The sequence below is a fragment of the Saccoglossus kowalevskii genome, chromosome 19, assembly GCF_978046115.1.
Source record: "Saccoglossus kowalevskii chromosome 19, keSacKowa6.1, whole genome shotgun sequence".
Lineage (NCBI taxonomy): Eukaryota > Metazoa > Hemichordata > Enteropneusta > Harrimaniidae > Saccoglossus > Saccoglossus kowalevskii.
Genome location: NC_140659.1, coordinates 24837389 through 24961486, shown reverse-complemented (window position 1 = coordinate 24961486; position 124098 = coordinate 24837389). Strand labels below are relative to the sequence as shown.

Sequence of the window (124098 nt, the reverse complement as noted above, 5' to 3'; positions counted from 1 at the left end):
ATATAGCCCAAACAATGACATCAAATATGTCATGTACTAGTCCAAAGAATGACATAAAACATGTCATGTACTAATCCAAACAATGACATCAAATATGTCATGTACTATCCTAAACAATGACATCAAACATGTCATGTACTAGCCCAAACAATGACATAAAACATGTCATGTACTAGCCAAAACAATGACATCAAACATGTCATGTACTAGCCCAAACAATGACATCAAACATGTCATGTACTAGTCCAAACAATGACATCAAACATGTCATGTACTAGTCCAAACAATGACATCAAACATGTCATGTAGTAGCCCAAACAATGATATCAATTATGTCATGTACTATCCTAAACAATGACATCAAACATGTCTTGTACTAGCCCAAACAATGACATAAAACATGTCATGTACTAGCCAAAACAATGACATCAAACATGTCATGTACTAGCCCAAACAATGACATCAAACATGTCATGTACTAGTCCAAACAATGACATCAAACATGTCATGTACTAGTCCAAACAATGACATCAAACATGTCATGTACTATCCCAAACAATGACATCAATTATGTCATGTACTATCCTAAACAATGACATCAAACATCTCATGTACTTGTCCAAACAATGACATCAAACATGTCATGTACTAGCCCAAACAATGACGTCAAACATGTCATGTACTAGGCCTAACAATGACATCAAACATGTCATGTACTATTCTAAACAATGACGTCAAACATGTCATGTACTATTCCAAACAATGGCATCAAACATGTCATGTCCTATCCCAAACAATGACATCAATTATGTCATGTGCTAGTCCAAACAAAGACATCAAACATGTCATGTACTAGTTCTAACAATGACATCAAACATGCTATGTAATAGCCCTAACAATGACATCAAACATGTCATGCACTAGTCCAAATAATGACATCAAACATGCCATGTACTAGCCCAATTAATGACGTCAAACATGTCATGTACTATTCCAAACAATGACGTCAAACATGTCATGTACTATTCCAAACAATGACATCAAACATGTCATGTACTAGGCCTAACAATGACATTAAACATGTCATGTACTAGCCTAAACAATGACATATAACATGTCATGTACTATCCCAAACAATGACATCAATTATGTCATGTACTAGTCCAAACAATGACATCAAACATGTCATGTACTATCCTAAACAATGACATCAAACATGTCATATACTAGTCCAAACAATGACATTAAACATGTCATAAATATAGCCCAAACAATGACATCAAATATATCATGTACTATCCTAAACAATGACATCAAACATGTCATGTACTAGCCCAAACAATGACATCAAACATGTCGTGTACTAGTCCAAACAATGACATCAAACATGTCATGTACTAGCCCAAACAATGACATCAAATATGTCATGCACTATCCTAAACAATGACATCAAACATGTCATGTACTAGCTCAAACAATGACATCAATTATGTCATGTACTATCCTAAACAATGACATCAAACATGTCATGTACTAGTCCAAAGAATGACATCAAACATGTCATAAATATAGCCCAAACAATGACATCAAATATGTCATGTACTAGTCCAAAGAATGACATAAAACATGTCATGTACTAGCCCAAACAATGACATCAAATATGTCATGTACTATCCCAAACAATGACATCAAATATGTCATGCACTACCCTAAACAATGACATCAAATATGTCATGTACTGGGCCTAACAATGACATCAAACATGTCATGCACTAGTCCAAATAATGACATCAAACATGCCATGTACTAGCCCAATTAATGACATCAAACATGTCATGTACTAGGCCTAACAATGACATCAAACATGTCATACACTATCCTAAACAATGACATCAAACATGTCATGTACTAGCCCAAACAATGACATCAATTATGTCATGTACTATCCCAAACAATGACATCAAATATGTCATGCACTACCCTAAACAATGACATCAAATATGTCATGTACTGGGCCTAACAATGACATCAAACATGTCATGCACTAGTCCAAATAATGACATCAAACATGCCATGTACTAGCCCAATTAATGACGTCAAACATGTCATGTACTATTCCAAACAATGACGTCAAACATGTCATGTACTATTCCAAACAATGACATCAAACATGTCATGTACTAGGCCTAACAATGACATTAAACATGTCATGTACTAGCCTAAACAATGACATAAAACATGTCATGTACTATCCCAAACAATGACATCAATTATGTCATGTACTAGTCCAAACAATGACATCAAACATGTCATGTACTATCCTAAACAATGACATCAAACATGTCATGTACTAGTCCAAACAATGACATTAAACATGTCATAAATATAGCCCAAACAATGACATCAAATATATCATGTACTATCCTAAACAATGACATCAAACATGTCATGTACTAGCCCAAACAATGACATCAATTATGTCATGTACTATCCTAAACAATGACATCAAACATGTCATGTACTAGCCCAAACAATGACATCAAATATGCCATGTACTATTCTAAACAATGACATCAAACAGGTCATGTACTAGTCCAAACAATGACATCAAACATGTCATGTACTAGTCCAAACAATGACATAAAACATGTCATGTACTAGCCCAAACAATGACATCAAATATGTCATGCACTATCCTAAACAATGACATCAAACATGTCATGTACTAGCTCAAACAATGACATCAATTATGTCATGTACTATCCTAAACAATGACATCAAACATTTCATGTACTAGTCCAAAGAATGACATCAAACATGTCATAAATATAGCCCAAACAATGACATCAAATATGTCATGTACTAGTCCAAAGAATGACATAAAACATGTCATGTACTAGCCCAAACAATGACATAAAACATGTCATGTACTAGCCAAAACAATGACATCAAACATGTCATGTAATAGCCCAAACAATGACATCAAACATGTCATGTACTAGCCAAAACAATAACATCAAACATGTCATGTACTAGTCCAAACAATGACATCAAACATGTCATGTACTAGTCCAAACAATGACATCAAACATGTCATGTACTGGGCCTAACAATGACATCAAACATGTCATGTACTAGCTTAAACAATGACATCAAACATGTCATGTCCTATCCCAAACAATGACATCAATTATGTCATGTGCTAGTCCAAACAGACATCAAACATGTCATGTACTAGTTCTAACAATGACATCAAACATGTTATGTAATAGCCCAAACAATGACATCAAACATGTCATGTACTATCCCAAACAATGACATCAATTATGTCATACACTATCCTAAACAATGACATCAAACATGTCATGCACTAGCCTAAACAATGACATCAAACATGTCATGTACTATCCCAAACAATGACACCAATTAGGTCATGTACTAGTCCAAACAATGACATCAAACATGTCATGTACTAGTCCAAACAATGACATCAAACAGGTCATGTACTAGTCCAAACAATGACATCAAACATGTCATGTACTAGTCCAAATAATGACATCAAACATGTCATGTACTAGTCCAAATAATGACATCAAACATGTGATGTACTAGTCCAAACAATGACATCAAACATGTCATGTACTAGCCCAAACAATGACATAAAACATGTCATGTACTAGCCAAAACAATGACATCAAACATGTCATGTACTAGCCCAAACAATGACATCAAACATGTCATGTACTAGCCCAAACAATGACATCAAACATGTCATGTACTAGTCCAAACAATGACATCAAACATGTCATGTACTAGTCCAAACAATGACATAAAACATGTCATGTACTAGCCCAAACAATGACATCAAATATGTCATGTACTATCCCAAACAATGACATCAAATATGTCATGCACTACCCTAAACAATGACATCAAATATGTCATGTACTGGGCCTAACAATGACATCAAACATGTCATGCACTAGTCCAAATAATGACATCAAACATGCCATGTACTAGCCCAATTAATGACGTCAAACATGTCATGTACTAGGCCTAACAATGACATCAAACATGTCATACACTATCCTAAACAATGACATCAAACATGTCATGTACTAGCCCAAACAATGACATCAATTATGTCATGTACTATCCCAAACAATGACATCAAATATGTCATGCACTACCCTAAACAATGACATCAAATATGTCATGTACTGGGCCTAACAATGACATCAAACATGTCATGCACTAGTCCAAATAATGACATCAAACATGCCATGTACTAGCCCAATTAATGACGTCAAACATGTCATGTACTATTCCAAACAATGACGTCAAACATGTCATGTACTATTCCAAACAATGACATCAAACATGTCATGTACTAGGCCTAACAATGACATTAAACATGTCATGTACTAGCCTAAACAATGACATAAAACATGTCATGTACTATCCCAAACAATGACATCAATTATGTCATGTACTAGTCCAAACAATGACATCAAACATGTCATGTACTATCCTAAACAATGACATCAAACATGTCATGTACTAGTCCAAACAATGACATTAAACATGTCATAAATATAGCCCAAACAATGACATCAAATATATCATGTACTATCCTAAACAATGACATCAAACATGTCATGTACTAGCCCAAACAATGACATCAATTATGTCATGTACTATCCTAAACAATGACATCAAACATGTCATGTACTAGCCCAAACAATGACATCAAATATGCCATGTACTATTCTAAACAATGACATCAAACAGGTCATGTACTAGTCCAAACAATGACATCAAACATGTCATGTACTAGTCCAAACAATGACATAAAACATGTCATGTACTAGCCCAAACAATGACATCAAATATGTCATGCACTATCCTAAACAATGACATCAAACATGTCATGTACTAGCTCAAACAATGACATCAATTATGTCATGTACTATCCTAAACAATGACATCAAACATTTCATGTACTAGTCCAAAGAATGACATCAAACATGTCATAAATATAGCCCAAACAATGACATCAAATATGTCATGTACTAGTCCAAAGAATGACATAAAACATGTCATGTACTAGCCCAAACAATGACATAAAACATGTCATGTACTAGCCAAAACAATGACATCAAACATGTCATGTAATAGCCCAAACAATGACATCAAACATGTCATGTACTAGCCAAAACAATAACATCAAACATGTCATGTACTAGTCCAAACAATGACATCAAACATGTCATGTACTAGTCCAAACAATGACATCAAACATGTCATGTACTGGGCCTAACAATGACATCAAACATGTCATGTACTAGCTTAAACAATGACATCAAACATGTCATGTCCTATCCCAAACAATGACATCAATTATGTCATGTGCTAGTCCAAACAGACATCAAACATGTCATGTACTAGTTCTAACAATGACATCAAACATGTTATGTAATAGCCCAAACAATGACATCAAACATGTCATGTACTATCCCAAACAATGACATCAATTATGTCATACACTATCCTAAACAATGACATCAAACATGTCATGCACTAGCCTAAACAATGACATCAAACATGTCATGTACTATCCCAAACAATGACACCAATTAGGTCATGTACTAGTCCAAACAATGACATCAAACATGTCATGTACTAGTCCAAACAATGACATCAAACAGGTCATGTACTAGTCCAAACAATGACATCAAACATGTCATGTACTAGTCCAAATAATGACATCAAACATGTCATGTACTAGTCCAAATAATGACATCAAACATGTGATGTACTAGTCCAAACAATGACATCAAACATGTCATGTACTAGCCCAAACAATGACATAAAACATGTCATGTACTAGCCAAAACAATGACATCAAACATGTCATGTACTAGCCCAAACAATGACATCAAACATGTCATGTACTAGCCCAAACAATGACATCAAACATGTCATGTACTAGTCCAAACAATGACATCAAACATGTCATGTACTAGTCCAAACAATGACATAAAACATGTCATGTACTAGCCCAAACAATGACATCAAATATGTCATGTACTAGTCCAAAGAATGACATAAAACATGTCATGTACTAGCCCAAACAATGACATCAAATATGTCATGTACTATCCTAAACAATGACATCAAACATGTCATGTACTAGCCCAAACAATGACATCAAATATGCCATGTACTATTCTAAACAATGACATCAAACAGGTCATGTACTAGTCCAAACAATGACATCAAACATGTCATGTACTAGTCCAAACAATGACATAAAACATGTCATGTACTAGCCCAAACAATGACATCAAATATGTCATGCACTATCCTAAACAATGACATCAAACATGTCATGTACTAGTTCAAACAATGACATCAATTATGTCATGTACTATCCTAAACAATGACATCAAACATGTCATGTACTAGTCCAAAGAATGACATCAAACATGTCATAAATATAGCCCAAACAATGACATCAAATATGTCATGTACTAGTCCAAAGAATGACATAAAACATGTCATGTACTAGCCCAAACAATGACATCAAATATGTCATGTACTATCCTAAACAATGACATCAAACCACAGTCAGCTGGCGCACACATGATAATAAAATAAATACAATATTTACTATATGGGGCCGCTATCTTGAATGCAGTATAAAACATGTCATGTACTCGTCCTAACAATGACATCAAACAGGTCATGTACTATCCCAAACAATGACATCAAACATGTCATTCATGTACAAGTTCTAACAATGACATCAAACATGTCATGTAATAGCCCAAACAATGACATCAAACATGTCATGTACTATCCCAAACAATGACATCAAATATGTCCTGCACTACCCTAAACAATGACGTCAAACATGTCATGTACTATTCCAAACAATGACATCAAACATGTCATGTACTAGGTAGGCCTAACAATGACATTAAACATGTCATGTACTAGCCTAAACAATGACATCAAACATGTCATGTACTATCCCAAACAATGACATAAATTATGTCATGTACTAGTCCAAACAATGACATCAAACATGTCATGTACTATTCTAAACAATGACATCAAACATGTCATGTACTAGCCCAAACAATGACATCAAACATGTCATGTACTAGTCCAAACAATGACATCAAACATGTCATGTACTAGTCCAAACAATGACATCAAACATGTTATGTAATAGCCCAAACAATGACATCAAACATGTCATGTACTATCCCAAACAATGACATCAATTATGTCATACACTATCCTAAACAATGACATCAAACATGTCATGTACTAGCCCAAACAATGACATCAATTATGTCACGTACTATCCCAAACAATGACATCAAATATGTCACGCACTACCCTAAACAATGACATCAAATATGTCATGTACTGGGCCTAACAATGACATCAAACATGTCATGCACTAGTCCAAATAATGACATCAAACATGCCATGTACTAGCCCAATTAATGACGTCAAACATGTCATGTACTAGGCCTAACAATGACATTAAACATGTCATGTACTAGCCTAAACAATGACATAAAACATGTCATGTACTATCCCAAACAATGACATCAATTATGTCATGTACTAGTCCAAACAATGACATCAAACATGTCATGTACTATCCTAAGCAATGACATCAAACATGTTATGTACTAGTCCAAACAATGACATTAAACATGTCATAAATATAGCCCAAACAATGACATCAAATATATCATGTACTATCCTAAACATTGACATCAAACATGTCATGTACTAGCCCAAACAATGACATCAATTATGTCATGTACTATCCTAAACAATGACATCAAACATGTCATGTACTAGCCCAAACAATGACATCAAACATGTCGTGTACTAGTCCAAACAATGACATCAAACATGTCATATACTAGTCCAAACAATGACATCAAATATGCCATGTACTATTCTAAACAATGACATCAAACAGGTCATGTACTAGTCCAAACAATGACATCAAACATGTCATGTACTAGTCCAAACAATGACATAAAACATGTCATGTACTAGCCCAAACAATGACATCAAATATGTCATGCACTATCCTAAACAATGACATCAAACATGTCATGTACTAGCTCAAACAATGACATCAATTATGTCATGTACTATCCTAAACAATGACATCAAACATGTCATGTACTAGTCCAAAGAATGGCATCAAACATGTCATAAATATAGCCCAAACAATGACATCAAATATGTCATGTACTAGTCCAAAGAATGACATAAAACATGTCATGTACTAATCCAAACAATGACATCAAATATGTCATGTACTATCCTAAACAATGACATCAAACATGTCATGTACTAGCCCAAACAATGACATAAAACATGTCATGTACTAGCCAAAACAATGACATCAAACATGTCATGTACTAGCCCAAACAATGACATCAAACATGTCATGTACTAGTCCAAACAATGACATCAAACATGTCATGTACTAGTCCAAACAATGACATCAAACATGTCATGTAGTAGCCCAAACAATGATATCAATTATGTCATGTACTATCCTAAACAATGACATCAAACATGTCTTGTACTAGCCCAAACAATGACATCAAACATGTCATGTACTATCCCAAACAATGACATCAATTATGTCATGTACTATCCTAAACAATGACATCAAACATCTCATGTACTTGTCCAAACAATGACATCAAACATGTCATGTACTAGCCCAAACAATGACGTCAAACATGTCATGTACTAGGCCTAACAATGACATCAAACATGTCATGTACTATTCTAAACAATGACGTCAAACATGTCATGTACTATTCCAAACAATGGCATCAAACATGTCATGTACTAGGCCTAACAATGACATCAAACATGTCATGTACTAGCCTAAACAATGACATCAATCATGTCATGTACAATCGCAAACAATGACATCAATTATGTCATGTACTATCCTAAACAATGACATCAAACATGTCGTGTACTAGTCCAAACAATGACACCAAACATGTCATGTACTAGCCCAAACAATGACGTCAAACATGTCATGTACTAGTCCAAACAATGACATCAAACATGTCATGTACTAGTCCAAACAATGACATCAAACATGTCATGTACTAGGCCTAACAATGACATCAAACATGTCATGTACTAGCCTAAACAATGACATCAAACATGTCATGTCCTATCCCAAACAATGACATCAATTATGTCATGTGCTAGTCCAAACAAAGACATCAAACATGTCATGTACTAGTTCTAACAATGACATCAAACATGCTATGTAATAGCCCTAACAATGACATCAAACATGTCATGCACTAGTCCAAATAATGACATCAAACATGCCATGTACTAGCCCAATTAATGACGTCAAACATGTCATGTACTATTCCAAACAATGACGTCAAACATGTCATGTACTATTCCAAACAATGACATCAAACATGTCATGTACTAGGCCTAACAATGACATTAAACATGTCATGTACTAGCCTAAACAATGACATATAACATGTCATGTACTATCCCAAACAATGACATCAATTATGTCATGTACTAGTCCAAACAATGACATCAAACATGTCATGTACTATCCTAAACAATGACATCAAACATGTCATATACTAGTCCAAACAATGACATTAAACATGTCATAAATATAGCCCAAACAATGACATCAAATATATCATGTACTATCCTAAACAATGACATCAAACATGTCATGTACTAGCCCAAACAATGACATCAAACATGTCGTGTACTAGTCCAAACAATGACATCAAACATGTCATGTACTAGCCCAAACAATGACATCAAATATGTCATGCACTATCCTAAACAATGACATCAAACATGTCATGTACTAGCTCAAACAATGACATCAATTATGTCATGTACTATCCTAAACAATGACATCAAACATGTCATGTACTAGTCCAAAGAATGACATCAAACATGTCATAAATATAGCCCAAACAATGACATCAAATATGTCATGTACTAGTCCAAAGAATGACATAAAACATGTCATGTACTAGCCCAAACAATGACATCAAATATGTCATGTACTATCCCAAACAATGACATCAAATATGTCATGCACTACCCTAAACAATGACATCAAATATGTCATGTACTGGGCCTAACAATGACATCAAACATGTCATGCACTAGTCCAAATAATGACATCAAACATGCCATGTACTAGCCCAATTAATGACGTCAAACATGTCATGTACTAGGCCTAACAATGACATCAAACATGTCATACACTATCCTAAACAATGACATCAAACATGTCATGTACTAGCCCAAACAATGACATCAATTATGTCATGTACTATCCCAAACAATGACATCAAATATGTCATGCACTACCCTAAACAATGACATCAAATATGTCATGTACTGGGCCTAACAATGACATCAAACATGTCATGCACTAGTCCAAATAATGACATCAAACATGCCATGTACTAGCCCAATTAATGACGTCAAATATGTCATGTACTATTCCAAACAATGACGTCAAACATGTTATGTACTATTCCAAACAATGACATCAAACATGTCATGTACTAGGCCTAACAATGACATTAAACATGTCATGTACTAGCCTAAACAATGACATAAAACATGTCATGTACTATCCCAAACAATGACATCAATTATGTCATGTACTAGTCCAAACAATGACATCAAACATGTCATGTACTATCCTAAACAATGACATCAAACATGTCATGTACTAGTCCAAACAATGACATTAAACATGTCATAAATATAGCCCAAACAATGACATCAAATATATCATGTACTATCCTAAACAATGACATCAAACATGTCATGTACTAGCCCAAACAATGACATCAATTATGTCATGTACTATCCTAAACAATGACATCAAACATGTCATGTACTAGCCCAAACAATGACATCAAATATGCCATGTACTATTCTAAACAATGACATCAAACAGGTCATGTACTAGTCCAAACAATGACATCAAACATGTCATGTACTAGTCCAAACAATGACATAAAACATGTCATGTACTAGCCCAAACAATGACATCAAATATGTCATGCACTATCCTAAACAATGACATCAAACATGTCATGTACTAGCTCAAACAATGACATCAATTATGTCATGTACTATCCTAAACAATATCAAACATTTCATGTACTAGTCCAAAGAATGACATCAAACATGTCATAAATATAGCCCAAACAATGACATCAAATATGTCATGTACTAGTCCAAAGAATGACATAAAACATGTCATGTACTAGCCCAAACAATGACATAAAACATGTCATGTACTAGCCAAAACAATGACATCAAACATGTCATGTACTAGCCCAAACAATGACATCAAACATGTCATGTACTAGCCAAAACAATAACATCAAACATGTCATGTACTAGTCCAAACAATGACATCAAACATGTCATGTACTAGTCCAAACAATGACATCAAACATGTCATGTACTGGGCCTAACAATGACATCAAACATGTCATGTACTAGCTTAAACAATGACATCAAACATGTCATGTCCTATCCCAAACAATGACATCAATTATGTCATGTGCTAGTCCAAACAGACATCAAACATGTCATGTACTAGTTCTAACAATGACATCAAACATGTTATGTAATAGCCCAAACAATGACATCAAACATGTCATGTACTATCCCAAACAATGACATCAATTATGTCATACACTATCCTAAACAATGACATCAAACATGTCATGCACTAGCCTAAACAATGACATCAAACATGTCATGTACTATCCCAAACAATGACACCAATTAGGTCATGTACTAGTCCAAACAATGACATCAAACATGTCATGTACTAGTCCAAACAATGACATCAAACGTGTCATGTACTAGTCCAAATAATGACATCAAACATGTCATATACTAGTCCAAATAATGACATCAAACATGTCATGTACTAGTCCAAATAATGACATCAAACATGTGATGTACTAGTCCAAACAATGACATCAAACATGCCATGTATTGTTGCACATTAATGTGTAATGTGTCATTCAAATATTAATAAAGTATAACGAAACAGTCTCATCATAAAATATTTTAATTCCCCCTTTTAAATTGCACATTTTACAAACTTTTCCCTGAAGTTTAAATTTGACAATGAATGATCATCTAGATATATATATATATATACATGCATATGAATGAACTTACCCAGCATGCAATGTTAACTGAAATCTAGCATAATGATACATGCTTGAATATTTATAATTTTTACATCCAACAATACATAAGAGTTAAAACATGTGGCTCTCTATAAGACACAAAATGTCACAATGTTCATATACCCTTGTTGATTGCTATTTTTTTTCTTCAGAATTTTAAAATTTGTTGTGAATTTGAAAAAAACAAACAATATAGGACTAAACATACAAGATTTAATCAGAAATTATTATGTTGGTCAATAATGTTGATTGTCTGACATGTTCAGCACTAGTTATTGCATCCTCGGCAGCAAATTCACTCAGTGGCAAATTGACTCAGTGGCAAATTCACTCGAACACAAACTAACATCAGTGAGGGCGCAAGAACTATCGTTGACATGTCAGGCTAAAATGTTGACAGCAATAACAGTTTTTAAGTTTGACAGGCACAAGCAGACAGTAATAATAATTTATTTGCGCAAGTTAACAAAACCCCATGGTGGTTAGAGGGTTATTATACTTGAATTGGAACCAGCTCAATTTATATCAATACGACATAGTAAATTGAAATGACTGCACACACCACAAGATACAGTGCCCTTTGGAGGCATATACATATGCGTAATTCCATTAATTCGAGGATACTTGAAATTATTTTGTTCAATAAACACTTTAACCAAAAAAAAGGAAGTTTGCTGACAAGTTAGAATCATTCTATTTTACTGCTGTCAACCAATACGTTCTGATGACCAACAACAAATAATTTATTACACAACATTAATAATTTTAATGTTAAAGCTGGTAAAGATGGATTGTTGCTAAGCAACATTTTTTTCAAAATGGTAAAAATATTATCTTTCTGTTTTGGACAGTGAACTTTGTATATAAGCGAGGCGCATTTTATATAATATTACTTCCTGTATAGGAGTAGCTGTGTCTATGTAGAAAGAGTTTATTAATCCTTCTAAAGTCAAGATCTTCTATGGCACAAACATTTATATTCACTCAGTAATATATCACAAATACAGGATTAGGATTAGTGTGCAGTTAGGGAGTTCACTATGAAATAGTGTGTAGTTAGGGAGTTCACTATGAATGGCGTGCAGTTAGAGAATTCACTCTGATATGTGTGCAGTTAGGGAGTTCACTATGAAACAGTGTGCAGTTAGGAATTACACTAACAGTGTATGGAGGTAGCTTCCCAATGGGGCATTGCATTATAGGATATGTGCTTATGGATTAAGACAGTTATAGGGCACACCTCACCCTCACCTTCACCCTCACCCCCCGCTCTAATTTCGCCATTGCAACAGTTGGCACTGATAATCTTTAGATGTTAAAGTGGAGTGTACTGTCCAAATTCAGCATCATAACAAACAACTACGAAAATAGAGATATACAATGTATTATACTTCAGATTGTTCCAGTCCTATACCGAATAAAAAAATTACAACACATCACCATTCATATAAAATTCAGATGCCTACAATTATTGCAAATAAAACGTCATATTATCTATCAGCTTCTGATTCCACAAGGTTCTCATTTGAAACAGCTTTTGTTGGTGCTGGAAAATCATCATCAAATTTCAAGTCAGAGTCTCTCGTCTCTATCTGCACCTCCGTCACAAATTCATTACTGTTCCCAGAATTATTTGGTGGACTGTTTTTTCTGGCGGCAATAATCTCTGTATGTTCAGCATCCAACATTGCAGGGTCATCATTGCTGCCCACAAAGTCAGATTCCGAGATTTCAGCACCGACAAAATCTTCTTCCCAATCAAGGTCCAAACCAGTATTGATTTCACCTACAGCTTCCCGGGCAAGATCCAGGACTTCTGCTTCTGTGACTTTCTTTTCAGTCATAGCGTTTGCCACACTGTCCATACCTTGTGGTGAGAAAACAGAAGTGTCAGGACAAATAGTAACTTTAATAGTAAGTAAGAAGTAACTTTATTTTCTGAATAACAATAATGAATGACCAACAATGCAGAGATGATTGTGAAAATAAACCCCATTATGTTAATGTAAATTATTGTTACAATGATATTAATATGTGTTGTTACTGTTTACTTTGACAAGGTTTACATCCTAAACCTGACCTGTATGTAGTACAGACATCATAGCCTTAGAGAATGACTGTACATATTACTACACACAGACACACGAATGATTAAAAACAAATATTCAAATCTGTTACATTCTTCATGGGAAGTGCTCTACATTACATTTACACCAACAGCAGAAATGTTGCATGATTTTTTGCGATGCCTTGATTTGAAACTAGAGCTGTTTTACCCAGTTTTTTTTTCATACAATATCTTAGTGCAGAAACTGAGCACATAGTAATATGAAGTATATAACATAGTATATAACAATAATAATCACAAACTCAATAGATCTTGATGAATTTGGAAACAAAATAATAATTTAAATGATATCACAAAATGTAAATTCACTTCAAATACTTGTGTAAGTTATGAATTAAAATGTTGAAGATCAGTGTTTGAAACTACTGCCCGCCTGTACGCCGGGCACAGGTAACTATTCAGTGGGGCTGATGAAAATCTCAAGTTACTAACCCTGTGGTTGGGTAGATTTTTGAGAAAATATTACTTTTTACAAAAATCACAAAATGGTATGTATGGATGTATGATTGTTGTCAAAATTATGTCTGATGCGATTGTTTTGATTTGTGCAACTCATTTTTTTAGGAATCAGGACTTCAGTAATGAACCATAAAGTAAAATGCGACTCCAAAGAGGCGATAGGTTGTATGATAAAATCAAAAGAATACGAAAAATTTTCCCATCAGGGAAAACTGGATGATTTCCAATGATACTGTCAACTAGTAGACAGTGTATTGTGAAGTATTATTGAATTGAATTGAATTGAATTAAAGTCACTGCAGTGACACTGATTGAATGAAATGTGGTAAAATGATTAAATTTTTAGCAGCCCCGTTGTCTGGTAAACCATTTTGACAAATTTCAAACACTGTGAAGATGCAAGATACATTCTGCTAGCACTGTTACCATAAAATGTGCAATGATTTAATGATTTAATGGTGTGAGCTTAGCATGAATACATTAAAGTATACTTTGATCATACATTGTATGGTCTGAACCACAGTCTGAACATAACTTATAACTTCCAAGCTGTCTTTTCTTTTTCAAAAAAACTAGTATAATTTTCATTATTAATTACAAATTATTAATATGAGGTATATTTATGCAGATTATTCTATAGTTATATGGTTATTTTTGAACTAAATGTTAAATTATGCTCTGATTGTATTTTATGGTACAACAATTTACAGTGTATTTTTTTTTCAAATGCCATCATTGATGTTTTCATTATTTAGATAATCTTATTATCAGTTTCACACCTGTAAATAAACATTTGACTCTTTATGTTGAAAAAGAATGAGTGTAATTTTATTTGTGAATTATTCCTGGCCATACCAACACTTATTTATTCAGTGTCTCAAAGTAGACAGAGGGATAGTCAAAGTTCAAATGTATGTAATTATTTTAAAGTCCAAAGTGCTCCAGTCAGATATAGTCCGCCCTCATCTTTTGGGTGTTTGAAATTGGCAATTGTATAACAATCTTTCAATCAGCTGGGCTAAGGTTCTGATATTGAAATCGCCAACTTTGACGACAGTTATAATGATTTTAAATGGCATCTGTATGTCTGCATTTGTATGATATAGTTATAGGATTCTTGAATGCACTACTTTAACTTTGGAAGTGTTAGTGATGCTAGTTGAATATGAAACTCACACAGATGGAATTGTTGCTTTCACTGAAAAACCTTTCACCGGGAGAATGGATGAGTCACCAAATTTACAAATGTACATACATTTTATGAAACACAACAAACTATGATATAGGACTGATGCTTTTATCACAACTGAAAAGAATGCCATGTTATGACAGCTGATGTCCCTCCCCCAAGCCATTTGACAGACTTGCCACCACTTTCCACCAGACATGTGCTACACAGTAATGCCGTCACCAAGCCAAGCCATTTAATATACATGAAACCACTGTCCATCAAACAACACAGTAATGCCGCCACACCACCAAGCCATTTGACATGTACGCCACCTCTTTCCACCAGACACTACACAGTAATGCCACCACTAATCACACAAATACCACCAATCCATTCACCACACCACTTGCATTACCTTCCTCGTGGTCCCATTCCAGGTCGACAGTAGATGGACTAACACGTCCATCATAGTCACTAGTGGTGCCAATACTAACAGATCTATAGTAGTTATTATCATGGTCACTATAGAAGGTACTAACTGTGCATGCAAAAAAAGGATAATAGACATCACAAGCTTAGTTAGTTTAATGGGAAAGTGCAATTACCCATATATCCATTGTACTACTATTAACTTAAGAACAACTCTTTAGTTTAATTATTTCCCTAATGATTGGCAACCAGTTTAAAATTGTTGGTGACTAACTGGAAAAATTAATAGCCAAGTACAAAATTGTGAGTTGCCAGAGTTGATTTTTTTACAAATACATTAAGAAACACCAAATATATTAAAATTTAGATACTGCAGATAGGATGTCCCTATAGACAGATATTAATTCACTGACAGGCTGAGATCCACTTTCAATTACATTATTCTGCTTCAATCTACTTGTTTTACAGTTACATAATATTATTTACATGCATTGAATCACAACATATTGAAGTCAAGTAGAAAAATAAAGTTAAAAGAAAATAATATACCTCAACATTGCTGGTAATTTGTACATTCCAGTGTCATGTTGTTGGTGTAATTATATACATTGCAGTCTATCAATCGGACGACGTACTTGTTCATGTACGTGTACAGTGACTGGTTGACAAAACCAGTCATTCACACTCAAAAATACAATAATTGTTTGCTGTTATCAAATGTGTATGTGTTAATAAAACACTTATATCTTGCTTTACACCTTAAACGATTCTAACATTTCTACTGATATATGTGTTTTGTTTACTGATTTGCTCAATTACAGTTTTTTATGTATATATACACTGTTGCTTTACAGAGATGTTCTATAAAGAGGTGTTTGCTTTGCAATGATGTGATATTTACATAGGTGTTTGGTTACAGCAGTTTTTCTGTTTACCTCTGTGTTCTGTATATAAAGGTGTTCTGTTTAGAGATTTGTGTGGCTTACTGTGGTGTTATGTTCACAGATGTGTTCAGTTTACAGAGGTATTTGGTTTACATGGTTATTTGTTTTACAAAGGTATTCTGTGTAAAAGTTATCATGTTTATAGAGACATTTTGTTTACATATGTGTTTTGTTTACAGAGGTGTTTTGTTCAAGATGTGTTTACAGGGGTGTTTCATTTATAGAGGTGTTTTGTTCATAGGTGTTCTGTATACAGAAAAGTCTGTTTTACAGATGTGTTCAGTTTACAGAAGTATTAACATAGTTGAACTCTGGTGACCTTGCCCTTTGTTATATAATATAATTCATTTATCATAGTTTGTTTCAATATTGTCATAATTAATTTTGAATACAAACAAGTTTTGGGGTTGGAACAACAATGGGGAATCAGTCTACGGAATGTTCTTAAAAGATGTAAATATCTTACAAAAACATTGGTGCCTTATTTGTAAAAAAAAAAAACACCCTCTATGAATAGCTATCATGTTGCAAGCTCTGCCTTTGTATGCAAATCAACTTAAATAGTTAGTTGGTGTCCAGTGGAGGGAGAAGTCAACAGTACTGTTGCCTCCTGAGAATCTACATCTTCAAACACTGCAATCTTTGTTTTTGAAGTGCGTTTTTAAACTAGTATTATAAAAACTATCATTCTGTTCTAATAGCTGAAACATATTCCTGTGAGTTTTCATTTGTCGAATGAACTGTTTGTCAAATACAGAATACATATATTTTAGTACAATTTTCTTTTCAAAATGTGGATGCAACGTTTTGCTTTTTATGTATTTTGTATGTATTGTTTTTGATTTGATAACTTTGAACTAAACAGATTTTCTATTAGCTTCAGATCTTGATCAAAGTTTGGCACCCAGTTCATAGGAGTGCTTATATTGATTTTCTGACATCTTGTTTTCTGTAAAGATTTTATTTGTAAGTTTGCAAATGTGTATCAAACTGTGTAAAAAATCTCTCCATGAGTTGGTTTTGAAACCCAGTATAGTATTCCCATGGGATTTGGGGGATACATTACCATGAATATTATTACAAGATAAATTATTTGCTTCATTGAACATGTACAACAATGCATATTTCCACTGAGATCAGTGACCTTTGATGATGTGTATCACCAGTGATCAGTCAAGTAGAAACAGTCAAAATATTTTATCAGATTTTCTCAATTTTTGCATGATATTTTCATACAGGACATCTGTTGTTCAAACACAGGGAAGACTTTATACTGATGAATAAGGTGACCAAGTTTGATGAAGTTTGGAATAGAATTAGTAAAGTTATTATGCACACAATAACAATTATTAACGACGAAGACGCTGACGCCAATGACAAAAACAACAACAACAACGACAACGCCGGACAAAATTTTTCCCTTAATATACCTTTCCCTTCCATCTTTGATGGTACGGGCAAGGTAAAAATACATGTTTTTTTCACATATGTTTTTATTTTTATTTCAAAGATATTTTGTTTTTAGGTGTGTTTGGTTTACATCTAGATGTTGAAGCAAATATTCTATTTGTAAAACGTTTGGTGTTCTGTTTGGGAAAGTATTGGGTTTCACCAGGTTTACTGCCACAGCAGATTACAGTTATAAATAACACAAATAAGGTGATTATTTGTTAATACTGAAATAAATAAAATAAAAAATATTAAGAGATAGAAGCAATAACCATGTCATTTATCATGTGATGATACTTACCATTCCCAGGTGGGTTCAACGACCTCGCTTTAACAGATTCTAAAAACATTTCAAAATCATCTTCACCCCCAGCACTGTAAAAGACAACAAAGTAGTAACGTTAGTTATGAATGAAAATCACAATTATGCCAAGTTAATCACAAAGCAATGCATTTTTATATTATTCCTATAATGCAGGTTTTTTTAAACAGGTAGGATATTTGTACAAACAAAGTACAAACAAAAAAAGTTTCGTTTTTCGTCATTGTATGCGTCAATTTTAAACCAAGGCCTCACATATTTGTTACTGTAAAAATACTTTATTTTCACTTGGAATTTACATTCACTATATTTTACGTTCAACTCATCAACAATCAGTGAAAATAAATTCCATACAAACCAAAAAGCCTGTTCAGCGAAAATTAATTCCAGATGAAATAGTATTCTACAGTATTTCACGTATCAGTGAAATACACCAGAATAGAGAGTTTCTGTTTAAGTGGATGTTTTAATGATCCAAATCCACATTTAATGCAACTTTTCTAAAGCACTATTGATAAATGTTACATGTGGAACATTTATTACATGTCTTAATACAAAAAAAAAAAACACTGTTTAATTTTCTCTGAGATGAAAAGCAAAAACTTTTTTTGGTGTACCTTGAAAAAAATATAGATGGCACAAAGAAACTGTTTGTAAAGTGTATTTTTGTGAAGCGTATACATGCTAAATTTAATAAAATCTACACTGACCAAACTAAAAATCCAAATTTTCTATGTATTGTGTTTTCTTGTCCAGTACTTACACATCCCAGTCACTTTCATTTTCTCCTAGCCATCTTTTTGGACCAGTTCCATTGGCTTTGGATTTGCTTTCTTCTAAACGCTTCTGCCTTGCAACTCTGGCTGCCTCCTTCTTTGCCGCAATGTAAGCATCTTCTTCTACCTTCAGGTGACCTTCTTGTCTGTTCAACTATCGATAAAGCATAACAAATAATTTAGTATGGATGACCCTTGACCCTGTAAGCAATTACAGTCTTCACAAGTTAAATTACCATAATTCATCAAGAAGATTTTTCGCACAGTAACAACTAATTTGCAATAGAGAAGAACAACCACCATTACCCTGGTATACTATCATTATTTCTGCAAACATACTTACTGTCAAATACTTTATTTTAGCGGGAATTAATTTTCGCTGAAAAGACTTTTTGGGTGTTTTGTATGGAATTTGTTTTCACTGAGGCCAGACTTTTATTATCCCTTGTTTCGCAAACCCGCCGAATGAACAGGAGCCGAAAATGAAATAAAAATAAAATTTTATTTCAGTTTAATTTCTTGCGCCCGCCGTCCTGTAAGCGCAAAAAATTGCTAAAAAAATATTATTTTTATCTTCATTTTTTTACCGCCCGCCGCATAACAAATCCAAGTTTCATTTTCGTGGGAGTATCATGATCAAAGTACCCAAAGTCTCGCGCAGATGAGAAATAAGGTTGTACATGGAATAAAATTCTATTTCATTTCTTCTCTCCGATCAATGATCTCATTTACAATTCTTTGAGAATCACACAAATCTAATGAAAAAAAAGAATTAATTTTATTTTTTTTCCGCCCTATAAAAACTCGAGAAACAAGGAATAAAAAAAGTCTGGCCTGATTTCTGATGAGTTGAATGTAAAATATATGGAAAAAAGTATATTCACTGGATTATATTTTCACTGAATCATTCCTTTAGCGAAAAGTATTTTACAGTAGTAATTATGCAAATACAGTAAAAACATTTATTTTATGCAAAATAAACATTTGGACAAACATTAGTTTTACAATTAGATTGGCGATTATCAGCCAGTCAGCTTTCAGTGAGTGTATAGCACTCAATATACAGTCTCAATATTACATTCAATATAAAGAGGTTTCAAATATAACATTTTGAATAGAATAGAAGCTTTTTGGGAATATAAAATTGATACAATTCTACTATGTATCAATGTATAACAAAATTATAATGTACCGGTAACCATTGTACTTGAAATGACTACGATGTAAATTACACTGTAGTCGTTTAGCATATCAGCGATCAAAACACAATACTTAAAACCCTTGTATCAATCAAGTCCAATATTTACCAACCACAGTTTGACACACCCTTTTTACTGATTGATGAAATACTAAATTCTGAAAGCAACTGGATAGAAATTACTCAAAGACCACAGCAGAAAGCTTGCTACAATGATGACGACGATAACAACGCAGAAGGCCAAGCGGACATTTTCCACTTCTATACACAGTGCTTCACCTAGCATTACAGGCAAAGCAAAAATGGTTTCATGGGGTTAGTTGTTCAGGAAATATGCCACGTCAAATGAAAACAGAAAGCTGAGCACTGAGATTATATGCTTGTCACAGCTGTTTACCACAACACACGATTTCATCGTAAAACGTGATTCTAATGCAGCTCAAAATAACTCTCTTAATAATAAGTTATTAATCCAGACACAATAAACCATAAATATACTTATTTCAATAAATCCTGTATTTACAGGTACACATCGATAAGCCACTTCAAAATATTAACCTGTTGAACAGCATCGTTTTTCTCACCAACATTTTAGAACATTTTGCACAATTGATTGTATTTTACTATATTTCCCTTTTTTTTTTATTAATATGCTTAACAAATACAATACACAAATACAATACAGAAGTCTACTATATTTTCTGAAATTTGCAACCGAATGGACATACTTTCCCATAGGTGGCCAAACATATTTTTCTTACTTAATGCAAAAAATCTTGCAGGTTTCAGAAAGGTATAAAGTTGAATTCTAATGATATTAACACATTGCCCGTTGCCTCCAAAAATTGCCAAAACAAATAGGAAAAAAACAGTGTCAGCAGACAATTTATTAACTACTGTTATCATTGAAGGATTTTATCTTTCAGAAAAACATAACAAAAATCCAATAGATTTGGTAAAATTTCTAGCCTGTCCAACAAACTGGAACCTCAAGTTAACATAGTGTTCGCTCTACAAGACAAAACAATGCCAGCACCATTCAAACTCAAGACATCATATGCCATCCTACATGAAGTTTTTAAATTCTGTTATTTCTCCTCACTAAGCCGGCTCATTCTATGCATGTTACTAACTTCCACTAAACTATAAGCAGTGCAATGTTTTCTTTCTCATATGAATTAAATTGACTGTGTTACCATGGAAATGAATAATATATTCATAAATATGAGGCTAGAGGGAGTCTACAATGTGTCTACAATGTTTTGTATGGTGAGTTTGCAGCTGTTAACATGCTGCATGCGTGAGCATGCGTGAGCATTTCAAAAAATAAAACAGTTTTCATAGTAAAGTCTGTTTGGTTTAATAAAACAGACAGTAAGAGCAGGTACACAATATAGACACAGAATAAATATTATTCAGACAGACAAATATTAACTCACACCACAGTTTTTGTCCAAAACACACGTTCCGTTCTAATGAAATGTTAATAACATGAGAATGATATATGTAAATGAAATGGTGCTTACCTCCTCATCAATTTGTTCATCAAGTTTGCGTTGGTCTTCCACTATCTTTTGATAATTTCTACTCATTAAATGGTTTCTCTCTGACTCCAAGATAAAACTACCCTGACTGTCTGATGCATCATTCTGCAAAAAATTTACTCAATTTTAATTTCCATAATCACAGACTAAACAGGTTAAATCATAGACTATCAAAGCCATTTATCTCTTTTAAAAAAAAAATCAAATATTTGTAAATTAAAATTAGTTTTACATGACAAATTGTGATTCAAAAACATGCAGAATAAGAAATTTGGGCTGTTTTATTCAAAGCTGACAGAAATTAAGGAAAGTTTCATATATGTTTGACGCTTCCAAATTTTGGCAGGAAAACTACCGTAATTAAAAGTCGAACCATTACTTATTTCTGATCAATTAGTTTCAAACTGACAAATAATTTATGCATAATCAATTAATTAGTTAATTATTGTTTCCAAATTCAGTAATCATTAGTTTGGCAGATATATTCAATTGGGATACAAGTTTTAAAATTTCTTTCCATTAAAAATACTGATCATTCAGATATTACAAAAAACATGCAAATACCGGTACATGCAGTTTTTTATTGATTTTTAATTTGTTGTTGTTTACAAAACAAAAAGAACAGAATATGAATGAGCTTTAGAGCATTCTCATCTGGACATAAAATGAAGTTTAAATCCAACCATTAAGTTTAACACTGGCTATTTGAAGTCATAGCAAAGTAGAAAGAAGTCAGCTCAAATGGAGATGATTTGCTACTTTATACATCAAGGTAAAATCGAGTGAAGGGTATATGATTATAATATCAAACCAGATTTATGTTATAGTAAATGAAATTTCATTTCAAACTAACAAAAACCAGAAATCATAAAAATACAGATTTAAAAGAAATTTGATATTGTAACAATGGTAAGCGAATAAAGAAATTTAATTAAATATTTAGATTATTACTTCCAGTGTTTACTACACATACGGTAATAATACAAACAAGTTTTGTTATAAATCAATGTTTAAGTCTGTAAGATGGCTAAGACTAACCATGTCTGGTAGTGTATAGCTAATCATTAATTAGTTGAGTGTGTTATGGCTGGATGGTGTAACCGATATAAAGGTTGTATGGTGAACAATTTCTTCCATTATGTACGTGTGAGGCAAACTGTTTGTTTTGCACATATGGGCAATATAAATGCAAATCTGATGGCATGGGTTGATCTGAAATGAAAAACTGAAAATGAAAATTATATGAAACTGTAAATGTATGAAGAAAATCTGAATTTGACACCAAAGTCACAGTTCTGAAAATTCCGAGTGTAATAGACCATTTTCCCGTTTACTGCGAGAATCACGCGTTGTGCGTGAAATCGAACGTAAAAACAGGACAAACAAAGGTCATAGCGTCGTAGTGGCATCAAACATCGCGTGGGATTCAACAAACGCGAACATATTTTGGGGGCATTTCCATGCTTAATAATGTGCTGTACACATTTGATGATAGGCAATTTCAATTAAGTGAGGGTATTCAAAAGCAATATTCCTCTGTCGAAGATCGGCCGGTCGATGTGAGCTACGAAATAAAGAAATTCGAGTTCAAAATAAAATCGTTCGATTTTTGCGGCAGACGTTCGACGTGCGTCTTTCATGCATCTCGCAAGATCTCGCAGTTGAACGGAAAATCACTAATTGCTGTCTTTGTCCCATTTTGCTAAACTTGACATGACACTTGACAGTGCAGCAACAAATAATCTTTCATGGTGTCAGATACAGTTGTCAACAACAAAACTCATCTCTGAAATGACAGAGAATGCACTAGCTGTAAATTGTTGCTACTATAAATTGGCATTTAAAATTAAAGACACACATACCAACAGATTCATTGAAAGTCATTGTGTTTCAAGAACCACACAGAAAACTTCACTGCAAAAAATACCACAAACTTCATGAATTTTTTTTAATTTGTATCTTACAAAATTTAAATGGTTTACAAAACAGTGTATAATCCTTTGCATACAAAACATGCATCCATTGATATGTTCTGGTAGGATCTAATGTGGTGAACAATATACATGTATCATAAAAAAAATATGCGTGATCTTTCCCTGGTTCTCTACAAAGTGTACAACCCCGGCTGGTGCTTTGTAATGGCTGGTAGAGAGATGAAATAAACGCATAGCAGATCCTAACACTAAATTAATTACTGAAAAGTAATTATTAAACAGTTTATATATTTGCAGGAGTTATGAACTTTTTTTTCAACTCCCAATGAATCTATAATTATATATAACATTTAAACACTCATGTCATTAATTATAGCATACGTGGAATACATTTTTAACAATTCATACAAATCTGACTGAATTTTATACATCTAAATTTTAAAGGGTTGTCGTCACCATGCATTAAGTTTGATATCAGTCTCATAATAACATCTGGATACTTTGTTTACCCAAAATATGAACATCTACTGATGGTGACCACCATCTCTATGTCTGCTGCCATGGCAACCATCGCCTCTTAAATCAAATTACTGTAAACCATACAATTGTTGTCACATTCCTGCAACTTGTTAGATAATCGGAGGTCTTCACCCTTGGAAAGACTCAGCGAGTAATTATAGATCCCAAAGAACTGTTCACTGTTTTTTTTCAAGACTCACAAAAATGTCATGTCATCAACAAAAACTGTCACATGCATGCATGTTGGAGTACTTGAGATGTGTATGCTAGAAGTGCTTCAGAACATGTGTTTTTGAAATGACAAGACTCAATTTTTTTTTTAAGATAAATGTTGAATTCAAATAATGTGTATTGTATATTTGTATATTGTATTGTATATACATATACCTTTAATACTAGTATTTGGAAGTCACGCCATGAATTTGAGTTCTCACATGACATAATGTTGTTTACTATTATTTACCACCACATTATGCAAATTTGATGTTGCAGGAATATTTACAAGATTTTAAATTCATTGGTTGTATGAAAAAAAACATACATGATAGTTAAATCTAAATAACTAGTAGGTTTTATTTAAACAAATTTTGTTGTCAGTAAAATAAGTGCAAATAAAACCCAGCTAATAATAATGCTCTTTATTGGTTTTGTACACCAAGCTGCGTGACTTGGTATGTCTTTCATTCGGCGGCCAGGCATCCCTAAATAAGGATTATAACTAAACTGATTCCAGACTGAGACTGTGAATAGTAATGAACTAACCGTGTGAATCTGTAAATTTAAAATCAATTAAATCCAAACACTTAAACTGCAGGCTTCCTTACACTGACCACTTAACTGCATGATTCCTCATACTGACCACTTAACTGCATATAAATAATTCCTTACACTGACCACTTAACTGCATATGAACAATTCCTTACACTGACCACTTAACTGCATATAAATAATTCCTTACACTGACCATTTAACTGCATATAAATAATTCCTTACACTGACCACTTAACTGCATATAAATAATTCCTTACACTGACCATTTAACTGCATATAAATAATTCCTTACACTGACCACTTAACTGCATATAAATAATTCCTTATACTGACCACTTAACTGCATATAAATAATTCCTTACACTGACCATTTAACTGCATATAAATAATTCCTTACACTGACCACTTAACTTTAAATAAATGACTTCTTACCTCTTCTACAAGATTCTCAAATTCAATATTAAGTGATTCTCCTTCATAATCATTACGTAAGTATGAGCCAGTCCTGAAATACACAAATGAATGGAATATTAAAAATAGCAGCTAAGAGCTGCAGTGAAGATATCTGAAGTTATGGTCTTTGTAATGTATGTAATTAGGGTCCACGCTTGTACCCTATTGTTTTTTGTTTTTTCTTGGATATTGTTTCCCGTAGAGTTATGAAACTTCTCAAACACATTGCCTATGAGAACTAGTGCACCTAACTTTCAGAATTTTGATTGGTTTGGTCTGATCTGAAATTTGGTTTTAACATCTATGAATAATGTTTTTTGTGATTTTGATTTGGCTGCCATTTTTGATTTCTTATCAACAAGTAGCAGTTTTTTACAGATGCCCCATTCATTCGATTTTGAAATGTGCCATCTTGCATCTTTATAAATAACTCTTTCAGACAGCAAATAATTTGAATCGGTCATGAGATTTTGTCGCCATTTTGAAAAAAAATTTCATGTACGGCCTTAGATTCTTACAAGAAAAATAAATTGTTATAAGTCACATGGTGTGGTCACCACCTTATATTTCTGAAAATGGCGACAAATTGGATCATTTGTATCATAAGAATGATTTAAGCAATCAACTTGCTAATATGCATGTAGCATGTATGACCAGAGCATACCGGGTACTCTGAGAAAAATCACATATATGTCAGTGAGTACATGTTAAGGCATATTCTACTATCTACTACCTTCATAGAAGCTGCACCTCAGGGAGAATGGGCTGCATTTCTATGAGAAGGCTGCATCTCAGAGAGAATGGGCTGCATTTCTATGAGAAAGCTACATCTCAGAGAATGGGCTGCATCTCAGAGAATGGACTGCATCTCAGAGAGAAGGCTGCATCTCAGAGAATGGGCTGCATCTCAGAGAGAATGGGCTGCATTTCTATGAGAAAGCTACATCTCAGAGAATGGGCTGCATCTCAGAGAATGGGCTGCATCTCAGAGAGAAGACTGCATCTCAGAGAATGGGCTGCATCTCAGAGAGAATGTGCTGCATTTCTGTGAGAAAACTACATCTCAGAGAATGGGCTGCATCTCAGAAAATGGGCTGCATCTCAGGTATAGGAGCTGCATCTCAGAGAGAGGGTTGCATTTCAGAGAGAGAGAGCTGCATCTCAAAGATAGGGCTGCATCTCAAAAAGTACATGGTACAGATGAAAACTGCAAACAGTATTACTGGCTTGCTTGTAACTCATAATTAGGTCATGTTTGTATTTACATATACATGTATCAGGTAATCTTTCAAATCAAACAAGCCACCCACCCATAAAATACATTCCCACTGCTATCATTTTGTACATGTACTTCTTTTTAAATACTGTTTAAAAACTATATATAGTGAATACACTACAATGATGACTGCAATATTCCTTTTAAATGAAGAGTTCAGATATTTAAATTATAGCTTTTCAACAACAGGTCTCCAATCACTCAGGCTGAGAGAAATTCACACTTACCTAATCAATAGTCTGGCACTGTATTACAAGTAAAAATTTTTAAAATGCCCATGTTCTGACAAAAATCAAAACTTCTGATCATGCTCAACATTTTTTAAATGAATGTTTTAAAAAATGGCCACAGCTGATCAGGAAAACAAAATTACCTGCACCAAGACACGACAAAGTATTTACAAATTTGACCAAAATGCAGTTCTGGAATGACAGAAATGTTTGATTTTGATGATTTTTTTGTTTTAAAAGATCTTGACTTGAATCATAAATAAAATGGATCTATTCCAAGATCATATAGATGTGTGTTTGGAATACGTTTACATTTGTTTTTTGATCCAGGCATATCTAAGATACATGTAGGCATGCACAGATGGACAGGCAAACACACAGAAAGACAGATTGATGATCATGCAAACAGATGCACAGAAGTAAATCCTAGTTTTCAGACTGTGTTTGAATAGGGCACAATATACCAAAAAAGAGGCAGAGCCACTCATCTAACATTTTAACACCAAAACATTTAATTTTACTTAAAAGCAATAAATTAATAAAACATTTTAGAATTAATGCCCACTGCAAAAGTTTGTTTCCTTATTTTAGGCCCAGAAACTAATATCCCACTTTCTGGTCATCGTACACATCAGTTGGTACAAACCAATATTGGAAAACAATTTTGCAATGAGAATGCCATAGAGGATGAAGAACCAACCAACATGTGATCCATATGCATGACAAATAGCATTTATTGAACACGTGACTTGGAAACTATCAAACACACAGCAACTGGGAAATTGTTAAATGTAGTGGCAAGGATAACTAACAGCATCTCATTTTTGCATTTTATAACTTAACTAGATATTGTATTCAATCAATTAAATTCATCTATTAAATTAGTTACATATTGCACAACAGTCAAATATTTTCACCATGACCAATGTGGATCTCAAAATGATTAAAGTGTTAATGTACTTTGGAGGTGCACTTCCGTGTAAAGATGTAACAAAGATACCTTTCTCACTATAGAAACACAGAAATATAAAGCCAGGATTTAGTATTTTGTATATCATTAAATGAATATGTAGATTTATTTACTGTATTCATTCAGAAGATAAATTTTTAATAATTTGTCTTTTGAACAACAAATGTTTGATTAACCGTTGTGATAAGCAAGCATGAATTCTACTTGTATCTATTAGCAGTTATATGTTAGTAATCCACACTGCAAAGACAACAGTTTGGCTGCAACAGATCATTTCTATATACATTTATTTTGTTAACTTTGGATTTTTAAATGACAATTTCGTTATATGCCATAAAGGGTCATTCAAAAATAATTAAATTGTTTCAAACAGCTGGTGTTTCATTTATCTTGGTTATTAATTTTATTTATACCATTTCATCAAATGTTTACAATGCGAAATGATATTCAAAATTTTTTAATTAACCCCTGCTTGAATCCTTGATCAGAGTGTGTAATCTCTTGAATGTGGTTAGATTTCATACCAAAATAACTGCCTGTACTCGAAAGCTAGTTGTAGCTAATGTGGTCAATGTAGATTTAATAAAGAAAATCCCTGCAACATAACCGCAAAACGACTGAAACCAGTTTGGAGTATGTACCACTCTATCGGCAAATCTATAAACGGATTAAGTTTGTCAAAACATCAAACAGGGCTGGGCGTGATACGGAATATTATTGCATGGCTTGCTCACCAGGTTTATCATAGCGTTACAAGGCCAGCTATACAAGGTATATGATAATCCTGTAGTATCAAGCACTGTACAATAGGTTGACTATATACCTACAAATATACATACACCAAAGCCTGGCTCATATCACGGTAGACAAAATAATGTAGCTTTGAGAGAAATAAAACACAAACACCATGTACCATACCATACAATTGCAACCATGTCACTGATTACAGAAAGCACAAAAAGCTTTATTGAAAGATATACTGCTATATCTTCCTTGTACCTCTATGTAATGTAATATTTTGTGCTGTATGTCTATATTATTGAAACGAAATAAAAATATTGTTTAAATAAAAAAAAAAGAAGCTATACTGCAAGCATGACTTGTGCGTAATTCAATTAAATGATTGCCGAATGAATTGAGAGCTTGTTGAAAGTAGACAACAGCGTGGGTTTATACACACGGTATATGCATGTACCAAACCATTGGATTATTTACGTCGGGTCAGTGTCAGGTTCTAGAAGATGTGAGATTTAGGGTTAGGGCTTCTCAAGACCCAGACCCTCTTCCATCTTCTTTCCTCCTTCTAATTACAGTCAATACACATCGGTTCCTACATTTTTAGGAATATATTATTCACATTTTATATTTTTAATCAAAATTCTAAACAACTGTGATCGAGATGAACGTTGGCCGGCCAGGAAGACAATGTATCTTATTTGCTTCAATTATTTGACCTATTTTAAAAGTGTTTATTATTGCACGCTTCAGAATATATTTTAATGATATAAATCACAAAATGTTAGGCATTTCATTATTTGTACATCGAGCGGTCATGGTATGTGTTTATTTAATACGCACGTCAATATTCGTTGCTCGATACGATCTGTCCTTGCCAACTTGGCTCGATTGTCGTTTTAGAATGTCACGACCATCTTCCGTTCAAACGTGAGTTAAAATAATTCACAATAAATTTTCCATACCTACTCTTCGTAGTACCAAAGCACAAATCCCAACAATTCCCCATCACTTCCACTCTATTATAAATAATCACCAAATATTTCCCCTTTTCAGCAACATCATCACAACACAGAGCAATACGCGTAGATATTCATGCGCAGTAATCATTACGCGCATCAGCCCAGTCAGTATCACAAGATCCGAGTAACTGACCACCTGACTAAAGTGCAAATGTCAAAGTTCACAGTGCAAAACCAAATAATATTATCGTTTCGCACATTAAATGATAATTGTACGGCAAAAATATAATACCGGACATCTCTATCTTCAATACTATCATAGTATTATCATAAAATAAATAAATATTTCCCACTGTCAAACATTAAACGATAACCTTATATAATTAAATAAATCTGTTTAACATGATTTTATATTTAGCTAAACGCGTAAACTAAATTTTTATTCGTGATGTCTTGAACCCTTTTCATTCACCCGCCATGGTTTCATTCGATAGAGGTTGACTTATTATTTACCAATGTTTTAACCGATGTGTATAAGTTTTTAAGTTGATAAAGATGACGTCATCAGTGACAAGAATATTGATTGTTGGCGCTGGTTTGACTGGTGCCGTGACTGCGTCCATTTTACGACGAGAATTGAGAGAACAAGTAAAAATTGTAGTCTTGGATAAAAGCAGAGAAGCAGGTAATAAATGAACTTAACACTAATATAATAATATTTAGCTCAAATAATCGAAAATGGAAAAAAAAAATAACTTGGAATACTATTACTGTGAAATACTTTATTTTAGCTGGAATTAATTTTCGCTGAAAAAGCTTTTTGGGTGTTTTGTATGAATTTATTTATTTTCACTGATTTTTGATGAGTTGAATGCGAGACATAGGGAAAAAAGTATATTGGCTGGATTTTATTTTCACTGAAGCATCCCTTCATCAAAAATAGCAAAAATAAATTTCAAGTGAAAATAAAGTATTCTACAGTATTGAAAAATATGCGGCGCTATTTCAACCAAGGGTAGCTAAAGCCAAATGGTATCTTAGTGTAATAGATAACTTATTTAAATAATTTTATGTGAGATTGTATTACGATTTAATTATATACCCTATCACAGTCCCTCTATCACTGTGACCCTTATTTATAAAATATGTTTTTGAAATGCAGTCCCTCACCTCTTGGCTATTACCAGTATCACTGATAATATCGCTGTGATTCACATATACCCAAATTCGGGTTCCCCTGGCGTCTCTAATAAATAGCCTATCTAGCTGCTGGACTGAATTAATGATGTTATCAAAAAATCATAGAAGATTGGGCAAAAATTTTGGTATCAATATTTTTTTTCACTCAGAAGCGCAAGGGCTATAAGACTCGATTTTCAAGGACTAAGTTGTTTGGATCGGACGGTTTCATTGTTTTGAGTTCGTTGTGTGTCTAGAAACATAACAACGTTGTTTTTTGGGGGGAATCAACAACATGTTCTGTTCTAATAAAGGATCATGATATGTCATTCAAAATATTTTAACAATTCTTTATTGGAAAGTCTTCTGTATAATTAGTTCTCAGTTCTCCAAAATTTGACAATGGTACTAGCCCAGAATGGACTTCCTGTTCAGTGCATCTTTGATTGTAGCAATGATCACACGACTGTACGTAAAGATGCACACTCATGGAACTCGGCATCATTCACTTGAGCGCTTTACTTGCATTGATAGATGCAAATAGATGGAGACACCCGTTGCATCACTCATTACGATCTATGATCGATAGCTGTAGTTTAAAGAAGAATAAAAGGTTAAAAAAAAGAAATAAATAAAATAAAATAAAACAAACTAAGCTAATACATTACAGAGTAAAAATATTAAGACTAAATACTATAAAAAGATAGAAAACAAAATGCAAAACTTAATTAAACTGTGAAAGAAGATTGTAGTTAGTGTTCATTTCAATGTATAATAATAATATTTTATTTGCCTTTGAAACGAGTAAAAATTAACATACAAGTCAACAACAACAAGAAGAAAAAAACCATAAAAGCATTCATGCATGTATGTCATTCAGTTTCTTGTTTCTGAATTTTGATAAGCGAGTGAGAAAGTTTCGGATTTCTTTTGATGTATTATTTCCCAAATCCTTATTGATTGCCTATAAAGCATCACTGAAGAGAAAATTAAATTTGAAATTAATTCCTCCTGAAATAAATCTACTGGTATCTATAATAATTGGTTCTCCACCACTTTCTACTATTGTATTGGTCAGTGCTGAACAGACTTCACTTCTCAAGTGGTTAGTTGATTTGCAAAGAAATAAAAAGTGATAAACATCCTCCTATCCATCATTACAAAGCTTACATACCTCGTCATCTTTATAATTTTCCCATCCTGTTTTTTTCCCTTCCAAGTCTATTGCCATGATGATCATATGGATCCTTTATATAATTTTTTTTTTATTGTTGTGTTTAATCCAACCATAGTGCTTTAGGGATTTTGTATCTTGAATAGTTTCAACAAAATGCTTTATTTATTTATTTATTTATTTTTCTCACTAATTTTATAGAAACCTTTTAATCCAACTAACATTGTGCGGTCTTTTTAGGCCATAAACTTGATTCATATCATTTTAAATTAGAAAATTGTTGAAAATTCATGAAATTTAGAGACAACTATTTTGACCCACCTGGTATTATTCATCTTTTGTAATCTGTCCAAATACTGTATTCGCCATCCTAGAATTCCCAATACTGCTGGGCATGCTACATTCCTGTTAACTTTAATAGGGTCCATAGCATTGGGAAAATCCTTTGAAAGTCTTTGGATTTTTTGAGGTCTGGAAAGCCTTTGAGTTGTTTAAATTACAGGAAAATTAAAAAAATCTTTGAAAAGTCATTAAATTTCTTCATAGTTATTAATTCATTTTAGAAAGGCCTGTTTTCTCCAGGGAACTACCATATCATCAGAACTTTGATGAGCTTTGGTGATGATGTTGGCCTGAATTAATGGTCAATATGTCTTGGGAAAAATGCAAGAAAGTTTGGGAAAAGGTCTGGAAAAGTCTTGGAAATCATTTGGCTCTTGGTGCTATGGACCTCGTTTAAAGAAAAACTTGCCTGGATGTTAAGTTTGTTTTTTATTCACTGTACTTTCTGACAGCCATACACTATATCCATAGTTAATTGATGGCATGATTATATTTTGCAACAGGACATCACTATATCCAACCCTAATGTAATGTGTCAACATTTGTAGTTCTCAATTTCTGCATGTGAAATTGTTTCGATGCCGGGACAGTGATGGCGACAGATTTCTGTTGCTCTCTTGACATCGGCAACTGACTTTTATCCTTTTATTTTTACTTATTTGGGATTTTTTTGGCCACATTTTGTATATGCCAGTCAGATACAAGTAAGTAAACAGACTGGATCAACATGGAACTCAAAAGAAGAAAGTCATATCGATAAATTTACAATTCCAAGAACACAAAACAAACGACTGACCACAGTGATAGAGGGACTGTGGACTGACAACAATCAAAAACACATTCCACAAAAATCAGTAAGAGAAAGATATATCACAGTCCCTCTATCTGTAGATATATGGACCCCATGGTATGCATACAAATGTAAATACAAAATAAATGTCAGTGAATAAAATATTTGCAAAAAAAGTCCTGCAGCCCCAATATAAATCTTATTTATTAGGATCCCTGTATGAAGTTACAGGGATAGGAACAATGCATAATTATGGCAAGGAAAGGCAATGTTTTTTTTTTCTGTTCAAGTTATGTAATAAATTTTCTTCCTAATATTTGATGGGTATTTTTGTGAGTGTACACATATGTACTAAAATATATACACCCATTAGAATCATCAAAAATACACATGCCAATGCTGTGAAAGTATATCTAATTGGTGGTGGGAATTAACTGCTATGCCAGTTAGCTATAAAATGCCTATGGAGTTGTGAACAAATATTTTGGTGAGTATCGCTGACCACAAAAGATACCTATCGCGAAGTGTCTATTTTATATAATAAATATTCTTGTGGCTGCTACTTCAAATATTGCAACTGAGTTCAAGACAAAATTTTTATTTTCTAAAAAAAATCATATTCTGATTTTATCAAGATGCATTATGCAACACTTGTTATTCATTTTCACATGTTTAGGTGTACTGGTGGTATAAATTGATAGTATGTATGGTATTTTTTTCGTTTAATAGTTAAAAAAACAGATGACAAATATATCTGCATTTCTATTTTGTAGGAGGTCGCATGAGTACGAGTCGATGTCCTGAAGATGTCAGATGTACAGCTGATCTAGGAGCTCAATATATAACACAGACATCTATATATGCCAAACAACATGCAAGGTACATTTGGATAAAAAGAAACAACAACAATATTACTAATTTCTGATCACTCCTATTGGTCGGACTATGAACAAATATTTTTAGAGGCCTCTGAATTGTGAGGCAAAAAAAAAATAAATTGTGTGTTTTTAAAATATTAATATGCACTCCAAAAACGGGGTAGGTTCCGATTTTTATTTCCTTCATTGGACATAAATAACTTGCGCTAACATGCTAATTACTTAACCAAACCTATGACCAATGATGTTTATAGTAAAACGTTCCCTATTTGGTCAAAATTCTGTATAATAATTTCTTCAGTTCATTCTTCAAGTCTTATTGAAAAGTTGCATGATTTTGCACCATTTCTTCATGCTTGGCCAAGACAAGTTCAGGATAGGTAATAAATGTTAGGTAGACTAGAGTAACAAAACCACACATATTTTTTATTTGGCCTTAGAAGAAAAATTAAATTTTTTGAAAAGTCAAAAAGGTCAAATATATATTTTTTTTTGATAGCGTCAATGTGTGGACAAAACAACTTTAATTGTTTACTGTACAATTTTAAATTGAATGTACAAGTAGTTTGATTGCTAAAGAAAAAACAAACTTAGTTTATTTTTCCCATGGGGGTTTGTGGAAATCCTGAGTGGTAATTAAATTGCAGTCAAATAGAAATGTTATGGAACATTGTGTTTTTTTTGAGTGTTAGTGAATTTGAAAATTAAAAACATAAAACTGCCAATTCACACATTCAGTTGCATTTATTTTAAGTTTGACACTTCAAATTAAAACTTTAAATTAAAATCGTGTTTTCACTGGTGATATAATCATGAGGTAATTATTACTTAGGAAAGACTAGAATAGTTTTTTCCAGAGTAGATCAAATTTTTTTTTTAGAAATTTTGGTCACTGAAAGGTTACTTCTACTTCAGTGATATGCTGTATATTTTCCAATTTCAGTTTTTATGAGGAGCTTCTCTCTAATCACATCATAGAACCTTTTGTTGGTATGATTGAGGGAGAGAAACCAAGTGAAGATGACAAAAGAAACTATATTACGCCTGATGGAAGCAATACTGTTGTGAAATACTTTTTAAATCAAGCTGGTGAGTTAAACTCCTGCTATGATTTTTTAGTCCCACTTTAATATATCCAATTGCTGTCATTTGAAATTGAAGCAATAAATATTTTGCATGAATTGAATATTTCAGAGACATGGTTGTAATAGTTTCACTATGTTAATTTGTAGATGGGCAAGTCACTTATAACAAGACTGTTTGTAAAGTTGATGTTCAGGAAGAGAATGGAAAATCCTGTCTCCATGCAACGACGGAAAACGAAAATGAAAAGATGGGTTTATTTGATATTGTTGTAATAACCGTGCCTGTACCACAAGCCATAAAGATAGGGGGTATTGTTCAACAAGGCTTAGGTGAGTCATGTAGGTACTGTTGTATTAATAAAGTTGATAAAACAATCAGTATTTCATGCATAATATTACTGTATAATTCATACTGCCTTGTTAGTCCCGATTCAGACGAAGTCTGAAAACAGGGACTTATGGATTGACCTCTGTGCGTCCGTGTGTGCATGTGTGCGTCCGTCCGTCCGAACCTGTATATTAGACATGCCTGGACCAATTTTTCATCAAATATCTGGCATTTATGGATAGATTTTGTTCAAACGTATAACATAAATGAGACATTACGGGTTCCTGATGCACGTCATTTTCGATTCAAATTCAAAATATACCACTGTGGCAAGTTCATAACTGTAATAACTCTTGGAATTACGTATTAAGTTTCATCTAAGTAACCAATCACCGAGCATTGAAACAAGGCACCATACTCAATTGCCAAAATGAAATGTTGTTTTCTCTGTACCACAAATCAGATATAAGATGACTAACATTTTGTTATGTCTTGCCCTGTCTATGCCCAACAAAGAAACATTCTATTCATGGAAGCAGGGAACATATCTACACATTTTAGTCAAGTGAATCATGTGACCAATTCAGATTTATTTTGAGCAATAAATCCCTTTAGACCAATATTTGCAAATCTGTTTTGAATCTAAATATCAAAAGCTTCTTGATATTGATGTCACTCAACAACCTTCTTACTTCTCAAATTGTCTACTGTCTAATTTAGACTTGGCAACCACTGTCTGAAAATTGAAACAGGCCGGCATATAGGTTTGGATTTTAAAGACAGAGGCTGCAATATGTGCGACAATGACCATGTTGAAGATGAACAACATTTTGTCACAAATTGTCCTCATTACAACGAAATAAGATCAAAACTTTACATTGTAGCTAATAAATGTATACCAAATTTTGACAAATTTAGTAATGAAAATAAATTCATATCATTACTAAGTAACGAGAAAATGTCAATTCCTTTAGCACAATATTTAAAAAACTGTTTTAATACAAGACAGCAGCACCTACATAAACTAAGCCAGTAACACATTCCATGTATACAAATTTATCTTTCTTTTTTTTTTTAATGCTTTTTTGTTCCCTTACTTTTTATGTAGTTATTTTTCTTTTACTAATATTTGATTTGTAACCCTTTTCATCCCCTCCGGGGGATGTTGTGTGTTAATAAATAAATAAATAAACTCATGTCTATTTTTTTCAGTTTGTTTGTTTTATCTGTTTTTTTAGTTTTGACTATTTCAGTTGATATATAGAAGATAATATTTGGTAATCGTAGTCCTAAATAACTATTAATAACTATTAAAAATAGCTAGACGTTTTGTTACACTTTCTTCCATGCTATCGATAAAGAGCCATTGCTCGAAACGTCTAGCTATTTTTAATAGTTATTTAGGACTACGATTACCAAATATTATCTTCTATATATCACATTTATCAGTCCGAGCAGCGTTTATTTATTTATAAACTACTATCACTATTTCAGTTGATTATTACCAAATGTTTAAAATAGATCCATGATTTTGTGAAGTGTTTTATTTAAATTGTGTTTAATAATTAATCTACTTTTCATTTACATATCACATAATATGTTTATGAATTTTCATTATCAAATGCACATTCAGGGCCAATATAATGCAATTTCCAAATATGGGCATTGTATATAATGAATATTATTTTTTAATGCATGTTACTATTTCATTGTAATTTCTTCTTCAGAAGCGTCACCAGAGTTGAAGTCACTGCTTGACAGTGTTGTGTATTCATCTCGCTATGCCTTGGGACTCTACTTCAAACCTGGTTCTAATATTGATGTACCATGGTGTGGTAAATATGAATACAAGGATCCATGTATACGCTGGATGGCTGTAGATGCAAAGAAGAGAGGAAAAGGTAATTATTTCAACTAAATTCGCTGCTCTTCATTTTAAATGCTCGTGATGTGTACGAGAAATACCACAAGGGAGTGTTTTTTTACAGATTAGAGGGCGGTGGTCGTCGCGCCGCGTTCTGTTCGATATGGGACTCATAGCAACGTATACAGCGCGTGTAAAATACAACGTTTATTTACCGTACACGACCGCTTTAGCGCCCAGAGGCCTCAACTCAGAAAATCATGATTTTTTAGGGGTGGGCGAGCACCCCCCTCGAAATATAGTGCAAATGAAAATTTTGAATCATCAAGTGACGTCTTTGAGGGAAAATCAAATTATGAAATTTTCACAATGAAGAAACAGAAATGATCAAAAAAAATATGCACATTTTATTACAATATTGATTACGTACCACCAGAATTTACGAAATTAAAAACATTTGAGTCTGTTGGAACACAGTCGAAGTCAAAATTGTCATATTATCTCCACTGACAAAGATGTTGGATCGTACACAAACTCTCGATGAAAATCACTTTCCGCCATGATGCATTTGCAGATTTGACATGCAGCAGCGTCCTTTGACCTAATGGGTTAAGTTGGTTATTAACGAATCAGAATGCTGTGTTGTACTGACGCAATTCTTCGGAAATTCCCAAAGATTTTCCGGTAACGCAATGCGGAAGTGAATTATCGATCTCGAAGTACGATCTGTTGGAATTGATTTCAGCGAATAAACGACATGGTTTTTCAAAAAAACTAGTAACTAGCCATTTTTGAGAGGTAAACTGTATATGGCATGAAATACTTATCGCATTTTACTTGTATTAACAGGTCATTGTTGAAGCGTAGTTTACGCACAGTTACCGTGTTCTACACATTCACATGTTCACAGCGGTCGATATCCACGCTGTATCATATAAAAACGATTACCAAGATTCGTTACACAAGACCAGGTTTTAAATTAGTTGCAATTTGAAGGGATGGGCGCTTTGCCGAATGTGACCCCAAATATAAAAATTGTGCAAAAGTTGAGGGTGGGCGCTTGCCCGGGCATAGGCGCTAACGCGGTCGAGTACGGTACATGAAATTCAAACACCTGCTGCGCGACGACCACCGTGCTTTAACCCATTGTTTCATTGAAATTAAATAATCCAACAATTAGTTGCATATTAATTGCTCCATGAACAGTGCTGAATGGAGGTTAATTTACATAAATACAATTTTACACTTTGTTATTTGCTCATGAATATTTCAATGCACATCATGTGACACTGAAATGACCATTCTAATGCATGTATTTACCAAGAATCTTCTTCACAATCCACAATAACTAGAGGCTCTACCTACTAGCTTTTGATATGATGGTTCAAGCCAACTTTTTAAACTGTTGAGGAAGAACTATGATTCCTCGTCAACTCAAGATTCTCACCTTGACTAGACCGCACAGTCTTAGCTAAGACGCAAGGCCTGATTTACAATAGCAGTTTACAAAATATATACAGTTATGTGTAGGGATTAAACATTATGGGTCATGTGACCACAAGTATAAGTTGCATTATATCAAGTGGTCCACACACAAGTCAATTACATAACTTGTTGTAGTCAATTCTAGTCAGTCAGTAGTTTTCAAAAGTCAACAAACTGAATGCCAAAAATTAAACACGCTTCATTCGCATCAAAAACTACATGACGATTATAACTACCGGTAGTCTTTACTGCAGTCTGTCATGCAATTTCATCTGGTTGTGACTTGCAAATTTGAAACAAAACTCAATTTGTTTTTGATTTCTTTGAACCAAAATGAATATAATTTCCAATTATTTGTTTGCTGGTCTTGATCAACATTTTTGAAACATTATCAAAAAAATTATTTGTTTTAATTTGTGGAAGGTGGAAAAAATTGAATATGGCGTTCTTGTACGCTAGACCATTTTGTATTTATATAAATTAACCTAAGTAGAGCCATGTACATTGTGCGATGCATTTGCTTGCTGAATATTTCAATTTCTGTTGTGGTATAAGACAGTAATCAAATTTCACTTTTGACATTTTTTTTAAAAATGTTTTTGTGCCAGGCGACAGTTCCTTATATTGAGTGTCACCGTTGTCTATCATGACTTTTTTGCTTGTATGTGCAAATTGCAAGTGGTAGTGCTGACAAATAGTGCATTTTTGCCACAGAAGTCATAATCATGTTTGGCACTACATGACAGGGCTGTGTGGCCATCTCTCTATCAAATGGCAATTTTAATGCGCTTAACCAAGGTTTCCCCCAAAGTTGCATTCGTTAGTGAATGAATCTTGACCAGTGGAATAAGGTAGGGGTCGACCCTTTTAACATATTCTAACTTACACGACTACATTTTTCCTACATCTGGTCAATTCTGGTGAGTATAATTATACATCTCTTTTATACTCAAATGCTTCCTACTGTCTCTAGCAACAAACCAGTGTTTATGAATACCACTGTGTTTGCACATCTAAGTACTTAAAGGAAGGCTGCTATGTAGAGATGATGGTGTGCATTACGTCTTGATCATCTTAGCTACAGGTTACTAGTCCCACATGTATATGACACATGAAATTACTGTAATCTCGGACTCAAATCTCACAAATAAGAATAATACTGAAGTTATTTAATTGTTTGCAGAGAATTCTGATGTTGGATCATCTCTTGTTGTACACACCAGTGCACCGTTTGGTATTCAGCATTTAGAAACCGATAAAGACCAAGTACAAGTCATTGTAATCGACCATTTAAAAAAACTGCTTCTAAATTTACCTCAGCCAATCAGCATTAAGTGTCAACGATGGCGGTATTCGCAGGTATGTGGAACTCCAGAACTACTGTATTAGACGAATACAGAAATGTTTGAATTTGTGTCAGCTGAGAACCCTCCTCCCCAATTAATTCTTCATGAATTAATAATAGTGCAATTTTTTAACCAAATTTGATTTTGGCAAGAATTAAATGTCAACTGTTCAATTTTTGCTTTTTGATGATTTTATTGCATTATAAAAAACAAAATTTCACAATAGTCACTAATACTTCATTTCAGAGAACCCCAAAGAAATATCACTGCTGAAATATTTTCACTGACTTGTGTGAATTTGTCTCTCACTATATTAAAACGTTTTACAGTATTTGTCATTCTTTTATTTTTTTAAGTTTAAACAATAACATATTTATCCAGGGTTAGGGGCCAATAGAATACCATAATACTCTATCGTCTGAAAATTTATAATCTGATGTAAGCCGGGGCTTCAGTCATTTTCAATCTACAAATGCCTGTTTGTGGTTGTCAAGGCACATACCTTTATTTTAAAGATCAATGAGACCAGTGGCTGCCTGTATACACATCCCGCTACACATGACCAATTAGTCAGGTGGCCATAAACCAGTATTTATATATTAATAGTGACCACCACATCCTACTGCATCAGATTTTAATGAAGTCTTATAAAATTGAATATAGATATATTTTTTCGTTGCAGGTGTTCAAGTGTGTGCCGGACAGCCCAGGTACTCTCGTCGTCAAGGAGACTCCATCCTATATGGTGTTGCTTGGTGGTGATGCATTCACACATTCTAACTTTGATGGATGCATCAGTTCAGCTACCGCCATCGCAAATAAAATTATCACTTTTCTGAAAGCTAATAAAGTGTGAATCATGAGACTGTGAGGGCGCACTTCAAGCAAATGATTATGTTGGTTTCCACTCTAAGCCTCATGGCACACAAAGCCGCAGAAGCTCAGTAACTGGTAATGGTACCAGCATTCTGATTGGCCAATGATATTCTTGTTTTTTGTTCTATTTTTGTTGGTTGTCTGACATCAGCACTTATGCTCGTGGTCGTTCTATATATTGAGCAGGCGTTTTATTTTCTCAACAAGTTTGAAAACTGTAAAACTGCTTTGTGGTTAATTTGCACAAAAATAGGTAAGAATGCTAGAACCATACAGGCAGACTGAATGGACATGACATTATTGCACTATTACAGATTGGTTTACGTAGAACATTACTTGAAACGCTTTCAAATTACATCATTTAGTCATGTGAATCTAGAGCCGTAATTCTGAGAATATGACGATTACCGTTTGTTAAAGTATTGCTACAATAAAGCTGATGTTAATTAATAACCTGTTTTTGGTTGAGGTTCTCGTAAACGTCAGACTTGCTGTACTTTAATGATTTAATAATGCAAATTTGTGAAGTTTTAGGAAGTTTTTTTTTTGCAGTTTAATCAAAAGATTTGTGTTGTCACAGTGTACTTAACTCCTTTTGTATAGGAGAATGTGCCAATGACCTGTAGAAATCACACATGATTCAGGTACATATCATAGTCAACTGCACATTGTTTTCAACCATGAACCACCTGCTTTGCTCATTTAGTAGAGTGACCATGCATACACACAGCTCGTCATGTGGGAACAGCATTGAGTTGGGAACAAAGAAACTAGTAAACTGGTATTGTTTGAAAATAAGAGAATACCTTCCTAGTAAATGCTGAACAAAAACTGTTTGCTGTCAAATGTTTGCATCTGTTAAAACAATAGCAACGAGCCAAATAGTAACATTACATATTATGTTTGACAGTAAACAAAAGTTCAGTAATATCTTGCCAGTGTGGGCATACTTGAGAAATACTTATCGGTACTCTGCTGCTGAAGGACAAATACCAATTTGAAATTAATTTGTCATCATTCTGAGTAGTGTAGGTAATTAATATTGTTACACGTTTCTTTTATATGCAAGTTTTGTTAAATCATAAGCAATATTTTATATTTATTTGAATATATATATACATGAATCAATAAATAATTACAGAAATGGAAAACTTTAATGTTTTAAAATCTACCTATGTGTGCTCATGATGATGTATGTTCATGATATGATATGATTTAAAAGTATTTTAAATCTCTGATTGATGTCAGCAGTAGAAAGTATCAAGTCGGATGCTTTGATCAGTTATCTCACTGCATTTCATGTCAGAATGTTCATGTGATTTATGTAAATTATGATGTACATTCCAAGTATGTTTCTATGAAAATAAGAAGTCATATTTTAATGATTTGGTATACAACATAGGCAATTTTTGCTTTATTTGTGTGCTTAATTGGTGATGGGCTTCTAATACGGTAACTGAATATGTAAAATCACCAGTCGCATCAAGACGCACAAAATTATCGGCTATGTACCACACATAATTACATTTTTTCACTTTAATTAGACGAGTGACATAGGATTTTTGTTTTTAGTTTAAAATATCTATAAAAATATTACTAATAAGTCTTGAAATTCAATCTAAAATTACTGGTATTGCACATATAAATTTTAATTTCCTATAATTAATTGCAACGATAAAGCACAATAGCATGAATTGAAGTTATCTAATATTTTTTATTCATGTAAATAGCATTTCTTTAAATTATTATCCAAATATATAATCAAATATTTTTATATGTAATGTCCAGATATTATTTATGTAAATCATAATCATAATGTCCCTTTAATATTATCATCCATTATCGTCACGACAACAAAACTACTACCCCGGGTAGTTCGTATCTGATACTAAGATTTGTTTACATGATAATCCGTGTGATATTGTAACGTATTTACAAGTGATCTTTGTAGTTTGAAGCAACAAGATCACCAGTGAAACATCATGAGGTTGACATTGAATAATCTCTTTCTGTGCATGATTTCACAATCTGTGTGTTGTAGATAAATAATTGATTTTACAGTAGGTTTTGAATTAGACGCAAAAGCCTATTCTGAATTACAGACAGACAGGCGCTCTAGGTCGAAGTTCATAGGAGGGAGGGAATTTCTACCACAGCTTGTCAGATATATGCTTGGTCCTGTTAAAAAAATTGCAGTTACATGTTGGAGCCTGGCTAATACCTTAAAGTAAAATGAATACCATGTTTTGTGGTGTTGCATGCAAACCTAAATTGGGTGCAATTATTTTTTAATTTCAAGTTTGCTAAAAAAAAAAATTGTTGGTAACCGGTTTAACCAGTTTAAGAAAATTTGATCGACAAGTCATGAAGCATGATATCAACATTACCCGTCTTACCAGCAACCACGCAGTAATTGTTAATACCAACATCAGACAAAGAAACACACAATCTATGTTTTTCATTTTCAGTGTCAAACTCGATACTCAAATCTTTTGTTGAAAAATTACTTGTAATCACAAACTTGTATTGACTTCTGATTGGCACAAGACCATGACTTAACCTTCTTCCAGTACTGGAATCGGACAAGCAGCAGCTGCCATGGCAACCAATGTCAACTTTAACCCCATCATGGATTTGCATATCTTTGACACCTGAGGTTAAAATATACAAATTGAAAGAGGAATCTTCACTTAGTTGATCGGATCGCATAATCATCTCGATGTTGCCTGTTATAGTAAGCGATACTTCATTCTCTGTTGGTCTCTCAACACTTTGAATGTAACTATGGCAACCGTTTCCACTTATACCCATGCCTTCAGTGCTTGAAAAGATTCTACTTGATCCTTCTGACTCGAACAATTGCCACATACACTTGTCCCAACTGCCATGTGTACAGAGTTGTTGAACAGCGCCCTCGGGTGGTGAATTTTGAATAGCTTCTTTAAATTTTCTCATTTGTTCTTCAGAGAGATCATAGAAGATTCTATTCGTGTTGCTATGGTTTCTAAGATAAACAAGAGCAGCTGTGTCGATTGGATGATCTGGATGACTCCATAAAGTCAAAGTAAATGTTTCTTTCACACCTAGCAACCAAAGTAGCTGCTTGAGAGAGGTGCAAACGAGGGCGGCAGCGACTGGGAACGTCACGTTTTGCTGGATCTCATTTACATATTGCATCATATCGAATATTAGACCCCATGTGTACTCGTAGTTTATGCCTTTTTGTAAATTCCAACCAACTGACAAGGTAGCCGAGGGGAAATATTTGGTACACAGATCAATAAACTTGTGCGCATCGACTGCTGGGTGGCCTGGAGCAGCTTCCACAATATCAGCATTAAGCCATAGCCAACGGTTCTTCAATCTCGCCTGTTGCTGTTTGACTAGCTGCAGTGATGATTCTACCGAGGCCAATTCTTTGAAATCAAGTTTCATTCCTTTGTCAGTTGACAGCAGTTTGTCCAGCCAACTTTCTAGAGTAATGTCGCTCACGGTGGCTGGAGGATGCGCCATGATTGGTTCACCCGATTTATCAAGTATTATGTCAGCTTCTACCATTATGACATCACCTGCAAAAGTAAAACAATATCATTGTATTCAAATCAATACTTGGTCGGTTTACATAACAACAAAAATGGATCAAATGCAGATGTTTGTAGACAGTGTGCAGATGAGGATGTTTACAGCTTTTGCAAAATTATCGGGGATGAGCTAGTAAGCAAGAAAGTGGTATTTTTTTCAATAATATGAGGTTATTACCAGTACTAGAATTCCTGAAAGTATGCATGAAGACAGTATAGCAGGAGTATCAACCGACGTGCAGCAGAGGTCGATGCTCAACGTACTGTCTGAGGTATTCTCATAATAACCTTATTATTATACATCTTTTCCCTCCAAGGATACAACATGCTGTAACTTAAAGCGCGGTGGTCGTCGTGCAGCGCGTGTTGGAATTTCATGTAAATAAACAATGTATTTTACAAGCGTTGTATACGTCTCTATGAGTCCCATATCGAACAGGACTCGGCGCGACGACTGCCACCCTTTAACATGGTGTTACGGTGACAGATGTATAATAATAAAAACTATGAAAGGATATACCAGTACTTGTTTTTAATTCTGTATTATAGCATGGATATTATAAGGAATAAATGATTATGTGGTTGTAATATTGAAATAGAGCTCAACACAATTTGGGTGAAACAATAAAGATTCTGAAAGGATTACAATTTAAATTTTACTGCATACAGACAGGGATTGCTTCGAGTTGTAACCAGTGACACACCTCTCCACTGATGCCTAGATGCATGTACAGTGCTGGTAATATGTCATTATTTATTAAGATTTATGCAAATGATATTATAAGCGTCTTGAGAAATAAACTACTTGTAGTTCATTGGCCAGATATTACTAGCAATGTTGCTTGGTGTCATGGAGGTATACCTCACATGAAGTAGAATTGAAGTAGCGGATACATTTTTAGACCACAACGTATTTCAGACAATATTTCAACACACAAAAAATGAGTCTCATTTTACGACTGCCTAATAAACTAATCGTATCTCCGGATCTCAACTAGCTGCAGTTCTGTAGCTGCTGCTTTCGCTTCAGCTGGTCAGCCTGAGTCTGTGAGCGTTTTATTATAATCGATAAGGGTTTGTTTTGTTTTTTCAGTTGTTCGTTCATGACGAAGAACTGAAAAAAAACCTTAACGATTATAATAACATAGTTGAACTCTGGTGACCTTGCCCTTTGTTATATAATATAATTCCCTTTATCACAGTTTGTTTCAATATAAATATGCATTGTCATAATTAATTTTGAATACAAACAAGTTTCGGGGTTGAACCAACAGTGGGGAATCAGTCTACCGAATGTCCTTAAAAGATGTAAATATCTTACAAAAACATTGGTGCCTTATTTGTTTAATTATTTTAAGGGACATAATTTCCAGTTTTATTCAAAGTAATTCAGATATTTTAGTATAAAAATAAATGCCTCATTGCAAAAAAAAAGTTCTGCATTTAGACGTGAATAGATTCATAAAACATGCAAGATAACAGAACATTTTAGCTGGCTTTAGCCCAAGTATTTTGTACAGGTGTCTGTCAAAAATTAATGATTCACTGAGACAAATATGAACTGCCTCATTGTGTAACTACTGTATTATATGAAAAGTAAAAAAACACCCTCTATGAATAGCTATCATGTTGCAAGCTCTGCTTTGTATGCAAATCAACTTAAATAGTTAGTTGGTGTCCAGTGGAGGGAGAAGTCAACAGTACTGTTGCCTCCTGATAATCTACATCTTCAAACACTGCAATCTTCGAAGTGCGTTTTTAAACTAGTATTATAAAAACTCTATCATTCTGTTCTAATAGCTGAAACATATTCCTGCGAGTTTTCATTTGTCGAATGAACTGTTTGTCAAATACAGAATACATATATTTTAGAACAATTTTCTTTTTAAAATGTGGATGAAATGTTTTGCTTTTTATGTATTGTTTTTGATTTGATAACTTTGAACTAAACAGATTTTTTATTAGCTTCAGATCTTGATCAAAGTTTGGCACCCAGTTCATAGGAGTGCTTATATTGATTTTCTGACATCTTGTTTTCTGTAAAGATTTTATTAGTAGGTTTGCAAATGTGTATCAGACTGTGCAATCTCTCCATGAGTTGGTTTTGAAACCCAGTATGGGATTCTGGGATACATTACTAAGGATATTATTACAAGATAAATCATTTGCTTCATTGAACACATACAACAATGCATATTTCCACTGAGATCAGTGACCTTTGATGTGTATCACCAGTGATCAGTCAAGTAGAAACAGTCAAAATATTTTATCAGATTTTCTCAATTTTTGCATGATATTTTCATACAGGACATCTGTTGTTCAAACTCAGGGAAGACATTATACTGATGAATAAAGTGACCAAGTTTGATGAAGTTTGGAATAGAATTAGTAAAGTTATTATGCACACAATAACAATTATTAACGACGACGACAACAACAACAACGACAACGCCGGACAAAATCTTTCCCTTAATATACCTTTCCCTTCCATCTTTGATGGTACGGGCATGGTAAAAACGCTCAAAGCACCAGCTACAGAACTGCAGCTAGATCACAACCGGAGTTTTTGACATGAACTATGTCTATGTGTCATCTGTAATCAGTACCTGATAACAGTAAACTTACTTTTCAGCGCCTGGTAAAGTTTGTTGTTGCTGTTCACAGCATGAGCCCATGTAAGCGATAGCCCATCCTCACGGACATAATCCATGATCTTCAGTTTTTTCCTCAGTTTGATGGACTGCTAATAGCGGTAGCAGCAAATCCACGATCAGCTGATTTTTATGACATACAGCGCCCTCACCAATATTATTAAAGGAAAACAAAAGTTTAAAACGCATTTGCCATAGATGGCGCACTCACTAATCGAGATTGATCACACAAACTTGCCGAATATGGAAATTCGGAATTACCTGTGAACGCTACTTTTATAAGATACAAAAAGTTTTTTATTCATTGGATATTGTGTCGTTGTTGACCAGAACTGGTGTATCATTTAGTTGACCCCCCAATCCTCCTAATGAAGTCAGGGAGCACCAATAATTTATGACTATGAAGAGGCTGTGAAATATAAAAAAAACTTTATTTAAATACAAGAGCTAATATAAACTTAGAAGAAATTTTTTATATTCTTTTTTAAATGTATATATAGAGTGGTGCTTTTTAACGCTTTCTGGAATATTATTACAAACTTTGGGGCCTACATATTTGATAAAGGTTTTGACCCATCCCATTTTGGTAGATGGAGAATGTTGTATGTTTTGGATCTAGTATCATGTGAATGTTAGGAAATAAGTTGCACACTGTGAAGGAGGCTGTGATGCAATGCGTCAAAAACAAAAATACCAATCTAGAATTCAAACTGTTTATAGATGTCAAGATTTTGAAGTTTTTTTAAATAAAATGTACTACGTGCGTCATTACTGGATGATATAAGACGAACTAGTTTTTTCAGAATCAAAAATATTTCATTTAAAAGTGCTTCCCCATACTTCCAGACCAAAGGTCATGTGTGGTAAAATAAATGAATTACAAGTGTGTTTTGATGGACAAATAATCTCAATCTAACAAGGATGGGGTTGATGAACTGGACCATGAATTATTTAGTAATATTAATAATCTAGAAGGATCAAATGATCAGTATCTATTGCTAGGGGATTTTAACGGTAGAATTGGGAATATTTCAGGTGATAAAACTGTAAATAATAATGGAAAAAAATTAATTTCATTAATAAATAATTTTGACCTTTCATTGCTTAATAATAGTGATATTAGCATTGGTAAATTGACATGGTTTCGCCATACACAACAATCGGTCATAGATTATATGTTAACAAATAACAGCTTTAAGTATAATGTAACAGAGTCGTTTGTAGATGAGGATAGGGTCATTGATATCGGTAGTGACCACAATATTATGTATGCCACTCTAAACATTCCAACTTTAAAACGAGACCACAAAACAAATAAAACGCAAAAATGGGATATAAACAAAAACACTGATTGGAATGAATTTCAAAATGTTTTAACCACTAAGTTATCATCCTTTGATGATACCGTGCGTTTGGCAACTAATACAACAAATAAACAATCAGCATGTGATGAAGTTTGGAACCAGTGGTTAAATAATACAATTGAAACATGTTGTGAGGTTAAAGACAAAAAAATTACATCAAGTACCGGTAGTGTCAACTCTAAAGTACTGGTCAATTCTAAAGGGTCCTAAACAAAGAACATATTCTTTTTTTTATATTTAATAAACTTTTATTGAGTCTTAGTACAATAGTACAACAACTTACATGTAGTACATACAAAAAAACATATTCGTCAGTTGTTCTTGACCAGGAACATAAATTAATAATCGAAAAAGATAAAGTTAAAAATGTTTTGATAAATTATTGGGAACACTTGGGTGAAAGAAGTCATCAAAATTTGGATGAGAAGGGTAGTTTTTTCCAAGAATCAAAAATGTTTGGAAAAAAAAGTTTTAGATTCAATAGCCAAGTATGAAGAAGATTCATCACAAAATATAAATAATATCTCCGTAAAGGATGAACAAATAAATAAAATAATATCAGATCTCAAGAATAATAAAGCTGCAGGGCCAGATGAAATCACCCATGAAATCATCAAAAGTGGTGGCAAAGTAGTGACAGACTCATTAAAATTGATGTTTAACATGTGTCTCCACCATGAGGTTGTCCCTGTAGATGGGGGAAAAAGCATAATAATACCATTACACAAGAAAGGCAATATAAAAAATCTGAATAACTATTGAGGCATTTCACTCAGCTCAGTTATTGGAAAAATTTATAGTAAAATAGTTGAAAAAGAATTAACCAATTTGGTGGAATCTAATAATATTTTAGGGGAAATTCAAGGGGGTTTCAGAAAAAACAGACCAAGTGTTCATTCTAAAATGGATAGCTAAAGTTTTTAAAATGCATGCATATTTTGCCTTCTTAGATTTTAACAAGGTTTACGACAGCATTTGGAGAGAAGGTTTATGGTATGCTTTATGGCAGAATGGTGTAAAGGGCAAATTATGGTGTATAATAAAAAATACATATAACCATATTGAAAGTAAAGTATCATTTGGCGATATTGAAACAGATTATTTTACACAGAATGAGGGTTTAAAACAAGGATGTGTTTTAGCCCCAACGTTATTCTCAATTTATATGAAAGAATTCAAAAAACTGTTAGATGATTCACTACTTGGTGTTAAATTGGATGAAATTTGTATAAATTGATTGTTTTTTGCTGATGATGTGGTGCTTATTGCACCAAATGAGGTCCAACTCAAATCCATGTTAAATGTCACAAACCATTTCTGCAAACTATGGAAGATGACAATTAATGAGGAAAAGTCAAACGTGTTGATCATTAACAAGAAAGTTAACAAAAACAAAGATTGGCAGATTGGGAACTCAAAGATAAAAGAAGCGTCTGAGTATAAATATTTGGGTTATTGGATTACACGTAACTTGTCCGATCATACACAATGTACAAAAATGTCTGAAAAGTTTAACAAGTTACTCCCCATTATGAAATCAATTCTTGGTAACCATGGCAATGTAAATAGAGTAGATTATGGTATATCCCTGTGGAACCACATTATTAGACCTGCCTTAGAGTATGCCTACGAGTTACTAATATTTAGTTCAACAGATATAGAAAAATTAGAATGCAACGTACAGTGAGAAAGTTTATTCTAGGAGCATGTCGATACACAGCAAATGAAGCCGTTCTAGGGGACCTGGGGTAGATAACTATGAAAAGTAGAGTCAGTTTATTAAAACTGAATTATTACAAGAGGTTGTGTTTAATGGAATCAACCAGATGGTCAAAAGTTATTTTTAATAAACTAACTGCAGTTAAAGAGAATAATCTGATTAAAACCTGGCCATGGCTAAATAGCATTGAAGATATAGAAAGAAATATAAAGATAAACAAAAGTCAATTAACTAATCTGTCTGAAAGAAATATTAAAAATTTGACAGACAGAACTACAACATGTAGTGAACACATAAACATATCAGTTTCAAAACACATTCAATTCTTTAATCAGAATATATACAATACATTTCACATACATAGAATTTACTGTGTCAAAAACAATTATTCTTGCAGCAGTTAACAATATTGCATTCTTCATATTTTCATGTAAAAGTTATACATACACTGGATTTTAATATTAATATTAATTAAGATGTTATCCATATAATAGGTGCAAGACTAGAATATATCGATTGTTTGAGGTTTTTGTTTTATTAATAGACGACATTACAGTAGTGACTGTCTTCGATAAAAACTTGCAGTATATAAAAGAGAATGTTGTGATGACAATTTGTAATTACAAATATGAACCAATCAACAGTTTCAGAAAATTAATTTTAGCCTTGTTACCTCCCCTGACTTTGTGTATGCATATTAATTCAATATATATATAATCCAATTTCAAACTGAGTGAAACTAGGTATTGAACTCAACCAGTGGCTTTATTTGCCTCATTGTAACTGTAGAACTTATGCAGCCACCACTATGCTATCAGTTGTAGGTGAATAGAATACAAGTACAATAAGACAGTTATAAGACTCATAATTCAATGTCATACACTTTAGGGTGGAAACCTTTGAAAAAAAAGGAAAAATTCTAAAATAAATTATACCATTATTATTTTGTTATCATGGAAAAAATTAGGATCAAAATTATTTCTTATAATTTTTTTCTTTTTTTATCATAATCCAGTGGTCATATCAAAGGAAAAGAGTAAACATAGAAAGCATTTCCTTCTCCAGAAATAAAATTAAATTAAAATCAGTAAGAGAAATATATATATTAAAAATGCATAATGTGTTTTCCATGAGGAAAGAATAATTTCACCAAGCAATAGTCTTGAAAACTCCCTAGACTTGAACTTTACATCAAAGACTCCCAAGTTATATGGCAAGTCTCAAAGATTCCCTGGAAAATTCCCACTGACCTACAAGAGTCTCTTAGTTACCTCGCAATATAGCCGCAAAACTATACATCAATTCTTGAAAACTCAATATTAGAGACTCCCTAGTTATCTAACAATAGACTTGAAAGACTCCAGTAATCATACCACAATTATGAAATCTACCCTACCACATAGAACAAAACAAAATGTTTAAAAACATGTTATCAAAGTTCAGTTTTCTTTTTAATTTTGTTTTTTGCTGTACAATCACCATCTTTCCCATAACACATCCATTTCTCAAACTTGTCAGGATTTTTTTTATATATGTTGTATATTTCATCCTCTCCATACTCCCCAACGTAGTAACCACACCTTTCATTAATTCTATAAATAAAACAGAATAATGAATTATTGGCCCAGAATAACAACTATCAAGAAGAAATTAAACTTAACAGATTCTGTAGAAAATGAATGAAAATTACACATTAATTCTAAGTAATTTCTTGAATATTGACTTGAAATTAATCTAAATTACTAGACTTGTGAGATTACTATCAGATGCAAGATATATTATCTAAATACATAAATATTAGAATAAGCTTTTGAATAAAGAAACTGCTAGATATGCCTAACCCCTTCCTGCCTCCCTCGTAGCATGATGTTGTCATATTTCCCCAGACATGAACATGGTTTGTATTTTGAACATATACAAGGTGTATACTCTATACAATTTGCCAATACAGTGTAGCAGACACAGGACAGGTAATTTTCACCAGCCCTACCAGAAATTTACCATCCCATGCATTAAACATTATTTGAATATACTTCTGTCCTCATTCCAAGTAAACACTATAAAAACTCAACATGCTGCAGAAACACATAATTGGTAAGATTGTATCAGCCATCACAAAAGAATATGAGGTTATTACGAGGATACCTCAAAGTATGCACGAAGACAGTACAGCTGGACTATCGACCGGCGTGTAGTGGAGGCCAATGTGCGGCGTACTGTCTGAGTGCATACTTTGAGGTATTCTCATAATAACCTTATTATTATACATCTTTTCCTTCCAAGGATACATCATGAGAATACCGAAATCAAAAATGTTTAGAACAGAATCAGTGAACTTCTTTGTGTGGAGTCCGGTCGGTCAAACCCTGATGGCAGCCATGTTTGTTTTTATTATTAGAGGAAGCTTACACGCGTAATCACTCCATATTTGCAATTCGCATTTCCTTATATGGTAAGATGAAAATACCCTGTAAAATACCGCAAAATTACGTCACGCTGTAACTTATGGCATTACGGTGAAAGATGTATAATAATGGCTTTTATCATGACTTTGACTTTAACTAATAACATTATTCAGTAAAATAGAATTTTCAAGTTTGTTTATTGAAAGCATACAAGTTTCAATATTTATATCAGCTCAAAAAAATGTGATCTGAAAGTCAATGCCCTCAGTGGTAGGAATCGTAAACTTACCTGTATGGCCATTTACCTCCACCTTGCATAATTCCTGGCACTTCCGAAGTCTCAAGACCAGGGCCTGAAAGTCTCTTTACTCCCTCGATTTCTTTGACCCCAACACTATTACAAATTGTACAAAAAAAACAAAAATTTAAATATAATTTCATAGTTAGTTTCATGATTTTGTGTGGCATTCAAAGCATGTACATTTAAAAATATCACTTGTTAGTGTAAATGGACAAGTATGATATACTTAAATAAAACTCAAAAAATACATTTTTTTTTAAAATTATATGTATATTGGAGATGATTTCAAGCCAAATTCTGTATTTATATTTTTATTAGAGGTAGGCTTTTAACAGTTTATTAAGCTTGTTGTTTATCATTCATTCAATCAATGAAATTTTAAATAACATAATTAGTTATGGATTTTGTCAAGTGATCTGTTGTCTGAAGAGAAATACAATTACTGTACTATATGTATTCCTTGTTTACAGAATTTTCACACTGACATTTAATTTAAATTCAGTGTCACAAGGTCAAGGCTCATAAATTAAGAAAATATGCTAATTTGAAAGCAATGGCCAGGCTTTAGATTCACAAAATTTTCAGATTCAATAGTTTTTGAAGGAAACGATAAAATCTATAGTTAAATTTGAATATCCACTAGATTTTATATCATATTAAGATGCTTAAAACATTGGAAATATAATCCACCAATAATTGAGCTCTATCTCAGTTATCATGCTGAAAATAGATATTTGTAACAAGGCATCTGATTGGCTGATATACACATTTCTATTATTGGACTGTGGGGGCGCCATTTAAGTGATTTCACATACTATGTTATAACTGACTGGAGTAAAATAGCATAAAAAGCAGGAAATTAAATCTTCATAAATGAGATAACAACCCTTTCAATATTGAACACTGTTCTCTCAGTCACATGAAATATATACATACTTTTCCCATTGTTGGTCACACTTATTTTCTAGTATATCAATCAAATCTGATTCAGGTAATCTTTTGAGAGAAGGCCTCTTCCTATGAGCTTCATCAAATGACTCTCGTATCTATAAAAAAAAAATATCAAAAAACATTGACATATTTATATTATTGAACAACTATTTATTGATGATGGAAAAGAATATTCTTATATTAAAAAAAAATAATTGATTGTAATATTAATACAATTATCTATGGTATGCATATGATGCAGTGTTTCTCTATAGATAAACAAGTAAACAAGAAACTACCATTACCGGGCATATCCTCGGGGGCGAACATCCGGGCATTTTCACCGCCTGGCAACCATCACGGTGAAAAGAAAGGCCAAAAACTCATAGAAAACGGTACTTGGGAATGGTTGTTGAGACTCCCCTGGACAGTGTAACAAGATTAGCCCTACGTGTGTAACATATGTAAATTTAGTTGTTCAGGATTACTTTAAAGTTGGGTTTGTGTCGTTTTCTCGAATTTTCACCGGCTCGACCGGCGTTCCACAGCAGCGCGCACAGAGCCCATAGAAATGCATGTACAGTGGTGCGCGTCTTAGCAACGTGGAACGTCTTGTGACGTAGCTCCGCCCCTGAGGATGGATTAGAGATATGACAATCCCTATAGGGACTGTAATCAAACTACAAATTTAGTAAGTGACAATTATTATTTCAATAAATCGAGAGAAGATTCGAGATATCAAGAGATACATACATGTCATCGATACAATAATCAATTAAATACATACTAATCAAATTAATTAATTCTCAATCGCGAAATAAATATTTAAAAAACATATGCAACATATTTTTACGTTTTCTCAGTTTATTCAAATTTCATGAATAAATTTATTCATATTTCCATATGTGTGTCAATTTTATGGCTATAACGTAATATTTAGATAAGCAAAGATGAGGTGACACATATAAAAAAACAAAAAAACAATCTATGATTCTTTATTTACGGCTACAAAAAAAACTAAATGGCTACCAAGTAGCAATTTAATGAGATATCTAGGATGGCTGTCAATGATTGGCAAATTCTGAGATTCAAAACAGAGTGTTACTAATATCTATTTTTCATCACATCTGTAGATAACAGATCTATTTGTGTCAACATACCAGATGTTATAAGGGGAGAAGATTACTGTGAAACAGATGTACATTTCCTCCACTAGAAATGATGTCATAATATGAAATTTTATATCACATTAATTTATGATAAAATTTGATGAAAGTCTTTGATTTTAATTTCACAAATTTTTGAATATTCCCAGATTCACAATGCTCATTACAAGTTTTTTATGTGTACATATTTTAGCATATATAGTAGTGACAGTGTTTTAATGTCAAAAATCTTTTTATAATTACCAGTAATCGTTTTAGTATTAGTCAATTGAACTTTTTTAATATACATCATTGCCTTTTACATGTAACAGCAATTTCCAGAGACCACAATAGAAACATATTTCTTCATTGAAAACACTGTCACTTTTTTGATACTTCTAGACATTAAAAAAACACTATACATCTACTTTCACCATACATACATCTATGTGACCAAGCAAAATTTTGAGATCAGTGTTCTCCTCAGTAAATTTTATCAGGGTTGTGGATAATTTGCATATTAATTTGCATACTAATTAACATAATGTATAGTTGTATGTTTTTAAATAAACTAAATTTACTGTATACAGTGAAACACATTTAGTTATTATATATTGCCAAAAAATTGTCAGTTAAATATTGTTAATTGTTTACAATTATATACACAGAATTCATATCTGGAGTTTTGAAAAAAATAATATAACTATGAAATCATTATCATTAGAATTGAGAATTGCGTGCATTCGACCCCCTCCATCCCTAATCACTAAAACGCTTTGGGAAGAACACCAAGATATATTTCCTAACTGCTATGGTAAACTATGGTAAAACACCCTAAAACGAACAAAACGTACAGTGGGTATTTTGATTTATTTGCTCTGAACATTACGGTGACTTCATATTTTTAATTTATTTTCTCCATTCTTGTAAAATGATATATTAAATATGTAAAAAAATAAAAAATGACAATGTTTTTACTTTTGTGTAGAGTTCAAGTCAGTTTATATCACAAAACACCCAGGTAGATTGCTAACAGCATTATATTTATTAAGTCAGTATTTATTGAAATGAAGATGCATATTACCGGTACCAACTCATACCGACATTTCCTGTACACAAGCTTTGAGCCCATTAACAGCTTCAGAAATAAGGGACAGCACAACACAAAAATGGGGAGCAATACATCAGTTATCGTGCTGATACCACAACTCTTTGCAACAAATAGATCATTACGAGAACAATACAGCTGAACATCCCCTCCAAATGTACGTCATTCTTTTAAATTTTTTTGCATTGACGACATTGCAGTTGACTATGAGAGTCTAACCCACAATCTTCTAACCATTTTGCAACACTTCAGATTGAAAACGTTATGAATTATGTTCATGAAATGTTAATATTCTAGTAGACTGAATTATATTGCAATGAACAAATTTATTGGATGTTTTACAATATTTAAATGTGACGTGTTGAGTCGAATTACACGACTACATGTTGTACATGTACACAAATTACCAACAGGTGGTGAAGGCTCATCACTTAACAACGACACCTGGCAGCTTGCTATTGGTTTAAATTCCAGTTTTGTTATTTAAAATTAATCAAGTGTTGTAATTAATTGTAGCAATGATCAAGCTAATTGTTTTTTGTGGTAAATCATGATAGGCCAGGAGATTAAATATTTATGTTTTTGGTCGTTACATCTACTGGTTAGAAATGTTCATGAAACGGCAATTTCTATTTTTAAAGTATTCACTATTAAAAGAAAAGCACAAAATAACAAGCCATGCACGACACAGTCCCTGTTATCAAATTTAAGATATATAGTATTGTTTATAGTAATATAGTTGGAACATAAACATGTCACATATGGATCCAGAAGCTGATGCTTGATTATGAAGATTTTTTAACATTAAAATTATTGACATTCAGTCATCTTGCAACTGATCATCAAATGAGTACTTGTCCATATTTGAGAGATATTGCTCTAGAAACGCATTCATTAAAACAAAATGGCCACCAGTCAGCTATTTTAAATCTGATCTGAAAAACAAATTGGTGTGCATCAAGGTCCCACATAAATGGCCGCCATTCGGCCATCTTGAATAAGATTGTGAAACAAATTGATGTGTATTAATATGTATAATATTACGTATGATGTATGTGTGAAGTTCGAATGTAATTGGTCTGGACGTACGCACACACGCACGCACGCATGCACGCACGCACGCACGCACGCACGCACAGAGGTCAATCCACAAATCCCTGTTTTCAGACAATGTCTGAACGGGGACTGAAAAGCTGATGATTAGGGAAATCATTTTTTTTTTTCAAAAATACGATAGCAAACTGAGCATTTTAGATTTATCACATAATTTTTGCATAATTTACAAAATTTTGTAAAACAAATAGCTGCCTAGCCTTGGAATTCGTGGCACGTTATTTACTGATGGCACCTTAGTTTCTTGGAAAAAAAACACATTAGGGTTTTTGACAAAATATTTGTAACAATAGAGAGAACAACTGCTTTTCATGTTAATTTGGTTTTTAGAACTCACTTGGTTTCTATGAAAAGAAATGTGCAGCAGCCATCAGTGTTGTTTTTTGTTAGCTCCGCTGTCGACTTTGTGGAGCGGAGCTTATCATATGAGTGATTGTCCGTTGTCGTCCGTCGTCCGTCGTCGTCGTCCGTCGTCCGTGTCAATGTTTTACTTTTTTGACTTCTTGAAAACTACAAGCCTTAATGCTTTGATACTTTGTGTATATGTACCTTGGGTAGACCTCTCTTAGGTTTGTTCATTTCATGTTGATATCTTCAATTCTCTAATTTTGGTGAATATTTTTGTCATTTTTGGTAAAAAGTGATATTTTCGACTTCTTGTTAAAAACTGCAAGTCCGATTGCTTTGATACTATACATATTGTTCATTTTCTAATGATGTCTTCAGTTCTTTAATTGAAATGTGCATTGCTAACAGCGGAGCTATCTCAGCCGATAGGCTGCTTGTTGGAAAAGCTGACAAAACAGAATGGTAATAATCCCTGTTTGTAACATGCATATTCTTTTTTTTAAATATTTTTATGCCAGGCAACATTTCTGGACATGGAAGTCACAGCTGTCTCTGCAGGATTTTTTGTCCAAATTGCAAATTACAAGAATATGTGTGCAAACCAGTTTCCTAAACGCAATAAATGTTTGGAAGGCAGGGCAGACTGTACCCGGATTCGTACTGCCGAGTACAGTTGGCTCTGGTAATCAAACCTAAAATCTCCCTGAGGCAAGGTGAAAATGAAAACTACTGTACTATCGCCAAGGTAACCCTCCTTACCAATGTGGTGTAAATTTCAAATCACCTAGCTAAAATGGCTGTGATGCATTATTTAATATATTTCCATGGGAACAAAGCCATGCTAAGCTTATAAATATACCATCTATACTAACCGGCAATTTAAATCAATTTCCAACAATTTAGCTTATATTTTGTGGGTACATTACAGAGAATATGAAATAGAAAATTGATTCAATAACTGGACTAATTAAGTCTACAATTTCATGGTGTCTTAACTGTCAATTATCAATAAAATTTAGCTTGTATAGTCAAAAGACATGTACCATTCAAGTACTACTTCCCAAGACTTCACCATTCCTCTTTGGTTTTTCATTGTTAAATATTTTACACTGTGTACATTTCAACTACCCTGGTAGAGGTTCTCATTTATTCACATGATCAATACTACAGGCAAAATTGAACTGTCGCTCTTTGTGCAAGAAGAACATTTTATTTTCATGACTTTCATTTGTATGCAGACCCCACCCCTCATCTTAGGATTAAATTTCACGCATGTATTAGTAGGTAGAATAGTACTGTAAAATGACTAATTTTCACTGGGTTTAAATTTCGCTGATTTACCATTTCAGGCATATTCAGTGAGTTTTAAATTCACGATTTTATCATTTAGATAATGTGTTCTATGCTCAATTTTACATATTCACTGCGTTTCAATTTAGCGCATTTTTCGGTCAATGAAATAAGCAAAATTAAAACCCACTAAATAATTAACCCTTTTACAGTAGATAGAAAGTTTGTATGGTACTGTTTCCACAAATAACTTTATGACAATTGTGACGCTTTAACATTGTCACTCTTTTTAGATTGATTTAACATCATTCGCTGACGTCATTTGTTTGGCTATCCCTGGAGGCATTCAGCACGCTGTCAGATTGCCTTGAACAAAAGAAACAACATACTCTGGTGAAAATGCAAAAAATAGACATTTAAACGAAAAAAAATATATGTAAAATCGCTGTTACTGTTATATGCTTCATGTTTTATTCTACATTTTAAAAAAAAAACACAAAAAACTGTGGTATATATTAAAATTTTCCACAGTACTCATTCGAATCTTCAATACTGTAAATACTTTATTTTCGCTTGATATTCATTTTCACTATTTTTGCTGAAGGAATAATTCAGTGAAAATGAAATCCAACTTTCCAAAAATAAGTGAAAATAGATTCCATACAAACACCAAAAAAGTCTTTTCAGCAAAAATTAATTTCAGCCAAAATAAAGTATTTTACAGATTTTATTTCATTTACCAGGGGTATTTAGCAATCAAGTGAACATATCAATTTAGTATGAATTATGAGCTTTCATAAAATATATAGTTTTATAGTTTTCCATGAAAACAAATACTGTAGGGTAACTTTTACTTTCTGAAAACATCTACTACAATGTACATCCTTGAAAGGTATATCCTTGTCTCATATGGCATGACAGATGCTGAAATAAGGTATAACGTTTTTGTGCTCTCATTGTTTCTTACATTTTTGCTTAATATATGGTTGCAGAAATTGGTGAAGAGACATGAGCATGTTCCTTTTAGTCTTGGGCAACTAGAACACTAAATAATTGGAAAAGTTAAAAAAAGTATAAAACGTGTAAAAATATAATTAACGTAGCCCGCTGAAAGCCTCCACAAAAAGCCAAAATGAATATAAAAAAAATAGCGTCCACAGGTAATGCTTGTATATAACAAGCCTTTAAATAAAATGCACAAGGCTGATGTGCTGAGTTTTTTTTTTTTCAGTATATTCATATTTAAAGATTTATGTTATAAAAAATAACCTTTAAATTATTCAAATAGGTAAACACAGAGTAAAATGTTACAATGTACAAGCTTTGCATATGTAACTATCATCTCAAAAACTGATATTTATTTTAATCAAATAAAAAACAACAGCCTATCGGCTGAGATAGCTCCGCTGTTAGCAATGCACATTTCAATTAAAGAACTGAAGACATCATTAGAAAATGAACAATATGAATAGTATCAAAGCAGTCGGACTTACAGTTTTTAACAAGAAGTCGAAAATATCACTTTTTACCAAAAATGACAAAAATATTCACCAAAATTAGAGAATTAAAGATATCATTACAAAATGAACAAATCTGAGAGAGGTCCACATGTAGTACCTATAAATGTAATATCAAAGCAAACACTTGCGGTTTTTAACAAGAAGTCGAAAATACCACTTTTTACCAAAAATGACAAAAATATTCACCAAAATTAGAGAATTGAAGATATCAACATGAAATGAACAAACCTAAGAGGTCTACCCAAGGTACATATACACCAAGTATCAAAGCATTCAGGCTTGTAGTTTTCAAGAAGTCGAAAAAGTAAAACATTGACACTGACGACGACGGACAATCACTCATATGATAAGCTCCGCTCGACAAAGTCGACAGCGGAGCTAAAAATTTAAATTAGTACATGTATTTACTCAGAGATTTCTCTTTTTAAACTGTGTTGTTTCGGGCTGTTTATTGGTGATCTTCCAGCTAGAATTGCCGTAATAATTAGCGCCTGTCTGTGATGTACATATTAAAACTCCTCTGATTTTTTGGGGATGGGCTGATTATGTTAAAACTCAACATGCAGGTGTGCTTAGGAGGGCGTATACAATTAAATTTCGGGGGCATTGGAGGGTAGGGGTAGTGTTAGAGGGATGGGAGTGCATAAGAAACTGTTTTCAGTTTGTTTTTTACATCTTTCTTCATTGCCAAAAAACAGAATTGACACAGAATTTTGGGTAATGTTTTTGTCAGAATCTTCATTTAAACCTTTCTGTGATTTTTTTGGCCTGACGTTTTCCAAACTTGGGCTGATCACTCTATTTGGCAAAAAAAAAAAAAAAACTGTCCTATCGTTGCCATGTCAACAGCCAACACAATGATTGTTCACGTCCCCAGTGAATCACCAACCGATCCCGGCAACCGACCTACTGGTTTGTTATTTACTCTCCACTGGTGTAAATTGTTTTTCCAAAATCAACTACCGGGTTAACCCACATTCCCTTTTCTTGTGGGGAATCTTAATTTGTCGCATTTTCTCGGCGCATAATTTGTAAAGTGCATCGAAACGCGAATCCATCTATACATTCAATAATTGGGAATCATCTGGACGGATAATAAACGTACTCGACCACTACATTCACGCGCTCGGACTGTGGGCTCACACCGGGAACAGACAAGTTAGAGGACGGTGGCGTTTCTAAATTATTTGGTTCATGCGCTATTCTAGGTCTATGGATTATTATAACACGGACGCTCTACAGATTTAAATCGTAAATCCGCAGTATTATAAATAAAGTGTTACTGAATAAGTATGGTTGTCACAGAATTCAAGCGGGAGGGGGAGAGGGAGCCTGGCAGTGGCCGGAGCGTCGTGTGCACAATTCAGGGAAAAGAAGTCCTGGTCCTGAAATCAGGCTCCTTGCTCTGTGATGATGATAGTTAATGTTTACATACCGAATATGCTAGAATCCTGCAAGCATCACACTTAAGCGCTGTCGGCAAATGTAACGAATGCGCTTCTTCATCGCTCAAATCAGGAGTTTTGAAACTTAGTTTTCCAGAAGTTGGACTGGTCTGTTCACTTGTCGCTTGTCCGGTACAAAAGGAAACCATGTCCGACAACAAAACCGCGGAAGCCAGCCATACAATCGTCACTGTCCACCACATCATGGTCGATACTTCAGTGCTCACCTAGCGTCGCTCCAGTATGTGCCTTTCCACAGTTAGAGACTTGGATTTAAAGTAGCCGAAAGGTGAATTGTCCTCGAAAGGCCACATGTAACTAGTGTTTACATCAACGAATCCGGAAAAGCCACGTTCTGCGCAGAAGCATCTTGCGCATGCTGAGAAGTTATTGATCGCCTGCAGGTGAGGGCGTTGTCTTGTTTGATTATTTGCAGAATGGAATGGCCATGGAGATTCGGCCATGGATATACTTGAAGTCTTATCTGTTTTTTGTTGTTTTTTCAATGAAATAAAAAAAGTGTGTAAATGGCGAAAACTAGGTTACCATGAAATAACCCAGCTTTTGCCATTTATACACTCTCATATTTTATGTTAATGAAATAAACACCAAAAAATAAACAAGAGACTGTATGCAAGTCTAGGCCATGGACTATTATACAATGAATAATACAGAATGAACCTTTGAACAAATAACTAATAATAATTTTATTGACATAAATCATTTGCTAGTCAGACATTTTGTAGTAGTCTTCACATTGTTTTCTGTTAATTATAAATTTTGCAGTGTTTTTGACTAGCAAAATTATATAAAATTACAACTGACACTTTCCCGCCATATATTTAATCAAAGGTGCAAATAATAGGTATTGAAAGAATACATTTTTTAACTGAATATTTACTAACGTCCGACAACAGCAACGTATTGATTGTCGGAGTTAATAGAATAGCTGCTGCCATCCTATTGTGCCAAATGTTTTTTGAAAGGCACACACAGAACTCTGAGAAAGGAAAATTTTGAAACCTCTTCTAAAATAAAATTAAGTAAACTGGCCTTGAATGAAAATTATGTTTGAGTTGGTGAGTAAAGGGCACTGGTTGTCGCACCGTGCTGTGTACGAGATGGGACCCACAACAACGTATACAATGTGTGTGAAATAAATTGCTTGTTTACTAATTTCAAAAATGTGTGACCACCGCTCTTTAAACACCATAACGTTCAGTGCTCTAATACTTCATGATTTGGAGTAAAGCATTTCATTCAGATCACAGTAATCAGTGTTCTGTATTCAATACAACATAGAAATTCAAAATTAAGCAACGCTGTGACATGACCATTTTTAACTGACATGCACAATGACCAGAATTTTTGGGGGCCTTAATTTGCACTTTTGAAACCATGGCTATAGATATATAACATGAAGGCTTTTTAACAGATTGCTCCCACTGCCAAATATCAACTGATTCACACACAAAAATATATATATACCGGTATCACATGCATAACCATTTCATCAGATATTTAGGAACCAATTTCACTGATGGCTCCAGACACTGAACGTCTTTGTTGTCTCTTTTTGTGTATATACCTTTTATAATGAATAAGTTTTTCCCTGGGTTTTAATTTTGCTAATTTCACTGATAAGTTAATTTTGTGAACTTAAAATCCTGTAAATACACTCAAAATATTAAATATTAATGGTTTTACAGTATATGTACGTGCATTCAATAATGAATGCCACATAATATTCTGTACAGAGTATAAATACAAATTTGTTGAAATTTAGGGAAATACAAATATGTTGATAAAATCTTTCTCTGTTTAAAGCACACTTCTATTATTACAATATAGTGTGTAAGCTTAAGATACCAGTTAATGTAACATGTTCCTATATTAGGATATGACCTTTGACCCATTATATAAGGTCACATGTTCTTCTAAAACTGTTCAAAATTCAATATACACGAGGGAGAGTGGCTTATGAAACAAATTATATATTCTAAAATATGTAAATTACCTTATTTGCATGTTTTACAAATAAATGGTACAGAAAATTAAACGCAGTCTTTTTTTCCCTTTTTAATCCTTAAAAGTACTGATACTACAGCCGTTGTACCATGTCCTGTTCAATATGGGACCTATATTGACGTTTGTGCCTACTGTGAAAGACCTTATTTTAGCTGGAATTTATTTTTGCTGAAAAGACTTTTTGTGTGTTTTGTATGGAGTTTATTTTCACTGATTTTTGATGAGTTGAAGGTAAAACTTAGAAAAAAGCAATATTTGCTGGATTTTATTTTCACTGAATCATCCCTTCAGCGAAAATAGCGAAAATTAATTTGAAGCGAAAATAAACTATTAAACAGTATGTCATATTGTTTCTTTCTAATAATATTATTTTTAATATATAATTTTCTAACTTTGATTTGATTATTTACGCGGTGAATGAATAGTTTGATATAGTACTTGCATAGTTGGCACACTGCTTGGTAAAATATTGTTATTTCTGCATATTTTTGTCTCTCTCTCTCTCTCTCTATATATATATATATACATCCATATACATATGCATATCCATTACCAATGACACATCCTCACTATGTAGTCCATATGCAATACATAGCATAACTATAAGAGTTTGCTAAAAATCATGTCAGGTGTCAACATAGGCAAGCAAAAAAAACAGATGTATTTTTAAAATGGGAATAAAAACCAAGTGTTTAATATTATGTTACTATCTATATAAAATCTAAATCATTTATTTATGCATAATGATAGGAGATCGTAAGTTTCAGATCAGATGGTTTATTACCCACTTTAATGATAATCAGTAATATGAATAGCTGTGTTCTGTCGATATTATGACAAACGTTCCAGTTAATTATTATAAACAATTCCAGTAAATTTCCAATGATGCATCTTAATCTTTATTGCTCTGTTACAGACAAATAATAAAACATGTTCTCTGGATCATACTCAATATTTTTCAACATTTGTCGAACAGCAGAATGCATTGCCCTTCTCAAGTGAGTGCTCAGATCTGAAAAAATGTTCAGATCAACATAGAAGAAATCTGGCAAGGTATTGAGCTTTAAGTCATCTCGCAGCCGACGCAACATACTGAAAACCCGCTCTCCAATTACATCAGTGGACCAGTTCCCATGGCGATTACATTCCCATAGCAACAGAGTTTGTAAGTGTCTGTCTGTTAAGATTTTTAGGCTACTTTCCGGTCCTTCTCGCAATACGTGAAAAAAACTCAATACCAACTCTCTGCATTTGTTTTCTTCCGTTTGTGTCATGTCCTCCCCATCAACCTTTTCACCTTCAATAAACCTTTGTTCAAGAGTTGCCATGGAGATATACCACAAAGATGGAGTAAGTTCTTCATTATGTGCTTTCCCAACTCCTTTGACAGGGGAGAATTCTTTGCCAACAAGACACCACATTCTCATGCCAGAATCAATGTCTTTATGTATTTTTTTTATAAAAGCTTTACTTTTCCCTTTTGCATAAGGATGATTTGGCCATCTTACTGGCATCCTCGCGCCTGGGGGCAAACCAGAACATAACACTGAAACTACAAGTTTTACACTCAAGCGATGACCTCCATCTTTGATTATCAAAGTCACAACACCAGAGGGCGCTTCAACAAGAGAAACATCTTCAAATTCATCCCCGTATATCATCAATGCATTTTCTATCCCTTCATACAGCAGTCTATTTAATTTTTCAGGGATGAGATTTCCTTGGTCATTCAAAAACTCAGTCCAATCAGATAGTTGTTCATTCTTTGCACTGTAATCCTTTGCTTTACAGATAGCACACAAGTCTGGAATATTGATATCACGAGCAAATGTGGTAATCTGGAAAAACAATGTAAATGCTAATTAATAACACATTCCAGATTACTTTGGGCAAAGATGAATGCATTTTCTCAATTTTTCACATCAGAAGGATATGATGTCACACTTTACCCACAATCCTTTGCTTGAAAATCAAGATAATACTGATGAAAATTTGATTATCTAGAGAATGAAAAATGATATATAAAAAATAAAAATTGCATTCTCCTACATTTGTGGAGCTCTTTCATCTGGGAGCTTTATGTTGTTTGCCTCGACTTTTTCTCTAACTTTACACCTACTAAACAACGAGAAACCTACCAAGTGATGACCCTCCCTATTTTTCATAAATTATATTAATATTTTATCGAATTTAAGTCAAGTTTTCTTAGTTTAGGGTTAGTAAAGGGGGGACTGTATCATACCAGTACCTGCCCTCTTTACTAACTCTAAGCTTCGCAAACATTTCTATGTATGATGTTATTTCTATTTTGTTGCATTTTTATTTAATTAAATATCAATTCAAACGCAATTCCATATTGAATTGCAATGTAATTCAGTTTAATTAAAATTCCAATTAAATCGCAACCCTATATAGAGTTGCGTTTTAATCCAAACATAACGCAACTGTTTGAAAAGTTAATTCTATATAAAAACTATATTTAAACAATAATGTGCTTGAGTTCATTATGGGTTGGCGCAGAGTTCATTATTGTTATTAATTTGTAGCGTTATCAAAACAAGTGGATTTTCTGCCAGTAAAAAGTGGAAAACTTGGAGAAAAATCCATAGTGAATGGAACAGTTTCACAAACACTGGCCTGTGAATCTAAACAATTTAAAACGTCTTGCTGGAAATTGTTTCCACAATCTCATGTGACAAACTAGGAAAGAAAGTAGTTTTAATCCATCAAATATGATTGTATTTAAATCATTTACATTGCAAGTGGACGAGATAAGTATTATGCAGTAGCATTCTAGTGATTGCCCAAGCGAACAGCACATATCGTGACTGTACGCTGTTTCTTTGTCTGCTGTAGCCTTGCACTACGCTACACTAGATCGCCACTGTGGACCAGCTGGATCGACTGTTCGTAGGGGTGCGTACCCGGGGTACATGTCCGTAGTCGTATCAATACCCCATCCCTCAAGTTTTCAAACCATCAAGTTAGATGTTATTGGCAACTGTCTGTGTATACATGTAGTTATCTTCAAATTCTACGCGAGGCCAGTAAAATTTGACAAATACTATGAAGCTAAACGAAACTTATAGGTGTAGTGAGCGAACGAACATGGCTGGCAAGCTAGTGGGTGTTAACCATCCTGGAAGGAGAACCAACAGTAATTTTAATCTGTATAACTTTAAAACACACCTGAGAACACAGATACTTTCATTTGTTTATGGAAACTATGCCCAAACTGTGACATTTAGTCGATGGTTAGGAAATACAGGTCACGTCGGTCTTTCGTTGATCTCGTTTCGCAAATAGTGTAGTAACAAAATAATCTCTGTACTCGCACTCTGCAGACATACCCCCACTTTGTTTATCGCATATGCTTTGATAAATCACCCTGGTTAACATTAGTTAATTAACACGATAAGGTGACCTAGGAGGCCACCAGGACAGCAACATCAGTCGCAGAATCAAGAACTACGCATACATGTACTAGATAGAATGCTTCTACCAAACACGCATTAGCTTACAGAGCAGACAATGCCCTCACAAAATATCAAAACCCGCTGTTGTTGGCAATAGACCATTTTATTTTATGCCGATTTTAGTATTAATTAAATACTTGTAACCTAACAATTTCTTATCTTTTCAAATAGTTTCTCCTTTGTTATTACATGTATATTCATATCCATGGCACGGGCCTTGATGCTCGTTAATGGGATACATTATCGCGAATAATCTGCTACAATGACTGATAATACTATAATAATAGTTAATCCAATGTGTGTCGTCACAATGATTGTAAGACATTCATGTGAGCGTGTGCACATGGATGTAATGCATACATATGTGTGTACTATATATGTGCTTGCTTGTGAGTATACTGTACAATCAGTTGTTTGTTAACTGTCATTGTAGCTGCAGTTCTGTAGCTTTTTGTTTTGCTCTAGTTCATTTTTATCATCAATACAGTAGGCTATTTTCTCTATATGTGTGTGAATATATACTTGTCAAATTTTGTTCGATATTTTGTGTGTAAGAATACAGAATATTAAATACAGATTTTTTGTCATAATGTAATTACAATGTAGTACAAGGAGACAACTTTCGTACAGTGTGTACAGTGACTTGGTGTAACGTTCAAGTGCAGGAGCCTCGATCCCACCTTTATTCCAATAACCCGGATGTGATATCACGTCATTAATTAATACATCGTAAATAATACATAGGAGTATCGATATATAAGTATAATATTAGTAGATACTTAGACATTACAGTAATCAGGCCCGTAGTTTGGGGGGGGGGGGTCATACCCCTTAAATTTTTGAAGTGAATAGATTTATGATCGTAGATTAGAACATAATAAAACAAACAGTATTAATTAAAATAATTATCATCGTTTAAATCACTTGACTCAGTGAGGTAACCATCAGACTCAGTTGAAATTGCATAGTAATGAGCATTACAGTGGCAGTGAGCTTTAAATGTCAATCGTGAAGTTACGCCGTCTCAGCTCAACAGCAGCCAATCAAAAAAAAATTGTTATAAATGGGCAAGCTTTCATTCGGTGATTCCGTTTGGTTAATTAGTTTTGTATTCTTCAAGTTAATGATGGCATATATACTGTTTTGTTCCAAGTGTATCAGCCAAATCTAGTCAACTTATTATATTAATACCTGTAGCCTGTGTTATTGGACAATAGTGTACAGCTTCGGGTTGAACAGATCATTAAAAAAATGCTGAAGATTTATTAATTTATAATTTATCCCACAGTGCTGCTTCAGCACTGAAACTATGCGATGAATCATATTTTTCAAACATATTTTTTTTGTACATGTTTTTTTTGATGTCTTAGAAGATTTACTATTTTTTTCGTAGGTTCATAAAAAGGAGATGTAGTCATTGAAGTCTATTGAGACCGCCCTCTAAAAACAGATTTACAGTGAACCAAAAAATGTACATACTGTAAGAAACTTGGTGGTATGCCATTGGTTAGTGCATTTAATTTGTTTGATGCAATCATTGTGCCAGCTATTTCTTATGGTAGCGATATGGGGGTACGAAAATTCGGAAATCAAGAGGGTACAGACAACATTTTGCAGATATCTACTTAGCATTAATAGTTGTACAAACAATGTAGCGATGTTGGACGAATGTGGAAGGCTGCCATTATGCTGTGGTTATTTCAAGCGTTGTATCTCATATTGGTTAAAATTAGTTGAAGTAAAATTAGCTGGAACCCCAAAACATGTTATATTATGCTTAAACGATTAGACAAGACCGACAGAGACTTACTTGGGAAACCCACATAAAATTCTCCTGTTCTAATATGGTTTCGGCATTGTCTGGTTTGAAAAACAAGTTGGAGATACTGCAAATTTCTTAGAGATATTTACTCAAAGAATAAAAAATTGTTGTCAGCAAGAATGGCATGCCTCAATTTCACAATCATCCAGGCTGTGTACTTTCGGAAAAATCAAAGTAGTATTATAACCTGAGAGATTTATTGCCAAGCAATTATAGATTAAAATATATACTGACGAGTTTTCGCTGTTTTGACCATAAACATAATATTGAATTAGGCAGACACACAAAAATACAGTTAATTTTTAGTTTTTGCAGTGATAAGTTTGAATTTAGCATGGTAGAAAATGAAATTCACTTTGTTTTTATATGTTCATTTTATAATGATCTAAGGGCTGATCTTTTGTCAATAACCCTATGCAATTATGCAAATACTGACAGTCTGGGCTTACATTTGTACTTCGTTGCTACACAAACTGCCACACCATACATCAACTAGCTCTGTATCTTTTAAAAGTTTTCAAGCGACGAGATGAATATGAATCCAGCTTAATTTAGTACCATATGTTTACATGAATGTTGTATGGTTTTTAAAACGTGCTATGCACTTTTCTACCCATTACATTTTGTAAAATGGGCTGAGGCTCTGTACAGAAATAAAATTAAATAATACAAAATTGACTAATACTAAAATGAACAATTGTAGACAGATTTCGAAATGAAATCGTGTCACTTTTATATGCGCTAACATCTGCGAAGAGCGAAAAAACTCATGAGTAGCATTCTACCTTAAAATGCTTAGACAATAATTCTAAGATACGTGGTCTTATCTTTTTTGTGTACAACATTTTGCCGTAGTTGATCTAGGGTGTGGGTGTGTTTGTCTGTGGGTGGGGAATGGCTCAGGACCCCTTCTCTAAAAATGTAAAATGGTAAAATAGTTCAAAGATGTTGTGTGAAATAATTTAACAACGTAACACAAAGTAAACCAATTTAAAACCGAGAATATAAAAATGTCTGTAACAGAGCTCAAAGACACTTTTTGAATATTCACACGTTTCACATAAAATATATTATTGTTGTTTTCGAACCCCCTGTTCAAAAGTGCTGGCTACGAGCCTGGTAATCAGCAAATTCATCAATTTACTAAATTTTTGGCAAGTACATACAGGTTAATTGGTCCTTGCTTTAGGCATGTACAGTTTAATAGGTCCTTGCTTTGGGCATGTACATGTTAATTAATATGTGCTTGCTTTAAGCATGTACATGTTAATAGGTGCTTGCTTTAGGCATGTACATGTTAATAGGTGCTTGCTTTAGGCATGTACATATATGTAAGAATTGTCTTCTTGAAAACCTTGTGTGTGACATACAATTAAAAATGAATGTATTATAAAAAGATACTGTAAAAGTCGTTTCTTTTTTTTTCATATACAATATAATCCATCAAAAAATTACAGAAAGTCTCACAGCAAGTTAGCAAATACTCCAATACTTTAGAGACTTGCTGTAAATGTCAGGTTTTCGATCTCGTACTACACGGCAACATCACAGGTTTCCGGGTCATTCAAATATAAAAATAGCAGCATTACCTGGAAAAGTTTGTCAATTTTTCCACTGTCCAGTGCCAATGTGCAAATAAATTCTTTAAGTTTAGTACCGCCGGCAACATAAGTAGCGTCCACCTTTCCAAGGTTGTCACCGAAGCATTCAACAAGTCGAGGATCGATGTGGACCAGATTTCCTGTCAGGGTTTTAACAATACGTAAAACTAACTGTGAACAGCGTGCCGACTCTTCCATATGAGGAATGACGAACTGCTCAATGGCTGAACTTGCACATTTATTTAAAGCATTACTCTTCTGGTCTTTCTCTTCCAACTCTACGGCGTTCTTCCTCTTCCCTTCGTCACAACAACGACCCGCCATTGTCATGTGCTGCTGTCGTGCGACCTTTAACCCAAATTGTGTTGACCTGTTCGTCACGTGATCTATTTTCCAGATTTGCTTCAATATCCCGGGTTAAATATAAACAAGATTAGAATCTCGAATTTTGTGAACTAATTAAATCAATTACACTAATGTTAAGGTGGTGCTATTTTGTTTTAATTTGACAAAATTAATTAATTAACACGTTCACCCATTCCATTTTTTTGTAGATATTTTATTCACATATATACGTCACGTCTCTCCGATATGTATTTTGATAACATGTAGCCACCGTTCAAGTAGTATACTCCAGAGAAAAATATCCATAGGTGCTGGTGAAACACTATTCCTTCACGTCATATTCAACGCCGTGATTTTTGGCGAGTTTGTTTACATTTCAAATTATCACCCAGTGAATCATAGATTGAAACCTTTCGTGAAACTTTGGTTGAAAGCACACATAATTCACCGAAAGGAATTAAAATGATTATATAACAAAAAAACTAAAACAAAATACAATATTATAAACAAATTTTATATGTACCTGTAATTTACTTTGCTCAGCAGTTGTAAGTATTTTATTTTTATTAATCAAACCGATTAAATTATCTACGTTTCATGCATCGTGTGTTTAATTAAGTCTGTCCTTACAACCCTGAATATTTAACTGAAACCAAAATGTTCATTCGAAAGAATGTTACTTTTGTGATGAAATGATGTCATTCTTATATTTATTATGTTTGTAAATAACGATTTGAAAATAGACACAATTAAGCCCGAGCTCAATATTTTTGGAGAACTATTACTTCTGTATATTAAACAGTTTGTGTAACTGTTTGATATACTATATCTTCTGCAGTTGCCTTGTTGCTCAACTGATTTCTCAATTTCGCTTTACAGAATTGGTCCATCAACAATTATTTGTTTCCATACTTGTCTTTGTATTTTCCTTTGGGTTGAGTAATTTATTGAAATATAATAACCAATTATGCGCGATTGTTTCATTTGCGTGTTTATATGATCAAGCCGACTGGCCAAATTGTGGTGTTTTTTTCAGTTCAATGAAAATAGTTTTTCGAAATTTGGGGTGAACGCGGTCACAGGGGATTTCGCCTTAACACCTTCATTTCGCGATATTTGTATTTAATTTAAACTTTAAAGAAATAAATTGCCCAGAATGTGTCAGTCTGATGTTGAGTCACTATTCATTTCAAGAAATATCTTCCAAAATTATGAGTGGATCAATGAGATATAAGCAATGAGACCATGCAACAGTCAAGATAGCAGTATTTATTTTTATTAATAGAGAAATGGGGCCGTGATCTGAAATGTGACTTGTATGTACATTGCAAGTATTATATATTGTCGTATAATTGCGTTGGCATTATTGTCAATAGACAGCGTGCCCGGAAATCGTGAATATGTCAACAATTTGTCGCACCCCCGGGGGGTCACTGGCCTTTCAGTTTGGTAGGGGTGTGCGGCCGGGAAGTAAAACCCCAGACCCTATCATAGACCATTTTCATTTAAAAAACTATACCCCATTACAACCCTAATCCCCCGGTTCTATCATAGACAGGCAAACCTCACATTGGACCTAAAAGGCAAGCAAATCTATACCCCTTTCTAGACCAAACAGCTAAAAATTATGCCTCCAAAGGGCGACATGGCACGTTCCCATAATGTGATTTGCATTGTCACCAAATGCGTTGATGCTTCAAAGCTCCTTGGTGCACGCATGGACGTACTAACACGTATATGGTGTGCGCAACAAATTGCTTCGGGGACAAATCACGTCGTCGAGGGTAACTGGTGCTCGTTCATGACTACGTCCTCCTATAAGAAAAAAATCGCCCGAATGATTTATTGCTTTTGGGAAGTCAATTTATAATAAATGGCAATACTTGAAAATACATGCATTCTATGTAATCATTCAAATAATTTTAAAATCAATTCGGATTTTGGTACAAAGTTTTCAACTTTTAAATCTTGTGACAACAATGCATAATATAGTATTATTGTCATCATCCCTCGTATCTACATATTCCAATTAGAAGACAATATGTCGATATTCCAACAAGGAGTCCGTAAAAATAAATAGGAGTGCGTAGGCAAAAGGGGTCGATTTTTGTTATTTTTTAGCAGCCATGGAGCGGTAGCGCTCAAAGGGAGTCTATTGTTGAAGTTCACTGATACAGTGTCTACATACCCTATTCGAGAGCGTGACACGAATATAATGTACCCTTTCTTTAGCATTGCCGTCAAATACCGAGCAATATACTGTACGCAGGTCAGTGATGACGTACGTATAACAGTCGGTGACACACGTCGGCTGTGATCGTGACCACACCTTCATTTCCCAGCATGCATCGCACGTGTGAATGTAATTGTCGCATCAAAAGAGCAATTGAGGAATGTGATAGCACCCTCTAGTGGTACATGCATTCATTCTCACTCATCGTAATACGTTGCATTGTATTATTTTAAAAGGTCACTCAGTTGATTCGTGTACACTGTGTTTTATTTCTCAAAGCAGTGTTCAATAAATAGAGCGAACAAGATGTAACGTGTTTGAACATGAATCGCAATACCGCAGAACCAAACTAGAATGCCAGTAATCCACTGGTAGCATTTAATAGAGGCGTATTCCATGACGCGACGAAGTATACAGAATTGTTGTGCGTGGGAGCTACGACTGAAAAAAAACACACACACAACTAAAACTAACCATCTACATAATAAAGAATATATTTTCAGATTCTGGGTTTTCATAATATTTCCAAGCGTAATTGGTTGTATAAATAGCATAATTGTGATTGACATAAAGTATAATTATAATTCAGTAACCATTAGTGGACAATTAAAAGTGCAAAGTAATAAAATAAAATAACATCAAGGCAATTGTATGTCAAATGACATTCTGTGTATTTTCTAAATTACATGTAAACGAAAATAATCTATGTACAGTTTGGGGATGAACTCCACTACGGCCGAATAAATATCTATTTAGTGTATCAGGTGTCCTGATTTTCGTGTGTGGCGGCTTGTTGTTATAAAATGACCAATCTTATTCAAATCTGATGGTATTTTTTTAAATTTAATTTGTCTTTCTATATATAATATTTATTCTTATTTTGTTTGTATATGTAGATTTTATTTATTAGTCTTATTTACCCTTATTCGTTTTTTAATATCGAGTTTCGAAAACAAAGAAAATAGTTGAACACTTCGGATAGCATTGACGTTGAAATACCATTATACCAATGTAATATAATAATATTACTAAATTGTGAAAACTATTTGACCTAACAGGAATCCTATTCGTTGCAAGATATAACAACATAAATTATTGCAATTGTTGCTACTAAAACTACTGAAAATATTGTCTCCAGTCATATAATATGTTGCTAAATGTTTAGGTCCACTGATTATGACAAAATAATCAGTGTATAGTTTGACAAGGTGATATCATTGATTTGACAGACCATGTTGTTGATTTGTATGGGTCATATTGTTGATTTGACAGACCATGTTGTTGATTTGTATGGGTCATACTGTTGATTTGACAGGTCACGTTGTTGGTTTGTATGGATTATATTGTTGATTTGACAGGCCACGTTGTTGATTTGTATGGATCATATTGTTGATTTGACAGGTCAGGTTGTTGATTTGTATGGTCATATTGCTGATTTGACAGACCACGTTGTTGATTTGTATGGATCATATTGTTGATTTAACAGGTCACGTTGTTGATTTGTATGGATCATATTGTTGATTTGACAGGTCAGGTTGTTGATTTGTATGGTCATATTGTTGATTTGACAGACCATGTTGTTGATTTGTATGGGTCATACTGTTGATTTGACAGGTCACGTTGTTGGTTTGTATGGATTATATTGTTGATTTGACAGGCCACGTTGTTGATTTGTATGGATCATATTGTTGATTTGACAGGTCAGGTTGTTGATTTGTATGGTCATATTGCTGATTTGACAGACCACGTTGTTGATTTGTATGGATCATATTGTTGATTTAACAGGTCACGTTGTTGATTTGTATGGATCATATTGTTGATTTGACAGGTCAGGTTGTTGATTTGTATGGTCATATTGTTGATTTGACAGGCCACGTTGTTGATTTGTATGGGTCATATTGTTGTTTTGACAGGTCACGTTGTTGATTTGTATGGGTCATATTGTTGATTTGACAGGTCAGGTTGTTGATTTGTATGGTCATATTGTTGTTTTGACAGGTCACGTTGTTGATTTGTATGGTCATATTGTTGTTTTGACAGGTCACGTTGTTGATTTGTATGGGTCATATTGTTGTTTTGACAGGTCACGTTGTTGATTTGTATGGTCATATTGTTGTTTTGACAGGTCACGTTGTTGATTTGTATGGGTCATATTGTTGTTTTGACAGGTCACGTTGTTGATTTGTATGGTCATATTGTTGTTTTGACAGGTCACGTTGTTGATTTGTATGGATCATATTGTTGATTTGACAGGTCAGGTTGTTGATTTGTATGGTCATATTGTTGATTTGACAGGACAGGTTGTTGATTTGTATGGATCATATTGTTGATTTGACAGGTCAGGTTGTTGATTTGTATGGTCATATTGTTGATTTGACAGGCCACGTTGTTGATTTGTATGGGTCATATTGTTGTTTTGACAGGGCACGTTGTTGATTTGTATGGGTCATATTGTTGTTTTGACAGGTCACGTTGTTGATTTGTATGGGTCATATTGTTGATTTGACAGGCCAGGTTGTTGATTTGTATGGTCATATTGTTGATTTGACATGTCAGGTTGTTGATTTGTATGGATCATATTGTTGATTTGACAGGCCACGTTGTTGATTTGTATGGGTCATATTGCTGTTTTGACAGGTCACGTTGTTGATTTGTATGGGTCATATTGTTGTTTTGACAGGTCACGTTGTTGATTTGTATGGTCATATTGTTGTTTTGACAGGTCACGTTGTTGATTTGTATGGGTCATATTGTTGTTTTGACAGGTCACGTTGTTGATTTGTATGGGTCATATTGTTGTTTTGACAGGTCACGTTGTTGATTTGTATGGTCATATTGTTGTTTTGACAGGTCAGGTTGTTGATTTGTATGGTCATATTGTTGTTTTGACAGGTCACATTGTTGATTTGTATGGATCATATTGTTGATTTGACAGGTCAGGTTGTTGATTTGTATGGTCATATTGTTGTTTTGACAGGTCACGTTGTTGATTTGTATAGGTCATATTGTTGTTTTGACAGGTCACGTTGTTGATTTGTATGGTCATATTGTTGTTTTGACAGGTCACGTTGTTGATTTGTATGGATCATATTGTTGATTTGACAGGTCAGGTTGTTGATTTGTATGGTCATATTGTTGATTTGACAGACCACGTTGTTGATTTGTATGGGTCATATTGTTGTTTTGACAGGTCACGTTGTTGATTTGTATGGGTCATATTGTTGTTTTGACAGGTCACGTTGTTGATTTATATGGTCATATTCTTGATTTGATAGGTCACGTTGTTGATTTGTATGTGTCAGATTGTTGATTTGACAGGTCACGTTGTTGATTTGTATGGTCATCTTGTTGATTTGACAGGTTATCTTGTTGATTTGTATGGGTCATATTGTTGATTTGAAAGGTGACGTTGTTGATTTGTATGGGTCATATTTTTTTATTTGACAGGTCACATTGTTGATTTGACAGGTCACGTTGTTGATTTGTATGGGTTAATTGTTGATTTGACAGGTCACATTGTTGATTCGACAGGCCACCGCGTTGATTCGACAGCCACCGTGTTGATTTGACAGGTCATATTGTTGATTTGACGGGGTCGTTCCATGACCACAAATTCTTGACAACGCAACAATTCGTTCATTGGAATATGACAGCTTCCTGACAGTCGAAGTACATTCGCGTATGTACATACATTCATCGCTGGATTGACCTCCGCCCTGTTTATTATCAGGCACCAACGCGACGAAACATACGCACACCACTCGAGGTCAAAGTAGGTCATGCAGTGGTACTTTGTGTAATCTGATCGTGTTCCCCTATGTTTTCGATGATCTATTTTTACTGTAATGTGACAATATGAACAAGGGCGAGCGATATGTTCTCGATAAACTTAAAGATGTGTTTGTCGTTCATTTGGACGTGAAGTCGATGGTAACCAATCTCGCACATAATGGAATATTAAACAACAGGGACGTTGAAGCGTACAAGGTAAGCGGCGGTAGTACAATAAGTGATTGTTAAATTGAAACAAAACATCAGAGACTGTATTGGCGATTATAGTGTACTATCTTTCGGGAACGGACCAACGATCGACTGAACGTGCTGGAATGTTTGTATACATGTTTATCACGAGAGAGTTGTACTGTACAAGAATATACACAATAACAATTATTAGGCACTACGTCACACACTTCAGCACACTTCAGTTGGTTCACATTATACTAGGCAATGAATCGGCAGGTACCATTTGATTGTGAAAAAAACGATAATAAGGTGATACCCAATTTGCGACGCTGTCGTATCAGGTCGTTGGTGAGGACGGCCTGGCTGCCGTTATGGTATTATTAACAGAGCCATCCACTGTAAGCGTAATTTATAATGCTAGATTGCTAAAAAAAAAGAACATCTTCCTTTCAACTGACTAAGTCGAGAGTCAGTATTGAGTGTGTATTATATGAGATCAGGCAAGCGGTGCAAGTCAGCGACATTTTGCTCACCAAAATAAATAAATAAATAAATCACTGTGAGCAAAATGTACACATGTACGCACTTTCTTTCAATATAGGGGTATATATATTTCCATATCACGTTTTAAAAAAATCAGTAACTTTTAAATATAAATATTAAATACTAGTTGACTCTTCTACCCATCCCCACTATATCAAAGTATGGGAAAATTGTGATCACTATTTACTACAGGGATTCATTGTCTGATTTGGTGAATACAATTCTTATGATTTTAAAAATGTTGCTCGCGGAATTTTGCTCACCAAATGTTGTTCACATTTACCTACCCCGTTCTGTGCCCCTCGTGGTAATGTAAGAAAATAAATAAACCATGGTAGTACTACAGGATCTAAATCTTGTGCCCCACAGATGAACTAAATTAATGGGCAGGTGCCTTTTTTCTTCACACGTATTTTGGAGTTTAACAAAACAAATCTCTGGTCGTAGAAATTGCACCATCGAGATGTTGGCAAAGACCACCCATACAAAATGAAAACGTGACCCAAGTGGGCAGAAGTTGAGATTTACTACTCACGTCAAACAGGCTTGTCCTCGGGATTTCAGAAAACACATCGACCATTATCAAAAATAATTTTAAAAAAAACACATTATTAGGAACACTTCATGTGTATCTAGATGTACTCATCAGACTCATGTTATCGACTACTAGTATATTGAATTTGACACTTGAGAGCATACCCGGATGTACCTATCTTAGTTACGGACAATAGCTGAGAGCATACCCGAATGTAAATATGTTACGGACACTTGAGATTATACCCGGATGTATCCATCTTCAACGTGTTCGCCCTCGGTTTTTAGGTCTTGTAATGAAATATTTGAGCTTTATGTTTTCAGAACATAGGTGGCTATGTGAAGCAAACCACTTGGCTTATAGAAACTTTAAAGGGAAGGCGTGGTACTTTCCCGTGTTTATTGGATGCTCTGAAAAATCAAAATAAGTATCTCTATTCCCGTACATTGCGTGAGAAGACGAAATACGATGAGGAAAAGAGATCTGGCGAAGCTGACAACGAATTTGACAGTAAGTATATGGATATTCTTGCATTAAAAATAGTAAAATATTCTTCCATTAAAAATAGTAAATGATTTAAGTTGCTAAATGCGTGTACTCTGTACTGCAATGCGTATTATCTGCACTGCAATACGTGTTCTACGTACTGAAATATGTGTTCTACGTACTGAAATATATGTTTGTTCTATATACTGATATACAAAGCAATGCGTGTTCTAAGTGCCGCAATGCGTCGTATTTTCTGCGATTTTCGAAGAAACCAAATAATGCAAATTTACATGTTACGATATATATTAAAATCACATATACATGTATTTGTAATCATTGCAGCACTCACACCCGATTACCGAACTCGACTGAGTCGTATTGAAGTGAAAGTCGATCATATATTGGGGGCCATGTATGAAAGTAGAGACTTCACTCCAGACGTACTTTCTGCACCTTTGTTGTATGGTGGGGCCGATGTCACAGACGAGAAGATCGGTGAGGAAGCAGCGTGGTCTATATGACAATATCTTTGTGTTGTTTAGTATGTGTGTTGGATTGCGCGTGTTGATATTCACTTATTGTATGCGTGAAAATACGCATGCGTTTTTAATTACTGGTACGTACTATTAATTCAAAGTGCATGCGCAATAAATAGTTCGTCAAATAGTGTTCACGCAACTCCAGAATCTTCGTGCATTTGAATTATGATATGAGTGTGGTTACTCGGGAAGGCATTCAATAAGCTGACGTACATGATCACTGGTTACGTCACTAGACGACGAGGACCACCTGTAAAGTGTTGTCGTTTCTTTTCGTTCATATATTGCTGTTCACGTGATCAGATTTTGTCAGAATCGTCGTGTCAGATGAATCTTATCGTGTACACGATATTCAAAAAGCTTTTATTACGACGTTTGAGCAAAAATAGTTTTACATTTAATATGTACATTTATATTGATACTGTCATTGTTTGTTTTTATTTCTTCATGCTCAGATTCTAAAGAAGGATATCACCAAGATGATGACGTCATATCATTGGAGGTACTGAAGTCGTTAGCGTTAGTCTTGGGACCGTATCACAACCGTATTATTCGATATTTACAACCACAATGGTATGCAAATGAGGCATATCGGCTGAGGGCGATGTCGTTTGAAGAGTCGACTGTCATTGGTCTGTCTGACTGGAGGGACAATACTGGAAAAAATGCGACGTGGAAAAATCTGAAGAGTATTGTAAGAAAAAGTGTTGTATATGCCGGTCCAGTCATAAATAGACTTGAAGCACTCCGGATAATAGGTATGTAAAAGCTATCCAAACCTTGAAAATAGGTCTTCGACTATTAGTGCGTTCAGATCATGGTAAATTACAGCTACGTTTTTGCCTCCCAAGTTAGATAAAACCATGGGGGGGGGGGGGGATTCCAGCGGAACACGAGTTTTTAAGCACGTGTCAATATTTTCAGTATTTTTTAGTCATTCCTGTGTTGTAGTCTTCTCTACAGATACAATCACAGTACGCACAGAATGTTTTTCTTCTAAACTTTCTATGATTTGTTTGGTAGATCACAAAACTGATGGTAGGATACGAGGGATTGCGATCAATCTGGATAGTAATATCGAGTGGAAAATTCTTGGAAAGTATCTTGGACTTTCGTCGGTACAATTGCTTCACATCCAAGCGGATAACTTGAAATTTGGGGCTTTGAATATGGCTTATAACATGCTACTATCATGGATATCTACAGTGGAATCGGTTGAGGAAATATACCCGTTGTTGGGAAAGGCGCTGAAATTAGCGGACCGTTTAGACCTCGCAAACATAGTCGAAATATGGATAACTGAATCACAACCATCCTCACGCGACATGACACCAATTGACGAGGAACAATCGGAAAGCGACTCAAAGGTGCTTACTGGGGATGACGATCCTTCATATAACGGAGATGACGATGATAATAAAGATCAAAACGAGAATGACGGAGAAAAGAAAAATGAGGAGGAAGAGAATGAAAGGGATGAAGAGGAAGACCAAGAGAGTGAAGCTGATATCCCGGATGATCATGATGTCCCGGACGTTAACGATAAACGGGATGATGACAACAACTATGATGACGACTTTTTCGATGATGATGGAGATAATGACAATCTGCTTCCGGATGATAGTAACGACCAGCGTGACAAATCTCCAGATAGCAAAAATGGATGAGTCACATTTCCATGTTAACCATAATAATTATAAACAATATTTTGCATACAGTATTGTATGGTTTGTCTACAGTTCCACAGTAGTGGCATATGTTGGTATTATAAAATGCCACAGCTGCCGTGTACTGAATGTGTATTTTACATCACATAACCCATATCGTGCACGACACGGCACGACGACTGGGGTGCTTTGCTATCATGTATCATAGCGGCTTTAGTCATTTCTGTTTTATAGATTAATCAAGTCCACCGTGGATTACCTTATAACACACAGAGATATATAACAAAAAACATACACACGTGTCCTCGCAATATAACAATTAAATTAAAAAAAATAAACAGAAACGAAACGGAATTGGACTATGATAGCATGAATATTTTATTTAAAGCGCCAATATGGGTATTTTTGATGCTTTAAATTTTAATGAAACATTGTAAATATATGCATCATAACTTACTGTAGTAATAAAGTGAAATGTGGAAAATAATCGTGCATTGTGGAATTTATTTGTACACACCATGGATAGAATATGTCCAAATTGAAACATAGACACCACACATAGAATATGCCCAAATTGAAACATACACATCACACATAGAATATGTCCAAATTGAAACATATTCACCATACATAGAATATGTCCAAATTGAAACATACATACCACACATAGAATACGTCCAAATTGAAACATACACATCACACATAGAATATGTCCAAATTGAAACATACACATCACACATAGAATATGTCCAAATTGAAACATACACATCACATATAGAATATGTCCAAATTGAAACATACACATCACACATAGAATATGTCTAAATTGAAACATACACATCACACATAGAATATGTCCAAATTGAAACATACTCACCACACATAGAATATGTCCAAATTGAAACATATTCACCATACATAGAATATGTCCAAATTGAAACATACATACCACACATAGGATATGTTCAAATTGAAACATACACATCACACATAGAATATGTCTAAATTGAAACATACACATCACACATAGAATATGTAAAAATTGAAACATACACATCACACATAGAATATGTCTAAATTGAAACATACACATCACACATAGAATATGTCCAAATTGAAACATACATACAACACATAGAATATGTCCAAATTGAAACATACTCACCATACATAGAATATGTCCAAATTGAAACATAGACATCACACATAGAATATGTTCAAATTGAAACATATACACCATACATAGAATATGTCTAAATTGAAACATACACACCACACATAGAATATGTCAAAATTTAAACATACACACCACACATAGAATATGTCCAAATTGAAACATATTCACCATACATAGAATATGTCCAAATTGAAACATACATACCACACATAGAATATGTCCAAATTGAAACATACACATCACACATAGAATATGTCCAAATTGAAACATACACATCACACATAGAATATGTCCAAATTGAAACATACACATCACACATAGAATATGTTTAAATTGAAACATACACATCACACATAGAATATGTCCAAATTGAAACATACTCACCACACATAGAATATGTCCAAATTGAAACATATTCACCATACATAGAATATGTCCAAATTGAAACATACATACCACACATAGAATATGTCCAAATCGAAACATACACATCACACATAGAATATGTGTAAATTGAAACATACACATCACACATAGAATATGTATAAATTGAAACATACACATCACACATAGAATATGTCCAAATTGAAACATACATACAACACATAGAATATGTCCAAATTGAAACATACTCACCATACATAGAATATGTTCAAATTGAAACATAGACATCACACATAGAATATGTTCAAATTGAAACATATACACCATACATAGAATATGTCTAAATTGAAACATACACACCACACATAGAATATGTCAAAATTTAAACATACACACCACACACTTTTGCAAAACCACGCCCAAATTGTAAGTCGTTGTCCAATTAACAACAAAATTTCGACTTACGGGCAACTTATACTTTTGTTAAACTCCCACATCTAGGAACTCAAACTTTAATTAACAGTTAACCGAACTTCGAGTTACGGCAACATAGATTTTTTTGTTTTGTTTAACGTTCGAATTTAGTTTATTTTTACTCAGTGATTTATTTCTGCTAGCTGCCTCCCATGATTTCAAATAGTCGAACACTAATGCAAAACATAGTAGTCTGGTCTTATTTACATAAAAACGAAAGCAATACCTATATAAATTATAACGGCACAATGTGTTTGTTTGTGTTTAACTATATTCATTCCTCCAGTGATTCATCAGCTGATAATATCAACATGGCCTGATCCGATCTCATTGGCTCATGTTTGCATAAACAGTAAGCGCAATGGAGAGACGGGCAGACATAGTAGTGTCGGCACCTGGGAAAGTTATTCTACACGGTGAACACGCTGTTGTGTATGGCAAGGTAAGTGAGTCGGTGTAATCACAAATAAGGTTAACTGTGTGTTATTGTAAACCGTCGGCGATCGTGACAAACATCCGATCAGCGTACAAGTGCATCTTGAATAGGATAAATATCACGATTTAAATGAAACAATATCTCGATCGGAATATTTTGTCTTTGAATTTCTCGTTCACTAAACGAAGACGTATCTTCAGCTGACCCTGACCCATGCAGTTATCTCAATTTTCTTTAACTTTTACTTTTGTTATTGTTTTTATTATTATTATTATTATTATTATTATAGAATAGAATAGAATAGAATAATGCTTTATTAATACCGTAAAGAAAGAGTTAACATTTCCTTTTAGGTTTTCAGATTAATAAAGTAAATAATAAAAGTACATGAAATATAAAAATTGATTTAAAAAGAATTCAACATTAGTGAACAATTCAACATTAGTGAACGACAAGAATACTACAGACAAATATTAATAATATAAGAAATATTAAAATACAGTGATATGTAAGTATCACTGTGTGTAGCATAGAATATGTAAAAAATATAGAAGAACATGACAAAATAAAAGAATTAGTCTTGTTTAGATTTAACTAAATATTTGCAGAGAGTGATAAGATGGTTTGTATTTGGTGACTGTAGTACAAGTTTAAATTGTTCTTTTTTGTTTAAGTTTTGGTAATCACTGTTAATTTCTTTAAGGATATTATATATGTCATCTCTGTGTTTTGTGTACAGTTTACATTCTAGTAAATGATGTAATTCATCTTCTATCTCTTTACAGTGGGTGCATAATCTGTCTTTTATCAGTGTTTTTGGTTTTGTGTACCTTCCTGTTTCTACAGCTAGTTTGTGACTACTTGTTCTAAATTGTGCTAGTATTTTGATGTAATGTCTGTTATCTATGTGTTTTATGTAATGTTCCATGTCTAGTGTGGTTTTGTATGTACTGTAAGTGCGCAGTTTTGCATCATCTCTTTTATTGTCATTGTTCCATGTGTTAGTGTAATATTCTCTAATTGAAATTATCACTTCTTGTATTGTTATATTATCTATATTACATTTAGTATATATTTCTAAGTTGTCTTCTAATGACTTCAACCATGACCCCGGGTAATTATTTTTCTTCATTTCCTTCAGTGCATAGTATGCCAAGTTGTTGTAGTCAAGAGTTATTAGGTGTTTATAATACCTAACTGCTTGGCAGTATATTTTGGAGATAAGGGGTTCCCGTCCCATTTCCATCCTACAGGCTATTTTGTTTGTCTTATTATTTAAATTTAAAATTTGTCTGCAGAAACGGATGTGATACTTTTCAGTTTCTGTCTTATCCCATGTAGCAGGTTTGAGAAGGACACCCCAAATTTCTCCTGCATATGTTAGGATTGGTAATTGGGTCATATGTAACAGCTTTAATTTAATATTAATATTATTTGTATTATGTAAATATAGTTGTGATTGTATACATTGTGCTTTGTATGCTTTGTCTGCTAGTCTATCAGCTGTAGTTACAATATTACTATTTGACTTAAAAATTACTCCTAGGTACGTGTATTGTTCTTTGACTTCTATTTCTTCTTTTCCATAGGTGAATTTTTGTGATAATATTTTACACCAGTTTTTCCTGAATATGACAATTTTTGTTTTTGATGTGTTGACTTGTAGCCCCCAACTAACTGTATATGTATGAAGGTAATTTAGTGCATTTTGTAGCCCTACCTTTGTAGTAGACAATAATGCAATGTCATCTGCATATTGTAGACAGTTAATATGTTTACCATCTAAGTCTGGTGCTGGCATTTCAATATTTGACAGTCCTTCAATAAAGTCATTCATAAAGATGTTAAACAATGTTGGGCTTAAAGGGCAGCCCTGTTTAACACCATTATCTAGCTTGAAATGTGGTGTTATAACATCTCCTAATTTTATAATAAAGTCCATGTTTTTGTACATCATTTTCATAATGTTATATACTTGACCGTTGATGTTATTTTTCAGTAGTTTATATTGCAGTGCTGTTCTCCACACTGTATCAAAACATTTTCTTAAATCCACAAAGCAGCAGAATATTTTTTCCTTTCTTAATTGATATTTTTTAATAATGGTGTGGAGTGTCAATATATGGTCAGTAGTGCGATGTTTGTTACGAAAACCTGCTTGGTTTGGATGTATGGTGAAGTTACTTTCTAAATAGCTGGATATTCTTTTGTTAATAATACTACTAAATATTTTAGCAATGATGTACAGGAAAGGCATTTCTATGTCTTTCCAGGTATCAAACTGTTTCAATTGTGAACATACATCAGAACAGTTATGACACTGGCTTCTTTGATATTATTTTTGAAATTAAAGCGTATGTTTGTGGAATAATGGAATAATTAAATAAAATAAATACCACACATCAAGTGTTCCTAATAATATTCTAATTGTCATTGTTTTTGCATAAATCTTTACAAAAAAGTAAGCAGCTATAATCATATACTAACATTTCTGGCTGAGATTAAATTCATTAATGTCCTATGAGTGGTTTTTGAAATACTCATGTAATTGGCTAATTATAATGCTAATGAAATTAAAATTAGACAGCTCTGTAGATAATTCCAACTCACTTGATGTACAGAATTTCATGGAAATTGTGTTTCCTGAAAAATCATTTTTATAACTTATATAACTTGACAAATACAATAAAATATTGACACCAACAAAAACAAATACCTAAGCAAGTCAGGACTGCAAAATGTCCATTTGCACACATATTATCTTTGAAAATTCTGATAACAAATGATATTCTTATCATATTTATGCTAATTAATATGCACAGATTTCATGCAAAAATTAACCAGGTCTGCTATATATCCCAAAAAACCTAATTTTCAAGTTTCTTGAAATCCAATGTTTCAATTTTTGAGATATCAGTGGAATAGTCGCACATTCACTCTGTCTATATTTGTAGCAAATTAAACCATACTTGAAACATTATGCCACTTCTGTACATATTATATTACATTTATAATTCATCATACTGAATTTCTAACACATACCACATTTGAAATACATTATACTATATTTGTATCACATTATGCCACATTTGTAATACATTCTACCACATTATTAACATATTTGTAACACATGATATTGTATTTCTAATACACTCTGTTTGCAGACTGCCTTAGCTGTAAGTGTAAATTTAAGGACATTTGTTCAGCTTAAAGAAACTGACCAAGTAAAGGTGGTTTTAGATTTGCCAGACATTAAACTTCACAATGCATGGGAAATGGAAGATATCTCAAAAGCGTTTGAAGATATTATAATAGGTAAGCCTATGACAGAACTCCACACCCTCCCCATGGCTTTCACTGCATATGGAAGTTATTTTCACAAGTGATGCGGTGTATCCTGTGGCCGCACTTTCACATGAGCGAAGCTCGGGAGGGTGAGGGTGTAGGGTTCTGTTATTATTACATAAGCTCCATATTTGATTATTTTATATTAAAGAAAGAACGTGCAACACACCGGTATGGGATTTCGGTCGGGGAACCCCATTGCCCATTAGTATGTTCCAAAATAGTGTTACGCCCTAGCAACACGTGTCAGTGTAGAACGTGTGTCACTGTCTGTGTGAAAATAAAAAAATCAAACGTTTAATCTGAGTCACTGTCTGAATAAATAACTTGTGGGCGTTTAGTTGGGGCCATGACAGAACCAGAACTTGAACTGGACGACCATGATACAGTTTATGTTGAAGTTAAAAGTTCTGCAGTACATACATGTATGTAATAATTGGTAGTATTCTGTAATTTGCCGTTGCTGCCTTCTCCTGTTATTAGCCTCGCAAATTAGTTCGCAATAAATGTACACTGAACCCTGTGTAAACTTGACACCATATCCTAGTGCCGTCTACATTGACTTGATGAATAGTTAAAGGGGAAAAGAACTGTTATAAAAACATATTTTATAAATGAAAACAAAAACAAATATATACAGCCCAAAAAAAATTGACCTAAAAACTAGGTGAAGAAATAAAAATTGTACATGTTTTCCACCATATCCTCTCCAATAAGGTCTAACTTTAAAACTATAATATACTGGTAAAGTTTGCCATATATGATAGAATGTTTCAGAGGGTATTTTGTAAATCCAAACCATTAGTGCATATATCAAATTATATTATTTATTAAACGTTAAAATTGTATATCTTGTTGTACTATTGAATAATCTTAAATTAAAACTGAGCCAACGTATCATTTTCATAAGAAATAGATATGCTGAGAATGGATGCAATGGTAAATCAATCATTATCATTATCTCATGTATGTTTGACCTGTGTATTGTGTGAAAAGTACTGGTGACCATGTATTTATTTCTGGGTTTGTGAACAGCAGCATAGAATAACTTCATACGGTAATTAAGCGTCTTGGAAATCCAATCATTGGATTAAATTGTAGCCAAGTTATATTGTTAATTATAAAAAGAGTAATTAGTGTATCCATAGCAAGTTTTACGGGTTGTTCTGATCACCTGCCTCAGCATGTTTGTTTTCATGAATACCAAAACTATTTTGTTAAATACTTGTACATTTTCATTTCAGGGGATCTTTTTACTCCAATGCCTGTTACGGAAGACTTGTTATCAAAACTAAAGAAATTAGCCAACATTCCAGAAGAAGAAGTTAGTTTGAAAAACTTGGCAATTATTTCATTTCTGTATATTTATTTGGCTATTATGAGTCATAAAAGGTAATTTTTATTGAATACTTATCATTTACTTTTCATCTTGTTTTCAATACTTCATTAAATTAGAGAAAACCAATGACTGATAGTTTTGTCATTGCTGTGCCACAGTCAATGAACAAACAAAAGTCACACTTATTTAACTTTTTATTTACTCAACTTTCGCCTACTTACTTTTTTAGTTATTCATTATTAACTTTATTACATTTTAAACAACAAATTAGAAATGTAAAATTTTCTACACGGTTGTAATAAAGCTGTTATCTTATCTATGATTGATAGATCTATAATGACAATCTTACATTTTTCTACTTGGCTTTGAACCCCATAGCATATAAGATATATTACTACTGGACACTGTGACTTTGGGGTAACCTTGATTTGGGTAAACAGGATAAATGAGCCATATAATGTCAAGGACACAGTCACACTGTCAGGTTGTACAAAACATAAATATGGTTTCTGTGGCACAGCACTTTATTTATGATTAGCACCTGCTTTAAAAAACGAAGTTATTGATACTGTATATACTTTGTTACATTCCTCAGTCTAGTGATACAAAACATTTTCTAAACCAAGATACATTTAGAATCTGAGTTAGGTATTTAAGTATTATTAATAATACATCTTTCACCGAAACGCCATAAATTACAGTGTGCTGTAATTTTGTGGTATTGCACTGGGTATTTTCATCCTACCATATTAGGAAACTCAAATTCCAAATATGGAACGATTATGTGCGTGAACGTCCTCTAATAATAATAAAAACAAATATGACTGCCCCCAGGATTTGACCAGACTCCACACAAAGAAGTTCGCTGATTCTGTACTGAACGTTTTGGGTTTTAGCATTCCCGTGATGTGTTCCTGGGAAGAAAAAATGTATGCACTCAGACAGTACACGGGTGCATAGACATCTTCTGCGCGTCGGTTGATACTCCCACTGTTCTGTCTTTGTGCATACTTTGCAGTATTCTCTTAATAACCTCATATTATAATTAGTTATGTCAGTGTTGATTGTCATTAAATCACATCTGCAGATTTTTTACGTTTTTAACAGTAGCCATATTACTCTAGTCTTCAAGAGTGGGCTGTAGACACCAAAGAAATAGTGGTACAATCATGTGACTGAAATAAATGTTGTATTTAATTTTACAGAAAAGATGGATTACAGTCTTTATCTGTTAAAGTTACTTCCAATCTTCCAACTGGATCAGGTCTTGGGTCATCGGCTGCATATTCTGTTAGCTTAGCTGCTGCGTTACTTACCTACAGTGGGGTTGGTAAGTGTTGATATATACATTCCTGTTTAACTTTGTATTTTCTTTAGAACAGATTTTCACCTTTTGGTACATTGCAAATTTCATAAACTTTTTCTGTCTTATTTTAGTGACTCCAATTAATGATGAAAATGATAATAAATACATGAAATGGACAAAGGATGATTTGGAATTGATTAATAAATGGGGATTTGAAGCAGAACGAATTATACATGGAACACCGTCTGGTATTGATAACTCAGTCAGTACATATGGTGAGTATAGGTGAGAAATAAAACAGGTCTTTTATGTTCAAGCTGTTCATGTATTAGTTACGAATAGATTACTTCATTATCACCATGAGAAAGTTTGACATTTTTTGGTATGTAAATGATAATATAATAATGACAAAACAGCTCAATTAATGTCAGCAAAAAATGTCAATTTGTTATAATCTCGCCTCAGACCATGCTGTATCATTAAAAAAATACATGTTTTCATTCATATTACATCTTAACTGTCACAGGCTTAAGGTAGTGAGCAGGGTTTGATGACATTCTTGATTAAAGCTTTCTCTGACTATTATCTCATTCAGAACCATATATGTTAGTATATGCCTTTTGAAAGCCTAAGTATAGAGGGACAAATTCGCACAAACTAAACAGTCATTGTTTACATGATTACCACATGACAGCAAGAATAGCTAACATTGTAAAAATGACTAAATCCACGATTGCAAAAGTACACTGTAGAATTTCCGAGTGAAATTTACACAATGCATTGTCCTTAATAAAGTCTATTAAAATATGCCTTGATAATCAAACGACATATATTTCTTCTGATTGCTATGCAGGTTTTTTTTTGTTCCCTAATTATTTTATACTTAGCACCATTGACAGACTTAATCAGTGATGAAATATTTTTTTTTAAATACCAAATGCACCATCGCAAGAAGTGCGAGTTTGAATGTCCTAGCCCAATTGCTCTTGATTTGACAATGATCTAAATGAGTTGTATGAAATTATAACTTAAACTTGAGAAAAACGTTAAAAATTATTTGGGATAATAAAACACTTCTGATCTGCTGCATTATTATAAACATACACTAAGAATGGCCAAACTTAGGGACAACGTCAAAAGATTGATGTCGGATAAAAAACTTATTTCCTTTAGTTTGGGGGTGTGGGCGGGGGGTTTGACCTCAAAAAGTTTCCATCCTACAAAAATGATTTTATTTTTTATTGAAGTCAAAAAAATCTAGGAGTATTTGTAGTTCGTTTTTTTTTTTCTATCCAATCATGGACAGAAATAACCGAAAAGGGAAAAAAAACAGAAAAATGGTTTGGTTCGAGTGTAAATCTGTGCGTCAAATGAGGTGCATTTGTAAAATCTTTTTACACCCACCCGACAACCAACTGCTATGCAATACTACTGTCCGATTATCAATTTGTATTTAATGGTGAATGTAGTCTGACGCCATGACCGATATTCATCTATTAAGTTTCAGTGGGGGGTAGGGGGGTTTGGAAAAAAAGGAATTAAGTTTTTTATCCGACATCGATCTTTTGACGTCGTCCCTTATTAACCACTCATATCATAGAACTCATTAAACTTGTCAGATAACGAATAATTTCAAACGCGAGTGTGACAATTGAACAAAAACGCTGGCATTTTGAGTCCCGTACGGCTGGAGTGTTCAGAAGACATGGCTTCCATTGTTATGCAAATACACAACAAGGGATAATCCTTTGACAAACATTACTGTCTCACTGTACACGCTGGATGTTTACAAACAAGCTGATCATTCAAGTATCTGTGATATGAGATCTAATAAAACTATTATCATGGTGAAACCAAATGGCAGATGTTCAAACACAAGACCTTTATCGTCTGCTAATGTTGTCATCATTTCTGAGTACTGAATATATATCGGCTGTCAATACATAGCACCTGTGTAGGAATTAATGTGGAGAAATAGAACAAGATTCAAATACAATTCCATAATTGATTGTGAAATTGTAACCAGGTGAAAACCAACTTCATAGTTAATGCATTCACAAGAAACCACCAAGTCCAAATCCTGTGCTCAGTGAACAAATGTCACTAGGTTGAAAGATTATTTGACTAATTATTAAATTCTGTAACCAGATTTGTCACATCGGAAATCTAAGGACCATTTTTAACTCTGTCTGTATGTATGTCTGTATGTCTGTTCCACCATTATCTCAAGAACCAGACAACTATTAATTGCCATGCTACCTGTTTGAAAGCCTATTTTTAAATTTTGAATTAATTTTCAATATACCTTCAATACTCTCAGTACACAGGAGTTAAGCATTCTTTGATTAATATTGCATTTGACTATTTGATTTTGTGGTAAAGAACAGAGGTTGTCAGGCTATATATGTGTAAGTTATGGGTCTCATACGAACAAAGATGACAACTTTGGATATTGTGCATGTTTGAAAAAAAGTTGCGTAACGAAGGTTTATAAGTATGTAATTCCAGATATTGGAATGTGTTGATGTATATTTCAAGGAATTAAAATAAATATATGCACAATCTCATACATGCATGGCGTGGCTGGTACTGTCCTTTAACAAGTGAGAATGGAATTATAGTCACAGGACGTACTATGTTATAAAAGGCACATCACCCGATGCAGATGGTACAATGTATACAAATTTGTGTATGAAACGCTGTGTGTCTTTTTATCTCATTAGTTTTCAGCAATATTTATTTTCAGGTATGCTTAAATGATTATACAATTTTTGCACTAATTATTGATAAAACAGCAAAAACAATTACAGCCTAATTAAGTGTAATGAGCTTTTGGAAACAACAGATTACAAGTTCAAACACATTTTTTTTTTCTCAGGTGGTGCAATTCATTTCAAAAGAGTCAAGGACACGGATGGTGAGATGGTGCCCCAAATAACCCCACTGCAAAGGTAAAATAAGATTTCAGAGCGTATTAATTAATGCATAATTCAATTGTACTGATACAATTACATGTAGTCAGCAACTCATTAGGACTAATAACAAATTCATGGACAATCATCTATGTGTGTTCTCTGAGGTTAATTTTGTAATGAAGACCACGAAAGTTCACAAGGATGTATTCAATTGCTTAATTTCCTGTCCAATATACCATTTGTCAGCCTGTATTTTATCCATGTTGTGTTAGTGCACTGCCTCTGTATACTTGTTGTTTTCTATGAACAACAGATATTTATTACAATAAAAAAACTAAGTTTGTGTACTAGTCTGAAAACGGTTATTGTTTTAGATGTGAATTGAATTGAATGATCTTGTGTGTAATGCTTGTTACAGGTATCTCAAAGTGTGTAACAGCTGCTTCATTGACTTGCCTGGCAAACATAATTCACCCTTTTTTGTGATCTATTATTATTAGTAAAATTATAAAACCAATATTTTGGATAGCTTAAAGTAGGTTTTAATTTTTAGCTCTGCTGTCGACTTTGTCGAGCGGAGCTTATCATATGAGTGATTGTCCGTCGTCGTCCGTCGTCTGTCGTCCGTGTCAATGTTTTACTTTTTCAACTTCTTCTTGAAAACTACGAGCCTGAATGCTTTGATACTTTGTATATATGTACCTTGGGTAGACCTCTCTCAGATTTGTTCATTTCATGATCATACATGTATCTTCAATTCTCTGATTTTGGTGAATATTGTTGTCATTTTTGGTAAAAAGTGATATTTTCGACTTCTTGTTAAAAACCGCAAGTGCAATTGCTTTGATATTACATATATAGGTACTACATGTGGACCTCTCTCAGATTTGTTCATTTTGTAATGATATCTTCAATTCTCTAATTTTGGTGAATATTTTTGTAATTTTTGGTAAAAAGTGATATTTTCGACTTCTTGTTAAAAACCACAAGTCCAATTGCTTTGATATTACATATATAGGTACTACATGTGGACCTCTCTCAGATTTGTTCATTTTGTAATGATATCTTTAATTCTCTAATTTTGGTGAATATTTTTGTCATTTTTGGTAAAAAGTGATATTTTCAACTTCTTGTTAAAAACCGCAAGTCCAATTGCTTTGATATTACATATATAGGTACTACATGTAGACCTCTCTAAGATTTATTCATTTTGTAATGATATCTTTAATTCTCTAATTTTGGTGAATATTTTTGTCATTTTTGGTAAAAAGTGATATTTTCAACTTCTTGTTAAAAACCGCAAGTCCAATTGCTTTGATATTGCATATATAGATACTACATGTGGACCTCTCTAAGATTTGTTCATTTTGTAATGATATCTTTAATTCTCTAATTTTGGTGAATATTTTTGTCATTTTTGGTAAAAAGTGATATTTTCAACTTCTTGTTAAAAACCGCAAGTCCAATTGCTTTGATATTACATATATATGCACTACATGTGGACCACTCTCAAATTTGTTCATTTCATGATGATATCTTCAATTCTCTAATTTTGGTGAATATTTTTGTCATTTTTAGTAAAAAGTGATATTTTCGACTTCTTGTTAAAAACCACAATCATTTATGGTGAAAAATGATATTTTTGAATTCTTGTTGAAAACAGCAAGTCCCATAAGCATTGATACTATGCATATTGTTCATTTTCTAATGATATCTTCTGTTCTTTAATTGAAATGTGCATTGCTAACAGCGGAGCTATCTCAACCGAGAGGCTGCTTGTTTCTATTTTAAAATATCTATCACAAATCATTTTCTCCATTTGTCCATGGTCACTTTTTGTGTGCAGTTGAATATTCTGAGTAGCATAATAATATGCTAACTGATGTCTAAAAAGTATGAATTATTACATTAATTTGTCAAATTTCCAGACCTGGCCTATATTTTGTTACTATACAAGAACATAGTTTGCAAAATATTTTAGAGCTTTTTAAAATTTCTTCATTTGATACGCCTTACTTAAGATCACAATTTTTTTTTATTCTTTTAGTTGCATATGCACTTACATAAATTACAGAGGTGTTTCTATGGTCAAAATTAGTAATATTTAAATGATTCATTATGCAACAAATGCAATTGTTGGGTTACATGGACTTGTAATGAAGGTATTTTTAAAATAGAACAAATATGGAAAATCATGTTCAAATGATTCAATATTTTTTCAGAAAAAATATGAATGAATCTCAAATTTACCAACATTGACAAAATCTTATGGTAATTGTATTATCTTTCAGAGTACCTGAATTGAGAATTTTATTGGTGAATACCAGAGTACCAAGAATTACAAAGATTTTAGTTGCGAATGTGAAAAAAAAACTGGAGAAGGTGAGTATTTATTGAATGTAAAACCATTTTCTTTCCCAGTGTATGATGGGATACTGCACAGAGGCATAGCTATATTCCTTGCTTGTGAAGCGATTTTGTATGGCTTACTGGTGGCCATTTTGTTTTCTTCATTTTGTTTATGGTAAAGCCATAGGTGGTGTTGTTTTGTCTGACTTGGTCAAATTTTGCACAGTTTGTATACAGGTACTTTAGTGTAGGTTATTTTGTGATTAAATAAAATTTGTTGAATTGACAGCCATTTTGCATATTGCAATTTTGCATATTTTTTTTCAAAATTGCCAACTGGCGGCCATTTTGTTTTCTCATAAGTAAAACCATAGGTTGTGTTCTTTTGTCTGACTTGGTCAAATTGATGGTCATTTTGTCTAAAACCCTAAAATCACAGTCTGTAAATGTGCATGTCCAGAATAAACAGGGCTTTGTATCAGGATTCAGGATCATACTTATTGGGTTACATTTGTATATATCATTTTAACAAATGTTTTTCTGAGATGGAAGAAATAATTTTGTACAAAGGGAGGTACATCTGAGACTGCGACAGTCTGTGGAGAAGTTGCATCTCACTATCCTCAAAAGAAATTCAGGTGCTGCCTCCTTGTCAGTCATTACAGGAATGATGATCGATTGTGGATCGTGTCCTGGAATTTGTTTCCTGGCGAGAAACCCGTGTCTTTATCACGACTTGATTGTCCATAAAGGCGACACACCGGTCCGAGAAGGTTCACCCAACGCCTACCTGAGGCGAGGGTGAGTAGGAAGACTGTTTTCCATGTCAAAAGTTTGAGTGGTACTGCTTAGAGAGGCCAACACAATTGATAAGTTCCAATTGGTTGGTTTCCTCGTTTGGGGTCTAGACCTCTGATTAAACAGTAAACAGTCTCCTAATGGTAGGACAACCGGCTAGCCTCGTCCCCGGAGAATCCCAATGATGGGTGACAAGGATGACCTATAGCCAACAATCGCTGAAAATACAAGTCAATTTCGTTCAAACTATAGACGAAAAGTCAGCTGTCTGGCCAACAAAGGGATCTCCCTTCCACTACACCAATCAGTGTACGCACGTCAATTGCAGGCTAGGCTGTGTTGGTGAGATCACTGTTCACCCTGGCCAGGAGGATGGCAGCTCACTCTGAGTGAGTCAACTGAGAGCCTTCCGGTTGGGACAGCAGATCTGGAAGGTTTGAAGCACCCCTGGTATTTCGACTAACATTTCCAACAGTAGTGGAAACCAGACCTTGCTTGGCCCAATCGGCACCGTCCGCGTCAAAGTGCAGACGTGCTCAAGTACCCCATAAATAGCGGGAAGGGAGGAAAGGCGTACACGTCAATGTGGGTCCACAAAGTGTCCCTGGCCAAGGCTCCTGGAGTCTGCAGGAGTGTTGAGTACGTCATGAGCTTGACGTTCCAGAGTGTGGTGAATAGGTCTAACTTTGGACCGTCCCACCACAAAAACAGTCTAGAGGTTACTTATTGGGGTATCTGCCACTCCACGTTCTGGAGACGAAGCCTCCAGGAAAGGGCGTCCGCTTGACTGTTTCTCCCCCCCCCCCTGGAAGGTGGTGTGTGGCTAGCTCCACATTGTATTCCAGGTACCAAAGGAAAATTTCCTCCGCTAGGACTGACAACCATGGGGATCTGGTTCCCCTCCTCGTAGCTATGGACCACCGCTGAGTTGTCTGTGCGAAGCAAGACTCTGTGGTCTCGAAGTAGTGATAAGCGCACTTCTTTCAGTTCGAGCCAGTTGATATGGCAGTCCTGAATCCAACACAGGGGCCATATTTTCCATTGGGCTTGTTTGTCCAATAGGTGCGCTCCCTAATATGTGAGAGAGGCATCTGTTTCCCTGCTTGAGGTTGGCAATTGCCGACCACCAGGGCAAGGCATCCCTTGCTTGGTACGAGAGTATTACTCACCTGTCCAGTTCCCGTAAGAGAGCCTGGTGCTATAACGGGTGGCTTTATAACACGACCTGGGGGAACTACCCTGCAAACCCCTGACATCATTCCGATGATCCGCATTAGTTCTCAGAAGGACACAGAGGGAGCACTGACTAGGCTTTGGCTAGGTCGTTTAGGCAACGGGCCTGCGGCGACTGTACCAAGCCCACCTCCATGTTGAACTCCCTGGCCAGGAACACCAACTGTTGTGTTGGCTGAGGGTGGGACTTGCTTGATGTATTAGGAAGCACATCTGTCTAGAAAATCTGGTGTTAGCCTTACTGTTGCCTTGCCTTGCTTGTTGGGTTGTGTAGCAACCAGCCATCTAGGTACACGTTGATGTGTACTGGGTGTATCGGTATGTGCGGGTAAGTATCGCTCACCTTCTAGCAAGGCTAACCAGTAAAAACACAGCACGGAGAATGATATGGTGCTCTGCGTTTCCAGGAAGCTCATACACACACAACAAAATGTACTTATTTAGTCTTCTTAAGTCCAGAACGGGGCACAGCTACCTGTAGTCTCAGTTGTAGTCTTTGAAATCCCCAATACTTGTGAGTAGAAGCTCGGACTTAATGCCGGGTTCTCTATCCTGTGTATAGCGCCCTTTGTAAGCAAACTATCTACCTCCTGTCAGAGTCAGAGTCCCCTGGTAGTGCCTCGAATGGGAGCTGGTGACAGGGGGGGTGGAGATTGCAGCGGGATATTGTAACCGTGTATCGCCACCAGGAGAGTCCATGGATCGGTTACGCGCTGACTCCACAAGTTAGGCGGTTCCACATTGGGCTGATCTCTCTGAGACCCCATGAGGCCTGTAGAAGTCGATAGGTTCCAACTCTGCCTCCCGCCGAACATATGCTCATCCCCTTTGTCGCAAGTGGAAGCATTAAACCTGCTTCCCCTGCAAGCTGGGTAGGCGACCCCCGAAGAAGAGGGGGCACCACCTGGTCCCTTCTTCCTGGGGGGTGCGTCGCCACTCTTCCCTCCCCCGGAAGAGCCGGGTTGCTTGCCTCCTGGCCACTTCTGGCCAGTGGGTGCCAACTTTAGTCATTACGTTTTCTCAGCTTGGGGTCCTTACCGCTTGCCCTTTGCAGAAGCCAAACTGGCTTGCGGGTCTCACCTGTACCAACTGGTCAGTGGGATCCTGAAGCACCGAGACTGCTTCTTCCATTCTCATGTGCGTATGCATACTGAGGCGGTGATGCGCCCTGTGAAAACAGACAAAAACACAGTCCGCTGTACAGAGGCAGCCCCTGCCACAAGAGCCAGATGACACTGCAAGATATCCTGCTTAGCCATGTGGTGTCCCACCAATGGCTGTGTCTGCTGGTCTAGGAGGCTAGTGCGTTCTGCCATTGAGACTTCAGAATGCTGGCAGCGCAAAACAATTTGTTCCAGTAGGCTGGCCACAACTCGAAGGTTGAGGATCGCCGCTCTGCTCTCAGTGCCTGAATTGTTTCTGACTAACCGGTCGAAATATTCCATGAATGCGGCCACTCCTTTTGCCCGTCCCACCGGACCAAAACCAAATTGTGGTACCGGGTCAGGGGAGGAACCAATGGATACAATTGGGGCGCGAGATTTGACTTCAGACTAAAGGTTGAGCATAAAATTGACCTACCCTAAGGCCTCTATCTCACAGGGGTCCAAGGTCCGCCCATCAACACTGTGGCGCACGGCGAGGAACAGACTCCGAGGGGCCGCCCGAGGTTGCACATTTAAATGATACTATTTTGACGGACATATTGGATTTATGCAAATGTGATTGTTATTCAATCAAATGTTTCACAATCACAAACACCAAACCATATCGCAGCAACTTGAATATCTAAAAAAATTTATCTAAAATTAAAGATATGTCTTAATAGTTATATTTTTTTCCATGTTATAGAAATGCACCAAACGGCCATTTTGAATATACATTAGGTATATTTCGGAAGCCTAGATTTTCCTAGACTTTTAGTATGTCAATCTAGGCACCTCCCCGGAATGTATTGTGAAGAAATTATTTCTGTTGCAATTTGTGATGGGTCAAACCATAAATTGACTGGACTACATTGTCAATTTTTGTTTTTATATTTTTTTATTTTCACAGTATCCAGACATTATAAACCCTATATTTGATGCTATCGATGGTATTTCTATCCGATGTGAGAATTTATTTAAAGACATGAAAGAGAAAGATTGTGATCATATATATAGAGAAATTGAAGTGAGTGGTTATCATCATTTTTTACACATTAAATTTTCAGGCTGAAATGACATTTTTGTTGCTTTGTTGATATTCTTGGACTACTGTATTTACTTTTTAGATGCTCTTCTAAAAGAGCAAATACGATATTGTGGTATAATGTTGCCCTTAATTGTACCACTGCACAACCCAATCTTTACAAAACTACAACAGTTACCAGTGACATCACTGGACTGTACTACATTGGACTGTTTTTTCAGCACACTACCAACCATGACTACTCACACCGAATTACTAGATTTGCAGCATGCCTTACCAAGAAATGTTTAATTAGCCTACATTACAAAGAACAGTTAGGCAGGAGAAAATCCCAGAGAATTGAGGCAAACTACAGATTGTGTAAAAAATGCAACATAGGTACTGTAGAAGATGAAAAACATTTCATCCTTGACTGTTGCTTCTTCACTCAAGAAAGAAATTTCCTCTTATAAGACTGTAAATTAAGAATGTGTAGTACAACTAACTGAAATATAATAATAATAACTTTATTAATAACTTTATTACTCTACTAAAAACCTTCAGAGGGTTTTTGTATGGTAGGAAACATAAATACAAAAAACGTACAATACAAAAGAGATAAAAATAAAATGTTAGTAAAATATAAGAAAAAATAAATTAATTACTTTCTGTGGTTTTAAAAATTGTGCTCTTCAAATATTTTGCTAAGGCTATGTTATTCTCTATAATCTTTTTAAATATGGAATTCACATCCATTGTGTAAATATTTATTACACACTCATCAAACAGTTTTTTTCTTTGTTCTATATAGCAAGTACAAAATATCAGGAAATGTTTTTCATCTCCCTAATGCTTCAGTGTTACATTTTTTACAATGTGTATTTTCTAATACTATTTTGGGCTTTGTTCTTCTACCTAATTCTATTTCTAAGTTGTGGTCACTCAGACAGAATTTTGAAAGCATTTTCCTGAGGCTGAAATTTGAGATGTTTTGCAAATAATTTTCCATATTATAACTTACTTTGAATAATTTGTATGTTCTCTAATATTTACTTGCATTATAAATAGTAGTACTGCACTTGCAAAATACTTAAAAAACAATTTATAAAACCTAATTGTGAATCCATATTTTATATATACCCTTTAGTTATGTTTGTATATTTTGAAACTTTTCTTGTTTTTGTTTATTTGTGTTTGTTTTTTCTAATCTGTATCCTTACCATACAACACCCACCAATGTTGCAGTTGTGTAATAAAGTTAAAGTTATGTGTCTGTGCGTGCCACATTATAACTTAGAAACACAAAGATTAGAACAACATTTCTTGAACAAATTATTCAGTGTAATGTGCATTTAGTATTTTTAGGTAATTTTGGTTTGATGTAGACTCAAAATGATGTATTTGTCTGTTCTTGGCCTCTGGCCATTAGAAAATGAAATTCATCCTCAATATGACCTTGGTTGCACATGTTAGAACTTATATCTTTTAAAGAGATTTTTTTGTGTTCTACTTCAATGTTGAGGCAATAGTCTTTAAAAGTGAATTATGGAGCTCATAATTTTTTTAGCATAACTACCGGTAGGTAGCTCTCTAATTTGGGATTGCATTTAAACTTCCTAAATGGATTTTTTTTTATTTCTTGTTGCTACTTGTGGACACACAGTGACCAATCTACAATGTAGCTGTACTCAAGGAAACAAAGACATGAAAAAAAATGCTTTTGCCTCAACACGTCAGAATTGCAAAAATCAGAAAATCAACATTCTGAAATACATTATTTGTATAAAGGGTTATTGTTAATAATGAAAACAGAGATGTTGTAGTAGAGCGTGTGGCAGCATGTAACTGCAGCTACAGTGATATGATATATGCAAGTGACTGCGACTACCGTACATAGTGAAAACAGTAACTACAAGAATGCTACATGTAGCTTGCATATATGTCTTGGTCTTAGAGTATTTGTACCCGGTATAAATCATGGTTCTAGAAAAATTTTTTAGAAAAATCTGTGTAATCCATGTATAATTTCAGATCTCCTAATAATCCTTATCAATCAGAATTAACCATCACTATATATCATTGAATAATGTTTTCAGATATAATGAGATCATTTTCTCATGAAAACCAAAAGGTTCATACATTGTTGTTTTTAGCCATTTTTCACACAAAAATAGTTCCATGACCCTATGTTTTGATGTAAGTTTTATGAATATTAACATAAAATAAAACTATACCCCGGTAGTATGAAAATCACAGAAATTTGAATATCAGTTTTAATAACTATGAATAAGTCTAATACCACGCGCCGGCCGGTACATGTAGTTAGCTGTTTAGTGGCTATAGATCTCATGGAAGACCAACCCTGATAACTTAATGATTATAGATCCAATACCCCCCCCCATAGTGTAACTTGTAACTTATGGAAAGTAGCTGCGAGGATTTTATATGGGTACATTTTGATAAGAATTTCTTCAAGCTATACCGTGATATCTTCCTTTGTACCCTATATTTAAGTCTAGAGTCATCAAGCATATTTAGCTGGAAAGAGTCAAATCTCTTCCAGCTCTTAGAAAAAGATATTGCAAAATACTCTAAATGTGGCTCAATTATCCTGACGCCCATAATAAAAATGATCAGGATACTGTCACATTTGATGATTCAGGCTTTTGCGTATCACAAGCAAATGTGACATGTAAAAAAAGAAATTCATAAGACATGACAATCAAACATAATTATGGTAATTTATTTGTAGACCTGTGTATTGCATCAGACCTAATCATTCTCAATGGAAGGTGCATTGGTGACACAGTTGGTAAATTTATCTGTCACCAGAGTAGAGGAAGTAGCACTGTTGATTACACTATTGTAAGCCACTCCCTATACTACAAGGTTAAACTACTGTGGAATACTTTATTTTCGCTGGAATTAATTTTCGCTGAAAAGGCATTTTGGGCGTTTTGCTTGGAATTTATTTTCACTGATTTTTCATGAGTTTAATGTGAAATATAGGAAAAAAAGTATATTCGCTGGATTTTATTTTCACGGAATCATCCCTTCAGCGAAAATAGCAAAAAAAATAAATTACAAGCGAAAATAAAGTATTCTACAGTATTTCATAAACATCAGTTAGATTTAAAACCTCTTTTAGGCTAGAAACAAACGCATTATCTGGTCATTTAAATAGAGATTCATCTGAAATAACTAACAATTTACATGTATATAAACCAGCTGTTACTTACATTTGGAATAAGGATTCACATTATGAATTCTACAGTACTTTACAAAGTAAAGAAGTATTTACATTAATAGATACATTGAACAAAGAAAATTTTGATATTTCAAAACAATCAATTGAAGCTGCTTGTGCAATGTTATCAAACATCTATCATGAGGCAGCTGGTAAATGCTTAAAAAAAAGAATTATGAAAACAAACAAAAACTTGAAGGCAAATATTAAAAAACCTCGAAAACAAAAATGGTATACTAAAGAATTAAATAACTTCAAAAATGATGTTCACAAACTATCAATAAAACTAAGTAAAGACCCCTATAATAAACAGTTAAGGATACATTGTTATAATTCAAAAAAAACAATATAAGAAATTGGTTAAAAAGAAACAAAGAGAATACAAAAATGAAATACTAAATAAACTTGAGAGTTTTAGTGAAACAAACCCAAATAAATACTGGGACCTCATAAAAGAGCTTAAAAATAACAACAAAGATGAGACTCATGAAAATATTGACAGCAGTAAATTATATAAACATTTCAAAGAAAGACTAGTAATGAAGCCAAAGAGACAGTTATCAATGAAAAGATAAAACACTTAGAACAGAACACATCCCGTACAACGAAACTTGATGCACCAATTTGCCAACCTGAAATACAGAAAGCAATTAGCAATCTCAAGAATGGCAAATCACCGTGTACAGACAGTATCACAAATGAAATGATTAAAGTCAGTAGAAACATTGTTATAGAACAAATTCAAACTATTTTCAACTTAATTCTTACAAGTGGTCATTTCCCTAACAGTTGGCAAAGTGGAATAATTAGTCCAATCTTTAAAAAAGGTGATAGATCGGACCCAGGTAATTATCGTGGCATAACATTATTAAATACACTTAGTAAACTTTTCACATCAGCTTTAAGAAATAGATTATTTTAACACATTGAAAAAAACAGACTTCTAATCAAAGAACAAATAGGATTCATCCCACAGTTTAGTACAAGCGATCATATATTTGTATTAAAACAAATCATTACAAAACACGCAAGTCAAAATAAACATGTTACGCCTGCTTCATAGATTCCAAAAAAGGCATTTGATTCAATTTGGCATCAAGGTCTTTTGTACAAACTCTTAAAAAATGATATTTCAGGATAATTTCACAAAGTCATCCAATCAATCTACACTAGCTCATCAAGCTGTATAAAATTAAAAAAATGGCTTAACTGACATTAAAGAACATTTAGAAAATATAAACACAGATTCTCCTTCTTTACTAAATAGTAATCTTTCCTGCCTGCTTTATGCAGACGATCTACTTCTGTTATCTAAATCAAACACAGATCTTCAAAATGCTTTAAACTCTTTAAATATATATTGTGAAAAATGGCAACTGGACATCAACATATCAAAAACCAAAGTTATTATATTCAATAAAACAAGAAAAAAACTCACCAAGCATGAATTTCATATTAATAATGTTGAACCTGAAACAGTTTCTAATTATTCCTACCTGGGAGTCAAATTAAGTAGTTCAGGCAAGCTCCATAAAGCACAAGATGATATAACAAATAGGGCTTTGAAAGTTTTAAAGTAAAACAACTATTACACAGTGACATAAATATCCCCATTAAAACATATCTAAAATGTTTGACTCTATTATAAAACCAGTTTTACTGTATTGCACTGAGATCTGGTCCAGTGACAATATTAAATCAAAACAAAATATTTTCAACAACAACAAGTCATTGAAAATGACACAGTCCCCGTAAAATTTTTGAAAGTTCTCTTTGTGCTTGTCATATTAAAGCGAAGGGGTTGTAGCGAGCGTGACCTTGAAACTTTAGTTCCAAGTGGCGTAAACAACAGATTGTTTATTTACATCAAAACACGTGTTCCGTGTAGTAGTAATATGGCCAAAAATAAAAACAGCCGTTATTTGGCCATCTTTGATCTGATTATGCATGTAACTGCAACTACAGTGATATGATATATGCAAGTGACTGCGACTACCGTACATAGTGAAAACAGTAACTACAAGAATGCTACATGTAGCTTGCATATATGTCTTGGTCTTAGAGTATTTGTACCCGGTATAAATCATGGTGACATTATTAAATCAAAACAAAATATTTTCAACAACAACAAGTCATTGAAAATGACACAGTCCCTGTAAAATTTTTGAAAGTTCTCTTTGTGCTTGTCATATTAAAGCGAAGGGGTTGTCGCGAGCGTGTCCTTGAAACTTTAGTTCCAAGTGGCGTATACAACAGATTGTTTATTTACATCAAAACACGTGTTCCGTGTAGTAGTAATATGGCCAAAAATAAAAACAGCCGTTATTCGGCCATCTTTGATCTGATTATGAAACACACTGATATGTATGATGTATGTGCCAAATACGAATGAAAATGGTACATAAATTGTGGAAATATAGTAGTAAGGCCAAAAAGTCAGATGGCTGTCAATCGGCCATCCTTGACCAGATTTTGAAAGAAATTGTCATGGACATGCATCCTAACATGTATAAAGTACATGTATGTGCCAAATTTGAATGAAAACTGACAGAGTACGTCCAAGATACTGCATAAAAAAACAAAAACAAGATGCCTGCCAGTCGACCATCTTTGATCCAATCATGGACATGTATCCTAACATGTATAATCTATGTACCAAGTTTGAATGAAAACTGACAAAGCATGTCCAAAATACAACATTTTACAAAAAACAAGATGGCTGCCAGTCGGCCATTTTGAATCGAATCACTAAACCACTGCATGTGCATATGTCCCACATAAGGTACTAGGCACATGCAAAGAATGAACGGAATCGGCCCACAGGATTCTGAAATATGACTCTGGACAGACTGACGCACGAACAGACGAATGGACACACGAACAGATGGACGGACAGACTCAAGAACTCACAGATGGTCGGGACATGTATCCTAACATGTATGATCTATGTACTAAATTTGAATGAAAACTGACAAAGCATGTCCAAAATACAACATTTTCAAAAAACAAGATGGCTGCCAGTTGGCCATCTTTGATCCAATTGTGAAATCAAATCATCATGGACATGTATCCTAACATGTATAATCTATGTACCAAGTTTGAATGAAAACTGACAAAGCATGTCCAAAATACAACATTTTCAAAAAACAAGATGGCTGCCAGTCGGCCATTTTGAATCGAATCGCTAAACCACTGCATGTGAATATGTCCTACACAAAGTACTAGAAACATGCAAAGAATGAGCAGAATCGATCCAAGGGATTCTGAGATATGACTCCGGACGGACGCACAGACGCACGGACAGAGGCCGAAATATAAGTTCCCATTTTCAGACTTCGTCCGAACGGGGACTAATAACCCAGCAGAAAAAATTCACATTAAATTTTGCAAATTTCTCTTAAAAGTAAATTGCAAATCACCTAACAATAGCATGCCTAATGGAGTTGGGTTGCTATCCTCTCATTGTTACTAGACACAATTCAGATGGTAAAATATTGGATAAAAATATCACAGAAGCTAGAATACACTCTTCTAAATGAGGCATATAGACTAGGTATCGAACTAAACAAAATTGGCACACCAAACTGGGTGTCAAGCATCAAACAAACTTTAAATTTGATAAACAAGGATGACATCTGGAAAAACCACACTTCTGAAACTAATAACAAACTTATTACCACAGTCAAGGAGAACATAAAACAGGCATTTCAGAGTCACTGTGATCAATTTCTATTCAATGACAAAAAAGGAGGCAATCATAGAAACAAACTAAACTTACAGAGAAAATTGAACTCAAAAGTTATCTTGGAGTAGTCAAAAATCCATTCCATAGGTCAGCATTGACAAAATTAAGGATAAGTGCACATACTCTACAAATTGAGAAGGGCATATATACAAACCACGCCTTACAAGATAGAAAATGTCAAATTTGCCAGAACAGAGAGATTGAGGATGAAAAACATTTCCTCCTAACATTCACACTATGATGCATTAAAGGGAACCTCAATCCAAACAACATAATGACCCCTAAAGAAAAAGCTCCACAAATGTAGGAGAATGCAATTTACACTCTTTTTTATATCAGTTTTCATTCTCTAGATATTCAACTTTTCATCGTTATTATGTAGTCAGCCATCTTGATTCTCAAGCAAAGGATTATGGGTAAAGTATGACATCATAGAATCTGTTGTCAGAAATTGAGAAAATTATTTCATCTATAACATGAGAAATACTGATGCGAATTAGTTCAAATTTTCGTTGTGCATATTACTCATGTATATAATTATAGTAATGGAAATTGGAATTTTACAAATACACATAAAGTGAAGATATTGTTAAAAACGTTAAAAAAATAAAAATCAATATTTTAGTTGTGAAATATAGAATGTCACTTTTTTGTCCCCTTTTTGTGCTCAACATGTGATATATCACCTATATAACCTACTCACGTTGGTAAATTGTATACAATATAAGGAAATTTTAGCATTTGGTAGAAAAACATAAAAATAAATATTTTCAGTTCTGTTTCCATTACAACTATTTTATAAGCATGGATGGTACCAGTACATGTATGCTACAACCCTGTTCTAAACTTTCAGCCAATTTAAAGTTCAACTTTTGAAGTTATAGATGAAATCATTTTCTCAATTTCTGACAACAGATTCTATGATGTCATACTTTACCCATAATCCTTTGCTTGAAAATCAAGATGGCTGACTACGTAATACTGATGAAAAGTGGAATATCTAGAGAATGAAAAGTGATACAACAAAACTGTAAATTGCATTCTCCTACATTTATGGAGCTTTTTCTTGGGAGTTCATTATATTGTTTGGATTGAGGTTCCCTTTAAGAAAAGACAGCCTAAACAAATTTCTTGCAACACCAACCAAACAAAACAAGAAAGAAAAACTAGTAAATATACATAAACCAAACGACAAAAACATATTAATTTAGTCAAATTTGTATACCAAGGCTTCTTAATGAGAGAAAACTACATTAAATTACCAGCTGCCTCATAAAAGAAAAAAAAAAAATGTTTTTGCTTTGTTTTGTGTTTTGTTTTTGTTCTCTAATTTTAATTTTTTGTTTGTTATTTTTACATTTCATTTTAACTTTCAACATTTAACTTTATTGTATCACGTACAATATCTCAATTAAGGATATGTTTATCAATAAAGATTATTATTATTATTACTATTCACAGGGATTAACATAAATTTGCATATGTTGTTTTTTGTATTTCAGGAGTTGATTGACATAAATCAAAGTTTGTTGGGAATATTAGGTGTTTCTCATCCATCATTGGAGCAAGTAGTTCAGATTACATCAAAACATGGACTTCATTCCAAATTAACGGGTGCTGGAGGAGGTGGCTGTGCACTGACACTAATAGCACCTGGTGAGAATAGTCTTGATATATTTGTAATAAATAAGCACCACAGATTGCAGTATGCATTCACATTTCACTGGAAACCACATTAGTTTTGTAAATTTTGTGTGAGGGAAATTTTGTAGCAGTGAAAATGTGTCTAGGGTATGTTATATGTATACGACATGTGTCCTAGGGTATGTTACATGAATACGACATGTGTCTAGGGTATGTTACATGAATACGACATGTGTCTAGGGTATGTTACATGAATATGACATGTGTCTAGGGTATGTTATACGACATGTGTCTAGAGTATATTATATGACATGTGTCTAAGGTATGTTATATGACATGTGTCTAGGGTATGTTATATGACATGTTATACAACATGTGTAGGGTATGTTATACAACATGTGTAGGGTATGTTATATGACATGTGTCTAGGGTATGTTATACAACGTGTGTAGGGTATGTTATACGACATGTGTCTAGGGTATGTTATACGACATGTGTCTAGGGTATGTTATATGTCATGTGTCTAGGGTATGTTATATGACATGTGTCTAGGGTATGTTATACGACATGTGTCCGTGGTATGTTATACAACATGTGTAGGGTATGTTATATGACATGTGTCTAGGGTATGTTATACAACATGTGTAGGGTATGTTATATGACATGTGTCCGTGGTATGTTATACAACATGTGTAGGATATGTTATACGACATGTGTCTAGGGTATGTTATACAACATGTGTAGGGTATGTTATACAACATGTGTAGGGAATGTTATACAACATGTGTCTAGGGTGTGTTATATGACATATGTCTAGGGTATGTAATACAACATGTGTCTAGGGTATGTTGTACAACATGTGTCTAGGGTATGTTATATGACATGTGTCTAGGGTATGTTATACAACATGTGTCTAGGGTATGTTATACAACGTGTGTAGGGAATGTTATACAACATGTGTCTAGGGATGTGTCTAGGGTATGTTATGCAACGTGTGTCTAGGGTATGTTATACAACGTGCGTCTAGGGTATGTTATGCAACGTGTGTCTATGGTATGTTATACAACATGTGTAGGGAATGTTATACAACATGTATTAGGGTATGTTATACAACATGTGTCTAGGGTATGTTATATGACATGTGTCTAGGGTATGTTATATGACATGTGTCTAGGGTGTGTTATATGACATGTGTCTAGGGTATGTTATACAACATGTGTTTAGGGTATGTTATATGACATGTGTCTAGGGTATGTTATACAACATGTGTAGGGTATGTTATATGACATGTGTCCGTGGTATGTTATACAACATGTGTAGGATATGTTATACGACATGTGTCTAGGAAATGTTATACAACATGTGTAGGGTATGTTATACAACATGTGTAGGGAATGTTATACAACATGTGTCTAGGGTATGTTATACGACATGTGTCTAGGGTGTGTTATATGACATATGTCTAGGGTATGTAATACAACATGTGTCTAGGGTATGTTGTACAACATGTGTCTAAGGTATGTTATATGACATGTGTCTAGGGTATGTTATACAACATGTGTCTAGGGTATGTTATACGACATGTGTCTAGGGTGTGTTATATGACATATGTCTAGGGTATGTAATACAACATGTGTCTAGGGTATGTTGTACAACATGTGTCTAAGGTATGTTATATGACATGTGTCTAGGGTATGTTATACAACATGTGTCTAGGGTATGTTATACGACATGTGTCTAGGGTGTGTTATATGACATATGTCTAGGGTATGTTATACAACATGTGTCTAGGGTATGTTATACAACGTGTGTAGGGAATGTTATACAACATGTGTCTAGGGATGTGTCTAGGGTATGTTATGCAACGTGTGTCTAGGGTATGTTATACAACGTGCGTAGGGAATGTTATACAACATGTATTAGGGTATGTTATACAACATGTGTCTAGGGTATGTTATATGCCATGTGTCTAGGGTATGTTATATGACATGTGTCTAGGGTGTGTTATATGACATGTGTCTAGAGTATGTTATACAACATGTGTTTAGGGTATGTTATATGACATGTGTCTAGGGTATGTTATACAACATGTGTAGGGTATGTTATATGACATGTGTCCGTGGTATGATATAAAACATGTGTAGGATATGTTATACGACATGTGTCTAGGAAATGTTATACAACATGTGTAGGGTATGTTATACAACATGTGTAGGGAATGTTATACAACATGTGTCTAGGGTATGTTATACGACATGTGTCTAGGGTATGTAATACAACATGTGTCTAGGGTATGTTGTACAACATGTGTCTAGGGTATGTTATATGACATGTGTCTAGGGTATGTTATACAACGTGTGTAGGGAATGTTATACAACATGTGTCTAGGGATGTGTCTAGGGTATGTTATGCAACGTGTGTCTAGGGTATGTTATACAACGTGCGTCTAGGGTATGTTATGCAACGTGTGTCTATGGTATGTTATACAACATGTGTAGGGAATGTTATATGACATGTGTCTAGGGTATGTTATATGACATGTGTCTAGGGTATGTTATATGACATGTGTCTAGGGTGTGTTATATGACATGTGTCTAGGGTATGTTATACAACATGTGTTTAGGGTATGTTATATGACATGTGTCTAGGGTATGTTATACAACATGTGTAGGGTATGTTATATGACATGTGTCCGTGGTATGTTATACAACATGTGTAGGATATGTTATACGACATGTGTCTAGGAAATGTTATACAACATGTGTAGGGTATGTTATACAACATGTGTAGGGAATGTTATACAACATGTGTCTAGGGTATGTTATACGACATGTGTCTAGGGTGTGTTATATGACATGTGTCTAGGGTATGTTATATGACATGTGTCTAGGGTGTGTTATATGACATGTGTCTAGGGTATGTTATACAACGTGTGTAGGGAATGTTATACAACATGTGTCTAGGGATGTGTCTAGGGTATGTTATGCAACGTGTGTCTAGGGTATGTTATACAACGTGCGTCTAGGGTATGTTATGCAACGTGTGTCTATGGTATGTTATACAACATGTGTAGGGAATGTTATACAACATGTATTAGGGTATGTTATACAACATGTGTCTAGGGTATGTTATATGACATGTGTCTAGGGTATGTTATATGACATGTGTCTAGGGTGTGTTATATGACATGTGTCTAGGGTATGTTATACAACATGTGTTTAGGGTATGTTATATGACATGTGTCTAGGGTATGTTATACAACATGTGTAGGGAATGTTATACAACATGTATCTAGGGTATGTTATACAACATGTGTCTAGGGTATGTTATATGACATGTGTCTAGGGTATGTTATATGACATGTGTCTAGGGTGTGTTATATGACATGTGTCTAGGGTATGTTATACAACATGTATCTAGGGTATGTTATACGACATGTGTTTAGGGTATGTTATATGACATGTGTCTAGGGTATGTTATATGACATGTGTCTAGGGTATGTTATATGACATGTGTCTAGGGTATGTTATACAACATGTATCTAGGGTATGTTATATGACATGTGTCTAGGGTATGTTATATGACATGTGTCTAGGGTATGTTATATGACATGTGTCTAGGATATGTTATATGACATGCGTCTAGGGAATGTTATACGACATGTGTCTAGGGTATGTTATATGACATGTGTCTAGGCTATGTTATATGACATGTGTCTAGGATATGTTATATGACATGTGTCTAGGGAATGTTATACAACATGTGTAGGGTATGTTGTATGACATGTGTCTAGGGTATGTTATACAACATGTGTAGGGAATGTTATACAACATGTGTCTAGGGTATGTTATACAACATGTGTCTAGGGTATGTTATATGACATGTGTCTAGGATATGTTATATGACATGTGTCTAGGGAATGTTATACGACATGTGTCTAGGGTATGTTACATGTGTCTAGGGAATGTTATAAGACATGGAGTGTCAGCGACTTTCATGCAATTTTGTCTCACAAAGGCCATATAATCATAAAAATTTCTTTTTGTCATTTTAGGTAAAAGTTTGATTACTTTGATATTATACATATAGGTACCTCATGTGATCATGTGAACCGATCTCAGATTTATTCATTTTGTGATGATATCTTTAATTCTCTAATTTTGATGAATATTTTTGTCATTTTAAGTAAAAGTTTGATTACTTTGATATTATACATATAGGTACCTCATGTGATCATGTGAACCGATCTCAGATTTATTCATTTTGTGATGATATCTTTAATTCTCTAATTTTGATGAATATTTTTGTCATTTTGGGTAAAAGTTTGAAAAGTTTGATTGCTTTGATATTATACATATAGGTATCTCATGTGAACCGATCTCAGATTTTTTCATTTTGTGATGATATCTTTAATTCTCTAATTTTGATGAATATTTTTGTCATTTTGGGTAAAAGTTTGAAAAGTTTGATTGCTTTGATATTATACATATAGGTATCTCATGTGAATCGATCTCAGATTTATTCATTTTGTGATGATATCTTTAATTCTTTATTTGCAATGAGCAATGAGCATTGCTAGCAGCAGAGTTGTCTCAGCTGAGAGGCTGCTTGTATTGTATTTATTGCCTTGCTCTATAAATGTACACCAGCTTTTGAAAGTTTTCTCTCTACAGTAATCTATGCAGTTAATATTGATGACAGATTCAGTGGTTTTGATGTAACTGATTAAATATAAATAGTTAGTCAAGTTCAATTTTATTTAGTCTTGGATGCATGATGTACAACAGTTTTTCATCTTCCGAACAACATAAAATTATGTGTGAACTCATAGTAGCTGCTGACATAAAAAGTAAATAAGACCAATAAGAAATATGTACTGCATGTATGATTCAAACTGACACTCACACCTAATCACTTTGCTTCATGTCTAACTTTCGACCACTGAAAAATATTGATCAAAATAAAAACAAATATTAAATCATTCATATGGTTGTATTATGGTTGAATTCATGTGAATTTCAGGAAATATGCAAAGCATGTCTACATAAATTTTAGTTTGTACAAATACACATGAATTCACTTCTGAAATAAGATTTAAATATTCAACATCAATTGTTTCACATGATAATACACCAATGTTTTAGGAATAATAACTGTTAAAGTTGTATATACCCATTTTTGAGAGAGTAAACAAGTGAACGTTCAGCTTACTCAAGTATTTCTCTTGAATAAATTAAGAAGTGCAAGGTAACCAGCATTTAACTATGTTTTTTTGCAGGCACTGAAGCAAATACCTTGAGGGAAATACAGAAGCAGCTTTCAAACCTAGACATGGGTTGCTGGGAAACCAGTATTGGAGGAAGAGGAGTCACTGCACATAAAGATATACCATCTAACTTTACAATTCACTCTTCTTTTAATGAAGAACTTTGAAAGACATTATTTATTATTTGATTTTTAGAAACATGGAAGCTTTCTGATTGTTGGAATGAAAATAATATTATTTTTAGGTGATAATTTAATGCTTGAAATTGTTTGTCTTTAAATTTCGTTCAGAAGTATAGATCTGATTATAGAATGATTGTAAAACACTCACTACTTCTAAGGTTAACTAAGAACCTACAAACTTTTTAAAACCAAAATAGAACAAGAAAACTACTTAACAATTATGAAAAACAGTGAACTTCGCAAATCCTTAACAAAATTTAGACTTGGCAACCACTGTCTGAAAATTGAAACAGGCCGGCATACAGGATTGGATTTTAAAGACAGAGTCTGCAATATGTGCGACAATGACCATGTTGAAGATGAACAACATTTTGTCACAAATTGTCCTCATTACAATGAAATAAGATTAAAACATTACATTGTAGCTAATAAACGTATACCAAATTTTGACAAATTTAGTAATGAAAATAAATTCATATCATTACTAAGTGACGAGAAAATGTCAATTCCTTTAGCGCAATCTTTAAAAAACTGTTTTAATACAAGACAGCAGCACCTTCATAAACTAAGCCAGTAATACATTCCTTGTATACAAATTTTTATCTTTTTTTTTTTAATGCCTTTTTGTTCCCTTACTTTTTATGTGATTATTTTTCTTTTACTAATATCTGATTTGTAACCCTTTTCATCCCCTCCGGGGGATGTTGTGTGTTAGTAAATAAATAAATAACTAAGGTTCGGGAGAACAAATCTGACAATAGAATTATTGTAAAACAGTCACTACTTCTAAGGTTCAGGAGAACAGATCTGATTATAGTATGATTGTGAAACAGTCACTAATTCTAAGGTCCAGGAGAGCAGATCTGATTATAGAATGATTGTAAAACAGTCACTAATTCTAAGGTCCGGGAGAACAGATCTGATTATAGAATGATTATGAAACAGTCACTACTTCTAAGGTTCAGAAGAACAGATCTGATTATAGAATGATTGTAAAACAGTCACTACTTCTAAGATTCAGGAGAACAGATCTGATTATAGAATGATTGTAAAACAGTCACTAATTCTAAGGTCCGGGAGAACAGATCTGATTATAGAATGATTATGAAACAGTCACTACTTCTAAGGTTTGGGAGAACAGATCTGATTATAGGATGATTGTAAAACAGTCATTACTTCTAAGATTCAGGAGAACAGATCTGATCAGAGAATGATTGTGAAACAGTCACTACTTCTAAGGTTCAGGAGAACAGATCTGATTATAGGATGATTGTAAAACAGTCACTACTTCTTAGGTTCAGAACAGATCTGATTATAGTATGATTGTGAAACAGTCACTAATTCTAAGGTCCAGGAGAACAGATCTGATTATAGAATGATTGTAAAACAGTCACTAATTCTAAGGTCCGGGAGAACAGATCTGATTATAGAATGATTGTGAAACAGTCACTACTTCTAAGGTTCAGAATAGATCTGATTATAGAATGATTGTGAAACAGTCACTACTTCTAAGGTTCAGAATAGATCTGATTATACAATGATTGTAAAACACTCACTACTTCTAAGATTCAGGAGAACAGATCTGATTATAGAATGATTGTAAAACAGTCACTACTTCTAAGATTCAGGAGAACAGATCTGATTATAGAATGATTGTGAAACAGTCACTACTTCTAAGATTCAGGAGAACAGATCTGATTATAGAATGATTGTAAAACAGTCACTACTTCTAAGATTCAGGAGAACAGATCTGATTATAGAATGATTGTAAAACAGTCACTACTTCTAAGGTTCAGGAGAACAGATCTGATTATAGGATGATTGTGAAACAGTCACTACTTCTAAGGTTCAGGAGAACAGATCTGATTATAGAATGATTGTAAAACAGTCACTACTTCTAAGGTTCAGGAGAACAGATCTGATTATAGATTATAGAATGATTGTAAAACAGTCACTACTTCTAAGGTTCGGAACAGATCTGATTATAGAATGATTGTGAAACAGTCACTACTTCTAAGGTTCGGGAGAACAGATCTGATTATAGAATGATTGTAAAACAGTCACTACTTCTAAGGTTCGGGAAAAGAGATCTGATTATAGAATGATTGTAAAACAGTCACTACTTCTAAGGTTCGGGAGAACAGATCTGATTATAGAATGATTGTAAAACAGTCACTACTTCTAAGGTTCGGAACAGATCTGATTATAGAATGATTGTGAAACAGTCACTACTTCTAAGGTTCGGGAGAACAGATCTGATTATAGAATGATTGTAAAACAGTCACTACTTCTAAGGTTCGGGAGAACAGATCTGATTATAGAATGATTGTAAAACAGTCACTACTTCTAAGGTTCGGAACAGATCTGATGATAGAATGATTGTGAAACAGTCACTACTTCTAAGATTCAGGAGAACAGATCTGATTATAGAATGATTGTAAAACAGTCACTACTTCTAAGGTTCGGGAGAACAGATCTGATTATAGGATGATTGTAAAACAGTCACTACTTATAAGGTTCGGGAGAACAGATCTGATTATAGGATGATTGTAAAACAGTCGCTACTTCTAAGGTTCGGGAGAACAGATCTGATTATAGAATGATTGTAAAACACTCACTACTTCTAAGGTTCGGGAGAACAGATCTGATTATAGAATGATTGTAAAACAGTCACTACTTCTAAGGTTCGGGAGAACAGATCTGATTATAGAATGATTGTAAAACAGTCACTGCTTCTAAGGTTCAGGAGAACAGATCTGATTATAGGATGATTGTGAAACAGTCACTACTTCTAAGGTTCAGGAGAACAGATCTGATTATAGGATGATTGTAAAACAGTCACTACTTCTAAGGTTCGGGAGAACAGATCTGATTATAGGATGACTGTGAAACAGTCACTGCTTCTAAGGTTCAGGAGAACAGATCTGATTATAGGATGATTGTAAAACAGTCACTACTTCTAAGGTTTGGGAGAACAGATCTGATTATAGAATGATTGTAAAACACTCACTACTTCTAAGGTTCAGGAGAACAGATCTGATTATAGGATGATTGTGAAACAGTCACTACTTCTGAGGTTCAGGAGAACAGATCTGATTATAGAATGATTGTAAAACAGTCACTACTTCTAAGGTTCAGGAGAACAGATCTGATTATATAATGATTGTGAAACAGTCACTACTTCTAAGATTCAGGAGAACAGATCTGCTTATAGAATGATTGTAAAACAGTCACTACTTCTAAAGTTCATGAGAACAGATCTGCTTATACAATGATTGTAAAACAGTCACTACTTCTAAAGTTCATGAGAACAGGTCTGATTATAGGATGATTGTAAAACAGTCACTACTTCTAAGGTCCGGGAGAACAGATCTGATTATAGGATGATTGTAAAACAGTCACTACTTCTAAGGTCCGGGAGAACAGATCTGATTATAGGATGATTGTAAAACAGTCACTACTTCTAAGGTTCAGAACAGATCTGATTATAGAATGATTGTTAAACAGTCACTACTTCTAAGGTTCAGAAGAACAGATCTGATTATAGAATGATTGTAAAACAGTCACTACTTCTAAGGTTCAGGAGAACAAATCTGATTATAGGATGATTGTAAAACAGTCACTACTTCTAAGGTTCAGGAGAACAGATCTGATTATACAATGATTGTAAAACAGTCACTACTTCTAAGGTTCAGGAGAACAAATCTGATTATACAATGATTGTGAAACACTCACTACTTCTAAGGTTCAGAACAGATCTGATAATAGAATGATTGTAAAACAGTCACTACTTCTAAGGTTCAGGAGAACAAATCTGATTATACAATGATTGTGAAACACTCACTACTTCTAAGGTTCAGAACAGATCTGATTATAGAATGATTGTAAAACAGTCACTACTTCTAAGGTTCGGGAGAACAGATCTGATTATAGTATGATTGTGAAACAGTCACTAATTCTAAGGTTCAGGAGAACAGATCTGATTATAGGATGATTGTAAAACAGTCACTACTTCTAAGGTTCAAAACAGATCTGATTATAGAATGATTGTAAAACACTCACTACTTCTAAGGTTCAGAACAGATCTGATTATACAATGATTGTGAAACACTCACTACTTCTAAGGTTTGGGAGAACAGATCTGATTATAGGATGATTGTAAAACAGTCACTACTTCTAAGGTTCGGGAGAACAGATCTGATTATAGAATGATTGTAAAACAGTCACTAATTCTAAGGTTCAGGAGAACAAATTTGATTATACAATGATTGTGAAACACTCACTACTTCTAAGGTTCAGGAGAACAAATCTGATTATACAATGATTGTGAAACACACACTACTTCTGAGGTTCAGGAGAACAGATCTGATTATAGAATGATTATGAAACAGTCACTGCTTCTAAGATTAAGGAGAACAGATCTGATTATAGAATGATTATGAAACAGTCACTACTTCTAAGGTTCAGAAGAACAGATCTGATTATAGAATGATTGTAAAACAGTCACTACTTCTAAGGTTCAGGAGAACAAATCTGATTATACAATGATTGTGAAACACACACTACTTCTGAGGTTCAGGAGAACAGATCTGATTATAGAATGATTATGAAACAGTCACTACTTCTAAAATTCAGTAGAATAGACCCGATTATAGAATGATTATGAAATAGTCACTGCTTCTAAGATTTAGGAGAACAGATCTGATTATAGAATGATTATGAAACAGTCACTACTTCTAAAATTCAGGAGAATAGATCTGATTATACAATGATTATGAAATAGTCACTGCTTCTAAGATTTAGGAGAACAGATCTGATTTTAGAATGATTATGAAATATTCACTACTTCTAAGATTCAGAAGAACAGATTTGATTATAGAATGATCGTGAAACAGTCACTACTTCTAAGGTTCAGAGGAACAGATCTGATTATAGAATGATTGTGAAACAGTTACTACTTCTAAGGTTCAGAAGAGCAGATCTGATTATAGAATGATTGTGAAACAGTCACTACTTCTAAAATCCAGAAGAACAGATTTGATTATAGAATGATCGTGAAACAGTCACTACTTCTAAGGTTCAGAAGAACAGATCTGAATATAGAATGATTGTGAAACAGTCACTACTTCTAAGATTCAGGAGAACATATCTGATTATTGAATCATTGTGAAACACTCACTACTTCTAAGGTTCAGGAGAACAGATCTGATTATAGAATGATTGTGAAACAGTCACTACTTTTAAGATTCAGGAGAACAGACCTGATTATAGAATCATTGTGAAACACTCACTACTTCTAAGGTTCAGGAGAACAGATCTGATTAAAGAATGATTGTAAAACAGTCACTACTTCTAAGGTTCGGGAGAACAAATCTGATTATACAATGATTGTGAAACACACACTACTTCTAAGGTTCAGAACAGATCTGATTATAGAATGATTATGAAACAGTCATTTCTTCCAAGGTTCAGTAGAATAGATCTGATTATAATATGATTGTGAAACAGTCACTACTTCTAAAATTCAGGAGAATAGATCTGATTATACAATGATTGTGAAACAGTCACTACTTCTAAGATTCAGAAGAACAGATCTGATTATACAATGATTGTGAAACAGTCACTACCTTTAAGGTTCAGGAGAATAGATCTGATTATAGAATGATTGTGAAACAGTTACTACTTCTAAGGTTCAGGAGAACAGATCTGATTATATAATGATTGTGAAACAGTCACTACTTCTATGGTTCAGAAAAACAGATCTGATTATATAATGATTGTGAAACAGTCACTACTTCTATGGTTCAGAAAAACAGATCTGATTGTAGAATGATTATGAAATAGTCACTGCTTCTAAGGTTCAGGAGAACAGATCTGATTATATCATGATTGTGAAACAGTAGCTACTTCTGAGGTTCAGGAGAACAGATCTGATTATAGAATGATTATGAAACTGTCACTGCTTCTGAGGTTCAGGAGAATAGATCTGATTAGAGAATGATTATGAAACAGATACTTCTAAGGTTTAGGAGAACATATCTGATTAGAGAATGATTATGAAACAGACACTTCCTCTAAGGTTCAGGAGAACAGATCTGATTTTAGAATGATTGTAAAACAGTCACTACTTCTAAGGTTCAGGAGAACAGATCTGATTATAGAATGATTGTGAAACAGTCACTACTTTTAAGATTCAGGAGAACAGACCTGATTATAGAATCATTGTGAAACACTCACTACTTCTAAGGTTCAGGAGAACAGATCTGATTAAAGAATGATTGTAAAACAGTCACTACTTCTAAGGTTCGGGAGAACAAATCTGATTATACAATGATTGTGAAACACACACTACTTCTAAGGTTCAGAACAGATCTGATTATAGAATGATTATGAAACAGTCATTTCTTCCAAGGTTCAGGAGAATAGATCTGATTATAATATGATTGTGAAACAGTCACTACTTCTAAAATTCAGGAGAATAGATCTGATTATACAATGATTGTGAAACAGTCACTACTTCTAAGATTCAGAAGAACAGATCTGATTATACAATGATTGTGAAACAGTCACTACCTTTAAGGTTCAGGAGATTAGATCTGATTATAGAATGATTGTGAAACAGTTACTACTTCTAAGGTTCAGGAGAACAGATCTGATTATATAATGATTGTGAAACAGTCACTACTTCTATGGTTCAGAAAAACAGATCTGATTATATAATGATTGTGAAACAGTCACTACTTCTATGGTTCAGAAAAACAGATCTGATTGTAGAATGATTATGAAATAGTCACTGCTTCTAAGGTTCAGGAGTACAGATCTGATTATATCATGATTGTGAAACAGTAGCTACTTCTGAGGTTCAGGAGAACAGATCTGATTATAGAATGATTATGAAACTGTCACTGCTTCTGAGGTTCAGGAGAATAGATCTGATTAGAGAATGATTATGAAACAGATACTTCTAAGGTTTAGGAGAACATATCTGATTAGAGAATGATTATGAAACAGACACTTCCTCTAAGGTTCAGGAGAACAGATCTGATTTTAGAATGATTGTAAAACAGTCACTTCTTCTAAGGTCCAGGAGAACAGATCTGATTATAGAATGATTGTAAAACAGTCACTACTTCTAAGGTTCAGGAGAACAGATCTGATTATAGAATGATTGCAAAACAGTCACTACTTCTAAGGTTCAGGAGAACAGATCTGATTATAGGATGATTGTGAAACAGTCACTACTTCTAAGGTCCGGGAGAACAAATCTGATTATAGGATGATTGTAAAACAGTCACTACTTCTAAGGTTCGGGAGAACAGATCTGATTATAGAATGATTGTAAAACAGTCACTACTTCTAAGGTTCGGGAGAACAGATCTGATTATAGAATGATTGTAAAACAGTCACTACTTATAAGGTTCGGGAGAACAGATCTGTTTATAGGATAATTGTGAAACTGTCACTACTTCTAAGATTCAGAAGAACAGATCTGATTATAGGATGATTGTAAAACAGTCACTACTTCTAAGGTTCAGGAGAACAGATCTGATTATAGAATGATTGTAAAACAGTCACTACTTCTAAAGTTCAGGAAAACAGATCTGATTATAGAATGATTGTAAAACAGTCACTTCTTCGAAAGTTTGGGAGAAGAGATCTGATTATAGTATGATTGTGAAACAGTCACTACTTCTAAGATTCAGGAGAACAGATCTGATTATAGAATGATTGTGAAACAGTCACTACTTCTAAAATTCAGAGGAACATATCTGATTATAGGATGATTGTAAAACAGCCACTACTTCTAAGGTTCATGAGAACAAATCTGATTATACAATGATTGTGAAACACACACTACTTCTAAGGTTCAGAAGTATAGATCTGAATATAGAATGATTGTAAAACAGTCACTACTTCTAAGATTCAGGAGAACAGATCTGATTATAGAATCATTGTGAAACAGTCACTACCTTTAAGATTCAGGAGAACAGATCTGATTATAGAATCATTGTGAAACACTCACTACTTCTAAGGTTCAGGAGAACAGATCTGATTATAGAATGATTATGAAATACTACTTTTAAGATTCAGGAAAACAGGTCTGATTAAAAAATGATTGTAAAATACTCACTATTTCTAAAATCCAGAAGAACAGATCTGATTATAGAATGATTGTGAAACAGTCACTACTTCTAAGATTCAGAAGAACAGATCTGATTATATAATGATTGTGAAACAGTCACTACTTCTATGGTTCAGGAGAACAGATCTGATTGTAAAATGATTATGAAATAGTCACTGTTTCTAAGGTTCAGGAGAACAGATCTGATTATATCATGATTGTGAAACAGTAGCTACTTCTGAGGTTCAGGAGAACAGATCTGATTATAGAATGATTATGAAACTGTTACTGCTTCTGAGGTTCAGGAGAATAGATCGGATTACAGAATGATTATGAAACAGACACTTCTCAGGTTTAAGAGAACATATCTGATTAGAGAATGATTATGAAACAGACACTTCCTCTAAGGTTCAGGAGAACAGATCTGATTTTAGAATGATTGTGAAATAGTCACTAATTGTGAGTTCATGAGAACAGATCTGATTTTATAATGTTTGTGAAACAGTCACTACTTCTAAGGTCCAGGAGAACAGATCTGTTTATAGGATGATTGTGAAACTGTCACTACTTCTAAGGTTCAGAAGAACAGATCTGATTATAGTATGATTGTGAAACAGTCACTACTTCTAAGGTTCAAGAGAACAGATCTGATCAGAGAATGATTATGAAACAGTCATTTCTTCCAAGGTTCAGGAGAATAGATCTGATTATAATATGATTGTAAAACAGTCACTACTTCTTAAGTTTAGGAGAACAGATCTGATTATAGAGTGATTGTGAAATACTCACTACTTCTAAGGTTCAGGAGAACAGATCTGATTATAGAATGATTATGAAACAGTCACTACTTCTAAAATTCAGGAGAATAGATCCGATTAGACAATGATTATGAAATAGTCACTGCTTCTAAGATTTAGGAGAGCAGATCTGATTTCAGAATGATTATGAAATATTCACTACTTCTAAGATTCAGAAGAACAGATTTGATTATAGAATGATCGTGAAACAGTCACTACTTCTAAGGTTCAGAAGAACAGATCTGATTATAGAATGATTGTGAAACAGTCACTACTTCTAAAATCCAGAAGAACAGATCTGAATATAGAATGATTGTGAAACAGTCACTACTTCTAAGATTCAGGAGAACAGATCTGATTATAGAATCATTGTGAAACACTCACTACTTCTAAGGTTCAGGAGATCAGATCTGATTATAGAATCATTGTGAAACACTCACTACCTTTAAGATTCAGGAGAACAGATCTGATTATAGATTCATTGTGAAACACTCACTATTTGTAAGGTTCACGAAAACATATCTGATTATAGAATGATTGTGAAACACTCACTACTTCTAAGGTTAAGGAGAACAGATCTGATTATAGAATCATTGTGAAACACTCACTACTTCTAAGGTTCAGGAGAACAGATCTGATTATAGAATGATTGTAAAATACTCACTATTTCTAAGGTTCAGGGGAACAGATCTGATTATAGAATGACTGTGAAACAGTCACTACTTCTATGGTTCAGAAAAACAGATCTGATGGTAGAATGATTATGAAATAGTCACTGCTTCTAAGGTTTAGGAGAACAGATCTGATTATATCATGATTGTGAAACAGTAGCTACTTCTGAAGTTCAGGAGAACAGATCTGATTATAGAATAATTGTGAAACAGTCACTACTTCTATGGTTCAGAAAAACAGATCTGATTGTAGAATGATTATGAAATAGTCACTGCTTCTAAGGTTTAGGAGAACAGATCTGATTATATCATGATTGTGAAACAGTAGCTACTTCTGAAGTTCAGGAGAACAGATCTGATTATAGAATGATTATGAAACTGTCACTGCTTCTGAGGTTCAGGAGAATAGATCTGATTAGAG

The 124098-nt window shown here is 34.0% G+C and overlaps 7 protein-coding genes across 7 annotated transcripts; 3 read left to right on the top strand and 4 right to left on the bottom strand.

Moving 5' to 3' along the window:
• Window positions 1-13667: 13667 nt before the first annotated feature.
• On the bottom strand, window positions 13668-30754 carry LOC100372482 (AP-1 complex-associated regulatory protein-like). The gene is made up of 6 exons (XM_006819830.2): window positions 30573-30754; window positions 26376-26448; window positions 22702-22824; window positions 19965-20131; window positions 19181-19254; window positions 13668-14166 (listed from the first exon to the last, which is right to left on the bottom strand). The coding sequence occupies exons 1-6, from the start codon at window positions 30614-30616 to the stop codon at window positions 13790-13792; spliced, it is 858 nt and encodes a 285-aa protein (XP_006819893.1). The 5' UTR covers window positions 30617-30754; the 3' UTR covers window positions 13668-13789.
• Window positions 30755-31032: 278 nt separating this feature from the next.
• Window positions 31033-43067, top strand: LOC100372333 (renalase-like). Its single transcript, XM_078011551.1, has 7 exons — window positions 31033-31254; window positions 34828-34933; window positions 35876-36021; window positions 36165-36347; window positions 38073-38246; window positions 40878-41053; window positions 41723-43067. Exons 1-7 carry the CDS (start codon window positions 31125-31127, stop codon window positions 41894-41896), a joined length of 1089 nt encoding a protein of 362 aa, XP_077867677.1. The 5' UTR covers window positions 31033-31124; the 3' UTR covers window positions 41897-43067.
• A 1189-nt stretch (window positions 43068-44256) lies between these two features.
• Window positions 44257-48207, bottom strand: LOC100372179 (protein FAM151B-like). Its single transcript, XM_002737473.1, has 2 exons — window positions 48123-48207; window positions 44257-45485 (listed from the first exon to the last, which is right to left on the bottom strand). Exons 1-2 carry the CDS (start codon window positions 48205-48207, stop codon window positions 44257-44259), a joined length of 1314 nt encoding a protein of 437 aa, XP_002737519.1.
• Window positions 48208-52652: 4445 nt separating this feature from the next.
• LOC100371164 (marginal zone B- and B1-cell-specific protein-like) lies at window positions 52653-63179 on the bottom strand. The gene is made up of 4 exons (XM_002737466.4): window positions 62828-63179; window positions 54875-54984; window positions 53927-54031; window positions 52653-52824 (listed from the first exon to the last, which is right to left on the bottom strand). Exons 1-4 carry the CDS (start codon window positions 63041-63043, stop codon window positions 52665-52667), a joined length of 591 nt encoding a protein of 196 aa, XP_002737512.1. The 5' UTR covers window positions 63044-63179; the 3' UTR covers window positions 52653-52664.
• Window positions 63180-65528: 2349 nt separating this feature from the next.
• Window positions 65529-72121, bottom strand: LOC100372034 (protein mab-21-like 2-A). Its single transcript, XM_002737472.4, has 2 exons — window positions 71753-72121; window positions 65529-66703 (listed from the first exon to the last, which is right to left on the bottom strand). The coding sequence occupies exons 1-2, from the start codon at window positions 72092-72094 to the stop codon at window positions 65765-65767; spliced, it is 1281 nt and encodes a 426-aa protein (XP_002737518.2). The 5' UTR covers window positions 72095-72121; the 3' UTR covers window positions 65529-65764.
• A 5966-nt stretch (window positions 72122-78087) lies between these two features.
• Window positions 78088-82565, top strand: LOC100371884 (uncharacterized). Its single transcript, XM_006819829.3, has 5 exons — window positions 78088-78329; window positions 79707-79893; window positions 80215-80367; window positions 80867-81169; window positions 81435-82565. The coding sequence occupies exons 1-5, from the start codon at window positions 78198-78200 to the stop codon at window positions 82076-82078; spliced, it is 1419 nt and encodes a 472-aa protein (XP_006819892.2). The 5' UTR covers window positions 78088-78197; the 3' UTR covers window positions 82079-82565.
• Window positions 82566-84417: 1852 nt separating this feature from the next.
• On the top strand, window positions 84418-114528 carry LOC102805391 (mevalonate kinase-like). Its single transcript, XM_085493615.1, has 10 exons — window positions 84418-84555; window positions 87714-87864; window positions 89139-89286; window positions 90439-90563; window positions 90671-90814; window positions 93418-93490; window positions 95746-95836; window positions 99890-100006; window positions 108498-108651; window positions 113918-114528. The coding sequence occupies exons 1-10, from the start codon at window positions 84475-84477 to the stop codon at window positions 114070-114072; spliced, it is 1239 nt and encodes a 412-aa protein (XP_085349741.1). The 5' UTR covers window positions 84418-84474; the 3' UTR covers window positions 114073-114528.
• The last annotated feature ends 9570 nt before the right edge of the window (window positions 114529-124098 follow it).

Excerpts from the sequence above, each read along its gene's own strand:
- LOC100372482 (XM_006819830.2), bottom strand. The coding sequence starts at position 30,616 with ATGGGGAATTGTTGGGATTTGTGCTTTGGTACTACGAAGAGTAG. Across the intron at positions 22,825-26,375 it reads TTGAGAATCTTGTAGAAGAG|AATGATGCATCAGACAGTCA; the intron begins GTAAGAAGTCAT and ends AATTTTTTGCAG. Across the intron at positions 14,167-19,180 it reads GTTGAACCCACCTGGGAATG|GTATGGACAGTGTGGCAAAC; the intron begins GTAAGTATCATC and ends TCTCACCACAAG.
- LOC100371164 (XM_002737466.4), bottom strand. The coding sequence starts at position 63,043 with ATGATGTGGTGGACAGTGACGATTGTATGGCTGGCTTCCGCGGTTTTG. Across the intron at positions 54,985-62,827 it reads GCAGGATTCTAGCATATTCG|ATACGAGAGTCATTTGATGA; the intron begins GTATGTAAACAT and ends TTTTTTTTATAG. Across the intron at positions 52,825-53,926 it reads GGAGGTAAATGGCCATACAG|AATTAATGAAAGGTGTGGTT; the intron begins GTAAGTTTACGA and ends TTTTATTTATAG.
- LOC102805391 (XM_085493615.1), top strand. The coding sequence starts at position 84,475 with ATGGAGAGACGGGCAGACATAGTAGTGTCGGCACCTGGGAAAGTTATT. Across the intron at positions 84,556-87,713 it reads ACGCTGTTGTGTATGGCAAG|ACTGCCTTAGCTGTAAGTGT; the intron begins GTAAGTGAGTCG and ends CTCTGTTTGCAG. Across the intron at positions 95,837-99,889 it reads TGAAAAAAAAACTGGAGAAG|TATCCAGACATTATAAACCC; the intron begins GTGAGTATTTAT and ends TTATTTTCACAG.
- LOC100372034 (XM_002737472.4), bottom strand. The coding sequence starts at position 72,094 with ATGACAATGGCGGGTCGTTGTTGTGACGAAGGGAAGAGGAAGAACGCC. Across the intron at positions 66,704-71,752 it reads AAATTGACAAACTTTTCCAG|ATTACCACATTTGCTCGTGA; the intron begins GTAATGCTGCTA and ends TTGTTTTTCCAG.
- LOC100372179 (XM_002737473.1), bottom strand. The coding sequence starts at position 48,207 with ATGGATTATGTCCGTGAGGATGGGCTATCGCTTACATGGGCTCATGCT. Across the intron at positions 45,486-48,122 it reads ACTTTACCAGGCGCTGAAAA|GTGATGTCATAATGGTAGAA; the intron begins GTAAGTTTACTG and ends TTACTTTTGCAG.
- LOC100371884 (XM_006819829.3), top strand. The coding sequence starts at position 78,198 with ATGAACAAGGGCGAGCGATATGTTCTCGATAAACTTAAAGATGTGTTT. Across the intron at positions 79,894-80,214 it reads AGCTGACAACGAATTTGACA|CACTCACACCCGATTACCGA; the intron begins GTAAGTATATGG and ends TAATCATTGCAG. Across the intron at positions 81,170-81,434 it reads TGAAGCACTCCGGATAATAG|ATCACAAAACTGATGGTAGG; the intron begins GTATGTAAAAGC and ends TTTGTTTGGTAG.
- LOC100372333 (XM_078011551.1), top strand. The coding sequence starts at position 31,125 with ATGACGTCATCAGTGACAAGAATATTGATTGTTGGCGCTGGTTTGACT. Across the intron at positions 34,934-35,875 it reads TATGCCAAACAACATGCAAG|TTTTTATGAGGAGCTTCTCT; the intron begins GTACATTTGGAT and ends TTCCAATTTCAG. Across the intron at positions 36,022-36,164 it reads ATACTTTTTAAATCAAGCTG|ATGGGCAAGTCACTTATAAC; the intron begins GTGAGTTAAACT and ends GTTAATTTGTAG.